Source organism: Cryptomeria japonica, chromosome 11 (assembly GCF_030272615.1).
Source record: "Cryptomeria japonica chromosome 11, Sugi_1.0, whole genome shotgun sequence".
Classification (NCBI taxonomy): Eukaryota; Viridiplantae; Streptophyta; class Pinopsida; order Cupressales; family Cupressaceae; genus Cryptomeria; species Cryptomeria japonica.
In genome coordinates this window covers 431506481-431650659 of record NC_081415.1, presented here as the reverse complement: position 1 = coordinate 431650659, position 144179 = coordinate 431506481, and the positions used below count along the sequence as shown (strand labels likewise).

At 36.8% G+C, this 144179-nt stretch overlaps 1 protein-coding gene across 3 annotated transcripts; it reads right to left on the bottom strand.

Moving 5' to 3' along the window:
- Positions 1-44501: 44501 nt before the first annotated feature.
- Positions 44502-114818, bottom strand: LOC131073663 (O-fucosyltransferase 38). Of its 3 annotated transcripts, none has more exons than XM_058010166.2 (11): positions 114381-114818; positions 80809-80887; positions 80377-80444; positions 47107-47195; positions 46766-46943; positions 46432-46560; positions 46109-46242; positions 45783-45996; positions 45452-45636; positions 45276-45371; positions 44502-45125 (listed from the first exon to the last, which is right to left on the bottom strand). In XM_058010166.2, the coding sequence occupies exons 1-11, from the start codon at positions 114546-114548 to the stop codon at positions 44996-44998; spliced, it is 1470 nt and encodes a 489-aa protein (XP_057866149.1). In that variant the 5' UTR covers positions 114549-114818; the 3' UTR covers positions 44502-44995. The 3 variants fall into 3 exon arrangements, with proteins under 3 accessions (XP_057866149.1, XP_057866150.1, XP_057866151.1); XM_058010167.2 differs by having other exon boundaries at positions 46109-46239; XM_058010168.2 differs by lacking the exons at positions 80377-80444; positions 80809-80887; positions 114381-114818 and adding an exon at positions 78933-79102.
- Positions 114819-144179: the final 29361 nt, after the last annotated feature.

Here is a 144179-nt window from a genome sequence, read left to right as displayed (position 1 = left end):
ATTGCAAGTAATTAGTAATGAAAGCTTTAATTATAACAAAAGTTCACTAATGCTTTATATTTTATACTCTTTTATGTCATTAACTAAAATATGTACGTGATTTTTTTACAGCAATTTATGCGTCCTCATGAAACTGGTGACCATGATCATGGTGTTGCAGGTAGTTTAGGTGATGACGATTTTCTTGGCTTATCACTTGCTTGGTTTATCACTTTGAGTACCCAAAATACATCATACTTGATACTGTCAATGTTCATAATAAAGGTTCATCCTTGTTTACAATTCTTGCACTTTTCATATATTTAATGTATTATTCTTCAGGTGTTGTCAATGTTCCTGTGCAAATGTCGGTGGCGCCTCATCAGAGGTTACCTCCACTTGTATTGTCAACTGCAATGTTGACAACACGCAGCATGCAGACATCCTCTACTACACGTCATATTGGCTCGCCCATTGTTGGTAGATCCCTCTTTTTCTCTATCTTCTGTTATGTGTTTATTTCCCTTCAAGTGTTCTTTCTTGGGGGCATTTCATAGTAGATTCATTTTCTACAGCAGGAGATGCACTTGAGGATGTGCCAGAGGCAATTACTGCTGATAACATACCATCATTTCCTGGATCTTCTTGTATTGCTAGTACGGGAACGTTGCAGGCCACATTGGTGGTGAGCGATGAAGAAATGATTCTCTTAAAGATAGAGAAGGTTCCAAGTACTTTAAAATTATTATTATATATAGTCTAATTGTAATTTACTTTCTGATCACTCGTTTTGGACTAATGATCCCATGAATTTTTTGTAGGAAATGATATTTTTTATAAAATTCTTAATGGCATTGCATTGCAGATATTTGGGCCCAGCATACATAAAAGGTGGAACATCATATGTGAACTAACCCTAATCCACTATTTTGATTTCATATCATTGCTAGAATAGTTTTCCTTTGATCCATTTTTTGAACTATAATAAATATAGCTTCAGTTCATTTTTGAATCTGACAGATTTTTTTTGCTTTAAAAGGTGGAATGACCAAGAAAAAAGGTTAAAAGATTAATTGACAAATCGTTTGGTTGAGTGGTTTGGAAATGACACCTTCAACAAAACCAAGCTCCTTGAAAAAGCTAGCACATATCTAAAGTATGTGAGGGACCAATACACCCATTTAGAGAAGAACGTAAAGTATGAGCGTCCCCCATGATTCTAGAGAGGGAGTGGAAGGACCTGATTTTGGATGCCAAGGAGAGAATTGAAAGAAAAAAAGGAAATACACCACGAGACGCCAAAAGAAGGTATGGGATACTATTAAGAATGTAATTATGTACTAATTAATTACTCTTTATATTTATATAATCTAACATATTTCAAACTTTTCATAAAATGAGTGACACGTCAAAGGCAACCAAGGCAAGACAAGAAAAGAATGGGAAACACAAACTCGGCTCTGGTGGTTATATGAAACTTCCCACATGAATTGTAAGTATTTGTAAATGAAATATTCCATCAAAATATTTATAAATTGCAAACGATTGTTTTTCTATCAAACAATGCAAGCAAAATTCATGATACCAAGCAAAAATGCAGGGCTCAGAATTCAATAGAGCGCCCACAGAATATTACAAGAGAATTTCCTACCAGCAAGGCTATACAGCCATGGTTGATCAGCTACGAGAATTGAGTGGGCAAACACAAGATTCTGGTGCATTCGTCACACAAGTAAATAAGCTAAATGAAAATTATTACTTTACTTGCAATAATCTAATTGATGTTGAGTTCCAACATAAAGTGACTATATTTATTTTAAATAAGAAAGCAATGATAACAATGTGCATGACATTGGAATACAACCTGCTAATCGTGAAACACCACCTACACATGAAGGTCTGGATGTGCATCCCAGTAGTGGAGGTATTCATTTGCTCTTCAAATTTATTTATGTAACTATTAATAAAATTAAACATCTTAATTTGTAATTAGAGTAATAATTAATGTAACCTTTTTTGTTAATATTTTAGAGCATGTAGTTGGTGGTGACCAAGTGGAGCATGATCCGGGTACACAACATTAGGAACGTGATGTTCCCCAATCAGGTAAAGATGACCATTGTTATTCCTTTAAACAAATTTAATTGCAATTGGTGTTCAACATTAATGTAAACTTTAGTATTTCAACTCCAGAGGATCTAGAGGGTGTTCAGCATGTTGAGGTTGAGGCTACACAAAAAGATGTGGTCCCATCACGTAAAGAGCGCAACAATTATGTTCTCTAAATTAATGGAATACTTGTAACAATAATAAAAAAATATTTTTGAATTTAACCCATTTCTTTGTTATTGCAGAGGACCCCCCTTTGCTTCAGTGTCCTCGTCCTCGGTATAGAACTAGGCATACATTGAGATCACGAGCAGAGGGCAAAATGACTGAAGACGGGGGAAATGATGAAGAAAAGGATGTTCCACTTAGTCTTTTCATAGCTTCAAAGAAAAAACAAAAAAAGAAATGATTGTAATCTACCTTATTTGATAATGACTAATTTTTATGTGTTAATGAATGTAATTATGTGCTAATGAATGGTTATTATAGACATATAAAAATGACCATATTCCTAAATGAATATTTTATGTTAATTCCTCTATTTAATTAAATCCAATTTAATTAAATCACCCACATTCCTCTTATTAAATAAGTAAATCATTCAATTTATTTAGTTAAATTCACTTAAGCCCTTTTTGCATCATTTAATTGAATAAATCATTTTATTTAATTAAAACCCTTCTCTCTACTTTTTATTTGAATTCACATTTAATTAAATAGTTTACCCCAATTAAATAAATCTAATTTATTTAAAATCCCCAACTTGCAACCAAATTGAAATAAAGCAATTTATTTTAATTAATTCTATTTTCCCTCACCTACTTGCATTTTCCTACATCTCCCACTTGCATCATAAACACTATTCCTAAATTCTTCTAGAATTCATCTAATCCTAATCAATTAACCCTAACCCATCAATTATCCCCTTTCCCTAAATTTGAGGAGGTCACTTCTCAAATTTGGAGTAAAGTCTTCAAAATGCGTTAACGCCTTTATCCATTCAATAAGATAACTTGTTGAATGCCCCCAAATTTGGAAGGACTCTTACAAATTTGTCCCCAAAGTCTTCAAACTATTAATGGTTAACTAACCCTTAGTGGCATGGTTATAGACTTTTTGCCTAACTTAACCTCCATCTAACCCAAGGGTCTCATCAAGCATTTATTGCTTTGACCATAGTTATTCCTTTAACCTTTTCACAAGAGTTTATCCTTTGGGTAAAAGCTTTATCCAATGGATAACCTTAACCTAACCTTAACCCTTACTCCCTAGGGTAACCATGAGGTCTTCTCAAGCATTTAATGCTTCTTACATCTCCTATCAACCAACCTTATGTTGACAATTGTCACGATTTCATTGGTGAGAATTGTAAACATGGATTGACAACTTTCAATCTTGACCCTTGATTAACTCTTTCAATCCTGACCATTCATTGCCCTATTTTTGCTATAAATAGAGCTCTCCTTCCTCCATTTTGGAGATCGATGAATCTAATAAATATATTATCTAAAATCCATGCAAGCTTTAGTATCTCATTTATGCTCAATTTTAGCACATCTAGTCTCTCTTTGCAAAAGGAATTAATCTAATAAACATTTTAGACTACTTCCTTTATCATTAGACTAAATCACATAACTAGTATATCATGTTAGGATAGTATTACTACTAATCTTGTCATCTTATAATCTAGTTTATTGCATTTGTAGGATCATGCATAGATAGGATGCATTCTCATGCTAAAATAAATCATAAGCATCCCTCATTCTTGCATTTGTCATCCCTAAACCACTTTGCTCAGTGATCTGAGAGAAAAGGCATTGGTTTGAGGGACCTTGTGAGATAGAGAACCATGGAACCAACCTTGGGAAGTTGAGTCATCCTTCATGACTCCATAGCTTGCACCAAGAAGTCATGTGGGTGTGTAAACAAGCCTCTTGGAGCTTCATTTTTCACATTTTAAGTTTCATAGCCCCACTTTTCCCACATACATTTCTGGCGCCCACTGTGGGGCTCTACCCCATTAACCAAATCGGTTTTTAAAAATAAGCACTTGTGTAGGTACGCGGGAAACAGGAATTAGTGCGTGGGGAACATCCCTTAGCGCATCTGATTAACATTCTAGCGCATCCTGTACATTGTTTAGCGCGTGAGGTTTATACTCTAGCGCGTGAAGTCCTTAACTTAGTGCATCACCATCACTAATCTTTTCCTGTAGATCTCAGTGTGAAAGAAAAATAGAGTAGCAAATCCCAAAAATAGCTTAGTGCATCGGGTTTGTCTGATAGCGCATCACAGTCATCCTGTAGCATATACAGTCTATTCTGTAGCGCATCACATAGGGAAATCAAAAATAAAATTGTAACCAAACTTAAATTTAGACTTGTAGAAGTCCACAAAATCTGAATTTTTTCTAACTGTCTGATTGATATTTTGCAGGATTTTGACAATTTATTGCAGGCGGAACTTAGTTTTATTTGTAGAATTACAAGCAGTTTAAATTTTTACTAACTTAGTTAAGTTAGTTAAAATTTAGAGTCTTTTAATTCTTGTTGGATAAAATTGAACACACCTTATTTTGGGCTATAAAAAGAACCACAAAAACAATCTTTTTCTAGGAGAGAAAAATTTCACTTTGGGCTCTAAAAGGAACAAAACAATCTTTTATTTTTGCAAGCAAGGACTAAAAAGAACCTCACCATCCTTTGGTGCATAAAAAGATCAATTTTAATTTTTTTACAAGGAAAAAGGACCACACTTTAAATTTTTGTTCACAATCAAAGAGGGAAGATCTTCCCCTTTTGATCGATTTCTTTTGTTGACCAAACATCGAGATTTTGCTTTGTTGACCAGGTTCTTTTCCTAGGTTAGAAAATCATTGCTTTGAAGGAAATAAAAGGAACACCATGTTTTCATGGAGCAACATCTCCATATAGATCTTAGAAAATCATTGACTTGAAAGGTAAAAAGAACCTTGTTTGCCTTGTCTCGAAAGTAGAAGGTATATGCTCTCCCCTTAACTGGGTGATCAAAAAGCCAAACTACTCTTACGCTTTTAGTCATACAGCATTATAATCCTTTAGCAGGCCTGCCTTCCCGAGGGGTTGAAAAACTCTTAAAGCCATTTTTGGCCAGTGTGAAGGGAACGACCTAAGTGGGAAACAGCTTTGACGCCAAGTGTTCCAACCCACTATAATCAAAAGTGGAAAGCGACGAAAGTCCTTTTCAACGGTTGCACGCAGCGATTAGCCTTCCCTCAGTATCCTTGAGATACGTAAAGCCTTTGTTCTAAAGGTTGGGAATCCTCCTGAGGAGTTTATCACTGACGGCCAAACAGGAAGCTTGATTACGAACCTTAGCATAGAAACTTTGAGCCGAGTCAGTAACCAGACATTTGTAAAATCATAGTGCAAGGGTGGGGAAGAATCTGCCCCCAAGATCGCTCACCATATATCTCCCAAGATAACTACTTAATTGTGAAGCAATTCACTTTGAGTTAAATTCTGGAAAAAGGCAAAAAAATGGGTGCCCTCTAGGGGGTGACACGGCTGTTTGAGCTGACAGAGTATTGAGACTAGTGGGCTATGGTATTACTTATGACCCTTGAATAAAGAGTCTTTTTGAAGTGTATTCTTTGTATCCAAACCTATTGAAACATTGGAGATTTGAACACATCCTCACCAAACATACACTTACTATTTAGATTAAGCAAAAATGGTTACTTCTTTGGTGTTGTGTCTTCATTTGTTACTTCAGAAAATCATCTATCATCACTGAAAACTCAAGGCAAAAACTCTAAAATTGCAAAAAACAATCAAGTCAGGGCAGTTTAGCGCATAAGAGCAACATCTTAGCACGTCGGAACCATACTTTAGCGCATCAAATCCTATCTTTAGTGCGTAAAGTCTTAACAGTAGCGCTTCACCAGAATCTAAAATCAGCAGTAGCAGTTAGCGCGTTCTGAAAATAGCTTAGCACATCAAAGCATCAGCTTAGAGCGTGGAAGTCAATCTTTAGCGCGTAGAGTATAAATAGTAGTGCATAAGCAGCTCATATTAGTGCATGATCTTTTAAAACCAAAGCTGAAACAAATTTAACCAGTGAAACCAGTTAGCACGTAGCAGGGGGCAGCATAGCGCATGAGGTCTTTTCCTTAGCGCTTTGAGAACTTTTTGCAGCGCATAGCGTCTCTATTTCAATGCGTGGTCAAAACCAAAAAAGCAGGGGGCAAAACAGAGGTCAAATTGGAAAATTTTAAAAACATTTTCGGAAACCTCCTTTCATCAGCCTTAACTTCGTCAAATCAAAATACCAAAAACAAAGTATCAAAAGTTGTTTCCAAGCAAATTTCCATCAAACAAAAGTTGCCAAAATCTGAAACTAGTCACACGATAAATATATCTATCCTATCAAAATCAGGAAACATCATCACAAGTGGTAAATAGGTCCTTTTTATCACATGGATTTTTATCCCAAAACACACTTGTTTAAAACTCCAAGTTGTCAAATCGAGTTTCCATATTGGGAAAGCTCTATTCCATATCATTTGACGCACTTTGTCATGAGGGGGCATCTAAACCTTCACTTTGATAAAGTAAAACTTAAGTTTCCAAAACAAGATAAACTAAATCCAAAACAACTCAAAAGGAAACCATTGATCACTTGTGCATGACTAATCCTCATATTCTGAAAAGAAAGAATATTTATCATAACACTAAGTTGAAGAAACAACAACCAAGTTCTTCAAAATTTGCCAAAAGAAATAAATTTTTATACATCAATCGTCAACTCTTCAAATCTCATCGAACATTCCTTCGTCATGTGCACTTGTATATTCAGAACAAATCAAATGAATTTGACAAGGAACCTTTGAAGACTAGAGCATTCTATCAAAACTTCGCGTTCAATCAACAAATAAATCATGGAGGAAAGATCAATTCAGCATTCTTTCCCGATGAGTGCATCACTTATAACTTCCCAAGGTTACCCCCACCAACCCCCGAAAATTTCTAAAATGCCTATTATGACTCGCTCTCAACAAAACAAACAAAGCGAAAAAGCACTAGAATCAAGCATGAATCGAAAATTATCTAATCCCTTTGAAGGTCCGCATCTAGAGGACATTGAAATTTCTGAAGAGCTTCTTCAAGAAAGTCAAGAAAGTGCTTCATTTCAAAAACTTGTGGAAAGACTCATGGAAAATGACAAGGAAAAATACCTACTCATGCTCACAAGCAAAGGAATTAAACTTCCGAAGGACTTTGATACAGACATTTTTAGAACAAGATCTCAACATTATGAATATCAAGAAAGGCAATGAGAGGAAGAGACACATGACCCTGAGCAAGATATTCCTGAAAAAAATCTACAAGGACAAAATATACCTGAGAAAAACATACCATTCCATACCCCATTTCAGCCTCAAATTAATGCAAGGGAAGAATTCTTCCCTCGGCAAAACAATGCACCTTTGATTGCTCTTACTCAACAAATGCAAATATTACAAAGATGAATGCAAGACACGCAACAAGGGACAATAGTACGATATTCATTGAATGAAATATGTCCTTATCCATTTGACGGAAGATTGAACATGATACCTTTTCCTCTGAACTTAGATGTTCCCAAATTTGACAAATACGATAGAAAAAGCGATCCTCGTGATCATGTTCAAGAATTCTGCACCATGAGTCTTGAATTCGCTCATGATGATACCTATTTGATGAGGTTATTCCCAAGAAGCTTGGGAGGGAAAACAATGGAATGTTTATCCAAAATCACACCTCCTGTCAAATCATTTGATGAACTAGTCAACAAATTCATAACTCAATATTCCTATAACATTCAACATGCTATCACCATGTTAGATGTTTGTAACACCAAACAAAAAAACAATGAAACATTCATGGTTTTCCTTCAACGATGGCGGCATATGGTTTCAAGATATCCTCGAGATATCCCTGAAAAGGAGAAAATGGGAATTTTCATCGACAACTTGAACGGTGAGATGAGTTACAAACTCAAGCTCCAATGCATACCATCTTTCGCTAAATTGATTGAAAATGGCATTCAAGTGGAAGAAGCATGTGTCAAGAAAAGAACACTAAAATTCTTCAAAGAAGGAACAAGTTCATCGCATTACAATAACCAAAACAACAACAATCTGGACAAATCCAGATTATGGACCAGAAACAAAAACAATGGAAATGAAGGAAGCAATGAATCACATGATCCAAAATCTAAGCAGCTCGTGCTCACATTATCAGATAATACTCAAGCTATAAAAAATCCCAAAGGTGCTAACCCCAACATTAACACTTACACACCGAATACCAATCAAGGTCAACCCAACACCAACAACACCAACAATGCTCAAAACAATCACACAAATCGAGGGCCTAATAACAATTCAAGAGGTAACACCAACAAATTTCAAAAACGTGTCTACACACCATTGGAACAATCACTAGAGTTAGCATTCAGGGAACTCCTAGCAAACAAAATTATCTCTTTACCAGCAATCAGCAACTATGAACCGCAAATCAAACCACCTTGGTGGAATGACTCACACTTTTGTGATTTTCATTGCAACAAAGGTCATCAAACAAATGACTGCATGAGACTGAAAAACATTGTTCAGGACATGACTGATAGAGGTGACTTAATGGTGGATGGTCTCAAGACAAATGGTGACCATGGAGCCTTTAAAAATCCTCTTCCAAACTACAACAAAGATGGAGCTTCAACCTCAAATGATACACGTGGAGCCCGTATCAATCACATTTACAATAACACCATCAATCATATGTCAATTGTAGACAATCATGTAAACGTCATCACAATCCGAGATCAGCATGATCATGAATCTGTCAACATAACAACCAGAGCTCAAAAATATGTCTTAAAGGGACATACGTCAACAATAACCACCGTACCCAAAATTCAATATGATCTAGTCAACCAACTGCGCAAAAATCCTGCTCAAATATCTATACTGGAGTTGCTGAAACTTTCGCCAAAACACAAAGACATATTGGAACAAGCGTTACTTGAAACAAATGTACCTCGGGATCTGGATGCTAACAAATTCCAAGCCATGGTGGCTCATATGACAAGACCACATAACCTCACTTTTTCTGAGCATGATAATATCTCATTGAGCCATCCGCATAATACTTCTCTCCATATTGAAGTCATAGTCTATAAACACCGAGTAAAATGAGTATTAATAGATGGAGGACCTGGACTTAATATTTGTACCTTAAAACTTATCCATGCATTAGGCTTTTCTGAAGAGTCTATTGATCCACACAAGAAGATCACTATAAAGGCATATGATGATGAGGAAAGATCATCTAAAGGAACCGTGATGTTGCCTATTCAGGTAGGACCGATACAAAAGAATACTATGTGCCAGGTCTTAGACATAGATCTCACATACAATATCTTATTAGGTCGACCCTGGATACATGAAATGCAAGCAGTACCTTCCACATATCACCAATGTGTTAAGTTTCTCTATAATGGCCAGGAGGTTTCTATATCAGCTGATCATAATCCATTTCAGCATTGTAATGCATTGGGGACAGCCCAAGACAGCCTGGTTCCACATAACAGAGAGAAACAAAATTCATCAACACAAGATCCTCAAAAAGAAAAGTCTAAATCATTACCTAGAGATTTCAAGCAGAAAATGAAGATCAAAGAACAAGGCATGGGAGAATACTCTTTGGAACCCATGTGTTTGGCCAACTTACCCACATCACCTAGATCTCATGGATTACCTACAGCATCAACACATCAAGCAACTCAACCCATCACCAAGTTTGATGGCACATTCATTCAACTCAGCACTCTAGCACATGAATCCGAGGAAAAGGATATCCATAGTTAGCTATACAAAGATGAGGAAGAGGACAGAGCAGCTACTGTGGAAGTAGCTATACCCACACACCTATATGGAAAAGGCTACTTAATCATGCAGCAAATGGGATACAATGGCAAAGGACCTATTGGTAAGCGTCAGGAAGGCGTCACAAAACCATTGGATCCTCCTTCACAATTCAGTAAAGACAAAAAGGGATTGGGCTTTGAACTCACTCTACTGCCAAAGAAGGTACCACGCAAATATCAAAAACCTCAGTGGAAAACAAAGAAGAAGTACAAGGAAGACTCCTGGTAGGAGGCACTATTTGAGTCAGCAGAGACAATACGTAAGGAACATGAGCATCAAGAGCAAGAACAATGTCAAAGACAACCTATCAATCAAAAGAAGGAAACATCTACTGAAGAAGCACATCATATTCAAGAACTGCCATCCAACAAAAAAGACTCCCCTTCGGATTACATCATTCCTCCCTGAGGAGAGACAGTATATGAACAAATGCAAAGAGTGGAAGAAGGATCTGACATAGAATCTGAGAAAACTATCAAACTTGTCTCAATTATCAAAGACCTGTTCTCACCCTACAACATACCAGTTCACAACACTGCTAGAATCTAGGATAATGCCTCTGAGACTGATTCCAATGTATATGAATAGAGTAGCTGTTCTAACATTACTGAAGATATTTGTGCAAAGGACAATCATAAACCCATCTCTCAAGAATAACGTGGCATGGAATCTAGACTGCTTGAATTTGGTCCACAAAATATCTATGACGCCAAGGAAAACAAGCAACGACATTATGAACAAGTTTATACGGAAAATGATACCATCAAAGACCTTGACAAAATCCTTGACTTCTTTAACACCCAAACCAATCATGATGAAACCTCTATCCTGGTACTTACAACAGTAGAACTTGATCCACCTAACGACTCCTTACCACTTGTCTTTCTGGACCTCATAGACTGGGACAAACCTGAAACTCGTGATATACCAATTTTCTCGAATGATGAATCCATTATCCTTTACTTATGTACCGTTAACCCAGAAACAGACTCTACCAGTGAACAAAGTAATGATGTCTGCAATCAAGAGAGTGCCAAGTCTCTCAGTCACAAAAATGAGCAAAATAAAGGATCTACTGCTGAAAACCAGTCAATGGCAGCTATGGATCACCAAAAAGTAAAAATAAAGGATGCATCTGAGGGTAAAAACCTCTTTAAGGCACCTAAAGATGGGAGACTTGACACTCTTCCTGAACATTATCATGAGCGATCACCCATATTGATTGAACCCACTCAATCAATCAACATTGGTACTACAGAAGCAGCCAAAAACATACACCTGGCAGAATCTCTAACAGAGGAAGAAAGATCAGAATTTATAAAAAAATTTAAAGAAAAGCAAATCAACTTTGCTTGGTCATATGCATATATGCTCGGAATTGATCCACAATTAATCATGCATCACTTGTCCATTACTCCAGGAGCTAAGCCAGTTAAGCAAAAACTGCGAAAGATGAATCCACATGTGGCACTCATGGTCAAAGCTGAACTAAAAAAACTATTAAATGTCAGATTTATCCGACCCATCGACTATGCTGAATGGATTTCCAACATTGTACCAGTATCAAAACCATATGGCAGTATCAGAATATGCACTAACTTCAAAGATGTCAACAAAGCCTGTCCAAAGGATGACTTTCCTTTTCCCAGTATCGACATAATTGTAGACCTTATAGCAGGCCATGCGATGCTCTCACTAATGGACAATTTTTCAAGCTATAATCAAATAAAGATAGCCCCAGAAGATCAAGATAGAATAGCGTTTACCTATCCTTGGGGAATGTACTGTTGGAATGTTATGCCTTTTGGCTTAAAGAATGTAGGAGCTACTTATCAACGAGCAATGACAACAATCTTTCATGACATGATGAACAGCTCATGGAAGACTGTGTGGATGATTTACTAGCTAAATCCTTCACCAGAGCTGAACACCTCAGCATCTTAGAAAAGATTTTTGATCGATTGGAGAAATTCCAAGTCAGGCTCAACCCTAAGAAGTGTGTCTTTGGGGCTACATCAGGCAAGTTACTAGGCTACATAGTTTCAGCTAAGGGTATTGAAGTGGATCCAGCAAAGGTACAAGCCATTATGGAGATGCCACCACCAAAGAATATTAGTTAGCTCAAATCTCTACAAGGAAAACTCCAATCAATCAGGCAATTCATCGATCAACTAGCAGATAAAAGTCTCATATTTAATCATTTGCAACATACGAATGTACCGTTCAGATGGGAAGCCAAATGTGTCGAATCCTTTTATCAAATCAAGCAGTATCTAATGAACGCACCAGTTCTAGTACCACCAATAGCAGGGAAGCCACTCATTCTATACATTTCAACAATAGATGTTGTAGCGTCCTAAAATTGCGACACTTACAATTTCGACTGCATTTCGGTCTTCACGATGGCGACGCAACATGCAACCTGAATGGAGACCCCGAAACCTGATTATGACACTGAAAACTGTATTTTCTTGCACCCTGCTGTCCCGGGAGGTGGGACCAGAGCACCCAGCGCCCTGGTCCCTGGGTCCTATTTTGGGCCCGGTCTCTTTTGGACTTCGGGTCTTTATGTTTGCAAATTGGAAAATTATCTTTCCTGGTCGGCCTAAGGTCGGGAAAATCAGTCTATCAGCCCTAAATGACAAGTATATAAACTACATTTTCCTCTCTCATTTGGATAGAGAGATACATGAGGGAAAAAGCGTGGAAACTATACTCAAGCATTCAAGCATTCCTTCAAGCAATTGATCATTTCAAGTCTCCATTCAAGGCTAAGTGTTGCATTCAAGACAAGGATTCAACCATTGAAGAGGAGATCACTTACTACATACTACTACAACATACAACATACAACATCTATACCTTCGCACATAAGGATACAAACATCCTTACAACAAGGTATTAGTACTTGTTTTACATTACAGACATTTACATTTACAGCATTGCTCATTTCTTGGTTAATTCCAAAACCGGGGTTTGACCTAAAGGCAAACCCCTAATCCCTAACCCCCCAATCGTCTTCGCTTTTCTGTGTGTAGGTTGTAGGTACGCGGCTGAAATTGAAGATTTGGAATCCTTGTGTAGAGACGAACAGATCCCCCTTCATTTCGTGGATTTTTCGGAGGACCGTGGCACCGGGCGCCATCGTCCCGACAACTTTTGCTCAAATTTGCAGGACAGCGCCATATCGACATTTTACTGCTACTTCCAGGTCCGCAACTTCATACTGTATTCCTATCTTAGTTTATAAGCGAATCTTTGTCACTTTCTATGCATTCCTAGCTTAATTCTTCTATGCACATTCTTTACAAAAGAGGGTAGCCTTGCTGTCATAACCCTTGAAACACATTTAGCATCCAATCTTGCATTGTGTGGGATTGGATCTTGTGGGTTTCAACCCCTCTTTTGAATGTAAAGTCTCTCCCCTAAGTGAAAACCATCAACCCTAGCAACCTCCCTTCTCTCTCCTCGGAGTTGGAAGAGGGGAGAGCAACTAGGGTTCGATCGCGATTTTCCGCTTTACATTTTGGTGAACCCGACATGAACATCCTTTCTGGTTATTCATAGTTAGATCTGAAAATTGGATTCCTTGATTACATTTCCATGTTTGATCTTTTGCAAAATTTTAGAGGTTAATTGCATAAAAACCCTAAATTTTCTTTTTAAGTAATTAAACTTGTGAAATGTTTAATTGTTGATGCTTGTTTCAGATCTGCCCTTCTATTACAAATTATCAATTCATATTTGTGCTTTAATTTTGAAAATTAAGTGGTTAAGTGTCAAAACCCTAATTTTTGAAACCCTCTTGATTCCACCTTTGTCCGACAATTTCACTGATCAAAACATTTCCAAATCAGCTGTAACTTTGGATTCCGCAATAAAATCATAATATCTTTCATCCCTGAAAATTTAGAAAAAAGTTGCGAGGACCGTGTGCACTCCGAGCGCCATCGTCCCTGACATTTTTTCCAAAATTTCGGGAGCGAGATCTTACTGTATTTTTCTGCTAAAATCCAGAATTTTGGCTGATTTTATCAATTTTAACACCTTCAAAATTACAGTCAAAGTTGGTCTAGCGATTGCTTTGATTGAGGCTTCTAATCATTCAAAAATTGTTGGAATTGAAAATTGGTGTCAAAATTGTGTTTCTTACAGTTCTAAATCTGAAAAGTGTGTTATCATTCATTCGAAATTTCAGTGCTTTATTCAAATTTTTGCAATTTGTGACTTTTGAAATTAAGTGCTTAATTACAACAACTTTAATTTCTGCTTTCAAAATTGAATTTTGCGTGAAATTGAGTCAATTTTTAAATTTCAAAATTTGCATTGCTCTTGACATTCCCTCTAAAATCATAACATTCAAAATTTTAGTTTCCCTCTCTTTTTCAAAATTCAAATTTTTGCATTTTTCGACAATCTTGGTAGGGTTCAATTTTGGGATTGCAACTTTAATTTGGCCTATCTACAGATCGTAAAATCACTCAATTTTTTCAGATTAGCTCTAAAATCATCATAACTTTCATCCCTGCGAATTTCGAAAAAAGTTGCTGGGACCGTGTGCACTCCGAAGCGCCACGGTCCCTGACATTTTTTTCTGAAATTTTGGGAGATTGTCCTGATTGTATTTAACAGCTTAAATCCAGAAGATTGGCTGATTTTACTGAAAATTGCTACCTCTAAATTCAAAAACTTTCTCTCTCTCTCTAGTGCATGAGTTTTACAACAATAAGCCCTACTTACACTATTCCCATTAGACGAAGCCGTAGAATTAAGTCTTTCCGAGGTTTAACTACTGAGGAGATGGAACCGAATTTGAATAGCCTTTTTAACGAGGACATGGGTAATTCCTCTAATCCTCCTAATGATGAAGAAGCTCTCCATGAGGTTTCTGAAGAACAACTTTCGAAATTGGATAACCAATTTGATGATTTTCGACAATGGATGTCTCAAGAATACCCTGATAGTCAAGCTCTTCCTTTAATTGAGGGTCTAAAACATATGCTTCAAAGTGATAAGAATGGAATTGATATTTTGCGTGGTATTGCACACATTGTGGATTCGAATGTGATGCCTATGAAGAGTTGTGCTGAAAATTTGGGTTATACACAACCTCCTACTCAAGTCAATCATTCTATTCCTTTGATGACTTCTATTGCTAGCGTACCTACCTTTACATCAAACATAATGGCTACTTCTACACAAGACATTCCTCCTGTGATCACCAGTCATGGGGGCAATCCTTCCTCTTCAATTAACCCTCTTCCTTCATTTAATCCAACTTCTTCATTCATTCCTTCAATGAGTGTCCCTATTATATCTCCACAAATGAACATGACGCAAGGGGGCAATTCATTCAATCATTCCATTCCTCCTTGTAGTGTTCCTCCTGTCCAATCATCTCCTATGACTAATTATCATAGAGTCCCACCACCTTACTCTTTACCTTCTTTCAATAACATAACACCTCCATCACAATCCAACACATCTAATATGAATTCTTCGACTGAAGCGACCATTAACAATCTTGCACAAACTGTCTCTTCTTTACAGCAACAAATTGCCTCTATGAATCAATCTAAGTTTAGTGTGCCCACATTTGATGTTGCGAGCCCACTTTCTCTTGACATTGTCCGAGCTATTCCTCCTAAACATGTTGAAATCCCGCATTTGGAGCTTTATAATGGTAAAGGTGATCCTCTAACACATGTTAAGACTTTTCAGACAATATGTACTGATTTTGCTTATGACCAAAGGTTGCTTGCAAAACTGTTCACTAGAACATTAAGAGACAAAGCCCTACAATGGTATTGCTCGTTGCCTTCTTATTCTAAATTACTTCTTTCGAACAACTTGCAAATGCTTTCATTCAACAATTTCAAAACAATATAAGTCCTAAAGTTACTTTGATTGATTTAATGCATTGTAAACAAGGTGTTAAAGAAAAAGTGACTGATTTCATTGGTAGATATAAGCATTTGTATGCTCAAATTTCTTTTCCAGTGCCTGACAATGATATTCAAAGAATCTTCATTTCTAATTTACAAAAAGATATTCGAGACAAACTTCTATTTTCTGAGTTTACTTCTTTCCAACAGTTGTGTGCAACTCTTCACAATTATCAACTGACTGTGAGTCAAATGGAACAATCACATCCTATGGCTCCGAGTGATAAGGGTGATAGCAGTCAACAACCATTTGGAAAGTTTAAACCGAATAGAGATTCCATCAAATTCAATGAAAACATCATCAACAACAATGTGAATGCAGCATCAGGTGTGCCTCCTATTTCTAAATTTTTCAAGAAAGAAAGAAAGTATACTCCTTTGAATGAATCATTGCATAGTATTATGAATAAGTTATTGGAACAAAATGTGCTTACTCTTCCTCCTATAAGACAAATTGATCCTGCAAAGATTACTTCACCTTATTTTGATAACAAATCTTTTTGTCAATTTCATCGTCAGCCTGGGCATGATACTGAAAAATGTTTTTCCTTAAAGGGTAAAATTCAAGATTTGATTGATAATAATACTATCTCTGTTTCTGGAGTGAATGATAAAGGCAATACATCTGTAGCTCCTCCTAATCAAAATCTTCAGATTTTCACTGATCCATTACCTTCTCATACCTCTAATGCAATTGAGGCTAATGATTCCTCTCTCTCATCTGATGGTCTTGTGTCTATGACTCCGAATGTGATTAACTTTGTAGAGCAGCAAGAAAACCCTAAAGAACCTTCCATCACATTTGATTCCAGTGAAACCATTAGGGCACCTGATGGTCCTTTATACATAGTTGCAAAAGTCAAGAATACACCTTGCCGTGGAGTGCTTATTGATCCTTCGTGCATGATTAATGTTATTACTGAAGAATTTCTTTTTACTTTGCAATTGAATCAAGTGATTTATGACAAAACAGATGTGATTGTGAAATTATTTGATGCATTTTCTTCTCCTGCAATTGGTTCTATTACATTGCCTATTGAAGTTCATAACAAATCCCTTGATGTGAACTTTGCTATTATTCCATCTTCCGAACAATTTCGTGTGAAGCTTGGCTATCCTTGGATATCTTCCATGAAAGCTATTGCTTCTCCTGTTCACAAGTGTTTGAAATTTCCCCATAATGGTGAAGTTGTTACTGTCAATCATAGTCTCTTTAAACCAGCTGGAAGAACTTCTAGCGTTCCTATTGATTACTTTTGGCCTAAACAATTCCAATCTCTTCCTCCGCAAAGTGATCATCTTTTCAAATCTTATCAAAAGTGGAAAAAAGATATGATCCTATCTCTAAGTGAACCTAGAACACCTAAACTTGATATTCCTATCATTCTTGAGAAGGAAGTTCTTCCTTTGAAAGATAAAACTAATGTCTTTCCTCAAGAAGATTCCCAACCCGTTCCTATGGATGTGACTATGTCTATATCTAATAAACTTCCTAAAAGTAGACCTATCCCTCCTCGTCATGATGGACTTGGTCTCCTTCCTAAACCAAAAATTCCTCCGTTATATGGAGCAGTTCCTCCTCCTTCCTTCTATAGAGAGAAGAGACCTTCTTCTTCTCCTATTATCCAGCCTAAGAGACCTCAACCTAAACACCCAAGTGCTAAGGATGAGAACATTCCTCCTCCTCAATCTTCTCCACTTCCTACTAAGACTAGACGAAATCGTTCTGCACGTGAACACCGACGAAAGCGTCGTCTTAGAGCTCAAGCAGCTGCTTCTCAAACTTTGCAATCTCCAAAAACACCTTCAACAAGCATTATTCCATTTTCTCCAAAATCTCCAAAACATAAGATGCATGATGGTCTTGATCTTGTGCGAGTTAAAGATCCTATTTTTATAAATCTTGATGATGATATAGATGAAAATGTTATTCATGATGCAAATGTTTCTCCTGTTCATTCTGATAGTGAATATGAACTTGTTGATATTGATAACCATTTATCTAACGAATTTTCTAAAGAACTTATCCTAGCTCCTAGACAAGAACACCGCGGCTTGGGATATGAACATAGCCCTTGTTTGGATCTTGTGATAGCTCCATCTGCTGTGTTGGATGTTCCTCCTCTAGCGTGTTCCCTACCTTCCCGAAACATTGATCAGCAAGATCGGGGGGTAGATGACGTACTAGACTAGTTACATTAGCATAGCAGATTCTCTCCTCCTCTCTTGTGTTACTTCTTCTATACGTTACTCTCATTCTTCTATTTGTTGTCCTTAGTGTTGTCTACTTGAGGACGATGCAAAGCATTGAGATCTCTCGATCTCTCTCATGTTGACTCAAAAGACACATGTGTTCCCTTCTTCTAGGTGACCTTCCTTGATTGGGGAATGAAGAACAATTATGCATATATACATATGATATACATGAATTATCATACAGCATACCGACCCCGAGGAAAGCGAAGTCACCTCGTGCTTTGTGTTTTGTATCTATTATCCTTGGGTTTACCTTACACTTGGGGGCTAAATCCTTGTGATAACGTGCTCCTTTCCCTTTTCATTCTTATATGTATCACTACCTTAAAGCAATCACCCCCAGTGAGGCATGTGCGATCGCTTTAACGTAGGGGGGCATACATCCCGTTCATATCTTTTCAAGATACTTAAAAAATTTCTTGGCAAATTTAGCCTTGCCTTGAAAATTTTTGATATCTTTCTTACATGACTCATAGTGAGGGAACCTTACTACTGACAGTCATGGTTCTCCCTCATGATCTTCCCTTTTACTTTGTCAATCGAAGTCGTAAGATCCTTAGTCCACTGGGGGCTTGGTGTATCTTGCCTCCTTGACGTGGTGAAAGTCTTTCAATGTTGTTTCCTTGTACTTTACAGGAAGTATGAGCATACATAATCCCGCTAAAGTGGGGGCTAAATGTAGCGTCCTAAAATTGTGACACTTGCAATTTCGACTGCATTTCGGTCTTCACGAGGGCGACGCAACACACAACCTGAATGGAGACCCCGAAACCTGATTATGACATTGAAAACTGCATTTTCTTGCGCCCTGGCCTGAACCTCCTTTGCACCCTGCTGTCCCGGGAGGTGGGACCAGAGCGCCCAGCGCCCTGGTCCCTGGGTCCTATTTTGGGCCTGGTCTCTTTTGGACTTCGGGTCTTTATGTTTGCAAATTGGAAAATTATCTTTCCTGGTCGGCCTAAGGTCGGGAAAATCAGTCTATCAGCCCTAAATGACAAGTATATAAACTACATTTTCCTCTCTCATTTGGATAGAGAGATACATGAGGGAAAAAGCGTGGAAACTATACTCAAGCATTCAAGCATTCAAGCATTCCTTCAAGCAATTGATCATTTCAAGTCTCCATTCAAGGCTAAGTGTTGCATTCAAGACAAGGATTCAACCATTGAAGAGGAGATCACTTACTACATACTACTACAACATACAACATACAACATCTATACCTTCGCACATAAGGATACAAACATCCTTACAACAAGGTATTAGTACTTGTTTTACATTACAGACATTTACATTTACAGCATTGCTCATTTCTTGGTTAATTCCAAAACCGGGGTTTGACCTAAAGGCAAACCCCTAATCCCTAACCCCCCAATCGTCTTCGCTTTTCTGTGTGTAGGTTGCAGGTACGCAGCTGAAATTGAAGATCTGGAATCCTTGTGCAGAGACGAACAGATCCCCCTTCGTTTCGCGGATTTTTCGGAGGACCGTGGCGCCGGGCGCCATCGTCCCGACAACTTTTGCTCAAATTTGCAGGACAGTGTCGTATCGACATTTTACTGCTACTTCCAGGTCCGCAGCTTCATACTGTATTCCTATCTCAGTTTATAAGCGAATCTTTGTCACTTTCTATGCATTCCTAGCTTAATTCTTCTATGCACATTCTTTACAAAAGAGGGTAGCCTTGCTGTCATAACCCTTGAAACACATTTAGCATCCAATCTTGCATTGTGTGGGATTGGATCTTGTGGGTTTCAACCCCTCTTTTGAATGTAAAGTCTCTCCCCTAAGTGAAAACCATCAACCCTAGAAACCTCCCTTCTCTCTCCTCGGAGTTGGAAGAGGGGAGAGCAACTAGGGTTCGATCGTGATTTTCCACTTTATAGATGTATCACTGGGGGCACTGTTAGCACAAGAAGATCAACAAGGCAAGGAACAAGCTATATACTACATCAGCAGGACATTGAACGAATATGAAATAAACTATACATTCATTGAGAAGGCTTGTCTAACAGTAGTATTCGCCTCTCAAAAGTTCTGATAGTATATGCTAGCACACACAATTAAGCTAGTTGAAAAAATTGATCCTCTCAAATATCTACTTAGCAAGGAAGCTCTTACAGGCCGATTGGCTAAATGGGTCATGATTCTCAGTGAATTTGATATTCACCACATAGAATGAAGATCTATCAAAGGACAAGCAATTGCAGATCAGTTGGCTGAAGCATCACTACCTAGATAACAAACTATGGAGATCGAATTTCCAGACAAAGACGTTCTTGCTATTTCTACCAAACAATTGGACCTTGTACTTTGGCGGATCCTACACACAACATGGCTCGGGTGCTAGCATTATGTTCATCACTCCTGAAGGACACACTATACCAAGATTGTATAGGCTTATGTTTCCATGCACCAATAATGTGGCTAAATATGAGGCATTGGTTATAGGCATCAAAATGGTTGTAGAATGGAAAATCGCAAATTTAAAGGTCTACAGAGACTCACAACTAGTTGTCAATCAAACCAACAAGGACTATCAGACAAAGGACAACAAGATGTTACCCTACAAGCGAATGGTGGATGACTTCAAGCAATATTTTGTACACATCACCTTCGAACAAATACCAAGGTTGGACAACAAAGCAGTCGATGCAATGGCTACTATCGCTTCATTACTGCAAATTCCAGAGCAACAGAGTTGTAACGAGTTTCTGGTAGAGCAACTATTCTCCCCATCCTATGACCACTCTGAATCCCATGTTATCTATTTCTTGACTGGTTTGGATTCTCCTTTATATGGACCGATATATGATTATCTTAAGAACAACATCCTACCCATTGACCTATCCCAAAACCAAAAACATAACTTTATCTGGCAAGCCGCCCATTATACCTTTACTGTTGATACTTTGTATCGTCAAGGTCTAGATGGTACTCTTCTTCGTTGCCTTGATTGTAATGACTCGCACTCTGCTTTACACGAGCTTCACAAAGGTATATGTGGAACACATTCAAGTGGGACTACTCTTGATAAAAAGCTTCTGAGAATGGGATATTACTGGCCGACAATGGAAAAAGACTCTTATCACTTTGCAAAGAAGTGTCCTAAATTCCAGATCCATGGCAATCTTATACATGCACCAGCATAGGAAATGCAACCATTCACGACATCCTAGCCCTTTTTTCAGTGGGGACTAGACTTGGTCGGCAAAATTCATCCTTCATCTTCAAATGGACACACGTTCATTATAACTGCAGCAGAATACTTTACCAAATGGATAGAAGCAGTCCCGATGACCACAGTGGCTGGGAAACAAATTGCCTCTTTTATCCTTAACTATCTGATCTGCAGATATGGTATTTTGAGTTCCATCATCACCGATAATCGATGACCTTTCAAAAACCAAGATGTCTGAGAACTATGTGAAAAATTCAAAATACAACATCATTTCTCTACACCTTACTACCCGCAAAGGAATGGTCAAGCAGAAGCATCCAACAAGACAATATTGAAAATCCTAAAGAAAACAGTGAATGATGCGGGCAAATATTGGCATGTACAACTCAATCCAGCACTTTGGGCCTACAGAACTAGCATCCGCACACCTACAGGAGCTACACCATACTCATTGGCATATGGATCAGAAGCTATTTTACCCCTAGAGGTAGAAATTCCCTCTCTCCGAGTCTCTCTGAAAGGCTTAATCCCAGATGAAGAGTATCAAGTTAATCGACTACAAGAACTTGAACTATTAGATGAAATACGCCAGCATGCTTACACTCATCTCAAAGCATATCAGCAACGCATGTGCAGAAGCTACAAGCACAAGGTCATTCCCCAGATTTTTAAAGTTGGTGACCTAGTACTCAAATAAAATCCTCGAAATCAGCAAGATCGGGAAAAGAAAGGGAAATTTGAACCTAATTGGTTAGGTCCCTATGTCATCATATCGGCCTATGGATCAGGCACTTATCAGCTAACAACTTCAGAAGGAGATGTGCTCGATGAACCAACTAACAGCATCCATCTAAAGAAATACTATACTTGAGTAATCTAATGCATAGAAAAGTTAAAAAATCAAGTCAAAATAAAAAGGTACAATAAAAGCAATTGGTGAAAACCTGGCAACAAACGCTATTGTGAGAGGACAGCTCCTCTATCTAAATCCATATCATTATATCCATAGTAAAGCACTATTGGCCATCGCCCAACATTTTTATCACAAATATCCATTCAGGGCATACTTAGCATAGTCACTATCTTGATTTATTCATATATCCTTTCACCACATCTCACCGTGGCTTAGTAATCACTATACATATCCACATCAAGAGGTACACTTAGCTAGGGGCAATACTCATCAAAACTTGCAACACGTTCGAGACATTAAAACTTGTCGTGAACTCAGAACTTCATATCTAGCAAACAACGCTCGTACAATCGCATCGCAAAACATTGATCGCTTAACAGGATTCAAACAATCACGATGGATGATTTTCTGAAGTATCAAATGTTGCATCTTGCATAAAGTTTTGACTATTTTTTTGAACTTTTTGAATTGTTGGATCCTCTAAAATTTTCTCCACAATGCTTGAAAGCTAGAGAACATCATAGAGACTCCAATATTTTCTTAGTTTTTTGTCTCTGAGGCGATCATTTGTACTGTGTCAATACTTGTCTCGAGACGTGATTCACAGCATATCACTGAAGACATGATTCCACTTTATGCATACAAATGATTTAATCTTGTTTGTTTATACGCAATCCGCACTCAGGTCATCCTGGTTCAATTATACCTTGACGCTTGTGCTATCTTGCAAAATCAAAAATCATGAAAAATTTTCTCAGGTCAATATGGTTCAATTATACCATTATGCTTGTATACATTTTCAACATATCCCAAAACAAATCAATGCTCAATGATGATACATACAAAGAAAGCAAACAACATGTGGCTATACAGGGATGACCAATACAGAATGAGGATGCTCAAAATCAATTAGCTGCATATCATTTTACATCAAACCACATATCATATCATACATCTCATTTTCAAGATACATCTCACAGCATATCATATCATACATCTCATTTTCAAGATACATCTCGCAGCATCATGCATTATCACATCATATTCATCACATATCAAATCACATGCATCTATCTAAGCATTGCATCATCATAGAATAAACTAAAGCATATAGAAAGCATCATCTATAACACATCACATGAAGATCAAAGAAAATGGTGTCATATATATATATATATATATATATATATATATATATATATATATATATATATATATATATATATATATATATATATATATATATATATATATATATATATCTCGGTAAATGATCAATATACAAAATATGTCATATCTGTGCCAAGTACAATACAATGATCAAAATACAATGGAGACAATGTCTCTCACGTATGACTATCTCCTGAAGGAGACGGACTCACTAAAGATGTCCCAGCACCTGGATCTCCAGGTGGATCCTATCTAGGAGGCCCTGTCATGCCTCTGCTCTCCGTCCTCGATCCAGTCTCTCGAGATCGACTAGATCTCAACTGTGTAAAACTCTGCACTCAGTGCTCCCTGGGCACCGCATCCTCGTAATGTCTCTGGTAATACTCCACCTCCTTGGCTCTCAAATCCAGCTCTCTCAAGGTGTCTCTCATCGAGCCACCTGTTGTCGCTCTCTCCAAAGCCTCTACTCAAGCCTAGGCTTGACCCAACCACTCCAAGGTAGTATCTCACTCTGTGGTCAGCTGTGCCATCTGACGTTGATGTGACAGCATCTGTGTCTGCAACTGCTGCACTGACAACTGCAGCGATCTAATATGTCCATCCTCCACGTGTGTCGAAATCCACACCTGCAATGGTACCTGGGAAGGGGTACCCCTAGTCCCTCTAACTATCCTCGGTGCTGGTGGAGGTAAAACATCTGACCTCCTCCTCTGGGTTGGTCGTCTGAAATCATCATACCCTCCTACTGCCGCTAACACCTTGCCAACCCACTCCTCCTCTCCAACTCTGATAGCCAAACCTCTTCTCCCCCTATCAATCGCCACCCACCACCCTGGTCTCTCACCTTGTATCCCTCTAGCACCACCATCTCCACCTCTCTCTACTCTCCTCCCCTGATCAAGTCTCCCTTGATCCAATCTCCTCCTCTCCCCTCACTACCCTCGGCCACCTCCTCTATCATCACCACCTCCATCATCACCCCCTCCATCCCCACCTCCAACCTCTACCTCCTCATCATCATCAAAAGTTGGAATCATCTTAGCTAGATCAGATATCCTAGCCACTGCCCGTGCTACGAAGAGTGTTGCAAACTCATCAGTCATCCCTGCATCCACGATCTCAGGGGCATAATCCCAAATCTAGTCAGCTACATGAAAGAACTCCTCCACTGCCACCCCGCTATCAATTGTCAGTCCCCAATCCAGAATATCCTGTCTCTGTCGAGCATAAAAACATGCTCCCTGTGGCATCCCCTACTGTCGACCATACTGCCGCAGCACCCGGCTATGCAGAAACCTCTCAATCACAAAGGGCATCCGCCCTATCAAATATTTGGTCATGAAGACATAGGGCATCTCCATCCCATCCTCATCCCATACCTCGCAACCTGTATATGGTCGCCAGATGACCATATCAATATCATCCAGCACTATCCTCCAATGCTCTAGTTTTCCCAGCTTACGCTAGACAACTATCCCTTTGTACTCATATGCGTATGTGCATCCAACAGGCCTATCTCTATCTGCCAGTGGCCTAGCTGCGGGGATATGCTCCCACGCCCATACCTGTAGTAGTGTCATGCTAGCTGATAAACTGTCGTAACCCAGGTACACTACCTCATGCAAATCCCTATATAAATGGGCCAGCATAGCCAACCCTCTTGCAAATCGATGACCCTGCGTCACCATATCCTCCAGCACCAATCCCCATCCCACTGATAGTCCCTTCAACCTACAGTCGGGACATAAAAAACCCACCAATGAAACCTGATAAGACTGATGGTAGAGGAGCATAATACAAATCCAAAAACTCCTGCCAGGGGATCTCATACCCGCAAATAGTGTCATCCTGAAAAATCTGGCGGAGTTCCTTAGTCCCACCCTCCTTCGTCTGCTCATAGGGTAGCAGTGCACCTACTACAGGAATCCGCAGAATCTGGTAGCAAGCCTCAGACGTCACTGTCATCTCGCTTGTAGCCAAATGAAAGGTGTTTGTATCGCTATGCCACCTCTCTGCCAATGCTGTCAATAAACCCTGGTTTACAATAAACCGAGGCATCTCTAACAAAGAGGTCAGACCACATCTATTAATAATGTCTCTGTCTCCCTGTGTCAATCGTGGTATCAAGGACCACGGTCTCGAAAATCACTCACGCGACTGTACTACTCCAAGATGCTCCTGTCAAAAACAACGCAAGTCCAATATCAGTTTCCTCATCAACACATGGATATCAAAATCAAAATCCTCTCAAAAACTTGAAAACTGTGAACAAATCTAAATCAAGTTTCACATCATATCACTCCATCAAATCATATCAACTTGTAATACAACTCAAGTTTCAAATCATATCAACTTGTAATACAACTCAAGTTTCACATTCATATCAACTTGTAACACAACTCAAGTTTCATATCAACTTGTAACACAAATCAAGTTCCAAAATCCATATCAGCTTGTAACACAACTCAAGCTCCACAATTCATATCAAACACATTCATATTAAAAAACTTGAAAACTTTGAACAATTTTAAATCAAGTTCCACATCATATCAAAATCACATCAAATCTATATCAACTTGAAACATCGCAAATCAAATCAAGTTATCTCAAAACTCATATTGGACACACTTATCACATCAATGACAGCAGACACAAAGACTAACAAAACGCACTTATCCCAGCAGAGCTGGCATCACCCTACAAACTTTTCTCATTCACAAATCCCACTTTACCAATAAAATTTTCTATATGCACTAAATCATGTTGTCCACGTGCTAAACTGCTTCTCATGCACTAACCTATTTTCTCTACGTGCCACTCGATCAACCCTATGCGCTAGAAAAACCCTACGCGCTACCCTTTTCTTTGAATGCGCCCTCTAAAATACCCTACGCGCTACAAAAGACTTATGTGCCAATCTACCCACTCCACGTGCTACACACTTAACCCTATGCACTAGGTCACCCCTACGCGCTATCTTGACCTACCCATGCGACCCCCTAGAAGCCCTATGCACTAGGTTTACTCTATGCGCTACTCGTTTTGCCCTTTGCGCTACCTTGTACACCTGGTGCGCTAACCTAGTCTGAAACGCTACCCTAACCTAACTATGAGCTAGCTTAAAATTTTCGGACGCTACCCTATTCACTAAACCCTACGCGCTACGAAATTTTTCGTATGCACTACCCTTTCGACTTGATGCGCTAAAACGTAAAAATCTGCATAAAAATTCAAAAAAAGACCAAAAACGACAAAATCAAAAATCAAGCAGGGGTCAAAAAGGTTGACTTACCGATGGTCCATACGCGACAGGCCTCCGATACCTCCTACCGCGCTCAAATCGATGAGAAGAATACAAAATCGGCATGTTGACTTCTCTCCAAGTGTCACTTTCTCCAAGGTAAACAAGCACAAATGAGACAAAAGAAATCACTTTTTCCCTTTATATAGGGTAAATCAAAATTAGGGTTACATGGAGGAACGCAAAAATCGCTCGTGGTGTCTCATGCCAACCTATCCAACATCATTATCGGGAGATGAATCAATTTTCGCATTCAACATAGACCAAAATTTACAGTGCTATCAAAATTATCCAACTCAAATCAATTTTTCAAAAATTTTGATTCATCTCCTGAAGGGGCATTATCAACATCGTTTATCAAATCTGGGGCACAACATAAAAATTGATCACAAACAAATCATAACGACACATCATTTTCTTTGAATTAACATGTGCACACATGTCACTTCAAAGAGGGGAAAAATGTAGACGTATAAAAATGACCATATTCCTAAATGAATATTTTATGTTCATTCCTCTATTTAATTAAATCCAATTTAATTAAATCACCCACATTCCTCTATTTAAATAAGTAAATCATTCAATTTATTTAGTTAAATTCACTTAAGCCCTTTTTGCATCATTTTATTTAATTAAAACCCTTCTCTCTACTTTTTAATTAAATTCACATTCAATTAAATAGTTTACCCCAATTAAATAAATCTAATTTATTTAAAATCCCCAACTTGCAACCAAATTGAAATAAAGCAATTTCTTTTAATTAATTTTATTTTCCCTCACCCACTTGCATTTTCCTACATCTCACACTTGCATCCTAAACCCTATTCCTAAATTCTTCTAGAATTCATCTAATCCTAATCAATTAACCCTAACCCATCAATTATCCCCTTTCCCTAAATTTGAGGAGGTCACTTCTCAAATTTGGAGTAAAGTCTTCAAAATGCATTAAAGCCTTTATCCGCCCCCAAATTTGGAAGGACTCTTACAAATTTGTCCCCAAAGTCTTCAAACCATTAATGGTTAACTAACCCTTAGTGGCATGGTTATAGGCTTTTTGCCTAACTTAACCTCCATCTAACCCAAGGGTCTCATCAAGCATTTATTGCTTTGACCATAGTTATTCCTTTAACCTTTGCACAAGAGTTTATCCTTTGGGTAAAAGCTTTATCCAATGGATAACCTTAACCTAACCTTAACCCTTACCCCCTAGGGTAACCATGAGGTCTTCTCAAGCATTTAATGCTTCTTACATCTCCTCTCAACCAACCTTATGTTGACAATTGTCACCATTTCATTGGTGAGAATTGTAAACATGGATTGACAACTTTCAATCTTGACCCTTGATTAACTCTTTCAATCCTGACCATTCATTGCCCTATTTTTGCTATAAATAGAGCTCTCCTTCCTCCATTTTGGAGATTGATGAATCTAATAAATCTATTATCTAAAATCCATGCAAGCTTTAGTATCTCATTTATGCTCAATTTTAGCACATCTAGTCTCTCTTTGCAAAAGGAATTAATCTAATAAAAAATTTAGACTACTTCCTTTATCATTAGACCAAATCACATAACTAGTATATCATGTTAGGATAGTATTACTACTAATCTTGTCATCTTATAATCCAGTTTATTGCATTTGTAGGATCATGCATAGATAGGATGCATTCTCATGCTAAAATCAATCATAAGCATCCCTCGTTCTTGCATTTGTCATCCCTAAACCACTTTGCTCAGTGATCTGATAACAAAGGCATTGGTTTGAGGGACCTTGTGAGATAGAGAACCATGGAACCAACCTTGGGAAGTTGAGTAATCCTTCATGACTCCATAGATTTCACCAAGAAGTCTTGTGGGTGTGTGGACAAGCCTCTTAGAGCTTCATTTTTCACATTTTGAGTTTCATAGCCCCGCTTTTCCCGTATACAATTATGAATGATATGTGTTAATTAATATTGATGAATGTTGCGTGTTAATTAATGTTAATCAATGTTATGTATTAATGAACGTTATGTGATATTAATGAATGAATGTTATATTTTATTAATGGTAGAAAGAATGAATGAATATTAGATGTTAAAGGGAAATTTAGAGTGATGTTAGGGGGGGGTGTTGGCTTGATGATGATTGTAATGAATTCATCATATGTTGTCATTGATGAAACACATACACACACATATGTTTATATTGTCTACCGGTATGACTTCAAGTTGTTTATACTACAACCGGTATACTAGAGGTTTATTTCTAACCGGTATTTGGTGACAACTGGTATAGCATGGAGATAACCACTTGGTTATACATGTCTCAGCATCAACAAGGAGATCTAGCGGAGACTATCACAGAAGTATCAAGGACAAGCGATTTAACTCTAACTGGTATTCGTAGATTGTGTGATGAGTTATCACCACCGACAAGTTTAGCGGTATTTTTGTGATGAGTTATGATCACTTGACCAGATACACTGCACCTAGGAAATTGTGTTATGATTTCTTAAGGCCGACATGAAATCTAAATGTCTATTTATTGACATCACAATTAGTTATTTTTGAGAGAGTGAAAGTGATATGTTATGTGCAAAGGCAAAAGTGTTAAGTTGCAGAGTATGTTGAGAAGCAGTGTTGAATACGCTTAAAAGGATTTGATCAAGAAAGTATTGTGCTACTCAAACAGATCAAACAAATCATGTTGTCTTCTAACAATTACAGTAGAATTAAAAACCCTTAACCAGGTAAGCTCTAACAAGCTTCATTGTTCAAATCCTCTAACAAGGTGATCCATTAGTTTGGATTCAGAAATCCTCTACTGAGGTTACTCCTAACAGGGTACTACCTTTCACGGGGTATAGGATTATAGCTTTTAATCAAACTTTGAGATCTCTAACAAGATTCGCTCCTAGCAGAGCACTTTGTAGACCTTAACCGGTCAGTTATCTATTACTGCAGTTAGTTAACTTGTGAGTTCCATCTCACTGTGGTTTTTACCTATTTGGGTTTTCCACATACAAACACTTGTTTTATGGTGGATGTTTTACTTATTGTGGATGTTGTTATATCATTTTGGATTGCATGCATTGTGTTTAAAAGTTTTGTTAAGTTCATCTACCGGTTAGTGTTTGAAGTAGTTTTATTTTTGGTGACACTGATTCACCCCCCCCCCCCTCTCAATGCTTTTCAAGTTCATCAGGGGGGATGGGCCAAATGAGATTCCACCTTCATGTGGTTGGCCCTATTAGGTAGAGAATATTAAACTATTCTCGAAACCAAGTGAAGCTCAATAAGATAACACACTTGATTCCATGGTTGCTCTGTGTGAGGATTATTATGACTATATACTGCTATTACTTGGTGATTCATATGGACTATTATTTAGGCATTCTCCTTATCACTATTGTATGATCTGCATGGTGGCTATCTTATAGTTTTCAACCAATCTTAGATTTTCCCTCGATGATCATGTATTTTCTTGCTATTTGTATTCCCCATAATTTGAGTCTTTCTCATACTAGTTTTTATATGCTTTCTAATCGCCTAGACTAATGCATAAAGTTCTATCATAAGCTAGATAGTCCCTCATTGTTGAAAAGAAAACCTTTGAATAATAGAATACTATTTTACCATCTCATAGCAAGATGGCTCCCATGACATCCTCAATAGTATTTGTGTAAGCTTCAATCAGCAACAAAGAATTAGGTAAGGTCAACATTGGAGCATTGTGATGCAGAGCATGAAAATTATATTGTCAAACATAATTGACAATATTCAGAGCATGATTCTGCTGGCCTGTTGGACAAACCTTCTTTAACAACTACTTAGTTAGAACTAATGATTCAGCCCTCTTCTTAAATAAATCAAAAATTGAATTGATCTAGCTAGCATTGCATTCTTACGAGTATGCCTTTAACTGCTAAGTATCTAATATGTTTTGAGCATGCCTACTCCATGAGTGTTTTATATGTACACTTCCCTCATGTATACCTTGTGCTTGCATCGTGTTTGTCATGTGTCTGGCATATGTATTTTATATCGTATGTGTATTTGTGTTACTTCATGAATGAGATGTTTTCAGATGTCTATTCCATGAATACCTCTCTCTTGTACGCTTCATGATCGATGTGTCTTCAACATGTCCACTCCATGTGAAACTTTCTCATATATGCTTGTACCTTATGTGTATTTATGTATTACTTCATGGTTTACATGTATGATTCATGCATTGCATGTATTCATATGTGTGGTTTGTGCTTTACATAGCTCCTTCATGCCTTATGAGCATTACTTCATGCCTTGCATATATTCATGTATGTTGATTCTTTGCTTACATGTATCCATTATCTTATGCCTTATGTGTACACTTCACATCTTATGGTATTTATGTATACTTTATGCTACGTGTATGCACATCTTATGGTATTTATGCATACTTTATGCTATGTGTATGTTGCATGCCTTAAGTGAATTCATGTGTACACTTCATGCTTTACATGTATTTGTGCCTTATGTGTACACTCTATGTTTTGCATGAATGCTTATTTCCCCAAGTATATTCATGTGTATGCTCTATATGTATTCTTTATGTTTTATGTGCATGCTTCATGCTTTAAGTGCATCCATGTGCCTCATGTATATTTCTCTTAAATGCATGTTTTATGTATATATACCTGATAAATTGTGGATATTAATGTGTATGTTGTGTCTTCAACATGATTTCCTCATTGTATGATTTATACGTGTACTTTTTCATATATGCATTGTAACTTAGGGGGTATTTGTGTGTATTACTTCATGTCTTGCGTGGATGTTTCATGCTCCTACCTTATGTGTAACAATATGTATGTTTAATGACTTAAGAAAAATCATGCTCTACATATATTCAAGTGTATGATTTATGACTTCAGTGGATTCATTTGGATGCCTCATGCTTTATGTATGCTTCCTTCTTTATGCATTAAGTATATTCACGAGTATGCTTCATGATTTAAGTATTCATTGTATGCTTCATAATTCAAGTGTATTCATTTGTATGCTTCATGCTTTAAGTGCTCATCATATGCTTCATGCTTCAAGGTATTCATTTAATGTATGCCTTATGACTCATGTGCATTCATTTGTATTCCTCATGTTTTGAGTATATTCTTCATGCTCCATGCACAACATGTGTGCTTAAGTGAATTCATGGACACTCTACGTGTTACAATGAGCATCCCATGCTTTATAAGACATATATTCACATGTATGATCCTTATTCAAATCATGTCTTAAATATATTCATATATTTATATGTACTTCTTTATTGGTATGATCCAAGATTTACGTTTGATCGATATCTTATGTGTATTCATGTGTCTTGCGCACTATATGTGTCAAAGGTACATTTCATACTTTATGTAAATACTTCATCGTTTACGGGGTTGACTCATGTTATTGTGCTTTCAGCATGATTGCTTCATGGATGTATGGTCCTCCCTAATGCATACTCATGTTGTTGTGCAATTATTTGAGTTTGCATGGGTATGCTAGGTATCATGTCACCTTGGTTTTTTCAAAATCAACTTGAATGGGAGAGTGGTTGATAATGTAACTAAATTTGCATGGTGCCAAAATTTAATTTGTTGAGGTTGGTTTGCAACTTATGTTGGCATAGCTCCCCAACTCACTTAAAATATTGAATCCTTTAATTGGACAGTAGCATGTATAGTTGATTGTCTACACTTTTGGAAGCTGGAGGATCTTATTCAAATTTGCAATGCAATAAATTCTAATATTGGAGCTTGTGTAAAGTAATGTCTTATTCAATTGGAAGGTCTTATTAAATTCTGTAATCCAATCAACTCTGATGTTCAACTTTTAGAGTAACATCCCATACAGCTGCAACACTTCAACATTAGATGAGTTGCCAATTACAATACTACTGGCTAGAGTACTGGAATGGCTTGCAGTGAAATTATATTTTCTAAGTTTGTTTTTCATTGTATTTCATTCTTAATTGGTTTGATTACTTGTTATATGTCTGCAGAATGTTGTGCTAACAAATTTGATTGATAAAGAGGGAGAAGTCATCCCAATGGAAAGTCAAAGAAATGAGTTTGAAATTGCTGGACTTGAGTAGCTCTTGAAAAATAAAATACTCTCGAGGTGGGAAATTATTTTTAATACAATGTTTACTATTTTAAGTTTGTTTTATTCTAGTAGATCTTCGTACGGTTCATTCTTTTCTATCTTCCATTATCATGCTTATTTGATAACTTTGGATGTACCTGTTGTGGGAGGGAGATTGATGCTAGTAGACATGGCTAGATCTGAGAATATTGATCAATCTGGCTTTGCTGGGTTTGAGGCAAAACTTCAAGTATTCCTTTTCCTTATTATCGTCATTCATTGTGCACAACATTTATATATCTAAGGTCAGACTGCAGGTATCCATTTTGTAATTCAGATATTTATAACACAAGCATATCACACACACAAAAGCCAAATGAATGTTACTGAATAGAGAATTCCAAACCACAATATTAGAATTACATCTCCTCCAAAATGATATTACTCTAAACTTAATAGCACCTGTACATCTAACTTTCCTCTCTTCATTTGGTGAACGCTTTAAATTCCTTTTGAAAGATGTCATGCACTATATATACATATTTCTTTAGTTAATAATTGCAGACTTTATAGATAAAATGCATATACTTTTATTTATTTCTAGTGTTCGGTATCACTTTTCTTTGGGAATCATCAAGGAAAGATTAATGTTTTAAGGTTTTGAATCACTATTTTTGGCAAACATCAGGATAAGTTTATTAGTTTCTAAGGTTTAGATCACTTTGCTTGGTCAATCACAAGGATATTTTGTTATTGGATTGGAGAAAAGTTAAAATATATATACAACTAATTATTTATATATTGTACATGATCTTTTGTTGCCCTAGCATGAAAGATAACAAGAATTCCTTGTATTTTTTTTATCATTTGAATTCATTATCGACTTTACAACTAAATCCAGCCTAAAGTTCAACTCTCATAACTATTTGGGTTGTTAAGATGTTTTTATATTTTCACTACTTGTGTTATACAATTGGGAATTATGATCCTCACATTCACAATTCATGGCCAACATGTGCCTTAATCAATACTCAAATTACTCATATGCAAACCCAAATCATATAAATAATAAATGTCAAATCGACCTGAACAAATCAATGGAGTCACCTAATCAATGTCTCCTACTCCTTAATAGATAATGGGAGATCAATTACAAAATCTACAATATGCAAAAAACTGCTACAAACCTTACAAAATGAATCATTAGCTCACTACATCATGGCCATGGATATTGGAGGATCCTCTTAGAATGGTTTAATCTTCTTAAATTCCATTCCATAGTTGAACTATAAGCTTTAGTAAACACTCTTGTCCAAAAGCTCCAACACCATGACTTGACCAAAGGTAACTTAGGTAACTTTGTCAATCACAAACATTTAATGAAATTATAGAAGTCCTTAACACCCAAGGTTGATCAAAACATGAATAAATTCTTCAAGCTTTTCACCATGGTTGTATATCCTAATTTTCCATACGAAGTTAGATCTATCTCCCCTTAGAACCAAAATGCAACACTTTCCCACCCTTACATAGAAAACTATTTCAACTCTAACTCTCACGCGCAAGCTTCTATCATGTCCCCGCCATGACAACCAGACTCACACCATCTCTAATAAGGGAAAATTTGTTGGCATTACAATAAGTTGGGAGATTGTTGGCATTACAATAAGTTTGATGGTTGTTGGAGATGAATGATATAATTGATAAAGGATTATTATTGTCTTAATATTATTATTTTTTCATTGATGTCAAGCAATTGATTTTTTGATTCAGTATGATGTTGTCATATCTTAAAAAGTATGTTTCGATGAGTATAAAGATGTCGGTAAGTGACACAAAAAGAATGTGAAAATGAAGGGGAGTAATAAGTTATTCAATGGGCAACTATTACCGAGTTTGACAGTGATGATATTATGATGTTTTGATTGTTTTGATATCCTATATATATGTATTCAAAGACTGAACAAGAAGGGGAAAAGATTTCATGTAATAGAATGAGTAAAGGTTTGATACTATTCTATTTTACCAAGCAAGGAGCTAGTCGGTAAACTCCAAGGTTACCGATGTCAGTTAATGAATGAAAAAGTCACCGAGAAGAGAATGACTACTGAGCAAAGTTTAGTATTAACCAAGTATCAACCAAGCAGTAATAGAATGCATTAAATAAAGTGTATACATTATTTAATGAAGGATGCCAATGAGCTGGAGTTTTATCGTACAAGAAGTTTGTTAAGGATCAACGACAATTAAAATTCAAGAGTAAGATCTACAACACAGATTGGACGGTCCTAACCGAGCACAAGTACCAAGAAAGGTATACAAGTTTCAAGGCAAGATAAAACGTTTTTCAGATCAAAAGATACAATGAACCTAGTCAAGTTTGAAGATCTGATGGCTAAGATTAATCATGGGAAATATGATTAAGGAGATTAAGTGGTTGGGAATTTCTTATAAATAAAGAGTAGTTGAAGAAAAATGAATGCGGGCAAACTGAAGCACAGTGATGCTACAGAGGTGATTACTAAGTATAGAAGATTGAAGATCTGATTGAAGAACAAATTGAGAAGCCCAGCAACGAGAAAAATAAGTCTTATGACAAGATTATCTTGAGCATATTGAGCACATAGAATCTGCTTTAACATTTTAGATGTGAAGTTGTAGATATATTTTATTACTGTTATTTATGTTTGTAAGTGATAGGAAATCTCTTAACCGAGTGGACTTAACAGTCTTATTTGTAAATCCTCTTGGAAGGTAACATTCTGAATGAGTGTTTGAAATCCTTTGACAAGGTCACTTCTAACAAAGTGAAGATTCTAACAGATATGAGGGAAATCCATTGACCAGGTCACATCTAGCAATGTGTATGTAATCTTTAATAGGATTTGCTTTTAACCGAGCATACTCTAGAAGAGTATATTTTCTTGTGGGTCCAAAATCCCACAATGGTTTTTCCCTATTAGGGTTTCCACATTAAATCTAGTGCCAAATGTGATTTAATGTTTCATGTTTATCTGTTTATGAGTTTGAATGATTTACAGTCATAAGTTGCATATCAAGTAAAAGCTACCGAGGTTGAATCTGATTAGAGTAATTATAATTGAGGTTATCTGATTCACCCCGCCCCTCTCATCTAACTAACAATTGGTATCAGAGCTAGGACTCCGGAAGAAAAAGTTTAAAGGTACTTGAGGCAAGATCCGAAGATGTATAAAAGGGATGCACCAAAGCTAAACAAGTCAAGTTTCACCACATGGTAGAAAAGGATGAAGTTGCACTTATCAGGAATTGGAGAATATGCAACATATTATCTGGAGAATGATTACAGTGCACCTAGCACCTACCCTATGACAATGGAAGAAATAAAGGCAAAGCATGAACACATTCAAGCAATGATAGAGATAACATCAGCTTTGACCGACTCAGAGTTTAATGATCTAGAAGGTTGTAATGATGCGAAAGCAATGTGGAATAAGCTCACATCTGTGTATGGTGGAGATGAACATGTTCAAAGAGCAAAAGCAGACAGTCTAAGAGGACAACTTGAATCCATGAGAATGAATGAAGGTGAGAACATTATCCAATACAGTACAAGGTTAAAGGAAACTGTCAATCAAATCAAAGGAGCGGGAGGCACTATTGAAGAAAAGGATGTAACAAGTAAGTTACTGAGAACACTTCTACCTGCTTATGCCATTAGAGTCTCTGCAATAAATGAATTGAGGTTTGTACCAAACATGCCAATCTCTTTGGATGCTACTATCGTTAAGCTACATGCTTTTGAGTTAATAATTTTGATAATAGTGGGTCTTCGGTAAACAAAGTTGAATCTGCATTCAGTTCTTTTCATCTCAATGAATCTGAAGATTACAATGATAGAATGTCTAAGCATGCTGAAGGAAATCACAATGGAGCAAGTGAGATATTTCGCAAAAACATGGAAGAAGTACACAAACTATATGAGGAAATCAGAAAGCAAGAAGAGTTTGAAGCATTATTGGCCAGAAGGTTATTGAGAGGCAAAGGGAAGTTACCTTTGAAATGTTTTAACTGTGATAAAATTGGACATATGGCTTCTAATTGTTCTGACAAAGATGATGAAAAGAAAGATTACCAAGATGACAGACAGAAAGACAACCAATACAGAAGACACCGAGACTTCAGAAGGAGAGATAGAAAGGCATGCATAGTAGCTAATGAGGAATCCAATGATGATAAATCTGATGAGACTGAGACAGAGGAAGTTGTATATGTGGCTATCAAAGATGGATCAGATGAAGAAAGGTATGAAGAAAAAGCCTTAATATCACACATAAATAAAAATGATTCTTGGATCATCGATAGTGGATGCTCACATCACATGACTGGTGATAAACACAAGTTTGTTAAATTAGAAGATTATGATGGAGGTTATGTAAGATTTGGTAATGATACACTATGTCCTGTGAAAGGTAAAGGTTCTATTACACTTCTTGACAATGCTAAATATGATGATGTATATTGGGTTGAAGGTTTGAAATACAATTTGTTGAGTGTAGCACAGCTAAATAATACATGATACCGAATAGAATTTCAGAAAGGAATTGTCAAAGTTCATGACAAGCATGGAAAGTTGGCTGCTACCGGGACTCAAACAAGAGGTAATACATTTCACCTTGACTCAACTAGGAACAATTATCTATATGCAAAAATAGAAGATACCTGGTTATGGCATAAAAGGTTTTGTCATGTAAATTTTGATAATTTGATCAAAATAAGTAAGAAGCATCGTGTAAGAGGTCTACCGAGCTTGGAAAAGCCTGTGAATGCAATATGCCAAGGATGCCATATGGGTAAGATGACAAAATCAAGCTTTACAAGTAAGTCTTACACTTCTAAAGGAATTTTAGATCTTGTACACACTAATCTTTGTAGTCCTTTGAAATTTCAAAGTTACTATGGTGATAAATACTTCATATTATTTGTATTACTCAAGGATATTGTCAGTTATGTTTCTAAAAGAGAAATCGGAAGCTTTTCAAATGTTCAAATGGTATAAGGCAAGAGTTGAAAAAGAAACAGGAAGATAGTTGAAATGTCTTAGATCTGATAGAGGAGGAGAATTCATTTATGATGAATTTAACTTTTTTTGCAATGATCATGGTATAAAGAGACAAGTGTCAGCACCAAGGACACCACAGCAAAATGGAATAGCTGAAAGAAGGAACAGATCAATTGTAGATTGTGCCAGAACTTTGATGATAGAAAAGAGAGTACCACAAATATTTTGGAGAGAAGCAATAAGCACTGCAGTTTACATCTTGAACTGAGTACAACTAAAGAAAGGAACTATGAAGACACCTTATGAAATCAAGTATGACAAGAAACCAAATGTAAGTTATTTTAAAATATTTGGAAGTAGATGTTATGTTCGCAAAGATGATAGAAATGGAAAATTTGATCAGAAAAGCGAGGAAGGAACATTTCTTGGTTATTCCTCTAGGAGTAAAGCATTTAAATGTCTGATCAAATCATCTAACAAAATTGTGGAAAGTGCAAATGTGAAAATTGATGAATTTGTAGAAAGGAATGATGAAGGAAACTCCAAAGAACCAGAAGATTATGAAGAGTTTGTATATGTACAACCAACAAGTTTTACCGAGAAAGCCAATGAAGAAATTACTCAGTTACTGAGTGATGAAGAAGATCATACAGAGCCTATCGAGCCTATAATAGCAAAATATGTCAGAAAAAATCATGCATCAAGTCAGATTATAGGAGATAAGGATGCTCCAGTGATGACAAGGAACAAACTAAGACACAACACATGTCTGATATCTGAATTTGAACCGAGGATAGTAAAAGAGGCATTAAGCAATGAAGATTGGGTGAATGATATGACAAAAGAGATTGATCAAATCAAGAAAAATGAAACATGGACACTGGTTCCAAGACCAAAAGAGAAAAATGTAATTGGTACAAAATGGATTTTCACGAATAAGCTAAATGAAAAAGGTGAGGTCATTTGGAATAAAGCAAGGCTAGTTTGCAAAGGTTATGCTCAAGAAGAAGGAATAAACTATGGAGAAACTTTTGCACCTGTAGAAAAACTTGAAGGAGTAAGAACATTGTTGGCATATGTTGCTTACAAAAATTTCAAGGTATATCAAATGGATGTTAAATCTGCATTTTTGAGTGGTATACTAGAAGAAGTCTATATTGAACAGCCTGAAGGATTTATTGAAGAGAAGAATAGAGATCAGGTATGTAAGTTGAACAAAGCTTTATATGGTCTAAAGCAAGCACCTAGAGCATGGTATGAAAGGTTGCACTCTTACTTATTAAAGATTGGAATTATAAGGACTAGTGAGAACAACAACATGTATATGAAGAATGATGAGAATGGAATATTGATGTCAGCCATATTTGTTGATGATATTTTTTTTGTGGAAATGATTCTTTATGTAAGAACTTTGGAAATGAAATGTGCAAAGAATTTGAGATGTCATTAATCAATGAGATAAAGTATTTTATAGGTTTACAAATACTGCAAATGAAAAATGGGATTTTCATTACTCAATCCAAGTATATAAAGAAAATCTTGAAGAAATTTGGAATGGAGGATTCTAAACCTATAAGTACTCCTATGACTACTAATTGTAAACTATCAAAGAATGATGAATCTGCATCTGTTGATGAGACACTTTACCGATCTATGATTGGAAAGTTGCAATATGTAGTTCACAGCAGGCCTGATATAGCACATGCAGTAGGTATAGCTGCAAGATTTTATGCCGATCCCAAAGAAACTCATATGACAACAATCAAGAGAATTTTCAAATATTTGAGAGGCACTGAAGATTATGGTCTACTATATGAAAAGAGGAATGATTTTGACTTAAAAGTCTATACTGATGCTGATTGGGCAGGAAATATTGATGATAGGAAAAGCACAAGCAGTGGAGCTTTCTTTTTGGGAGAAAGACTAGTAAGTTGGCTTAGCAAGAAACAAGGATGCATTTCACAGTCAACAGCTGAAGCTGAATATGTCGTTGTAACATTGAATTGTACCAATATAGAATGGATCAAACAACTGTTGGAAGGAATGAATGAGACAGTTATCGAGCCAGTAACTATATTTTGTGATAATACAAGTGCTATTAACATTTCAAAGAATCTGGTAATGCACTCTAAGACAAAACATATCTCTATAAAGTATCATTATCTTAGAGAAGAAGTTCAAGAAAAGAATGTTGTGCTGGAATATGTTAGCACAAAGGAACAAATCGCGGACATTTTCACAAAGCCACTGCCAAGGGACATTTTTGAGTATCTCAGAAGTAAGTTAGGGGTCTTACCCCTATCTAGCACTCACTGACAAAATTCGGTGACAACATCAATTCTATGACTCCAAAGAATACTATTTGTAAGTTGATGCTAATTTACACACTTTAGAAGGATGTCTAAAGTTGTGCAGGAAATAGTAAATGAAGACAAGTTGCTCTGACTGAGATACATTTGTATATGTTTGAACTACAAGGAAATTACTTCACAGGGGGAGTAATTATGGATCAATCTTCCTTTAGGCATTGTTGTCAAAGGGGGAGAATATTATCAAATAGGAAAGGGTTACAACAGGGACATGATTGTTTACAGCTCAAGGACAACAGGAGAAGAACAACAGTTGGAATCAATTGGAATAAATCAAGTTGGTATTGCCACCAATGCCAAATGGGGAGATTGTTGGCATTACAATAAGTTGGGAGATTGTTGGCTTTACAATAAGTTTGATGGTTGATGATATTGAGAAGGTTGTTGGAGATGAATGATATAATTGATAAAGGATGATTACTGTCTTAATATTATTATTTTGTCATTGATGCCAAGCAATTGATTTTCTGATTCAGTATGATGTTGCCATATCTTAAAAAGTATGTTTTGATGAGTATAAAGATGTCGGTAAGTGACACGGAAAGAATGTGAAAATGAAGGGGAGTAATAAGTTATTCAATGGGCAACTATTACCGAGTTTGACAGTGATGAGATTATGATGTTTTGATTGTTTTGATATCCTATATATATGTATTCAAAGACTGAACAAGAAAGGGAAAATATTTCATGTAATAGAATGAGTAAAGGTTTGATACTATTCTATTTTATCGAGCAAGGAGCTAGTCAGTAAACTCCAAGGTTACCGATGTCGGTTAATGAATGAAAAAGTCACCGAGAAGAGAATGACTACCTAGTAAAGATCAATATTAATCGAGTATCAACCGAGCAGAAACAAAATGTATTAAATAAAGTGTATACATTATTTAATGAAGGATGCCATTGAGCTGGAGGTTTATTGAAGATAGGAATGTCGTGCAAGAAGTTTGTTAAGGATCAACGGCAATTAAAATTCAAGAGTAAGATCTACAGCATAGATTGAATGGTCCTAACCGAGCACAAGTACCAAGAAAGGTATACAAGTTTCAAGGCAAGATAAAACATTTTTCAGATCGAAGGATACAATGAACCTAGTCAAGTTTGAAGATCTGATGGCTAAGATTAATCATGGAAAATGTGATTAAGGAGATTAAGCGATTGGGAATTGCTTATAAATAAAGAGTAGTTGAAGAACAATGAATGTGGGCAAACTAAAGCACAATGATGCTACAGAGGTGATTACCGAGTACAGAAGATTGAAGATCTGATTGAAGAATAGATTGAGAAGCCTAGCAAGGAGAAAGATAAGTCTTATGACAAGATTATCTTGAGCATGTTGAGCACATAGAATCTGCTTTAACATTTTAGATGTGAAGTTGCAGATATATTTTATTACTATTATTTATGTTTGTAAGTGACAGGAAATCTCTTAATCGAGTGGACTTAACAATTATTTGTAAATCCTCTTGGAAGGTAACATTCTGAACGAGTGTTTGAAATCCTTTGACAAGGTCACTTCTAACAAAGTGAAGATTCTAACAGATCTGAGAGAAATCCCTTGACCGGGTCACATCTAGCAATGTGTATGTAATCTTTAACAGGATTTGTTTTTAACCGAGCATACTTTAGAAGAGTATATTTTCTTGTGGGTCTGAAATCCCACAGTGGTTTTTCCCTATTCGGGTTTCCACGTTAAATCTGGTGTCAAATGTGATTTAATGTTTCATGTTTATCTGTTTATGAGTTTGAATGATTTACAATCATAAGTTGCATATCAAGTAAAAGCTATTGAGGTTGAATCTGATTAGAGTAATTATAATTGAGGTTATCAAGTAAAAGCTACTGAGGTTGAATCTGATTAAAGTAGGCATGGTGGATCTACCCTCTGTGAGTAGGTATGGTGAATGTCATGGAAGAAATTTCTCTGGGAATAGCTATGGTAAACATCATGTTGAGATGACATTATGTTTATTTGGTTTCCATCCATGAGAGTAGCCATGGTGGTTGTGTCCATTTGTAATTCCATTCATGGGAGTAGCCAAGATGGACCCACCCTTTGGGAGTAGCTATGGTGGTTGTGTTCATTTGCATTTTTCATGGGAGTAGCCATGATGGTTGTCACTATGTGACTTGGTTATTCAGAATGAATCCTCCCTAGCTAAGAGGGAGTGTTGATTTGTAGCTAAGTCGGATCCCTTCTAAGGCCGACCTAGTACATAAAATGTTGAGTGGCCTCCCAGCCTTAGCATTTTGACATATCACTTTATTGTGTAAACCCTATTTAGGTTCGGCCCTATTTGGGTGATGGGTGTAACTTGCATAACTGACTGGTATATGTAACGTGTAATTAAGTGAGACTCATGTTGAGTCCTACCCCAAATGAAACTTGTAATAAGCAACAATTGATGTAACTTGTGAATGGGCCTTGACCCATATTTGAAATGTAACTTGGCTCCTAAATATACAAGGCTGACCAAGGGTTATTAAGGACATAGTCACCTATATAAGCAATGTAATCTGGGTGATCAAATATACAACTCAAGCATTCATTCTTTCAGCGATCTACTTTTGATTAGCAGCGAATTTCTCCGAAGTATCAGCAATGAATTACTTCAGTTAGATCAGTGACCTATCACTTGGGCGAATCATCCAAGAACAACGATTTCTTAGTTCAAGGCTAAGCGAATCATTCTCCAAGGTTGCAAAACTTGTCAAAGGGTTGGCATATCATCCTAGAGGTGTCGGATAGATACTCAGTGATAGTAAACTGCACTTCAAGGATATTTTGATCAGATTGTCTCAGATAAGTTGTGCCCTAATTGATCTATGTCTTGAGAAGACTAAGTTGTAATGTGCTTCTATGTTTATTCTAATATGATCTAAGATTGCTTGTTGGGTTTTTCACCTCCAAGAGGGAGATTTTCCCAAGGTACTGGTGTGTTGTTATTGTGTTGTTTTGTGTTGTTGTGTGTTTTATTTTCAGTTTCAGTTATTTACTTTCAGTTTGATTCCTAAAAATCAACACCCACCCCCTTAATCCTCCTACATCCCTCCTCCCCAACCTCCTTAAATGTACTCTCTTGTTTTCCTTTCTTGCCCTCCCCCTTCTCCCCTCTTTTGACTTTGACCCTCCAACCCTCATCTCAAACCTTTTTTGTCCCCACAACACCACCCCCTATTTTTTTTGCTTGCTTAATGTTTATCCTCTTTTTCTCTACCATTGCTCTCTTTGTGGGTTTCTCTTACCTCATCTATTTATCCCATTCATTTAACTTTTTAGCCATATCCCCACCACCCTCACCTCGACCCCCACCCCCACCCTCTCTCTTAACTCTTATAAAGCTTTTTTTCTCTAATCCTTTTCCCTTCCTTCCATCTCTCTCTTTCATTTTTTTTCTAATTCTTTATTTTTAATCCTTAGCTTTACATCTCCAATTTCCCTCCTCTTTTTCTTATTTCCATTGTATTTTATCTCTAGTTTTTCATCTTCGTATTAATATCCCTTCCTTTTCATCTTCATCTTCATCATCTATTGCCAATTCTCTTTTTGTCTTTCAATTTTACATCCTTTTTTTTTCTTTTCCCACAAATCAATTTATTTGCTTTCTCCTTATTATATTTACCTTTTATCATTTTTCACTTTAAACCCCCTCCACTTTTTATTGATTATCATCTTACTAATTTTATGTTGTTTAATAATTTTAACTTCAAAATCCTTGATTTTTATAATAATAACTTACTTATTTCCTTTATTAATAACTAAAACAATTTTACTTATAATTCTTCTCTAAAATATTTTATATTTAGAATTGTATTAATACCATTATAATTTATAATATATTAAGATTATAAATTTAACAATTTCTTTTCTCTTGAATGGTATAATTTAATATTTTATTTATTTGCTTTTTTAATTAATATTTCTTCACGTTTTGATCCTCATATTGTATTTCATTTTCCTCCATCCCTGATCTTTTTAACTTAGAGCTGCAATCCACATCTCGTTTTCTCATCGATCCAAAACATTGATTTTACACAATTTTCAACTAGAAACTCTATAAAAATTATTGATCTAGAACATATTTGTTGTCAATAACTGTAATCTATCTATATATGGGTAATCAATTATTTTAATGACTTAATGATGAAAACATGTACTTTACTGCTCTATGAAAGGAATGCACTTCAACTGTTATCTGTTTAATTAAAGCCGTGAGCATAAATAAACTCAGAATATGAAACAATACATGTGTTCCAGACGGGAAGTCTTTGGATCAGCCAGAGTCATAGCCAGAAAAAAAATGGCTTCTCTTTTTTATCTCAATTTTCCTGAAATTGCCAGGCAGCTTTCTCATTCCCAGTTTTCTCCGCTTGCATTACTTTTCCAGCAATCATGTAAACATAGGTTTCATTTTGCCTCAAGAAACTTACCCAATTTAAGGCTAAATATTCCTCTGTAATACTTCAGATCATGATTAGTATTCCTCGTGTTACTTATATTGGTTAACTGAGGTGTGTCATCCAATGCAAAGGAAAAATCTCCACTGGTTCCAGCTCTCAAAGGTCCTGAACTTTTTGAAAACACTTGAAGATTCATTACAGAAGGTCGAGAGAGGGAAATATCAAGAGGGATTCTCAAACTATATTAAAGAATAAATTGAGTCCTGAAGAATCTGAAAATTCCTTCTAAAAAGAAGGATGCCGTCTACAAATGCATTCAGGAAATGGATTTTCATAAAAATTCTCTTCTGTCCGAAAGCGAACCCGACCTTTAACTCCTGGTAAAGGACCTTGTCTTTTCCGTGGAGCTCCTTGCCTGTAATATCCAGGACACAATTGGTTTTAGAAATTATTATAAGCAATATTAGGATACTTCATCACAATGTATATTATATTAGGATAATTCAAGGAAAGAAATAATAAGTAGAAAAAAAACATGGTGGCTTCACCACAATGTATATGTTACCTCAGTCTGTGCATCTCGATTACTAATCGTGAAAATTCTGGACCTTCCAGCAGCTCTCCCTTGTCAAGTTTCTGAAACAAGGCAACTAGCCCTTTCCTGTCACGCGCAAGGTTTTTTTATTTCACTTGAAATGTTATGAAATCTCTCGGGAAAGGTAACAATGCCACTAACAATACCTGTCTGGGCTGATTGTCTTGCGATGACCAAGAAACCTGCGGTGTCCTTCTACAGCTCTTGCCATGTTTCCAGAATAAGAAGGAATAAAAACATTACTTTCTACTGAAATGATATAATCTAAGGCTGCTGTTTGAGAGGCATGATTCAGAAACGGTTTAAGTTCATTTCGCGTTGCAAGTGTCTCCTGTTACAAAAATACGAAATTAATCGGCAGGAGTACATTACTTTGAAAGCTCTACCAGAACGAACCAAAGGTTTAAAAAAGAAGTGAAAAGGCTCGTGACACAAACAATGTAAGTTCCGACTAATTTTGACCATTATCCAATAAACCTTGAAAATTAAATTTGGAAAATGATATTGAAGTTCTCCAAGATGTTTGCTACCACCATATATCTCTCCAGCTGCTATGTAAATCCAGGTATTTCGAGGATATCCAAGAGCTTGGAGAAAGATCCCAACTTCTTTCGGTGTAAGTGGACAGTATCCTCCAATTCTTTGGTCAGTGGAATTGATCTTTTTAGTTTTCCAGTGATTAGTATTTTCCCTGCCAGGAGCAAATACATTTTATTTTGACATTCATGTCATACAAATTTTGAAAAAAGCAGTCATCTAATATTATTCATTCAATCGCGCAGAAGGTAAAGAAGTACTCTTGCCTTATTGTTGTCAGTTCCTCGGCCTCAGAAGTTGTCAGACCATATGTACAGCCAGTGAAAGCTAACATGTCTTTCTCATAACGTAAATGAAGAGCAATATAAGGTCCATGTCTTCTCATCCTCTCCACCAACTTCTGTTGTGTCACTATTACCTATGCTCAGAACCTAACTTGGCAAGGATATGCCGTGCAGATTTATTCACGATACAAACTCAAATTATGCTGATTTCATAATAATTTTTTTTTTTTTTAATGGTGATAATTTCTCACATAAAGAGAACATTATAAATTTAGAGCATACACCTGTTACGTGAGAAAGAATACCTTTCCTAACAACTCAATAGGGGGAGCAAAGTGCAAGGCATAATAAAATGCACGACATCGCAGTCTCTGAAGATCTACTGGCAAGTTGTTGTTTGAGAGGCGTGAATCTGATTTGGCAACATTAATAACCTGTAAATCTGTTAGCCAATTAAATTTTGTGGCATAGCTTAACAATTCATGAACCAGTTTAATCAAAAAGTAAATTTTCTGGATAGACCCTGTAATATATTTAATAACTCAATGGACAAGAATTCTTTAGTTATCCCTAAACTACTTGCTACGAGCTAATCACCAAACCATTATTGCCAAAGAAATGTTACAATATATTACTCACCTTATACTCCTGATATAAATGGCCCATCTCTTGATAATAAGCCAGGCCTGACCAGGTTGTGAAGTGTTTGCGAGCTTTTGGAGTAGATTCCAGCTCTTTGGGTAGCTCTTTTATGATTTTCACATCTCCCTCAAGAGTCTTGATAAAATGCTCTTGATCAAAAATATCCGAGAAAATACTGGATGCAAACATTAAACAGAAATTGAGTGGAAGAAATGGATGCAAACATTATACAGAAATCTAGTGGAAGAAACAAACAAGTAATGATTTGAAGACCACTTAAAACAAAATGCAAAAAATTGTCTTCAAATAATGCAAAAGAAGCTTCAGTGACACCAAACCTGGAATCATGCCAGTAAGATCGCTTATCCAGCTTAGGGATAACAAGTGTGGCATTCATGATCCGTGCCACTGCCACCATATCACAGATCTAAGCCAGGATATTGGAAGTGAGAAGTCAAAATTTAAGGTTAATCCAGCAATTAAACTAAGACAAAATGTGCAGTTCATTTTGCATTTCATCCTACAATATAATGTCAAAGTATTCTATTTCTGGAATTAAATAGTTGTTTGGCTGCCAATACATAATCAGTGCAGATAAATGTATTCATAGTTCAAAATAATCTTACCTATACCAAACTGTAACGACAATATAGAAGAATGTTGGGAGATGGATATCACGACTATTTAAAAGGTTTTAATTTTTTAAGGCCTGGTACTGAAGAGCAGCACTCATCCTACATACACTGGGAGATATGATAACTGATTGATCTATCAAAAAATTGCAATAGAGCATTTGATCAGTCCATGACAAAGTTACCAAAGCATATTGCATGAAACTCATTATCTAGCGAGGACTCTGAACAATTATGGAATTGTGCATTTGAAAAACACTTCTCTGACAATGTAGAAAGGATTGGCAGTACATCTCACCAAGACTAGGAAGTTGAAAGAATAATCTCTAAGATTGAGATACCTGATGGTAAAAATGTAAATCTCAGCACAAAAGTGGGGAAGAGAAAGAAAGAGATGAAGGCAGCCTCTCCGAACTTTCAAAACTTAAAAAGTGCAAATAATTCTCTCAGCTCAACATAGACGTTAATAAAGGATTTCAGGATGTGAAGTCAAACTGCTAGGTGCTTTAAAAAACAAGAAACATTCAACACTTCTTAAAGACTTCAAGGATACAAGAAACTTAGAAAACATAGCAAAGGATATGGCCTCTTCAAAGGAGGTTCCAATTATGTAATGTCCCCTATAAGGATATTCCTTTATTTTGCCCTAGAATCACCAAATGAGATATGAAGTATATTAAAGTAATGTAACTTGCCAATTTTGAGTCTTGATTTAAGGCTAAATTGTTGGTGTTGGAAATAAGCCACACCCAGACCGACGATGGACTGGTCCAAGAGAGGCCAGTAGCTCAGTGTTAGAGCACTCCAGCAGTGTATGGAAGGTCCTAGGTTCGAGTCCTAGCTGGTCCATGTCTCAACATGGTGTCAGAGCCAGGTCCAGGCTAGGAGCCCCAAGCACACGAGAGGTGTGGTTTAAGGGGGGGTGTTGGTGTTGGAAATAAGCCACACCCGGACCGACGATGGACTGGTCCAAGAGGGGCCAGTAGCTCAGTGGTAGAGCACTCCAGCAACGTATGGAAGGTCCTAGGTTCGAGTCCTAGCTGGTCTGTGTCTCAACATAAATAATGGGAGATAGATAAGTCTGCTGACTATTTGTACTAATTCTGAAACTGCTTCTGTTCTCCCCTGACCGATTGATTTCTTTTTTGTCTGATTCATGCCTTTCCTTGCTGATTCCCTAGATGGTTCAAACTTAAATGTGTGCAGATTATATGATACTCTGATCCTTTTTACCTGATCTGGAGTTGTGTTCTTTTATTGATTGTTGCAGGTGTTTGAATCCAATCTTGATGCTTATTGAATCGCGGATGTAATTCTCCTTGATCTCAATAGCTGATTATTTAAGCCATGTCTGATTTCCTGATTATAGATCAAAGTTCCTTTCCATTTACTGAGTCATTACAGACACCCTTTTTCTGAATTCACACTCAGAATTCAGAATTTCTCATCTTTTATTCTCCTCCTTATTCTGCTCCTCCTTTTGATATCCTCTTATCTCTTATTTGGTGGGAGACATACCTTTTCATAGCAACCATTCCCTTTGCAAGGGGTGCCTCCCTTTAAGTGTTGTCTTAATAACTCTTTATTAAGTCGGCCCTCTCTAAAAATATGATTGTTTCTTAAGTAACCACTTATTCTTCTTTAATCAGGTCGGCCCTCTCAAAGACATCACTGCTTGTAATCTGGTCAGCCTACCTTAACTTATTATAGCCAATATTTATCACTTATTTTGGGTCGGCCTTCTGCATTTATTTAACAGCCCATATTCAAATATGTACTTCTGTCACTAGGGTTTTATAATTGTAGCGACCAGGGATTTATCTAAGACGGGCATGACAGTCCGCCCTACTTGAGATTGCTTGTCCTCAAGCAATGATGGATTTTAAGCCAATCTTTGCAACTACGAGAATTAGAAGCATGATGCACATCTATGATCTTAAATTGTTTTTTTATAAATAAATTTATATCTTTGGTTCACTCTTAGTTATTCTCATATTCTAGATCAACAAAAAAAAGAAATCTCATGATAATTGGAATATGTTTACAGTAATCATTAGAAACACATCAGGTATGAACCAAACACGGAGCATACACATAAAAACACAAAGCATACACATGCATATATGCAGACATGGGGCATAGATGTAAATACACAAATTGTTGGATGCATCCCTTCTTGTTGACTAGAATGCATCCATTGATTTACTTTTACCTTGTAGGCTGGTAGGATCAAGGAAGGAAGAAAGAAGAATTTGGATCTGCAGAAGGCAAGTGCGTCAAAGAGTTTGTTAGGAGCTAGGAAGGGGATCTGACCCCGCCTTACTACTCCCACGAGCCGGGAAGGGGGGCCTAACCCCACCTTGCCATTAAAAATCCACTTAGAGCCAGAAAGAGGGTCTGACCCCACCTTTCAACTCCCATGAGCGAGGAAAGGGGCTTAACCCCGCCTTGCTGCTCATAAGCCACTTAGAGCCAGAAAGAGGGTCTGACCCCACCTTTCAACTCCCATGAGCGAGGAAAGGGGCTTAACCCAGCCTTGCTGCTCATAAGCCACTTAGAGCCAAAAAGAGGGCCTAACCCCACCTTTCTGCTCCCAGGAGCTGGGAAGAGGGCCTAACCCCACCTTGCCGCTCATAAGCCACATAGAGCCAAAAAGAGGGCCTAACCCCACCTTTCTACTCCCATGAGCTGGGAAGGGGGCCTAACCCCACCTTTCTATTCTCATGAGCTAGGAAGGGGGCTTGTCCCCACCTTGCTGCTCATAAGCCATTTAGAACCAGAAAGAGGGCCTAACCCCACCTTTCTACTCCAATGAAGGTCCTCAATTTTTTGACCATTTGTTTGCTCATTCTGGATTTACCCTAGAATTTGCCGTAGTATTCAATCACGATAGGGTTTGGAGGAGGAAGCATGATAGGTCCGCCTGAATCCATCCCCGCACTAAGCCCAAGAGTGGACACTCACCCTCTTGGCCCCAATGGCAAGCACATTAGACATCCACTCGGGGTGGTCTACCTAGTGGGGTGCTTATATCTACTTTCCCTATTCATGCTTCATCCCTTTAAGTCAATAGCCAATCCTTGTAGAGATGGGAAAGGAAATCATAACAGGGGGCCTGTAATATATCTATCTAAGCCCAAGAGCAGACACTCACCCTCTTCACCCCAGCAACAGGCACATTGGACATCCACTCAGGGTGGTCTACCTAGATGGCTATTTTATAATTGCTCCCCTTCCTTACACCTCCTTCCCTTCCCACAATATTTATTATTAAAGCTATTATCTGTTTGATATAGTGAATCTAGATCTGATTTGTTACAGGTCTGATCCTAGTTCGCCTTTTCTGCTCATAAGGATCTTTTCCTTGATCTATATTGGCATTCTTTGTAAGGATCGTTGCAAATGTTTCGATCTTCCTTGATAGCTTATATATATTAGGAATTGAGCCCTTTGGCTAGTTTGCATTAACTATCCTCTGTCCCTCAGGCTAGCAGGAATGGTGCTGTGATACCATTTGTAAATGTCCCCTATTGGGATATTCCTTTAATTTTCCCTAGAATCACCAAATGAGATATGAAGTATATTAAAGAAATGTAACTTGCCAATTTTAAGTCTTGAATTAAGGCCAAATACTTAAAGATAGATAGGTCTGCAGACTATCTGTATTAATTCTGAAACTGCTTCTGTTCTCCCTGACTGATTGATTACCTTCTTGTCTGATTCAATGCCTTTCCTATTCCCTAGATGGTTTGATGTGTGCAGATCATATGATACTCTGATCCTTTTTCCCCGATCTGCAGTTGTGTTCTTTTATTGAATTGCAGATGTAATTTTCCTTGATCTCAATAGCTGATTATTTAACCCATGTCTGATTATCAGATTATAGATCAAAGTTCCTTTCCATTCACTGAGTCATTATGGATACCCTTTTTCTGATTTCACACTCAGAATTCAGAATTTCTCATCTTTTTATTCTCCTCCTTATTCTGCTCCTGATATCCTCCTTTTATATCTCTTATTTGGTGAGGTACATACCTTTTCACAGCAACCATTCCCTTTGCAAGGGGCACCTCCCTAAGCGTTGTCTTAATCACTCTTTATTAAGTCGGCCCTCTCTAAAAATATAACTGTTTCTTAAGTAGCCGCTTATTCTTCTTTAATCAGGTCGGCCCTCTTAAAGACTTCACTGCTTGTAAACTAGTCAGCCTACCTTAACTAATTATAGCCAATATTTATCACTTATTTTGGGTCGGCCTTCTGCATTTATTTAACTGCCCATATTTAACTATGTACTTCTGTGGCTAGGGTTTTATAATTGCAGAGACTAGGGTTTATCTAAGACAGGGGCATGACAAATTATATTATTTATGGTCAATTTATATTTCATACAGCAATTGTTGAGATCTATAAATGTGGCATTATTGTTTTCTGAATAAAATAATGCTCCCTCCAGGTTTTCTAACATTGTATGAGAGCCTTTCCAATATTCAATGTTACAGATGTTTCTTATGTTTGCTACAAATACTGTCAAATTTGCTAATGTTGACTGACAATTCCTGGGTTTGCAGTGGACAAAACTTAGAAGATGGCCTCCCCAAGGGGATGTGAAATTGTAGTGGATACAAGAAAATATTGATTAATGGTTAAAGACTATATGTTATGGGTTCAGGAATACCTGTACACCCAAAAAAAATGGGGTTGCATTCATTTTGAGTATATCTACAAAAAATTATTAAAATCATGAATATATAAATATTTTAGCCTACTAAAAACACAGATACCACAGATCATACAGCAAAACCCATGATACTAATAGATTTTAAACTTAAAAGGGTGGTAAAAGTAAAGCATGCATTGTTTTTAATAACATGAAGCCAGTAATTATTATGATTTAAGAGAAATGCAGCAGGTAACCAACTGAGACTTATCCTAAAAGAACAATTATCCAAATTTTAAGAAAATGAAAGAGCGATATACAAATTTAGTGAATCTGTCTCCTACTCCTGTGCATAGGCTCCCCAGGTCTCTCATGACTCCTGAAGTGATTGGTTATTTGGAAAATGGTGGAACGTCACCATTCATGAATTACCTTAAACATTTCATACAAATATGCACCTTGTGATCTTGTCAATTCAGCCATCTGAATATCTATCTAGTATTGGCTCACAAATGATATTTATTGCTAAAGCAATGGCTGTAGAGATAAGCAGGATTCCTATATGCCTAAACCTCTGAAAACATGGCTTGAAGGTGAGCTCTCTAGGATTTGACAAAGGTTATGAAAATGGTTTCAAGCATGTAGGCGAAAAAATAACTAAAGTAAAAAAGAATTAAAAGATGTTTAACTATTTAAAGAATGGCAGGGCATCAAAAGGGACCATTACAAATTGGTACCTTGATTTTGGGCAATTGAGTCATTATATACCTTCACCACATACACAGTTGCACATTCACAATGAAAACTAGGGATGCAAGTACTAACCATGAGCTAGGCTCTACAGCTAAGACTTGCAAAACTAACCAGAAGTAATAATGAACAAGCAATCATTTAACAATTCACAATTAGTTGTAAAGCTTTTGGTTGTAACTATGTATATCATTTTTGTATCTACCAGAAACTTTACAATTTATGTCATGGACTGTGGAAATATCATGCCTTCTATCCATAATTAGACAAAGTAAAACATATAGTACACTAGAAGGGAAAGTTCAAATACACTTTAAACAATTTTGCAAGCCCCTACAAAGGCTAACCAATTAGCATATTACAAAGTAAGAAAATGTTACCTCAAAGATAGGCATAGATGTCACATCCCCGTGTATGGCCTCGTTTGAATAGTCACTAAATGGGTGAAATATTAATAAAAATAAATTATTCAAGGAAGTGATGAGTAAACAGGGAAAGGACGAGTCAAGTGACCTCCTGCAATTTCCATTAATTAAGCATGGGTGCTTGGGTACGCATTATGGTATCCCTCTACAACTTTCACTTCCCTGAGTACATTTGGGAAGGATGCCAGAATGGGAGTCCTGACAAAAGTATGGACATCCATCAAGCCTATGAATGGAGGAGAAACCACAAAAAAAGAAAACATTTTCGATAGCTTTCATCATGAATATGTTTGCTTGCAATGAAGGGGGAGCCATCTGTGCGTGAGCTCTTAAAGGGATGTCTGATGGGAAGTGGCATGGACATCCATCAAGAGCAGTAAGAAGAAAGGAATTTTGTTGAATGTTGTACTTGCAACTGCTCTGGTAGATATGTATGCAAATTGTTCAAGCACACACAAAGCACGCAAACTGCTAGATAGAATACCCAAACGAAATGTGGTATTATGGAATGCAACAAAGCTGAACTACTTGACAGAAAATCTGAAAGAAATGTGGTCTTATGGAATGAAATGAAGGCAGTATGCACAAATTTTATTTGTTCAAAATGCTTTTGGAACTATCAAGCAAATGCAATTGATAAGTGTAGAACCAAAATCTACAACCTATGCTAGTGTTCTCTCTGCCTATGGAAATGGGAGCAAAAAAAAGAAAGAACCGATTCCCTGTTCCTGAACCCCATCCTGCCAGCCTGCACACCACAATGAAAGCTTCTAAATAGGTCATGGACTCAAAGCATAATAGCATAGATGGATGCGCTGTTTTATTTTTGGAGAGGTATGTAGATTAAGTTGTTTGGAAGAGGGAAAAGGTAGAGAGATTGGTCATGGGAGATAGATAAAAAGAAAACAAGAAACTACAGAGGAAGAGCACGTTGGAAGGAGAGATGACATGAGGGAGCAAACAGAGGGAAAATTAGGGAGAAGGGGAAACCGTGCAAGAGATAAAGCATAAATGGTGATGAAATTCTTAAGAAATGGGTTTCATGGATTGCAATGGCACATGATATTTGCAAGAAAAAATTATTTAAAGGGCCTGAGAAATGCAATTGGCAGATGCAAATGATTCCACAATATCTTGATGCCATCCTTCTTTCTATGCTGAAATAAGAACGTTGGAATTAGAAGAGATATATGAATGCAACGCCTACATTGGAAATATTTTCAACACATTTCTCGTTAAGTACTCTCCTCCACCATATTCCCTTTCTAATAACCTTTAATTCTGGATTACTCACTTCTATGGCTGAAAAGGGTTTGAAAGGTACATCATAGGAAAATCATGTTTCTTAGTAAAACAGTAATTGAGCAAAGATGTTGGGATAATTCTAATAGTGTACTCTTTAACTTCACACTGATGTTTTATGACACATTTTTAGATATTTAAGAATGTTATTTTCTTGCATCAAAATGTAGGTGTGATTTGTGGGATCATCTCCCTATGTTCCAAGTTGATATATTCATATAAGGAACATATAAAGTTTAAGCAATATATTAGTTATTTTGACATGGTAGCTCTTCATGAAACATGATAAGAGCTCTATTGATTAACACAATTGTTGAGAAACCATGCTATTGCATCTATTAAGTGGATGATTACTATGGCATCCAGGTTATATTCTCATATAATATTATCAGTAAAGTAAATTAAGAATTGTAATGTACTGGAGAGGACTACCATATTTGGCTATTATAGTAAATGTTCATGAAATCTTAGTACAAGTGAATAGTAATGGCAATTGGCTGTGTATATTAAGCATAAATTTCATTACATTGAGCAACATAAGGGTATAGGTCATTGCTCAAAAAATGCTATAATAATTTGTGACTTCGGTATTGATAATCCAGATTATGTAAATAAATTTTGTTTATATTGAAATATATGGAAGGATTGATCATGGCACGCTATTGTAACTCAAAAAGTAGTAGTACAACACTCAAATATGGATAGTTGTTCTGGTTGGTAGAATATATTGAGTTCCTTTCTTTATAATTGGACACCTCATGGAGCCATATCAAGGCTTGCATAATGGGTGTGTTGTGATGACTCTTTGGGCTATAGTGATCTTATACTATGATATCCCCTAAGTTATAATATCCTGATATATAGGACAATATTATTATTATTAGTTTGGGTCAAATATGTTGTTCTTAGTTGGATGAACAATATTGTAAGAGTTCCTTTAGAATCATGAGTAAAAACAGGTGGTACGATACTATATGTTATCATTGTCCATTACATACTCATAAATAGATTATCTCTATGGAGGGATTAAATCAAATCTGTTATCTCTATGCATGGTAGTGTGAACATTCACTTGGTATGATATACCAAATTGTGCCATTTGATCATATTTATACATTAATGAGAAGTTTTGAATTTGTGAATATAAGATGTGTGCAAGTACATATTATTACATGTAGGATAAGACTAGAAATTATACCTTACATGACTTTTCTTTAGGATATAACTTTTGCATGTGGAATTATGACTGTAATAATGTAACTTCATGTATATGTATTCACTAATGCATAGGTCTTGGTCCAAAGATTAAGTATTGTTTGCGCATACAAAGAGGATTTCTTGTTAGGTGACCAACCTAACCTTTACATCGTGGAGATGAACCTATAGGATATTTTGGGGAGAATTTATTAACTAAGAACTTACCATAATGAAGGGTTAAATTATTTGAATAACTTTATGTTTGAACTTTAAGAGAAATAAGATGGCAAATACTTTTGGATCAAATCTTTGGCTATAAGATAACCTTATAACATGAACCAAGTATAACATATAATTAATATAAACCTCGACTCTTGATTGCATTACATTGTAATCAAGGTTGACATTGTTTAGTGGTGCTACCACCACACTTTACTAAATATACCTTTAATTTTGATAATCCATTGATACCAAGGTAAATACTTTATATGACACAGTTAACATGGGCTATGACACAGTTAACATGGGCTCTTTATATTGAACCTTGTTTATATTGAACATTTTTAAATATGAGAACCTTGTTACTAGAGCTAACACGGGAATGAAAGAAGGGGTACCAATGGTTGTGTTGGGTGATGGAATATTGAGTAGGATTAATGATTAACCTATGTTGTAAGAGCCATGAGGTTTTAGATGCTTGTAACATTGGAAATGTTAGAGGTAGGGTTATATTGAGGAGATACCAAAATGCATGTGATTATAGGCCATTTGGAAAATTCTATTGTAGTGACAATAGGTGAACTGAGTTCCTTAAATGTCATTTTATCCTCATTTAGTGTAATGATAATATATGGTGTAATGATAATATAAGCTATAAAACTTTAGAATGGTATTTGGATATTGAGGAAAAGACTTTTATATGACTATAAGATAACTATTGACCCCAAGGGTAGAAGAACCTCCATATTAAATCTATTATGTGAACTTCAATTGAAAGTGTTTTGCTAAGGGTTTGTGTGAACTAGGGTAATTATAGGTTAAGTAACAAGTTTAGCACATAAAACCTTGGCATGTTCTAATTGTGTTATGAAATAATAACAAATGGACTTTGCGTCAAAACTTCAATATCCTAAAAAGGGAACTATAATAGTATAGGTTGGTAAAGTATGAACTTAGTTATGATTTCCCAACAATTGTTATGCATAATGATTAATGAAACCTTAATTATGGAGAACCTATGTGTGAGTCCTTTGAAGATTGAGATACCTAGTGAGGAGTACTACGTGTGACTTTGACCCATTTGGAAGCGAGAACGTAGGTGGTCCTTGGGTGAAGGATGCCCATGTGACCTCAAGTCCATAGGGGTAGGGTCTAGTAGGGGATAACTCCAAGGTATGGGGTTGTTCCTAACTTGTCGACCTTTCCTCTTTAGTAGGCTTCAAATGAGGCCGGAAAGGCATTAGAAGAATATGGAAGAGTTAAGAAAGCCTTATAACTCGTATTTAATATATATTGTGTTTCTGAATGATGAGTTGATAAAGTGAAAGGGTAGACCACCTTATAGTTGGTTTGTTTATCTATTGAGCAGAGGCCATCTTGAATTGGATCCAAGTGTAACTTAATCCTAGACCTATAAGACTTTATGCAAATATTCCTCGACCTGTCTTGATTATAACCTACTTGTTCTAAATTAGGAACCTCTCTTCCAATTATAATGCTAAGCCATGTACAGACCATGACTTTTACAACAACGGATGGAGATAGGACCCTACAAGGGTATAGGTAGAGGATTGTATTCCTCTAGCACATAGACTAGTCCTCTCTATCCGAGGTGGTCACTGAAGGATAAATCCTATGCCCCACTTAAAATAAGCTTATCCGCTCGAGATTGACAATAGTCAAGGAGCATAATATGCCGGTAGACTGTCAGTCGTACCACCTAGTTAGCGGATGGTTACCGCCAGTTGCATGTAGGCAAGGGATACCCTGCATTGATTTAAGGTATTAAACAGATTGCACCAAGAGCATGTAGGCTTGGGGGCTAGTTCCATGCCGGCGAAGGATGTCCTTGTTGCTTAGCCATCCAATGGACTATAGGGAAGAGAATTTCTAATGAATAATAGGTAGGTAAGAATTGGACCAATCTCGTAAAATTTTGGGCATATCTTGACGTGGAAATGGTATACTTGGCTTTGTTAGGATGAGGATAGACACTCAATGTAGTATGGGATAAATCAAATCTTGTTCCCACTTGCTCATGGTGTGGAAGATTGGGCAAAAGAATGTGTCCCACAGTATGGTGCACAGTGCACTAACAATCCTTTTATCTAGGATGCACTATGGGCAAGTGGTAGCTAGTCATTATGGATATGTTGATTCCTCACTGTGTTAATGCTAGTCACTAGGTATGTGATGCCTATTGAAGCTAGTCACTATACATGAGAGGTGTATATTGAAGCTAGTCCCTATGAATATTTGATGCATGCTAGAGCTAGTGACTATGTATATGTGACATAAGCTAGAGCTAGACATCATGTGTGTGATATATATACAAGCTAGTCACTGTGTATATGGTTTTGGAAAGGTATGACCCCCGATGTAATTGTGTATGTATGTACACTATTTGAACGCAATAAGATATTGTTTTATTATTGTTGGGCTAATTTTTAATAAATAGTCTTGGTTTGAAGAGAGATCAAAGATATCATATGAGAGGAGGGAATGAACTCCCTCTAAACTTCAAGGGCAAACTAAGAAGCCATCAACTTCCCTCGAAGGGATACATAGGCAAGGTCTTTGGGAATGAACCCTCGAGGCTTAGGTCTAGGTCTAATGGGGATACTAACCTCAAGAGCTTACCATCATTAAGTGCAAGCATAGTTGGTGGTGTGAATTTGTCACCACTATGGTGATTGAAGAAATTATGAAGTCAACACTTCTAAGATAGAATAAGAAGCTTGGATGATTAAGTTGGTTCTTGTGGGAAAGAAAAAAAAAATAGTAGCAACCACGGGGTAGTTGTTACAATAGACAAACTCGGTATGGTTTTCAATAATGTTCCTCCAAGAAGGCCAACAAAGAGAGGATTTGAGCTTGTGATTGAACTAGAGGAGGGAGCTAAACAATGATTACCACTCCTTACAGCCACCCAAAGAGGCACAAGGAAGAAATAGAGAAGGCCATCCGAGAGCTACTTGATATGGGGCACATTACGCCTAGTTTGAGTCCCTTTGCTTCTTCTATAGTTCTGGTCAAATAGAAGGATGGGGCAAGAAAGATGTGCATAGACTACTAGGCACTGAATAAGAAAACAATCAAGAACTAGTATCTGATTCCCAAGATTGATGAGCTCATAGATGAACTTCGTAGGGCGGTCTACTTTTTTTAGATTGATCTTTGGTCCAAGTATCATTGGATCAGAGTAAGGCATGCATAAGACAACCTTCAAATGCCATTATGGGCATATGAATTTTTGGTCACGCCCTTTGGATTGACCAACACTCCTACCTGTTGTGACCATTTCACACATCGCCCCATTTAAAATGGGGACCCCCTCTTTTTGCTTGTTTTTGCTCGCCTTTCGCTTTGCTTTTTAGGGTTTTGGTAGTTCGTCAGTTGTCTGGATTTAGGGTCAAGCCTTAGGGTTTCCGTTACTGTCTTTTCAGGCCAGAGTCCAGTCAGTCTTGAGAGCTTTTTAAGCTTCCTTTTGTAGGATGCAATTTTGAATGGAATGAATTCGCCAGAATGGTCTATTTTCAATTGGAATTTTGAGTGCAGAGTCTTAATTTGTCTAAGTGTTGATGATGAAAATGTGAATTTTATTCAATTGAGTAATTTTGACCTAAATTTTGAGTTTTTTGATATTTGATCCTGGGCATGGGGAATGATTTGTTTTTGCCTTGTGAAGTGATTAAACTTGTGAAATCATGATATTTTGGCCTGCAAGAGCAAAATCGCTCCTGTCCCTCAGTGAAGGGCCGGAGCTCGTTTTCAAAATTCTTACTATCTCTGCAGGATCAAGATGATTTTTCGAATGGAAGTAGTAAAGAAAGGCGTGATCTTTCCGTTGAATATAAATTGAAGAATTTCACGAACACAGAAATGCCTCAGGAAGCAAAATCGCTCCTGTCCCTCAGTGAAGGACCGGAGCTTAAAATCAAACATCACCTCGTCCTTGCAGGATTTTAACAACTTGACGATTTGGAGAGATCCAAGGGAGTGCATTTTACCAGATGAATATAATTTGAAGGCACAAACATGAAGAAAAGTGGACCAGAATGCCAAGATCGCTCCTGTCCCTCAGTCAGGGACCAGGGCGAAATCCATTATAGCTCCCGTCCCTCTCCCAGGGACCAGAGCGAAATTCTTCATAAGGCATGTTTTAAACAAAGATCAAGCAAGTTTTAAGTTTGATGGCAAGAAAGGAGGTGAATTGAACCCGTTGAAGACAAATTGAAGATTACAAAACATCTACAAGGGACCCAAATGCCTAAGTTCGCTCCTGTCCCTCAGTTAGGGACCAGAGCGATTTTTACCTTAGACAAATTTCTTGCCAAGTAAGAGCGAATTCCAAGGCATGGATGAGTGAAACGGAGCACTACAAGACCATTGAAGATAATTTTTGAAGTTAGCAAAGTGAGATGAAGCCTACAAGAGCAAGATCGCTCCTGTCCCTCAGGCAGGGACCAGGGCGATATGATGGTTGTATTGCCTTTCCTCCAAGTTCAAGACACTCCAAGATGAAGTACAAGGTGGTGAGGACGTTTTAAGGCATCTCAATGAAGAACGAAGTATCCAAAGTCGCCAATGTTGAAGGAATTACACCAAGACACCCAGTTCGCTCCTGTCCCTCAGGCAGGGACCAGAGCGAAATTTTCATAAAGGCCTAGATTTTGAAAGTTTAACAAGTATTAAGCGACCAAGAAGGATCAAAGGACTTCATTTTTCACGATGAAAGTAATGGCAAGTTGTTAAAAGCAAGCATGAGCCCAGGACATTGAAGTTCGCTCCTGTCCCTCAGTCAGGGACCAGAGCGATATTTACCATATTGACCAAATCCTTCAAAAGATCACGTTAAGTCAAGGTTATGTGAGATGATAAAAGGTCTAAGGTGTCTTAAGAAGATGATATACAAAGGTTTCAAACGTCAAATGACTATCAATTGAGCCAAGGAAGCTATATCGCTCCTGTCCCTCAGTCAGGGACCAGGGCGATTTTCACAAGATCATTCATTTTCTTTCAAAATCATGACAAGGCAAGGATACACAAGATCAAGGATATCGTTTGGAAGGCAATGAACAAGAAGCAAAGGTTGAAAGATGGTGAGTTTTGACTAGAACATGGAGATCGCTCCTGTCCCTCACCAAGGGACCAGGGCGATAATCCTCCAAACATCTATATGCCTTGTGGAAGTCAAGTGAAACAAGCGTGGAATGGAGAAACTATGTCATTGCTTGCCATATAAAGAGGATTGGTGATTAAAGAAGCGAGATCAAGGAGAGAAACACCAGGATCGCTCCTGTCCCTCACCAAGGGACCAGGGCGATATTTGCTAAAACACTTGTTATCCTTCGAAGATCATGTCAAAACAAAGTTGCAAAGGGTTTAAAACGTCGTTTGAAAGGTAATGAACGAGGAGTTAAAATCAAGAACGAAGAATTTCAAGTAAGAACGTAGGGTTCGCTCCTGTCCCTCATCAAGGGACCAGGGCGATATCACATCTAAAGGACATTCATTTTCAAAGTCAAGTCACTCAAGTTCGAAATCCCTTGCAAAAACGCCAGTTTCAACGTAAGGATGGAGATTTTAAACGTCCAAAGCACGAGAACCAAGACCAAGTTGATATTTCGCTCCTGTCCCTCAGTCAGGGACCAGGGCGATGAGGTTTGTACTTTTCACCTTCGAATTTTGGCGCTAACAAACATTTTTTTTAATTTATTTTAAATGCTAAATTCGATAAATTAAAAAATTCAATTAAAATAGCATTTAAAATTTGCGCAAGATATTAATTAATTATTTTTGCCTTGTAAAAAATCGAATTTGTTAAATTAAAAAACAAAGGCATTTAATAATTAATTATTAATTGATTAAAAATCAAATGGAGCGCTTGGATTGAAAGGTCGGCCTTATTATTTATTTAAAAATCGTTTTAATTACCTTATTTTTACCAAGTCGGCCTCAAGGTAATTGTGGTGTGAGCGCTTATAAAGGGTGGTGAAGATTTTCATTTTCACATTATCATTTTATCATCCACATTCAAGAGCGATTTGGAGTATCCAAAGGTGGTGCGAAATTATCATTCAAGAGGAGGTGCGAGTGGTGTTCAAGGTGCGAATTTCATCAAAGGAAGGCGTAAACATCATCTAAGGAGTGCGAACGTGAAGTTTGAATTAAGGCGAAAGACATTGAAGATCACGTCAAAGGCATCCCCAAGGGTGGCGAATTGATAAAGAGGACGTTCATTTGAAGGAGATCACGTTGAAGCCATCTAATCTCGATTTTTGCCTAGGCGAATTCTCTTTATTTTTCATTCTAGAGTTAAGCTCTCAAATAAGGTATGGCGAGGATCCCTTGTTTTGATTTTGAATGTTGATCGTCATAGCTTCAAATTTTGAATTTTGAAATTTTTGAATTCCACTAGCTCAATCGTTTTTTTTAGGAAATGATAACTCAAAGACTTATCATGATGTTTCCTAAAATTTACTCTCTAATTTATGATATATATTGCAAGATCTAGTACTTATTATGAAATGTTGTGTAGGTATGGCGACCCCAAAGGCGGGAGCATCCACCAGTCGTCCAGCTCTCATGAAGGAAGATCAAAGGACCGAAGAAGTGGAGACCAAGATCGTGTCTAAGTGGAGCAACATTGGAGATACCAACTTGGGTAACTTTAGCACGAAGAAGTTTCGAGAGGTCCCTTACATTGGCAAGCCATCACCTGTCGCCCGGAGAATAATCGAGAGTGGCATCATTAAGGCGGCCGGCTTTCCTCCAGCTGTTCAGTGCCATGAGTTGATGATCGAGTGTGCTCGTCATTATGATCCTCAGTCCAGAACGATCGTGTCCAATGAAGGAAACACCTTGGCGTATCTTTCAGAGGAAGCTATAAGTGAAGCTTTCCATCTTCCAGAGCATAGAGACATGATATACAAGAGCATAGAAGGAGCCAGGTCAATGTACGAGGATGATCCAAATGCTTGTCTAAGCATCATCAACAAGAACTGGCTACTTAAGAGTCGTCCTCGCCTGAGCAAGATCCCGAACACACCGCATAGGATTGATTTCCAGGAGGAGTACAGAGATTTGATCACAATGCTCAACCGAGTTACAGGAGCCCCTCACGCCTTCTATTTTGAGAAGTGGATGTTCTACTTCATCCAGGTGATCGTTCAAGGGAAAGGAACAATTCATTGGGCTAGAATGATTAGCCATTGCTTGGACGTACAGTTGAGGAGACTCAAGGCTACCAAGTCCTTCCACATGAGTTCATACGTCATCTATGCCTTGATCAAGAGCTTCGAGTATGCAGGACTACCTCACAGAGGAGTGATTGGAAGAGGACCCGGCGAGGTCAGGGTTTGTGATTCCTATGTCCATTTGCATCATCCGCCAGGAAGCAACTACAAGCTAGTTAATGATACCTTCATGATGAACATCACAAGGACGTTGCAAGGTGGGATTCACAACAGATTATCTCAGGATGCACAGGAATTAATAAAGAGGTATGGTGCTTGGTTTATTCAATTTCCGAAGTTTACTTATATCAGAGTACATGGATGTCCTTTACCTCCATACATGTTGCCGAGATATCCGACAGACAGAATTGTGTTACTTGAAGTAACAAGACAGTTGGCAGCTTATGCGAAGGCATTCAGACACAGACATGGGAATGGAGTTCCAGTACCTATCATTTTGGGCAATTCAGTCGAGGTATGTCCTAATGCTTTAGCTATGGATGACGCAGAGAAGGAGTTAGCCTTGTATTCTTTTTCATCCTTTGCTTTGAGAGAAAGCTTTGATCCACATGGACATTTAGAGGAGACAGTCGGTAGGAAGTTTAAGCATGAGTACCAAATTGAAGATTTTATGATAAATCTCTTAGATGATCTTGAAGTGAAACGAAAAATGCATTCTAGATTGCCTTTGGATTTCATCAGGAAATGCAAGATTTATAGAGTGGCTGACCAAGCTCAGGACAGTGGCAGACATCTCCAGTCATCCTATGACCGAGAAAGCAAATCAGTAAGGTTAGATTGGAATGAGCCCGAGGTCGTGGATCTAGATGCTTTGATGGCTCCAGTCTTGTCTTGTACTCGCAGATGGGTTGATGTGCAGCATCAGAAGTTGAGAGAGCAAGGCATAGCTATGACTTTCACTTTGGAAGAGAAACCAGCCGAAGGTGGAGCTAGTGTAAGCGAAGGTAATCCTAATCCCAGAAATGCAACTGAAGGCAACCTTCGAAGTGCAAGTGAAGGCAATCTCCATCCAAGAGGCTCGAAGAGGAAAGAGAGACCTGAAAAGAGAGAATCTTCCAAGAAGAAGCAAGGGGCCAACCGAGATCGTTCATCCGGCACATCTTCTCGACCTGAGAAGAGGACACTTGAAGTGGAAGATTCTATGGAGTCAATGGTACAGAATGATAAAGAAGGACAGGCAACAGGTGGATCTCTTCAAGACAATGAGTTGCATGAAGATGGGGAAGATAATGAAGTAACATCTCCTCCTAGAGAAGATGAATTGCCCAAGGAAATACAGGTTAAAGAGACGAGATCTGCCATCCCAGATTGGTTGAAGGAAAGATTAACAAAAGTGATCGTGATTGAGGACGAAGACAATGTAATTGACTTAGAGAGCCTTGTTGGACATTCCCAGGAAGTGACAGAAAAGAGGAAGGCTACCAAGATGTCCAAGATGATTAGAGATGAGACTGGATCCAGAAAATTACAGATAGCTACACCGGCAGTGGAGAGGTATGAAGGTGAGATCTTAGCAGAAGAATATGATATAGAGACATTTGAGCTAGGTCCATCCACAGCCGAGCAGACACTAGATGATGCCACCGATTCATTTGAGGCCTTGAAAGACAAGCTTAGAGAAGAAATGGAGAAGAATAGGAAGCTTGAGAGAGAGGTTGGTGCATGGAGAACATATTTCAGCCATCTCAATCAACCTTTAGGACGTCAGGATCCAGCAAGATCACCCATACAGGCACTTCCCCTTCAATCAATTGGTGAGGCAGAGAGATTCAGGAGTATGGTCCAGCGTATGAGTACTTGGATGGACAAATCTCATACAGTTGCCGTAAAATTTACAACAAGGATGATGAAGACTATTCATAGGGCTATCCAGGTTCTTGAGATTATCCACAATTTGATGATAACAGTAGCTGCTTTTGCTCATACCAAAGAGGTTATCATTCCTGTCTTGAAGGTAATCAGACAAACATCGAGGAAGGTCTTAGCACAGGAAAAGATTATGGATGGAGGACCTCACAGTTTACTTCAGTGGTCCACCTTACTCCAGATGAAGGAAGTTGTCTTCGAGGACATCAGTACTAGATGCAGTCATGTTGAGGAGGTGATCAACCCGATCCAGGACAGAGTATTTGAGGTACTACGTACCATTCTTAGCAGGAGGATCGAAGTTGAGACAGATGTGGATTTGCAGGAATTGGAGGATAGGATTAAGGTCATCTTTTGCAAGGACGTCAATATCACAGATGAGCAACAGGACCAGATGTTTGCTACCATGCTCCTGATTGAAAGAACAAAGGAACTTGAATCTTCATGGGACGCAGCTCTTCTAGATGCATTCGATCAGGTCATCCACTTGGAAGAAAGTATGAAGAATCTTCCCGAGATTCCAATTGCAGAGATCGAAGGAATCGTATCAAGATTCATTGCATATGCTAAAAAAGAGAATTGGAAAGGGAATAAGATTCTAGATGAGAGGTTGTTATAGATGACATGGCACCTTAATTGCCATTGGTCTATGTCTCCTAGATTTTCGTGCCAAATTTATAATCGGCTATGCATTTAATGTTGTGCAATAAAAGGAGGCTATTTGTAACAAACCCTAATTAGGGTTTAGGTGTCATGATCTTGACCGTTGATCTGCTTTCAATCTGGACCATTCATTGTAATTGAGGATGCTATTTATACCCTCATTTTCATTTCATTTGTAATAGAGATAGTTAAGAGATTAGAGAGAGAGTTTGATGTATTAGAGAGATTAGAGTTTAGAAGCAATTTATTTTTGTAGCAAGATTGAGTTTGAGGAAAGGAATTCAAGCAATTGTTGTACATGATGACTTTGAAATCAATGAAATATTGAAGTTATGGTGTTTTGTTGCAACTTTCTTGGTTATCTTCATGGTTGTTCAATTCATTTGAATCATGCTCAATCAAAGTAGTGTGTTAATTTGAAGGACATAGTGTGAGACTTGATCTTTGGTAGGATTCGTAATCCAAACCACTAGCTTCTTGCTGATTGTAGGAACGCCTTGCGTGGTCGACTGGAGATATTTGAATCACTTAACCTTCAATCATTATTGTATCTTGGATATGTACCTTCGTGGTAGTGTCTTTGATCTTTGATGCGTTGAAAATCATTTGTTACCTTAGAAGATCGCATCAATTTCAATTGAGTTGTTATTTTATGGCGAAATTGAAGTTGGTAGAATCTTGCCAAGTCTTGTCCACATGAAGTCATTCTTAGGGTTAGATTAGATTAGACCTCTTGCAAACCCTATCCTTTTGTTATTTTTTGAAAAGCTTCTTTAGTTTAGTAAGACTTTCGGAGTGTAAGGCCCCTTAAGAACACAGCAAATCACATCATACCGCTGGAGCTTATCCACACGGAGAGACCCTACTAACCAGAACATTGGAGTCATCCTAACTGATCCTTCATGCGAATCTTCAGCAGTTAGAGACTTTATTCAAGAGAGGATAAGATGCCTTTGGGTATTTTATTCTGTGTATGATCATGTACAAAATACACGTCAACACTACCACATTCCAGTCCTACATGAACCATGTGTTTAATAGGCAAGTGCAAAAGTTTGTGCTTGTGTTCTTCAATGATATCCAGATCTATAGAAAATCTTGGGAAGACTACCTTCAACATATTGATGAGGTTTTGGCTATTATGGAGGCATAGTCATTATTTGCTAAGGTATCCAAGTGCGAATTCAAAATGAAAAAGGTATTATATTTAGGACACGTAATTGATGCCAATGGAGTTAAGGTGGACCAAGAGAAGATTCAAGCTGTTCTTGATTGGCCCCCACAGAGGACCATGTCACACTTGAGAGGTTTTCTTGGATTGTGTAGTTACTATCTATGCTGAATTGTAACCTATTTGTAAACCCTAACTAAGCCAACCACTAACCCTAGATATACAAACTAATTCAACAAAGCATCAATTGAGAACTATCATGCATATAAACAAAGTAAATATACCTTTCACATATACCATAGATTCACCTCCATTGTTGTCCTATCCTCCATGATCTTGTGTTTGATGGTGTTGCTCTTAGATTTGTATTGCACTTGCACAAGAGCTCAAGGAAGAATGGATGTGGTTGTGATGATGTATGTCTAAAGGTGTGATGATGTATGCTCTAGAAGGATTTTGGCAAAGTATTGGTATGCTCAAGCTATGTGTGTTGTTGTATGAGAGGAGGATGCCTCTTTTATAGAGATCATCCCAAAAATGGAGGGTTTAGATTAAGGGGTGAAATCATGAATGGCCAAGATCTTATAGATGAAAGAGAATCAATAGGATTTGAGGGTAGGTAGAGATGAAGGGAGGAGATTAAGAGGTGGGTTAACTTTGGAGAAAGCATAAAGTGAACAAAGAGGTGATTGACACTTGTCACATGCCTACAATTTTAGATTATGATTCATGTGAACAAGTTGGAGGGCTAGGATTAAACAAGGAAAAAGGTAAGTGAATTAATTAAAGAAATAAAAGTATTTATTTAATTAATAAAGGAAAGGGCTAGATGAATTAAATAAATAAAATATTTATAATATTTATTTAATTTAGGAAGGAGGCAGATAAATAAATAATAAATATTTATTTAAATTAGAAAGAAGAGGATTAGTGAATTAATTAAATAAATTAAAAATATTTATTTAATTAATAGTGGAAGAGAATAATGAATTAATAAAATAGTCCAAGGGGTTGAGCTTAGTTGGTTAAAGCGTTGAGTTCTCAATGTGGAGACCCAAGTTCAACTCCCATGAGGGACACCTTTGTGTAGAATTCTAAGTTGTGACTCTTGGTCTTCCATTGGTTGTATTTGTATCATTGTTTAAAGTGGATTTCTAAGTTGTGACCCTTGGTCTTCCAATTGTTGTTTCTAGTTTGGTGCTCGAAAGGAGCTAGTATTTGTAATAAGTTTGCTTGAAAGGAGCTGGTATTTGTAATAAGTTTGTAACGTGGATGCTCGAATGAGCAAAAAATGAGCTTTGTGATTCTATGATGCTTAATACAAAAAAAATTAGTAAAATAAATAAATAATTTATTTAATTAATAGAAGACATTAGGATTGTGCAGTTACTACTGGAGGTTTGTAATATCACCATTTTAAGAAAAATTGATTTGTGAACAATTAGCCCAATTTTTTAGTTCTTTTGAAGGCTAATTGGTGAGTATAGGAGAACTCAAAAGTTCTTGTGAAGCACAAGAGAAGCCTTGCAATATTGTAGATGGCAATGAGTTCAGTTGGTCTTGGTGACCCTCTTGTTGCCTTTAGAATTGATTTTCAACCTTTTGGGAGCTCTCCAAACTTCTTGGAGGAGTTTGCTATTTTAGAAAGTCACTCAATTGCTTATGATCATCGTCTGAAGTCTTTAGGATCACTTGGTATGATTAGAATCGCATAGTTATACACATAGTTACAAGACTCGCCTAGACTCGCCCAGACTTAGGAAGTCCCGATGTGAGCAAGTTAAAAGAGGCCTAGGGACTCAAGACTCAAGTTAGAGCGAGTTTGCAAGGCTCGCCAGACTCATCAAATCCTACAAGCCAATCTCGACCAAGACTGGGGAGAAAAAGTTAAAAAAAGATAATAAACAAAATTGTGAAGCATTTATCCAACATTTTAGTTACTTTTTAATAAAAAACTTACAACCTTTCAATGCTTGTTTGGTTTATGACATTCCCATCTAGGATTTACAAATGAATATGAAAATGGTATGCTCCATGAAGGTTTGTGTGGTTTTTAAGGTCTTCATTTGGGCTTGGTGATGGGGTATACACCCCTCGACCCCACCCTATATTGCAATAGGGAACACACCAAGTGTACTACCCCTTAACCCCACAAGAGGTGCTACCCCTCAGCTCCACAAGGGGTGTTGCCCCTCAACCTCGCTCGGAGCACTACCCCTTGACCCCGTTGGGGTGTTGCCCCCAACCCCCATCAAACTATAAGTCTAAGCAAGTAATAGCCCAATGATGCATCATGATCATAAAATCTACGAAGTACGTATCCTCAATTGCATATCTCTACATCTTGAGTCCAAGCCACAATCAAGGATTATCCTATTTCATACATTGGACAACTTGTTTAGTATACAAGGACCTGTTGTGACCTAATCACACATCACCCCATCCCAGATAGAGACCCCCTAGCTTTTAGGCCCTTGCGGTCGTTTGGTCTTGGTTTTTTGTGTGTGTTGGTAGCAATCTCTTCAATCTCTCCGCTTTGCGGATGTTCGAAGGTCAATTAGGTTTAATCTGCTTCTCTGTCGGGTGAATTCTATGAAGTTTAGGGCCCCCATTTTGTCCTTTTTTTAGGGTTTCTGCCTTTTGTCCTAGATTTTAGGGGTTCCTGTTAGGGTTTCGGGAAAACTGAACATACGACTGGAATTAGGACCCTTCAAGGGACCTCCCAGTAAAATTTGAACCCAAACGGAGCAACTTTCTATTTTTAGAAAGTCCCTATTTTTTAGGGATTTTTTCGAGTCCCGGAATGTCATCATTTTGCCAAAAATCAAACTTACTATTTTTAGTAAGTTTCTATTTATAGTAAGTCATTCCTGCACGCTGTCTAGGATCTAACGCTAACACCTTGAAGATTTCTATTTTTGGAAAGTCATTACTAGCAGGGTCAGTCAGATGAGGCGACGAGGATCAGACATTCGCACACATTTCTAATTCTGGAAAGTCAGACAGTAGACAAAGAAAGCCAGAAATGGGTCAAGTGCTAGAAATCCATGCCTAAGATGGAAAGCTCGGGAAGACACTTCAAAATCACAGGAGGTCAAAATATTCTAAGTCTGGGAGATTAAATGATGAAAAATCCATGAATCCATGGCATAAGCGAAAATCCACCCAAATGTGGAATTGGGCGCCAAAATGGGATTCCCATGGACAAGTGGAAAATCCATGAATCCATGGCACAAGCAAAAATCCGCCCAAATGTGGAATTGGGCGCCAAAATGGGATTCCCATGGACAGGTGGAAAATCCATGAATCCTTGGCCAGGGCGAAATTGCATCCAAGTCTACAGTTAGGCGCCAAAATGAATAAGGCAAGGACAGATGGAAAAATCCATGAATCCCTGGCCAGAGCAAAATTGCACCCAAGTCTGCAGTCAAGCACCAAAATGAAGAAGGCAAGGACAGGTGGAAAAATCCATGAATCCCTGGCCAGAGCAAAATTGCGCCCAAGTCTGCAATCAGGCATCAAAATGAAGAAGCCAAGGACAGAAGAAAAATCCATGAATCCCTGGCATTAGCAAAATTATGCCCAAGTCTACAGTCAGGCGCCAAAATGAAGAAGGCAAGGACAGATGGAAAAATCCATGAATCCCTGGCCAGAGCAAAATTGCGCCCAAGTCTGCAGTCAGGCGCCAAAATGAAGAAGGCAAGGACAAAGGGAAAAATCCATGAATCCCTAGCATTAGCAAAATTCCGCCCAAGTCTGCAGTTAGGCGCCAAAATGAAGAAGGCAAGGACAGAGGGAAAAATCCATGAATCCCTAGCATTAGCAAAATTCCGCCCAAGTCTGCAATCAGGCGCCAAAATGAAGAAGCCAAGGACAGAAGAAAAATCCATGAATCCTTGGCATGGTGAAAATTCCGCCCAAGCTAAAAGTTGAAATTTTGCCTAAGGCATGGAATCCAAGGAGTCAAGGAGGAATAAAAAGCAAAATTCCCCTCGGGCGAATTTTCGAATTTGCTATTTTTAGACACCGAATCTCGTCGAAATGAGGAAATTGTTATAGATTCAGAATCGTGGCAGAATTCTCCATCCAATGAACCTGGCTCCTAAATTTTAGGAGGATCCCTAAAAAATAGGGATGTTGAAAAGAAGACATGGACAATTCACAAAACAATGAATTCCTTCCTCAAGAGGAATTTCCACCCCAGCCTTGTGGAGGGTGCCAGAATGAGGAGTGCATGAAGAAACAAGCAAATTGCAAGTCCTTGACCAAGGCATTTTAGCGCCCAAGTGAGAGAAGGAGCGCCAGATAGAGGGATGCAAGGAATCCATGGAATTGAAAGAATTCCCCACCAAGTGTAAAATGCTGCCTAGGAACACAGGAGTGCGCTAAAACGATCTTCTCATGGATAGTGCACAAAGAGATGAATTCTTTCATCGGGGAAGAATTGCACCCAAGAAGAAAAAATTCCAGGAAAGGTAAAAAATTGACCAAGTGTTTAAAATTTCTTCCTTCGGGACATAGTTCTTGGAAATCATGAAAATTGGCTAAGGTATTGTTGTGACGTTTTCACACATCGCCCCATTGCAAATGGAGACCCATGTTTTTTTGCTCATTTTTGCTCGTTTTCGCTTTGCTTTTTAGGGTTTTGGTTTGAATCCAGTCGGTTTTGGGAGCTTTTTGAATTTCCTTTTCTAGAATGCAAATTTTGAATGCAATGAATTCGCCAGAATGGTCTAATTTTCAATTGGAATGTTGATGCAGAGCTTAAATTTGTCTAAGTGTTGAAGATGAAATGTGAATTTTTGTCCAATTGAATATTTTTTTGACCAAATTTTGACATTTTTGATTTTTGATCCTAGGCATTTCAAATGATTTGTTTTCGCCTTGTGAAGTGTTAAAATGTGTAAAATCGTGTTATTTTGGCCTGTAGGAGCAAAATCGCTCCTGTCCCTCAGTGAAGGACGGGAGCTCGTTTTCAAATATTTTACTATTCCTGTAGGGTCAAGATGAATTACGAATTGGAAGTGATGGAGAAAGGCGAGATCTTTCCATTGAATATAAATTGAAGATTTTCATGAGCACAGAAATGCCTCCAGGGGAAAAATCGCTCCTGTCCCTCAGTGAAGGACCGGAGCTACAAATCCAATTTTGCTTTGTCCTTGCAAGATTTTAACGTCTTGACGATGTGAAAAGGTCCAAAGAGGTGCATTTTATCAAATGAATATAACTTGAAGCGCTGTCGGGGAGATCAATAGGGTGGCAAGTCCGGCTTGAGTGAGGTCCTGATCCTGAAATTTGGCTAAGTCTGGAATGTCCTGACCCTGAAATTTGACTAAGTCTGGAAACTGAAAAAACCTCCAAAAACTAGATTTTGCAATATAACTCCTGGAGGTCTGAAACCACTCTCAAACATCCTGAAAGTATATATGGAATATAACTTAAAGTATAAGAAAGAAGAAACATAGAAGGAAATGTCACTTATACTCCATAAAAATTATCCTGATAGAGAGTGCGAAAAGTCAAATTTCGCTCGTGTCCTTCTCCAAGGGTCCAGAGCGAAAAGCGCTCCTGTCCCTCTCCAAGGGACCAAGGCGAGTCGCTCGTGTCCCTCACCAAGGGACCAGAGCGAAAATGCTTAGTTGAGCCATTCCTGACCTTGTTTGGACGAATCGAGACATCAAAGGCAAGGAAAGAGGCGAAATGAACGCGTTTAAGACAAATTGAAGATTACCAAATGCCAACAAGGGACCAAAATGTCCTAGTTCGCTCCTGTCCCTCAGGAAGGGACCAGGCCGATATTTGCTAAGTCACTTGTTATTCTTCAAAGATCATGACAAAACAAAGTTGCAAAGGGTCTAAAACGTTGCTTGAAAGGTAATGAGCGAAGAGTTGATATTAAGAACGGAGAATTTCACGTAAAAGAATGGGGATCGCTCCTGTCCCTCTCCAAGGGACCAGGGCGATATCACATCTAAGGGACATTTATTTGCAAGACAAGTCACTCAAGTTTGAAAATCCTAGCGAAAATGCCAATTCCAACGTGAGGTTGAAGGCTTTGAACATCAAAAGTGCAAAAATCAAGACCAAGAAGGTAGATCACTCCTGTCCCTCAGTCAGGGACCAGGGCGATGAGGTACGTATCTTTCACCTTCAAAATTTGGCGTTCAAACAAACATTTTTTGAATTTATTTAAATGCTAGAAAAAAATCGATATTTAATTAAAAGCATTTAAATAGCGCACGGTATGTATTTATTAATTATTTTTGCCTTTGTAAAAAATCGAAATTTATTAATTAAAAATAAAGGCATTTAATAATTAATTATTAATTTAATAAAAATCAAAAGGGAGCGCTTGGTATTTTAGAGGTCGGCCTTTGTTATTTGTTTTAAAAAATCATTTAAATTGCCTTATTTTTACACAAGTCGGCCTATATGGTGGTAAGAGGTATGGCGACATGGATTTGATTTTGAATTTTGATTGTCATTGCCTTAATTTTGAATTTTGAAATTTTGTTTTCCCTTAGCTCAGTCGTTTTTTAGGAAATAATAACTCAAGGATTTATTATGAAGTTTCCTAAAAAATTAATTTAATCTATGCTATTTATTGCAAAATCATGTTACTAATTTTGAAATGTTGTGTAGGCATCAAATGGAGATCTCTTCAAGGAAAATCAAGCCGAATCAAGGACGATCTTCGCCGGGACGATCAAGCCAGGACAAGGGTGACCTCTTTCAAATCCAGCATTCCCAAGGCGAGGTACATCAATCATCCTGCACATCAAGGACACAAGGAGTTAGAACAAGGGCTCGTTGAAGAAGCAAATAATTCCAGATGAATTAATTAAAGCAAGCTTCTCAACAACTTCAAGTTGAATATTTACCAAAGTTACAAGTGTCAGATGAGGTGGCATCCTAGTCATCACGTCTCCAATCAGTGAGGTCCACCTCAGCATGTCCAGATTCAATGTACTTAACTCATGGAAGGTGGCACAAACTCCGATGTACCTACCCCGGCTATCCATTGGTCGATTTTTCTAGAAGGGACATGTGTCCAAGCAATACAATTTTATCATTGGTCAAGCATTAAATGTTATGTAATGATTGTAACAAACCCTAATTAGGGTTTTCATTGTTGAATCTTGGCCATTGATCTTGAATTGATCTAAGCCATCAAATTGTATTGTGGGCACTATATAAGCCCAGACATTTCATTTGTAAAAGATTAGAATTGGAGAGATAGGATAGAAATAGTTGAAAGTAGTTAGTAGATAGATAGTAGAATAGGAGGACAAGGCAAGAAATTGTTGCCATTGATTGTAAACAAATTCCATTTTCATTGAAGTAATGGTGAAATATGTCGTTTTCTTGCAATTTGCATGGTTTCTTGTTGAAGTCTTCAATCTTAGATGGTAGATGATTAGATGAATGGAGGAAATGTGATTGATTGATGGTGGAATTCGTATATCCATACTACTAGCAGTTTGTTGATTGCAGACTTGCCTTGTGTAGTCAACTGGAATCGTTCAGCTTAAGCTCAATTTCAATTTGTTGCCTCTTCATTGATATGCATCAACTTGGATGGTATCTATGCCTGCGGTGATGATTTGAACATCATAAAGCTTCCCATAGAAGATCGCACTAGTCTTGTGTAGATGTTCCATTGATGTCAAAACAAGATCTAGTTAGAGTTTCATCAAAAAATCAAGTCATTGCTCCTACATTCTTAGTATTAGGATTAGATCCTCTCTTCGCCCCCATCCTTTTCCCTTTTTTTAAATCTAAGTTAGTAAGAGCCTGTGTCCAGCAAAGCAGATCGGAAGTTCAATCATCACATGTAAGTCCCCTTGTGATCCCAGCAAATCACATCATACCACTGGAGCTTGTCCACACGTAGAGACCCTACATCAAAGAACCTTGGAGTCTACCTAACTGATCCTTTACGCGAATCTTCAGCAGTTAGAGACTATTTTCTCAAGAGAGGATAAGATGCCTTTAGGTATTTTATTCTGTGTTAGGCTGTGTACAAAATACACGTCAACAGGTATGAAGAATTTCCTTCCTCAGGGTAAGGAACAAATTTCTTTCCAAAGGAGAATTCCTCCACAACAAGAAATCACACCCAAGGATGAATTGAAGATAAAATTTCTAAGGCAAGGAAGGAATCAAGGATGAACTGAACAAGAAATTTCCCCCCAGGGAAAAATTTGAAAAATCCATTTTCAGGGCTCAAATGACCTCCAAATTTATAAATTTTTGAAGATATGGATACGTGAAAGAATTCTCTCTCCTAGACCAAAACCCTAAAATTGTGGAAATTCCTAAAAAATATGAGATGGTGAAAATTGATGGAAAACCTTCTTCAAGCAAGGAAAGTTGAGGAGACTTCAAGAAAATTCTTCCTAAATCGAATTTTCCCTCTCCAACAATTCCAGATATGCAGGAGCGGATATACGATGGCGGGGTCCACTTGCATGGCGAGGATCTATTGAACACGTGGCAGTAGAGTGGCGCATTCATTACCGGAATATTCGACCAAATGGCGATCCGGTCGTTGCATGTTGAATTTATGGCAAATTCCTTTTGCATGCAGTCGCCACATGTGGAAATGATGGAGCATTTATGACATAATGGGGTGATTTTTGCGTGGATGAATATTCAACACATGTTGGGCAAATTTGAATGTCATGGTTAATTAATGCTTTCTGGGTGCCATTTTCGGCAGGATTGTAATTAATTGTACATGGGCATAATGGGTTATTAATTGTCGATTCCCACCTTGTTGCACATTGAGTGGGGAATCTTTAGGGAAAACCCTAATTAGGGTTTTGCATGTAATCATGGCTTGAGGCCTATATAAGGGGATGATCCCCTCATTTGTAAAGGAGGAGAGTCTATCGTCAGAGATTGTTGCTAAGAGTTTTTGAAGCAAACACTTAATACATTGTTCCATTGTTGGTGTGTTCTTGTATTGTTTTGGAGCTTGCATGGTCTCATTCTCTTCATAGATTAGATTTGCTTTCATGTTGTTAGACGAACTCGATTTGATAGGATCGCTTGTGGCAAAATTCGTGCTCATACTTTTGGTGTGCAGCTGATTGTTGCATACCGTGCAAAGTTAGCCTGAGCCTCCGTTATATGTGTATGTTTAACTTTGATTATCATAAGAGATTGTTCGATTTGATGGTTTCTCTTGATGATTTGAAAATCTTTAACACACCCTCTAAGATTGCACTGTCTTCGTGTAGTTGTGCGTTGCTGGCAAAGCGAAGCGTGGTTGGATTTTGCGCAAGTTATCCCATATCCTTGTTCATAGGATTAGATTACTTTTAGTCTAGTTTTCCTCTGCCCTATTCCTATTTACTTTCCGCATAATTCAAAATCCAAAAGATCCAAAACTAGAGCCTTCATTGCAAATCATCCGTACAAAAATCCTTGAGCTTGCATAAGTTTCTTCAGCATACGTAAGGCCCCTTGGGTTATCAGCAAACCCATCAAACAACTGAGTCACATCCACGCACTGAAAGAACCTTGGGAATTAGCCGTTTGAACTTTAAGTAATCCTAGCATACAGACTAATCTTGATCAAGAGAGGATAAGGTGACCGTTTGTGACTTTATTCTGTGTTAGACGCAGTCGTAAAAAAACACGTCAACAGGACCACCACAAGAAAAGTTGGCATGCCAAAGCTATTGTCTTGCTAAATACAAGTCAAGTCAAAGTTGGCAAGAAATGCCATTTTCATTATGCAAATATGTGTCATCATGCCCTGCACAAACAACTCATTGAATAATCCCAACTATTAGTATCCTAGCTAAGGTCAAACTAGAGCATAACCATTTATCTTTTTACTTAACCATTCCTCTTTGTTAATGAGCTTGACAACAAAACATGCGGACTTGAAGGCTTCAAGAAAAAATTTATAATAAATTCTTCACTTGAATATACACACCAGTCATTGAGACACAAGAAAATATCATGGTTGCATCATCATCCAAGACCTATCTTGAACGTTTGCGCATGACTTGTAGTGATGTTGGGATGAGTAATGTAGGCTCTTGTGAGCCAGACTTATATTTTTAGTTTTGTTATTTATTTTGATGCCATGGATTTTATATTCCATGAGTTTTGTATACATTTGACGCTATTTATATATCTAAATGTGTTATTTCCTTTAACCGAAATTTGCATTTATACTTATGTGATGGATATATACTTGCGTATGTGATCAAAGTAACTTCTATTTGATGAGCTTATTGTGTCTTTAAAGTTTATTTATTAAAGGATGCATGAAACAGGTTTTAAATCCTTAATATCTGAATTTCTTGGGTTTTTCAATTTTCCAAGTCTACATCGAGTCTGGGCGTCGAGTTACTCCAAGTCAAAAATCAGCTTGCCAAATCTTGCCCGAGTCCAAGTCTTGTAACATTGGCTATATCATTTTGGTATTTTCCAAAACTCCGAGAAATTATTGAATCATTAAATAATTATTCACTTAAATTGTCTAATGTTGAAAATATTAAAAAGACAACTTAGTCTAATAACTTGTTAAAAAAATGTTAAGTTGTGCTTCAATTTGGACACCTAAGCATGGGGTACAAGTGACTTAAAAGGTTATTATTTAAAAAGTCACATTGAAATGGAGAATTCAAAGTGATTTAGTTTAAAAGTTCTTCAAAAGTGAGGGAATCTAAGGTAACTGGTCATATGTGACAAAGAGCTTGAGGAGCATGACGGCTTCTCGATTATGATCATCAAACTTATCTTGATTTGGTCTGGCTATGGTAGGACAAGACTCTTTTCCCAAAACAAGATCAACAAGGCGACGATATTCAAAAAACATCGGCATGCGCTGCTTCCAGGTGTTATAATTCTTGTCATTGAATCTTTGACTGCCTTCCAACATTAAGTTGGTCAATGACGCCATCTTGTACGCTTCCCAATGCATGGAAAATGAGAAATCTAAAAAGACGTGAAACTGAAATAGAGGTAGAATCAAGTACAGACTTCGAAAAAGTGTACAGTTGGCACGAATCCCAAGGTAAAGTTTTCAAATGACCTGGAAAAATATGAAGACGACCCAGAAATCATTGTAAAAAACCCAAAAAGAATTTGTGGTTGAAAATTTATTTCAGCAAAAATCTAAGAGTTTTTTGCAAAACCCTAGCCGACTGAAACCCTAGGTCATCAAAATTTGTGCAGAAAAAACTTCAAGCGTAGAAAATAGGGAACAAAACCCTAGTCGCCTAGATCGAAAATCTGCAGAAGTAGAAATCACGAACACAAATTCGCGTCGCACGGATTGAATAGAGACGGGTTGTGCACAGAGAGAAATGGCGGCTTGCATAGAGTGAAAGGTTGTGGGAGGTCGTGGAGAAAACATGCATCGCAAGTGCAGGAGAGGCACGAAAAATCGCGTCATGAGCAGCAAGGAAGCCGCGACCAGAAAGATCGCGTGTAGAGAAAATGTCGTCACAAGCTGGAAATCATGGGCACAGAAGAAGAAACCCCACGAAAAATATAAACCCGTCGTGAAATCGTGTCGCGTTTAGAAGAAAATGCAGGTCGCGCAAATCAGAGACATGAAAGTCTGAAAAATCGCGAGCAGTAAAACCCCGTAGATTTGAACAGCATAAAAAAAACAGATCCGTCACATGGGCTGCTCAGGAAAAATCGCACACAAAAACGCGTCAAATACAAACACACAAGTATTAAACCGGACAAACCCTAACCGTCGGAAATTGCAGAAGAATTTTGAACAGGCCCAAAACAAAAACTTCAAAAAAATTTAGGAAAAAAAAATTCACAATTTTTATATCTGCTCTGATACCATATTACGAACAAGTAACTGGTAAAAAACTTGAATGAATTAAATGAAATGATCGAGAGATCATTTCAAGAATTCCAAAATCGATGTTTCTAAAAAGAAATAATCAGAAAAAGAAACTAACTAATTATTTACCACATATTACATAATTGACCATTAATTAATAATAAACAATATTATTCTAATAGAGGGGTCACACCTCTTCATACACGCCCTTTCCACCATTAGCACCCTTTGAAAGAGTGCAACTCTTCATTATATCTGCCCTTGGAAAGGGACACAACCTTTCATGATCAGATCTGCACTTCTGATTCCCAAATTATCCCCCCACCCCTTCGAATGAGTTCTCTTCTCCCTATTATGCCTCATATTTGGGGGAGTCGCAACTTATCATTTCATGCCTTTTGACCATTCATTAACTTAATTAAACTTTAATTATATTTAGTTATATTCTTTTATATTTTAATTTAAATTTTATTTTTATTCTTTTGTATTTTAATTTCATTATTATTATTTATTATTAAATTATATTTCAGAGTGGGGACATTACCGTATGTGAAGTGTTTATTGTTTTTGTTGGAAGAATGATGAGACATAGGGAGCCATATTCAGATTTATGACTGTTTTCTTCCTTGAGATGTATTGGAGGATATGATACCTACTGCAGATTTTTTTCATATGAAGGTATCAGGAAGCTTAAATGAAAAAATATTTATCCACTTGTATTCTGTTCACTTGCATGTTCAATATCAAAAGCAGATGCATACTACTAAAAATTGGACAAGAATTTGTAAATAAGTCGTGAAGATTTCTTATGCTATATTTCACAGCATGTTAATTAGTCAGAAATCAAGAGTAAATGTTGGGTCCTGAGGCAGTTTTCATAGAGCTATTATTATTCCAGTCATACAAATTCAAAAAATGTTAGTCTTGTTTCAATCTCGAGTCATTTTTCGGTTACGTGAAAAAACAATAAAAAATGGAGTCCAAACAATTTTCCAGTTGCATTGAAAGTCAAGGTTTTTCGAGTTTGGATCATTTATTGAAATGACTCAATGAGAGCTTCCTGGTTCTATCATTTCCTTCACATGATTTCTGTTACTAGATGTATAAAACAATTTGAGATACAAGTTAAATTTATATTACACATCTAGAGATTACTTAGGGGCATGGATTTCATCAAGATGCACTGATTGTTTTTTCAATTAGGGAAATGCCATTATTAAAAGACCATATTCTCCATTTAACAAATCAATATAATAATAAAATGGTATCCCGTGAATTTTTCTTAGATGATTTCAAACTCTTTATCAAAAATGATTTGTCTGTAATTGCAAAATGCATCATAATAGCAAATGTATAACCACTTACTCAAATTGTACGTTCTCTAAAAGATAATCCTAACTAAGAAAAAACTCCCCTTCTTCTTGAAGAGGGGTCTCAAAGGAGACTCAGAACACCAGAATTTAAAAAAATTAAATTTAGATGTATAATATTATGTTTTGACTTAAAATTTAAAGTCTTCAACTTCCCTTCTTCCACAAGAAGAGAAACTAATTGAATAGAATGATAGCTTTATCTTGCATATGAATCAGAAAATATTTCCTAAAGATGTTACGCCAAAAGACATAAATTTCAATTACCCCAGCTCGCATTTGATTCAGTCCTCCATTGCTTTGGACCAGCAAGTACCTACCCCAATCTTGAGGAACTGACAAACAAAAGCAGGTGTTTCAGAATTTGTATAAAATGAAATTCAAGAAATATCGTAGATCAAAAAGGAAATTCTACAATTTCAATTATATAAATGGCTTCAATTACAATTAAAACTGACATGAAGGATCCATGATTTCATGAAAAGGTAAAAGAACTTTTCTAGAAATCACTTTCTTCAAGTCAAATCTTCTAACATGTGGTCTTGCCCGATTATTAGGCCCATGCTAAATATTCCTACACCACTCAATTAGATAACAGTAATTTTGATATTATAGAGCCAGACAAACAAATACGATACTTAATAGCATAAAATGTGAAGTGAGTTTTAATTAATTGCATATGCCATAAAAAAGAGCAACCTGTGTATGAATTTGTTGGATGAACACAAGGGCCTAAAGCACGACTAGATGGAGCCTTCCACAAATATTTTTCTTGTACCTGAGTAAAACACCATCCCAAAACATGGTAGTTAATTAAATTTATGAAACTGGATTTTTTTCAATTAACAATCGGAACTCTTAATAATATGGATGCATATGGACAAGATGCATGTTTTCTGAGCACAAATGCACAAAGATAGTCAACACTTTTACAACCAATCTAATGGTCAAGAATCCATTAAATATTAGAAAGTTTCCCAACAGTTACAAAGTATCAAAGTATAATTGCTTCATCAAGGAAAAAATGCAAAATCAATCATAATAATAATTTGTACAAACACAAGTCTAGCAAAGAAGCCCTCACAGCATAGTGTAGCTCAAATTAGAATAGAAATATTAAGCCTCTGTATTGTACTGAAAATAGAGTTGTTTCTATTGCCCATTTCAACAAATATTATAATTAGTTAAAAAACATTGCAAATGCATCATTTTAAACATTTTTGGATGAGCAAATTTGTTGTAATCACTCTATTCTATAAGGTGCCAATTTTGTTGAGGGCAGTAATCATCTTTACAAGGCCATTTTTAGTCCATAACATCTCTATCCCTATCTTTTGGGCATTCTACCACCAAACAATTCTAACAAGCACACTAAGTGGCTCAATAATTATGACATTGTTTATGTTCATCTTAGTCTATCACTTTTCATAGAATTTCAAGATTGCATTAAGGACACAAAGCCCCATTATGCAACCTAACTAACCATTTTACAAGTATTTGGCGATACCTTGTCATTTTTTGTTGTTTCCATGGATGACACGCATTTTCAATCTAATGATACTAATGATTTTGTTAATGACAATGCAAAACATGAGGACTCACCAATGACTTCATCAAATTTGTCAGCTTATAATACATCTTTTGACACTTCTTGGCAAGATCTTCCCCTCACCAAAGAACCAGATCTTCCCCTCACCAAAGAACCACCTATTAGGAATTCTTATTTGATCATTGGTAACCTCTTCATTGAATCTCAGTGATTGTCCTCGTTATTTGGAGGCAATTGCTTTTTATAGTTTGATAGAGTTTCCAATTGGATATTCTTGGAAGTTCATCACCTTTCTAGAATTTATGTGACACTAGTTGTCTTTTTGTAAAATTTTAGCTTGATGGTTCTCCTCACATCTTGCAGGGCAATGTATTTATTTTAATGAAAGTTCCCACATGGCTATTTTTGGAACTGTTTCACTTTGTGATCAACCTTGTCTTGTAGTGCCTCTTTCACTAAATGTACTAAGGATAACTATTATCAACCATGGTTGCCAGAAAACTGATACTGGTACTGGTACGGGAGATTAATATTGGTACCGGAATGTCTATTTTTGAAAAACAGGAGAAGGGGTACTTGGAGATGCCATTTTTTTCTACATATAAATTAATAATTTATAAATTGCACATTAAAACTGAAAATATCATGACACTGAACTTTCAAAACAAGAACACTGATAAAGTTTAACCTTAACTTTAAAGTTTAAACACACAAATGTCAAAGAATCAAAGAGTTCATACCACATATTTGATATTACATATTGAAATTCAAAAATGTTGATAGCGTGATAGGCTGATATACAGAAAACAAAAATCAGAAATCTATTGTCTACACTTCTATTTCATCCATTTCTAGGTCCTCAGCTATGATGCTCTCCAAATACTCATCACTCTCAAGTTCAAGTTCCTCTATTGGTAGTAGAACTGTGGGTAAATCATTGAGGCTGTCTACTTCATCCACCAAGGCTGCAACTTCTCCATCAAGTGAAATTTAGTCAAATTTTGCTGAAGAAGCCTCCTTGTACCCAAGCTCTACACAAGAGAGAAGGCAAAGTGAGTTATGAATTTACGCCAAGTTCCTCACTTTCTTGGACCCTAATTGATTCCTCTTTAGTGAATGTATAAAACCATGAGTACTCCAGTTCCTCTCACAAGATGAAGAGTTGACTACTTGTGAGAACAATCTTATTGCAAATGATCGCAATACAGGGATTTCACCTCCACGGTTCCACCACCACTCTATAGGGTCTTTCTTTATATGCATATCATATAAAGCTTCCATAGAAATCACCATGCCCACATGAAAACTTATTCCATTAAGTCCTCATAATTGAAGTATCCTCACCTCAACCAAAAATCTTTTTATTGCAGTCCAAAATCCCTTCATTACTTCTCTATCCTCATATGGAGCCCTCTTATTGGTCATGTTGACGTGTTTTTTATGACTACGTCGAACATAGAATAAAGTTACCAACGGTTAGCTTACTCTCTCTTGATCAAAGTGCGATTGCATGCTAAGATTGCAGGAAGTTCAAACAATTGACTCCAAGGTTCCTTTATGCTACGGACGTGACTCAGTTGGTTGATGTGATTGCTGGTAATCCAAGGGGCCTTACGTTTGGATCGTTCTTTCACTTCTTTGTTGTGGCTGGAACTCCATCATCGGATATGGCAATTCTATGATGCTTTTGCTTCGAACGGACTAAAATAAACTGAAAAATAAAGGGGAAAGGATTTAAAAGATCTAAATCTACTCCTAAGGGCAGTGATATCAATGGATAGTGCTCTAGTGGACAAATTCAAAATAAACCAAGCTCTGCTTCGCCAAGTTTAACTACAACTTTGCAAGAACCGGTGCTATCTTCTAAGGATATTGAAGGATTTTCAAATCGAGAAAGTGCATTTGAATACCCAAAATGACGCAATCCAAACGACTGTCCACAACCGAACTTAGCACAAGTTTAGTGGCTCAAGCTAACTTTACACTGCAACTTACAATCAACAAGATGCAAAAAGTATGAACCATGGAAATTCATCAAACACCATTACATTCTCCATTGAAATCAAAGCACTTTATCTAACAACTGAGAAAATAAAATTCTACTCTAAGTGAGGAAGGTGAAACCATGCAAGTTTTGAAAAAATAACTTAAGTGGATATCATTAGAGAACAATGTTTCACTATTATTATCTCAAAACTTATCACAACAATTTCATATAAATCTCCCTCCTCTTTACAAATGAGGGGGGTCACCCCTTTATATAGGCCTCAAGCCATGATTACATGCAAAACCCTGATTAGGGTTTTCCCTAAAAGATTCCCCACACATGATGCAACAAGGTGGGCATTAGCAATTAATAACCCATCATGAAACTCATATACAATCAATTCAAATAAGCCCAAAAATGGCATCCATTCGTGCATTAAATGCACCCCATTACATCAAATTTGCCCAACATACAATGAATATTCCCCATGCAGAAATAAATGCCCATCATTCCTTCATGTGACGGCGACATGTGGAAGGAATCTGTCATAAAACCATAAATATGGCGACTGCATGCAAAAGATTCTTCATGCACTCAACATGCACTAATCGGGCTGCCGCTCAGTCAAAATACTCCAACAATAAATGCGTCACCAATATGCCTTCACGTGATGGCTGCATGCAGAAGATGCTCCATTGACTCAACATGCGCTGACCCAACTGCCACTTGGCGAGAAACCCCTAGAGAGAGAAAACTTCAAGAGAGAAGAATTTGATCCATGAAGAATTTTCTTGAAGTTTTTCGAACTTTCCTTGCTTTGGAGGAGATTTTCAACAACTTTCCACCATCTCCTATTTTTTAGGGATCTTCCACAAAATTAGGGTTTTGATCAAGGGGAGAGAATTCTCCTACGGATCCTAATCTGCAAAAATTTTGAAATTCAGACAAGATTTAGTGTCTAAAAATGGATTTTTCTAAAAAATTCTCGAGGGGATTTTTGCTTTTCCATTCCTCCTTGACCCTTGGATTTTCATGCCTTGGACAATTTCTCTTCATTCTTTGACTTGAACGTGGAATCCATCTTGGTGAAGGAATTTTATTATTTCCATGCCTTAGAAAACTTCTCTTCAACTTCCTGACTGGGCATGGAATTTTGACTTTGATGGGGGAAATTCATTCTTTCCATACTTTCCATAGTGTTGGTGTCTGTTTTATCATCTACCAAACATTAGGATAGGATACCCGAAGGCATTCTATCCTCTCTTGAAAAATCACTACTGATTCCAAGGTCTATATGTGCGAACAAGCGACTTTAGTGGAATAGCTTCTTGGGTAGTGTATGCTGAAAATCTCAAGGGGGACTTACGTTTAACAACTGTCTTGAACTGTTGGACTTAGATGGATTTAGCAATTTTAAGCTCTCTTTTTTTGGGGGATTTTCTGGGGTTTAGACTTTCAAAAAAGGGGAAAAGAGATAGGGTTAAGAAGGCTAATCTACTCCTACGAATTCCAGAGACGGTATCGATTAGGTGCTCTCGAGAAACCAAACTTCGCTTCGCCACACTAGGGACAACTACACAAAGCCAGTGCAATCTTCAATGGGTTGTGCTTATGATCGAGATGTTGGGATGCACAGAGAATGGGCTCAGACTAACTTTGCACGGTAAAATGGAAATCATCCATTCACCAAAAGTATGAGCGGAGATACACCATCAATTGACACTTATCAAATCCTTCATTCAAATTAACAACAATGAAAGCAAATCTAAATTAATTTTAACTAAGTGTTGAGGAAATTGAAACCATGCAAATCATTCAAACAATAGGGATTACAAAGCAGCGCACATGCAATATATTATCTGGAAATGACCTTACGCAACAATACATCAAAAACCTCACACTCTCCAAATGAGAGGAGGTAGCCTTATATAGTTTTCAAAAATAAATAAATGGCCGAGATCGAACAGTGATCAAGGGCCAAGATTAAAAGCAATAAACCCTAATTAGGGTTTCCCAAAACTAACTACCCTCGACCAATGAGATAATTACATTTGGGACACTTGTCCTTCTTGCTAAATATGAACCATCAATGAAAATAGAAGGTTGTTGCATTGTGAGGTGTGCCCTTCTAGAAGCTTCTGGATAAGTCAAGTTCATCAAACCTGGACATGTTGACTTGGAACGATCTGATTGGTTGGAAGATGACGAGGCGCCACCTCAACGTGTTGGATGTCTTCCTTGAATTCTCCAATTTGTGTCAAGAAATTGTCTAAGTATGGAAATTTGATTCCTTCTTGTCACCATTTGATTCTGCTTGGGAGCTTGTCTTTTTTAATTTCTTCAGGAGATGAAATCCTTCAAGAAGTTGGAAATTTATTTAACTTTTCCATATTTTCACCAAGTTTGAGAACTTTTCTTTCTTGATACTTAGCCAAATTTTGGCCCTCTCTATGCTTGGACAAACCTTGCTCGTGGTCCTATCTTCAATTCTGAATTTGGCTTGAAACTCCATTTGTGTTTTCTATGACGATCCTGCCTTCAGCTGCCAATTTATGTTGTGCGGGAGGAGGGTAAAAGCTCTAGATAACCCCTTGCAAATATGAAATGATAGGATCAAGCTATTCAGACATTCGCTGTGATCATGCCTTCCTTCTTGATACCCTAACATTTGGAGAAGAATTTCTCCATGCCTTCATCATATTTGAGGAAATTGGAAGAAACATTTCTCATACTTAGCCAAATTTTGGCTATCTTCACGCCCGGATGAACCTTGCCTGTGAACTTGTCCGCAATCCTTCGTTTGGCTTGAAACTCCAGCTGCAATCTCTATGATGATCCCGCCTCTATTTCCTCATGCGACCTATAAAACCAAAGGAAAATAAGTTAGAAATCTATCTTGGATTAAAGAAAATCGAGGCTGCGAACGGCTAAGTGTTTGGAAATTTTATTTTATTTTCATACTTAGCCATAAAAAATGGATTTTCACATGTAAACTCTCCAATCCTAAGGATAATCGCAATCCAACACCAAGTGCTATAACTTCAAAACTCTCTTACTTAGTCAATGAAATGATTCTCTTTTAACTAAGAATTCGAATAAATCCACCAAAAATCATTTTCAATGACTCTGAAAAACTTAGAAAATGCACAAATCTGCGTTGTAAATTCAACTTCACCTTCGAATAGACTGAAATAAGGCTAGAAGTTTATCAGAAAACTCAAAAAGAATTAGCAATTCTTCCTTATACCAGCTGGCTTCACTCAAAAATCCGTGAATCCTTTGTCAAGAAGCTTTGTCCAACTGCAAGCAATATCGAAATTTTCTCCAGATGAACTCCAATCTGTAAACACTTCTTTATGCTCTCCTCAGCTAAAGAAGTTTGAACTTCTTGATGTGTAAACATGAAGTTACAAATGAAGTATTTGTAAATAAAGTTAAATCCTCAATCAGAAACCCTTAAAATCTTCCAACTCATGTTTCCAATTTTAATTTCATTCTTTAGGAAAGTGTTGTCATGTTTCCAAATTCGAAGAAAATATCTTCCAAAAGTTTCCAATTTGGCTATAAGTTCGAAATATTTATTAATCTTCCAATATTCTCTTTTAAAACTTTCCATTTTGGATTTAAGTTCGAAATCCTTATCAATCTTCAAATATTCTTTTCCAAAGAACTTTCTATTTTGGTCTCTAAGTTCGAAATCCTTATCAATCTTCCAATATTCTCCTTTTGAAAACTTTCTATTTTGGATTTAAGTTTGAAATCTTGAAGGATTTTCATGACATCACTTGTATTTTTGTTGATTTTCTTTGACTTTTATGTTTAGGCGGACTTTTGAAGACTCACCTTCATATTCATCAAACTTTGGCGGACTTTCCTTACCTCTCCAAGGCATGGCGGACTTTTAAGACATGGTTACCAAGGGCGGAGTTTGAAGACTTCTCCTTCAAGCATAGGATGGACCTTTTAACTAAGGCATGGCGGACTTTGAGAAGGCCTTCACATGGCCTAGAGTGGAGTTTTGAAGGTCTTCTTTGATGCTCTTCCTTTGCATGGCAGATTTTTAAGACCACTCCCAAGGCTTCTCCAAGGTATGGCAGACTTTTAGTCAACCTCTACATGGCGGCCTTTGTACTTAACCTCTATATGGCGGACTTCTATGACATCTTTTACAACCTTTGAAGGCCTAGGACGGAGTTCTATCTTCCTCAACATGGCAGACTTTTGCTGGTCTTCAACCAGCATGGCAGACTTCTAGAAGCTCTCTATCATCTCCTTGGATAGGGCGGACTTTGGTGTTACCCCCACCAAGGCGGACTTTGGGTGACCTTAACAAGGCGAACCTCTCCATTGCTAGCATCTTCGGCGGACTTTGATGCCCTTCCTTTGCATGGCGAAGTTTAAGTGTTGGTCATCAACATAGGGCGGTGTTTAGGAAGGCTCCCACATGCTTGGAGGGCGGAGTTTTGAAGGCACCTCCTTCATCATGTATAGCGGACTTAGATGCCTCTCCTAGCCAAGGCAGACTTTTAGTCTATCACCAAGGGGGCGGACTTTTGAAGTGACCCCACTCAAGGCATAGGGCGGAGTTTTAAAACATCACCAAGGCAGACTTTTGACTACTTCCTCATGCATGGCGGACTTTGGAGTTCCCTCCAACATGGCGGACTTTCTTCACTTCTCATGAGGGCGGACTTTTGAGCCTCCAACTTCATGGCGGACTTTAGACACCTCTCTCAACATGGCGGACTTTTGGAGAGACCTCAACCAAGGCGGAGTTTTAGGCTTCCACCAAGGAGGACGGACTCTGGAAGACCTCTTCAAACATGGAGGACTTTGAGCACCTCTCCATCATGGGGCGGAGTTTAGATCTCTCTCTTCAAAGCGGACTTTTGAAGGCTCTCAAGAGGGCAGACTATATATGAAATATAACATTTAAGTATAAGTGGTAAGACATATTGAAATACCACTTATACTTTAAGTTATATTTCATATATATTGTCAGGATGTTTGAGAGTGGTTTCGAACCTCTAGGAGTTATAATGCAAAATCTAGTTTTGGGAGGGTTCTCCAATTTCCTAGACTTAGTCAAATTTCAGGATCAGGATGACATTCTAGACTTAGATGATTTTTCAAGCTGATTACCCTTTGAATGCACCATGACCCCCTAAAATATAGGAACTTAGTTTTTTGGGTCAAAACTTGAAAATTTTCGATCACGATCAGAGCAAGTCAGTGCCACCAGTGCAAACCCTAGGTTCCCACTCTGAAAAAGCAAATAGCAGACATCCCTAAAAAATAGGGAAAACTTTCTAAAAATAGCCATACCGGGGATTGGGCTAAAAACACCAAAAACAAAACTTCCTAAAAAATAGGAAAAGCAAAAAAGCAAACTTTCTAAAAATAGAAAGTTGTCCAAATTCATCCAAATCAATTGCGATCTTCATCCTTTGGCCTTTCTAGGCACTTTGACGACATTCGAACTCTGGTATCACTTGGCTTGCAAAAACTAGCTTTCAATCTCTAGGACTTGAACCATTCAAAACTGAGCAAGGCTTGGCAAAACTGAAGTGGAAGGCCATGGGACACTAACAAAAACCCTAGAACGTAGGAAAAGAGAGGGTCCCCATTTGCAATGGGGCGATGTGTGAAAAAGGTCACAACACATAGATACCTCTGTTTGGTGCCCTCCTGACACTTTGGGTGCTATCTTGCATTGAGGGAGCAATTCATGATTTTTTAACATTTTCCTCCATCACCCCCCTTGGGCGCCTTCTTCCTTAGGGTGCTATTTCCCTTTGGTCAAGGAATTCAATGACTTCCAAATTTTCCTTGCTACTTGACTTTTGGCGCCCTCCACAGTGCTAGGGCGGAATTTTACCTAGGCCAAGGAATTCACAATTTTTCTATCCCTCCATGCATACTACATTTTGGCGCCCTTCTGAGGAGTAGGGCGAAATTTCATTAAGGCCGAGGAATTCACAATTTTCCATCCCTCCTTGACTACCCCACTTGGCGCCCTTCCCAAGCTTAGGGCGGAATTTGACCATAGCCAAGGAATTCATGATTTTCAAAGTTTTCCATGAGTCGTCCATTTTAGCGCCCTCCCTCATGTCTAGGCGCTATTTCTCCCTATGGAAGAAATTTCATTCCTTGTCCATCTTCCCTGAGCATTCCATTTTGGCACCCTCCTGAGGAGTAGGGTGGATTTTTCCATGTGTGGAGGAATTCATACTTCGTTTGGATTTTCCATCATCCCTTGGATTTGGCGCCTTCATCATAACTTGGGCGGATTTCTATCATTGTCAAGGATTCATCAAATTTCCATGTATTCCAAGGACCCCCCAATTTGGCGCCCTCCACAGTGCTAGGGCACAAATCCACCTAAGACAAGGAATTCATAACTTTTCTATCCTTCCTTGATCACTTCATTTTGGCACCCTTCCAGGTCTTAGGGCGGAAATTTCACCTGAGGAAGGAATTCATCATTTTGTCCATTTTCCATGAGCATACCATTTTGGCGCCCTCCTTCACTATTGGGCGCTATTCTCTATTGGGCGTGGAATTCACTCTTTTCTCACCTTTCCATCTCCACCTGAGTTTGGCGCCTTGGATTCTTCATGGGCGCAATTTGGCATGGCTGAAGGAACTTCACTTGTCTTGGATTCTTCATGGACTTAGATGAATTTTTTGAGCTTTCCCTTTCAGAAATAGATTCCAAACACTTAGCGTTCAGTCTTCAGCATCTTCAAGGATGTTTAGTTTTCAGTGCTTTCCTGTGAAGAACTTGCCAAAAATAGATTTTGCCAAATAGTAAGTGTTTCAAAATGATAGGGTTTGGACAAAATAGGTTAGGAAAGCACTTACTAAAAATAGAAACTTACTAAAATTAGTAAGTTTGATTTTTGGCCAAATGAAGACATTCCGAGACTCTGTAAAATCCCTAAAAAATAGGAATAGAAAGTTGCTCTTTTTTGGCTCAAATTTTACTAGGAGGTTCCTTGAGGGGTTCTGAATCCAATGATATGTTCAGTTTTCCCAAAACCCTAACAAAACCCCTAAAATCTAGGACTAAAGACAAAAACCCTAAAGTTGACAGAACGAGCCCCAGACTTAACCAAATTCGCTCAAACGAAAAGCAGACTTGATCAATTTGACCCCTAAACACTCATAAAGCAGAGAGACTGACAAGACTGTTGTGAAAAGACCCAAAAAACAAAGCCAAAAGACCAGAAGGGCCTAAAAAGTAGGGGGTCCCCATTTGCAATGGGGCGATGTGTGGAAACATCACAACAGATCACTTGTATACCATGCCATTTAAGATTTAGGCCATAGGTAGCACAATGAAGGGGTGTGTTAAGTTTGTCCCATCGTCCATGTATGTTTACTTCTATCAAAGGATATAGAGAAAGATCTCTTGCATCTACTACTTTCTTAACTCTTTCACACATGGAATCTATTTCTTCATCAATTTCTCCCACACATGGCTTGTCTAGACCTGCAAATTTGATCACCTCACTTATGGTTTTAATAAAGTCCACAACAAATTTAACATTGGGTCAAAAATTGTCATCAACCTCAACTACAATAATTGATGTAGATTGTCTCTAGGCTGCCCATGCATCACTAACTACTATGGAACACAAAACTCATTTGACTTCACAAAGATGCTCAAACAGAATAAAATAAGAAGCAAACCATGTATCAACAGGTTTGAGAATTTCCACCTTGGCAAAATTTTGATAAATGGCTTGTGTTTGGCGATAGCGTAACTTATGAACATCTGTATTTTTCTGCCCTTCTCAATGAGATCTAAAATCCACTAAAACTTGCCAATATCCTAGAGTACATTAGTTAATGAATACACACAACATGGTGTCCAAAATATATGCCCGTTATTGCAACAACATGCCTACTGCTTTACAAATAAGAGCAACCTCTAAAAATACTTGGACATGTGATCCCCCCCCCCCTCCTCAATGCCATCACATAACTGGTTATGAAGGAACTTTAAAAAAACTTCTTACCCTCAAAAAATAAGGCTCTTTACTGCATGTACCATGATATGAAGTAGTGAGTGATTTCTAGCATCTATCCACCAATCCATCACAATACTATATCCTTTTGTAAACCACACTCTTTTCATTGGTTCAATTTGTTGCTTTAATGGACATTTTTCTTTATCAATGAGAGTAGTGAGAAGCTTTCCATCGCTAGGAGGTTTATACCTAGCTGGTTAATTATTGATAGCTTGAACCATCTCAACATAAAAAGGTGAGTGAGCAACATTAAACGTTATTCTATTGGCATAAAAGAAGTGTGCAATTGTTGCATCGACCTTTGACTCTCTATTTTGATTTTGAGTTGCAACAATTCTCCCAATTGTTCAACCATAGAGCTCAAATTAGACACTTTCCCATCAGCCCTTTCTTGATTCCTAACAGCACCATATCATTCTATCTTCATTTAGACAAGGATCGACACCATTTCCAAGTATGTTAAGGAAATGAACCCTCACCCTCGTGTAAGTACCTTGCCATGATGTTTCACAAAGCTTATATGTGATGCTAGTTGTTCCACCTCTAAAGTTCGGCCCTAGAACACAATCACAATGCTTCCACAATGGGTACAAGCCTTGTTTTACCCCACCTAACATTCTAAACAAACAAACAAAAAAATATTAATTATAAAACAACAAATTCAATTGATAATTCAAAAATTGAAATAGACTAGTAGTCTAACAGATTGACAATAAATTTGATTGTTTTGAATTTTAATTTTTTTAATGTTTAAATCAAACGATATCTTAAATTTACTGAATTTGATAAATGATATTCATATTTTATTTCAAGACGGATTTGCTTTGTTAAATGAGGCTTTAAAAATTTTAATTGCATTTCAAGCATATATATTATGGATTTGATCTTTATAATTTATAATTTTACAATCGCAACATGCATCAATTATGCCCTATAAATGTAGTTTCAAGTTCGACCTAAATCTAAATTATCTAGTTTAATAACGATTTCAAATTTACTTACCATAATTTAAATTTGTAGATGGAACATTGAATACTTGAAAATCTCAAACCTACCTAGGTCAACATTCACAAGCCTAGTTGCCGGTCATGCACAAAAAATCTTTAAATTTGTCCTATACCTTCTCTTTCATGGTGTCCAAACACTTCCAAACTCATCAAAATATTGAAATATTATCATGCCTTTACTCCTGCATGATGTCACACCTGCTAAAAAATGCTACAAAACCTTCCACAACACGTTTTAAGGTTTTTGGTTCGTATTTTCACTTTTTTATATTTTCCAACATATGAACACAGAGCTTTTTAGGGGTTTTTTTGTTTTTTAAATGCAAAATGGCATGAAACATCGACGGGACATTTTCTATTGTTAGGATAAGGTGACATTAACCTTGCAATTCTAAGCCATTCATATGTCTCCATGTTCTTTGGAAAGTGTTCCCTAGGATGTGTGAGGAAAATATAAAATATTTGTATTTTATGGCTATTTGTAATTGCATTTTCAAGAGATGAACATGAAGAGGTGATAAATATAAATCAAAATGCATAAAATACACTCCTTCCCATGTCCCTAATGAGACATGAAACGTCATGCACAAGGAGATCAAGTTTGGGAGGAGAAAAGGTGTCCATTTGGGGTTCTGAATAGTCACTGCAAGCTTCAGAGCACTAAAAATATGTAAAGACTAAATGACTTTGGGTTTGGCGCCCATCAGGGGTCACTTGAAAAGTCATTTATTTATTTTATTATATCTATTGGCTTTTCATTCTCCAAGGCATAGGTTTTTGTAAGTGGTTTTGGCCCCTTGTTTTGGGAAAACAGCAATGGTTTTTTCTCTCCCATTTGGCTATACAAGGGAACCAAGGCATAGTTGTTTATTCATCAATTGGTCATTGTTTCCAAATAGTTATGGGATCATTTGGATAAGTGTAGTGAAAAGTATTATTGTGGTGTTCTCTCTTTTGAAAAATAATAATATACTTGCCCTTGTTCTCTATTGGAGTTTTTCCCCGAAAGGGTTTCTCGATGTAAATCTGGTGTCTCTTTTGGTATGGTTGTTTTTATATTTATGTTGAATGGTGCAATCACATGTTCATTTCAGATTTAGTTTCAGATTTGGTAATCTTTTTAGATTTGTAATCACATAAGAAAGTTAATATTGCAAGCTTTCTTCACCTTGTTTTTCAACATTTGGTATCAGAGCTAACGATTCCGCTGAGAGGGGGATGCCTTTCTCTTTAAGTGTTGAAGGTTTTTTGTTGCAGTGGGAGCTTTTGTTGTATGGTTTTGCAGATTTGAGAAGAGGATTGAAAACCATGGCTCCTACTTCTCACACAAATATTGAGAATTTCAATGGCATTGGCTACGAGATGTAGAAACTGAAAATGGAAGACCTTTTGGAGGAAAGAGATCAATGGTTGCCAGTTTCACATGAAAAGAAACTAGAGGACTCTACTTTGGATGATGATGCTTGGAAGAAATTGGACAAGAAGGCACGAGGAACCATTCAATTGTGTCCAATTTCATCCTCTTAATTGTCTCTACAAAAGACACCGCAAACAAGTTGTGGAAGAGGATTGGTGACATTTATCAATCTAAAAGTTTGTTTAATAAGTTATATCTCAAAAGAAGGTTATATTCTTTGAAAATGAAAGAGGGTGAATTTATTACAGATCATTTGAATGCTTTTAATCTGATTATAGTTTGCATCGATAGATGTTAAATTAGACGATGAAGATAAATGTATCTTATTTCTTTGCTCTTTGCCCAAATCTTGGGAAAATTTGATTGTTTCTATTAGCAATGGTAGCACAGAGCCAAAGATACACAACTTGATTGCCATACTTCTTTCAGAAGCGGTGAGAAGAAAGCCTGTGAATGTTGGCTCCCAAGATGCCTTGCATGTGCGAGGAAGGTCCAAAGAAAAAGGACCTAAAGGGGATAAAAAGAGGGAGAAATTTAAAGGATGATTGAAGACCCCTGGAAAGAGAAAAGTGTTGGAATTGTCGAAAAAGAGGGCATGTGAAGGAATATAGAGTTAAGAAAAAGAATGTTGATTCCTCCACAAAAAAGTCCTCCGATGATGATTTTGATGCTTTTTTTTATTTCTACTAATACTATTAGTGATGATGCTTGGCTTATTGATTCAGGTGCCTCCTACCACTACTCTTCACATGGAGTGGTTTTCCTCTTACAAAGCATATGATGGGGGAGAAGTTTCCCTTGGTGACAACAATACAAAGAAGGTTGTTGGTAAAGGAAAGGTAAAATAATGTTTCAATGATGGAAGAGTAAAAACCATTGATAATCTTTTCCATATTCTAGGACGTGCGAGAAATCTTCTTCCTGTATCCAAGGTGAATGATTTTGAAGTGAATGTTTCACTGATTCTATTTTGTTTAGGCTTAATGCCTCTACTTTTTTTTAACTCTGCCAATGTAACTAGCAATGAAAACACATGTATGATGTGGCACCAAAAATTGGGTCACATTGGTGAAAAAGGTCTTAGGACCATTTTAAATAAAAAGTTGGTTGATGATCTTTTTGATTATTTTATTCGCAAAAATGATTTCTATGAGCATTGTGTGTTTCGTAAGCAAAATAGATCATAATTACCTAAAGGAATCTATAAGGAAAAGAGATCATTAGAGATTATTCATTCGGATGTGTGTGGTCCAATGGACGTTGTTTCTTTGGGTAAATCTTGATATTATGTTTTCTTCATTGATGATTTCTCAAAATACGCTTGGATTCATTTTATGCATTCTAAATCTAAAGTTTTCACTAAGTTTAAGGAGTTTTAGGCCTAAGTGGAAAAGCAATCACATAACAAGATTAAAGTATTGAAGACAGACAATGGGAGTGAATATTGTTCAAGGGAATTTGATGAGTTCTATAAGCATGCAGGTATTGTTTGACTGAAGACTACTCCTTACACTCCCCAACAAAATGGGGTAGCAAAAAGAATGAACCGGACCATAATGGAAAGAGCTAGGAGCATGTTGAGTGGTGCTAAGCTTGATAGATGCTTTTGGGCATAAGCTCTTGGTATTGCTTGTTATTTGATTAATAGATCTCCTTGTTCAATTCTTACTAACAAAACTCCTTATGAAGTGTGTACAAGTAGAAAGTCGTCAATTGCACACTTAAGGGACTTTAGTTATGAGGCTTTTGTTCATGTTGTAAAAACCCAACAGGCTCTAACTGCTAACATTGTCAATATTTGTTTTTGGTTTTGTAGATTTGTAATTTTCGGGGGGGGTATTTTTGATGAGGGGTTTTTGCATAAAAACAATGCATACAACAAGAAACAAACTTCTGAAATTCGAAACTAATTATATTTTGATAATAGACGACATTCTTTATTCATTCTTCTTCAATACACAACACAAGATTGTTTACGTCAAGATAACATACCATTTTATTTATAAAACCTCTTTGAAACCCTTGCTGGCCAAAAAAAGCAACAGGAAGAAGGCTCTGTAACTCCACCTTCCTGCTATGAAATTCCCAAATGATGATGTCGTATTGTCCTCCAACCCTTGGCACCTCCTTTGATTTTTAATAATTTTTCTGAAGCTCTTAACCCCAAAATCGTACCATACGAAGGTGTAAGGGTACGGCTGGTAGTGAACAGCCAAAATGCAATAAGTACAACCCTCTACAATCAACAATTAAATATTTTATTCAGTCAATGCAATCCGCTCAAAAATCCATCCTTCAACCTGACAAGAAATTCTGAATTTTATTCCTCCAATCAGCCCAATAATGACTCCTGAATGAAGCCAACTCCACAAGCAATATCAGGTGAGTATTTCACACCCTTGAATGCTGCTACAATGAAGATGCTACGCTCTCCAATGCTGACAAGCTCAAAACTTTGCAGAAACCCTTGGTTTCTCACAAACCCCAATGCTCCAGAGAAGAAATTATCAAATCACCAACAACATAATGAAGTTTGATTTCTCCAACAAAGACTTATATTCCCTCGAGAAGTATGATTTCCCCAAAAAGCATTTTAAATAACATTTAAAATGTTATTTCATTTCAAACTTAGGAAATCTTTTAATAATTCATTAAATTTGGCATTTATAATTAATTGCTCAAATGGCCCCCTTCCGATGATGAATTGACCCTCAACATTAAGTCACTTAAGTTAAATTATATTATAACTTTATAATATAAGCTCATAACCATTAATGTTTATTTTAGCCAAATAAACATTAATATCTCCTTTATTACTCAACATTTTTGCACGCCATCTGAACTGGGAGCTGACATGAGGGAACTGCATATGACCATACCCCCTTACTAAAAATAGCAAGCGTCCATCTCTAACGTCACTAACTTAATAGTAAGTACTGCATACGATGTCCTATAGACCTCAAACGAACACCAATCCTGCATAGCTCTAACCATTGGAGAAGCTGCATTTCTCAAGGGACCCTCTATCCAACCTCATTAGCCTACGAGGGTCTATGATAGACCAATCTACACAACTGGCTGATGTCAACTAGAAGGGGACATCACAGTCTGCCGTCCCTGAAATTGCTTGTCCTCAAGCAATCTCAACTCTGGATGTTGTAATATATCCTCACTCTCCCAAGTAGCATCCTCAACCAGCAAGTCCTTCCATTTGATCAGATATTCCTTGATGACCCGTCTCCTCAACTGTCTCTCCCTAACATCCAGGATAGACTTGGGTACTAAAACCAATTTCCCCTCATCATCCAAGGGTGGTAGAACTACAGAAGGTACCACCCAATGTCCCAACGCCTTTTTGAGGCGAGACACATGGAAAACATTATGCACTCTGTTGTCTGTCTGTAACTCAAGCTCATAAGCCACATCACCAACTCATCTGATAATCCTGAAAGGACCATAGTATCGTGGCTTAAGCTTCTCTGCTCCACTCTTTCTGAGAGTGGACTAACAGTAGGGTTGTAGCATCAAATACACCATAGCTCCTACCTTAAATGAATGCTCAGTCCTCTTCTGGTCTACATACTACTTCTGCTGATTTTGTGCCTTAGCGATATTCTCTTTGAGAGCCTTTACAATGTACTAGCTCTCCTGAAACAAATCACCAGCACTAGGCACTCTACTGTCACTCAACAGTAAATCTAGAAAAGTGGGCGCCTCATACCCATACAAAGATAGAAACGGTGTCATCTGAATAGACATGTGGTGAGTGGTATTATAACAATACTCACAAAGGTAAATCCACTTCACCCGAGCCTTCTGCTGCCCTGCAATATAGTTTATGAGGTATCCCTCCACCCATTTATTCACTATCTTCGTTTGCCCATCTGTCTGCGGGTGGTAGTTGGTGCTCGAGGTAAGCTTGGTCCCACACAATCTGAATAACTCCTGCCAGAAGTGGCTCATGAACCAACTACCTCTATCACTGACAATATTCTGAGGCAACCCATGTAGCCTGAATACCTCTCGAAAGAACAACTCTACTACCTGTGTAGTTGTGTATGTAAGGGTGATAGGGAAAAAGTGGACATATTTTGTCAGCCAATCAACAACTACATATATACAATCCCTCCCTTGGGCTTTTGGCAAGCCCGTGATGAAATCTATAGATAAGCATTCCCACTTCCTGTCAGGAATAGGAAGTGGCTGAAGTAGCCCTGCAGGGTAAGTGTGCTCCTGTTTATTCTGTTAGCAGACAAGACACTCTCGGACATATCTAAGAACATCTGCCTTGAGCCCTTTCCACGTAAAGCGCTCATGTACCTGCCTGTATGTTTTGAAATACCTCGGATGTCCTGCCATCGGCTCATCATGAAAGAACCTCATTACCCTTCTCTTCATCTCAGATCCCGAGGTCAAATTAATTCTACCTTTGTAAATGATCAACTTATTTACAACTGTATACTTGATGTCTTGTATAGACCCCTCAACAATTCTTGTAGCCCAAGTGTCTTTGGGATACTCTGCCATAATCATATGCTACCAATCCTCTGAAATCTAGACCATAGAGCTCAAATGTGGACGGCGAGATAACGCATCAGCAGCTACATTTTGAGTCCCTTTGACATAAGAGATGTCAAAGTCATATGCCTGTAATTTACTCACCCACTTCTGTTGGCGATCATTCAGATCTCACTGTCCTAGGAAATGCCTCAGACTGTTATGATCAATTTTAATACAAAATTTGTTGCCCACAAGATACTGTCTGAACTTGGCCAATGCATGCATAATGGCCAACATATCCTTATTGTATATGTTGTAACTCCTCTCTGGTCCTCTAAGTTTCCTGCTCTCATAAGCAATCGGGTGCTTATCCTATAAGCACAGCACCAATTCCCTCACCAGAAGCATCACACTGAAGCTCAAATGGCTTCGTGAAATCAAGAAGAGCAAGAACGGGGCATGTAGTCATCAACTCCTTGAACCTGATAAAACACTCTTGTGCCTCAGGAGTCCACAAAAACGCACCTTTTTTCATCAAGTTTGTCAAAGGTGCATCGTGACGTAAATAACCACTAACAAACCGGTGATAGAAGCCACATAGACCCAAGAATCCACGTAGCTGAGTAAGGTTCCTAGGAGTAGGCCAATCAACAATAGCACGGATCTTCTCAGGATCCATCTGCACACCCTCTGCACTGATAATATGGCCCGAGTATGGTAGCTCTGTCATTCCCAAATAACACTTGGATTCCTTGGCATACAAGGACTCCTTCTCCAAAATCCCCAAGACTGTATCCAAGTGTGCCAAATGCTCCTCCCATGATTTGCTATAAACCAAGATATCATCAAAGAAGACTAGTACAAATTTCCTCAACTAAGGTTGGAAGACCCTATTCATAGTGGACTGAAAAGTAGTTGGTGAATTGTTTAGCCCAAATGGCATAACCACAAACTCATAGTGCCCACAATGACATCTAAATGTTGTCTTCTCTATATCCTGCTCCCTAACACGGATCTGGTGATAGTTTGATCTCAAATCTATCTTTGAGAAATAACACGCACCATGCAACTCATCAATCAACTCATCTATCCGCAGTATGGGGTACCTATTTTTGATGGTCCTCTTATTCAAGACCCTGTAATCAATGCACATCCACAAGGTACCATCTTTTTTCTTCACAAGAACAACTGAGGAAACAAAAGGTGACTTACTCAGCCTGATATGTCCCATATCGAGCAGCTCCTGGATGGTTTTCTCAATTTCATCCTTCAATCGCTTTGGGTGTCGGTAAGGGGTGATCATCACAAGTTTGGCTCCCTCCTCAAGCTCTATAATATGCTCTATGCCTCTGTCAGGTGGTCTACCAGGTGGAATGTCATTGAAAACCTTTCGATGTTTAACCCTCAACTCCTGGACATCTGGATGATACTCTGTTTTCTGCTGCCCCTGCTGTGTAGGCATCAACATACACTCAATCGACCACTCCATCGTGTCATGCCGCAAGAGTCTCTCCATCCTCCTGAGTGTAATCATCCTGAAGCTATTGTCTTTGATGGCTTTCAGTACATGTGTCTTCCCATCCACAGTGAAAGACATCTCCATCTCATGTAAGTCAAGTGTGAACTTGCCTATCTCATGTAGCCACCGCATACCCAACACCAAATCAGTTTTGAAATCATAGTTGTTCACACAAAATGGAAGTCCAGTAATCATCCTGTTACACTTAAGAGTGTAACCATCTGCAACTCTAACCTAAATGCCCTCAAACTCCTCGGTTCGGATGCCACGTCTCTCCACAAGCCTGGCATCGATGAAGTTATGTGTGGCACCTATATCTAACAAAGTAATCACCTTCTGACCAACCAATACACCACGCATTCTGAAAGAGCCTTCTTGTTGAATACTGGTAAGGAGTGCTTCCTTAAGTTTGTCCTCTTCATGAACATCCATTTTCTCAAGTTTTTCAGACTCTTTTGCATCATTTTCACCCTCTGATTCTTCCTGGTCAACTTGCTGGTCTGAATTTTCAGATTTTGAGTCTTCATAATAAGCCCACATAACTCTATTTGCTTTTCCTTTTGGCCTTAAGGGAAAATCATGGTTAGCATCATAGGGTCCTTTGCAGTAGAAAAATAATTTATTCTTCCTTAAATCATTTAATGTCTCCCTATCCAAAGGTGCAGCTGCTGATTTCCCTTTTTGATCTTTGTTATAATCTGATTTTTCTTTGTTCTTAGAGAAAGATTTGTTATCTTTGAAAGAAGAGGATCCTTGATGAAAACTTGCTTTGTGACGCTGCAAGTTCCATGCTCCTTGCTTTCTTTATGGTTGTTTGGAGTGTAGGTCAATCAAAAGCCTTAACCCAACCCTTCAAAGGTTCCAAAAGTCCTTCAACAAACAACACTACCAACCGCTGATTTGAAATGTTGGTAACCAAACAAGATAACTTCTAAAACTCTCCAATGTATGCCTCCAAACTCCCCACCTGTCTAAGTTGTGCAAGGTCCCTGAAATAGGATTTTGGATCCTTTTTATCAAACCTTTCCACCAACAAATCAGCAAACTCCTAGCAGGTGGTGATCTCATCATGCTGTAAGGTAATCAACACATTGTGCCACCACTCGTGAGCAACTCCATCAAGATGCAATGTAGCAAATTTTATTGCATCTCCCTTTATCATAGGCCTCAGAGTGAAGTAGGTGTCCAGCTTATGTATCCATGGCCGTGTTGTGACTGTACCACTCGCATCAAAGAAAGGTAAAGTGAGCTTGCTAGTAGCAAACTCCAAATCCCTGTGCTGATTTTTGGGCCTTCTGTCTTGCCTAACTCTGGCAGCCTCTCTCTTTTGCCTCATATATTGATCAAAGTTCATATGTTCTCTGACACCAAGAGGTAGCAAACTCCACTCATCATGCACCGTCATAACATTATCTACAAACTCAGCCTCCCCATCTCCTCTTCCTTCTTCTTCTTCTAGTCCATCTCTCAAGGTGGTGGATCTTGTAGGCCGATCAATAGTGCGGGTAGCTGCACGATGTGCTCTAGGAGTCCCTACTGCAGTCCTATTATCTTCAAGTTCAAGATTTTGCCTTCTCCTTTTATTTGCCTGATCCAAGTTCTGCCTTTGGGGATTAGCCAGTTGTTGAATGGCTGTTGTAAGTTGTTAAAGTGCATCAGCTATTCATTGTTGTCCATCCTGTAACCCCCACATGGTTGCCCTTACTTCTGCACCCTCATCACGTGGTGGACTATTCTCTCTTCTGTCACCCGTGGTGTCCTGTTGGTTATCAAAATTTTGTTCCTTGTTCAACAATGTCTTTCTGCGTGTATAATATCTCTGAGGACTAATTTCCAATGGCTGCATACGAAATCTTTAACCCTCCAGGATGGCAGGATCAAAGCTCTTTTACCAATGTATGAAAGCAACAAGCTCTAACTGCTGACATTGTCAATATTTGTTTTTGGTTTTGTAGATTTGTAATTTTCGGGGGGGGGGTTTTTTGATGAGCAGTTTTTGCATAAAAACAATACATACAACGAGAAAGAAACTTCTAAAATTCGAAACTAATTATATTTTGATAATAGATGACATTCTTTATTCATTCTTCTTCAATACACAGCACAAGATTGTTTACATCAAGATAACATACCATTTTATTGATAAAACCTCTTTGAAACCCTTGTTGGCCGAAAAAAGCAACAAGAAGAAGGCTCTGTAACTCCACCTTCTAGCTATGAAATTCCCAAATGATGATGCCTTATTGTCCTCCAACCCTTGGCACCTCCTCCTTTGATTTTTAATATTTTTTTCTAAAGCTCTTAACCCCAAAATCGTACCATATGAAGGTGTAAGGGTACGGCTGGTAGTGAACAGCCAAAATGCAATAAGTACAACCCTCTACAATCAACAATTAAATCTTTTATTCAGTCAATGCAATCTGCTCAAAAATCCATCCTTAATCTGACAAGAAATTCTGAATTTTATTCCTCCAATCAGCCCAATAATGACTCCTGAATGAAGCCAACTCCACAAGCAATATCAAGTGAGTATTTCACACCCTTGAATGCTGCTACAATGAAGATGCTACGCTCTCCAATGCCGACAAGCTCAGAACTTTGCAGAAACCCTTGGTTTCTCACAAGCAATATCAAGCAATAATGACTCCTGAATGAAGCCAACTCCACAAGCAATATCAAGTGAGTATTTCACACCCTTGAATGCTGCTACAATGAAGATGCTACGCTCTCCAATGCCGACAAGCTCAGAACTTTGCAGAAACCCTTGGTTTCTCACAAACCTCAATGCTCCAAAGAAGAAATTATCAAATCAACAACAACATAATGAAGTTCGATTTCTCCAACAAAGACTTATATTCCCTCGAGAAGTATGATTTCCCCAAAAAGCATTTTAAATAACATTTAAAATGTTATTTCATTTCAAACTTAGGAAATCTTTTAATAATTCATAAGTTTGGCATTTATAATTAATTGCTCAAATGGCCCCCTTCCGATGATGAATTGACCCTCAACGTTAAGTCACTTAAGTTAAATTATATTATAACTTTATAATATAAGCTCATAACCATTAATGTTTATTATAGCCAAATAAACATTAATATCTCCTTTATTACTCAACATTTTTGCACGTCGTCTGAACTAGGAGCTAACATGAGGGAACTGCATATGACCATACCCCCTTACTAAAAATAGCAGGGGTCCATCTCTAACATCACTAACTTACTATAAATAGTAAGTACTGCATATGGAGTCCTGTAGACCTCAAACGAACACCAATCCTGCATAGCTCTAACCACTGAAGAAGTTGCATTCCTCAAGGGACCCTCTATCCAACCTCATTAGCCTACGAGGGTCTATGATAGGCCAATCTACACAGCTGACTGATGTCAACTAGAAGGGGACATCACACATGTGCCTCAGGAGAAGCAATCTAAACTGGATCCAAAAGCTAAAAAATGCATATTCATTGCTTATAGTGAGAATGTAAAAGGTTATAAGCTTTGGAATCCTCTAACCCAAAAAATGATTATTTCTAAAGATGTTATTTTTAGGGAGTTTAGAACTTACTTGGGTGTAGAACACCCAAAGGAGAAGACAAAGATAGTGCACTTTGAAACAAAAATTGAAAAGCAAGAAGATGCACATGTGGAAGAACAAATAGATGGATTTGAGGATGGAGAAGAAGAGGATTCAAAGAGTTTAGATGATGTGTAAGATGAACATACAGAGGAAGACGAACAATTTGAGCCCATTACTCCTACCTTGAGTACGTCTACAAGGCAACAAAATCCAATTGATAGGTATAGCTCACTAGATTTTCGTTGTATATTTGCTTTATTAAGTACTGACAATGAGCCTAGATCTTTCAAGAAGGTTGTCTCTTCGGAGGAAAGTGAGTCTTGGATGTCGGCCATGCAGGAGGAGATGATGGCCTTAAACAGTTGTGACACCTGGGATCTTGTAAGTTTGCCTAAAGGAAAGAAGCCCATTGGATGCAAGTGGGTATTTAAAAAGAAGTTTGGACTAGACAGACAGTTAGAGTGGTACAAGGCCAGACTAGTGGCCAAGGGCTACTCCTAGAGAGAGGGATTTGATTTTGGTGAAATTTTCTCTCTTGTTGCAAAATTAACTTCTATTAGATTCCTAGCGCCTATTGCTACTGCCTATGATTTTGTAATAGGACAAATGGATATTAAAACAACTACTTTCTTGAATGGGAATCTTGAGGAAGAGATTTATATGCAACAGCCTGACAATTTTGTTGTGAAAGGGAAAGAACAAATGGTTTGTAGGTTAAAGAGATCTTTGTATGGTTTGAAATAGTCACCCAAGATGCGATACCAGAAGTTTGATACTTTTGTATTGAAGTTGGGTTATAAGAGGAGTGGGGAAGATCATTGTGTTTATATTAAGGTTATTGATATTAAATGCTAATCATTGTCTTGTATGTTGACAACATGTTTATGGGTAACAACAGGTGATGATTAGAGAACTCAAGGCTCAACTTCCTGGCACATTTGATATGAAAGACTTGGGGGCTGCAAAAAATATTCTTGAGATGGAGATTAGCAAAGAACGGGCTCACAAAAAGCTTTGGTTAAGCCAGAGTAAGCATGTTGATACTATTTTGTAGAGGTTTAATATGTATGATTGTAAGCCAGTTAGTATTCCTTTTCCAGTTCGTACTGAGTTGAGTTTAGACATGTGTCAGAGTTATGATGATGATTGTGTGAATATGTCTAAGGTTCCTTGTGCTAATGTCATTGGGAGTTTGATGTATGCAATGGTTTGCACTAGACCAGATATAGCCCAAGCAGTGGGAGTTTTGAGCAAGTTTATGTCTAATCCTGGTAAAGAGCATTGAACTTTTGTTAAGCGGGTGTTTAGATATTTGTGAGGTACTTCTGATTACTATTTGGTTTATCATGGTATTGATGATGTGCCTAAATCATTGGACATACAGGGATTCTTATGTATCAATATGTATAATATTGTACAATAGTAGTAAACCAATAAAATGCAATTGTTTCTAAATGGATCGAAGACCACGTAAGAAATTACAACAATCAAAATGGAAAGAAAACACAATAGTTGAATGCATTAAAAATAGATTTCGCCATTGCTAACTTATATAAACATGCCATCTTGTAAAATGTTCAAAGTGTGCATAAGAAAAATAGAAATGAATTGCATAAACTAGAAATCATAGCAAGATGCAAGCAATGTGTGTACAATCCAATTGAGCAAGGAAGAGTAGTGAGCTAGGGATGGTCCATTTGTGGATTGTTTAGCGAGTCGAAGAATAAGAACAAAGGCAAAAAACTTGTTGACCCAATTCTTGTGGATGCTCAACATAAACCACGCCTTAAATACAAGAAATACCTGTTCAAATCAATGGAGGTAGATCTAGATGGCACTTTCTCTAATATACTAGCCCACATCATGTACTTGAAGGATGTATGTAAATATATCCATACAACAATGAAAGAGATTGATCACACCACAATTGAGCCTGTTAGAATTTAGGATCTTAGGATACTAATCATTATAAACAAAATATAAAATAAATGAAATGAGAATCATGCATGCATAAATATACACATTACACAAGATATACATGGGGGAAACCCTTTCAAGTAAAAAAACTCATAAAACATCATTTTATCAGAACACTTACAAAATATAGTCTATCATAAATAGGCTAAAACTAGGGATACTTCTCCTTACTTCCACATGGCCCATAATACCTTATATGCATAGTGATATAACTGACTATAAAATCTCCAGATTCACAAACCTCTCAAATAAGAGAAAACCTCCTTAATATAGGAGGAAGGGTGGCTTCACTAGTCACACCTTTTCAATAACCCCCATTCATAATAATTAATAATCTAATAGTTATTAAATTATAATTATTTCAAAAGGGATATACTTAATAAAGCATATAATATATAAGGTTTTACAACCTTATATTAGAACAATATATAAATGTTATAAGGGTATGACCCCTAATAACATTAAGTCCTAACAAAGCCACTTCAAAGATCACTCTTGAAGGAAGGTAAACAAGAGTATTTGTCACAATACAATCAATTAGAGAAGTTTAAGCTAGACATATGAAAGGATTTCCTTGGTTTTGCATGGAGGGTTGGATATAATCATTTTTAGCCACATCCGTTGTGATTATACGTACCTCAAACCATCCCATTACATCACAAAGGAGGCTATCCATGTGGTCACAGGTGAGCATGAACTTCCTTCTAAAAAGAACACAAGCAATAACATCACAGAGTTAATGTGAGCTACATTAGATGAAAAAAATCTTGTGATAGAAGAAATCACAGACCCCACAAGAAGATATGCAACAATGGGCATTGCATACAAAATCTACTACACAATTATGGAGGGCTCTACAATTTACATGTCAATACTTACTGCATATAAATGATAGTACAAGGGAAGGAGTTCAACTTGTACGAGGCCCTATTATAACAACTCTAGGAGAACATCACTTGAACAAACGAAAGTGACTGGTGACAATTTAGGTATGGATCTCTTATCATTTGTCTAGCATTATATTTTATGGAGAAAATATATAAATTCTTAAGGTGTGCACACAAATATTCCGGTTGTAGCTTAAATCAATGCACATGTTGATCATTTTAAAAATGCTACATCATACAATGAGGTGTATGGGGATTCTTTAAGGATTTCTACGATCAAAATGCAAAACAGAGACTGCATTCCATACACCATGGTCCAAAACTATGTAAATGATATTACCTTTGTTTGGGATTAAGACCATGTCGGCATGGAAACAATATAGCCACACATATCCTTGGTACCACAGTTACCATATGAGGTAGATGATGTGCTCGCAGACACTAATGCAAAGTACTCTTGGCCCTACTAAAGGATCCCAATGCAAAAAGCTTTGGCACCTACAAAGAGTTCAATGACAAGCAACAAAAGCAACAAGCAGCAAAACATCTAGACAAGAAAAAGCAGAAGCTACATCAAAAATAGGGTATTGCAATAGACCCAAAACTGCTAACAATTATAGAGGTCTTTGATTCTCCAATCTCAACGGAAACAATCAATCACATGTGTGGCAATCTGAGCATCTCAAATCAGAATCCTCAAGATTTGATATTAGAGATTCTAAAACACGAGGCCCTAGGGAAAGAAGAACTAGAAAGGAGATCACTAAAGATCTAGGTTGCCATTTCAAGTCGGGTTCGAAGAACCGATTCGCCAGTACGGCAAAATTTTGAAATGGGGTTTCGTTTCATTAAGCATGAATTAAGAGTAGAATGTCACATAATATCAGATAAACAACAAAAACATCATAAACTTGTAATCATACCATCATGATCATACCATCATAGCATCATATACTTCAAGTTCAACATCAAAATATTAAAATGATAATATCATGTTCAAGTATCATTGTTTCAAAATTCAAATTGCAACAATTGGAACTTTATACTAAGTTTAAGCCATCTAATGGATTCTTCTTCTTCTTTTTCTTCTTCTTCATCTTCAATGGCATTAATTGATTCACAAATACTGCCAAGGCCAATGGGATCAGTTGCACCAATAACATTCTCACTATCCAAGTCCTCCAATGTAGCAACTGCAAGCTAAGAAGTGGAAGCATCCAAGTCCATATGCTCTGCATTCATATCCCACATCTTTGACTACCCTTCTTTGTATTCATTCTACTTGTGTGAAAGGAGATGCAAGTTCTCCTCTCTTTTTGATTGCAACCTATTGCGCTTTACTAAGTGGATGAAAGAATATGTGCTCCAATTTCTTTCTGATGCAAATGAACTAGCAACCTATGAAGACAAGACAAAGTTAAAACTAAATTATTAAAGTTATCAAATTACTAGCAATCTATGAAGACAAAGTAAATTAAAATTATATATAAAACTTGTGATATAATTTTGATTGCGAGGGGCTACAGCAATTGGAATCGTTGGCCATGGAGGTACCACCAACTATGAGCATCCTTCTTAAATCAATGATGAAGAGCGTCAATACTTAGGCCTCTTGCATTCACAAACTCTATGAACTCATCTGAAATCAAATCTTGCATATCATCATTAGGAAAGAGTCTAAGGATGTTGCCTTGTACCCATCAGACACTTCTAAGTCTCTATATGGTGGAAGCCTTCCCAACATATCAAGATATTGTTTGCTATAATATTTTGGTGTCAATGCATAGGCAAGAAGATGTAGAGGAGTGGTCATCTTGATTCCATCGTTCAACAACAATTGCTTGCAATTGTTTGAAGAAGGTCTCCTTAGGGTCTTGCTCTTTGTCATTTATGATTTTTTTCATCTTCTCAAGCAGTGAGTCGATGCCATCATACACCTCTCCAATGCAAGGCCTATCCATGTCAGTTTAGCGAAACAAGCCCATAATGGGCTTGGTGAAGGGAAGGAGATACTCCACATTTTCCCACCATGAATCATCCAATATCCTTAGCCTAATTTTTGCTGCCCTCTCAATGCTGCTTTGCTTTCATATAGACCAATTATTGCTGATCGCCATATTGCAAAGTGTCGCTTTCACTTTCACAAGTTGTCTCAAGACAATTAAGTTAAATGCAAAACGGGTCTCAGCAACCTATAATAGAAATTACAGAAAAAAAAAACCAAATAAATAGAGACAAACATGTAAAAAGAATACACATTGGCATTACACAATCAAATTATGAAAATCAAAAAGTAAAATACTAATTTTAATTTTTTTTAATTAAATTACTACTTCAAGTTCATTTACCTTCAATAGCTCCAAATTTGAAAATAATCTAAAAATTCCTTCAGACATGTGGAAGGTTTGTGATGAACATATGGATGTCCTCAGCCTTTGCATTCACCTCTTTGATCCACCTAATTTTATTCCCAATCTTTTGTAGCATAAGATTGAATGAGTGGACCGCACAAGGAGTCCAAAAGATAGGTTGATATCGCTCTTCAACCAACAAACCAGCAGCTCTACAATTTTTTGCATTGTCTGTTATGACTTGAACAACGTTTTTAGGTCCCACTATCTCAATGGAAGAGATGAGAATATCAGCAATAAATTGCCTATCTTTTACTTGCCCCTCACAATCCACGGATTTCAAAAACATTGCCCCATTAGAGGACACCGCTATGACATTGATCAAGGGATAGTTTCTTGAATCTTTCCACCCATCTGAAACAATGGATACCCCTATCTCAATCCACGAATCCCTTATGGACTTCAAAGCATCCTTAACCCCCTTGACCTCTCTTTCCAACAAGGTGTTGTGTATCTTCTCATAACTGGGCCCTTATACCCTTTTGGAGTTTCATTGACACTTCTCAACATCTTCTTCCAATATGGGGAGCGAACAACACTAGAAGGCAACCCATTTGCATATATGCATCTTGCTATATCTTGGTAAGCAATATCCCAACTCTCATTTTGAAATGAAGTTTCCAAAGGTCCATTTCTTTTGCATGGAATGGGTGCTTGAGTTTCAGTGTCAGGCTCAATTGCAGTAGTATAAAAGGGGTGGTCTTCTATCACAATATTCAAAGATGGGGGTTGCATTCCCTTTGATTTTTTTTAATGGGCATGTTTTTTCTACGTGCTTCTCTCTCTTTTGCTTCTTCATGCTCCATGATATATTTTAAGACTGTGTCATTTGGTATAGGAGCATTTTTTTTCCAGGGCATTTCTTGACTCGCTTCCAGGTATTCCACACAAATGGCCTGCCACCCGAAAATATGAACTATTCCTCTCTTTATCACAACCCCGACATTTCCAATAGAATCCCCCACCTCCTGGAAGGGGTCTTATAATATCAACATACTTCCACAAAGGAGTATCAAAATTTGGTTGTTGTTGATTATTGCCTATGGAGGAAAAGGTAGATGCCATTGTAGTTCCTATGGCAAGAAATTTTATACACATTCAAAATAAAAAACAAGATAATGGAAAAAAAGAAAAAGGTAGATCTTTTGGACAATTATGAATTAAAGAGAAATGAAAAAATTTAAAAAACTTAAACAAAAATAAAAATAAAATGAAAAAAACTTACCTCTTTCACTCAATAGAAGTTTGCAAAGGAGTAGGAATGAAGCACAAATACTTGATCAAGCTTCACAAATCAATCTTCCAACTCCCTCTAACTCAACCAAACTTTTGCTCAACCAACTATTTGCTCCAGCTCAAGAGAAAACAATGTATTTGCACAGCAAATGAAGCATAAAACCCAACATAAGTCATTTTAAAACCACTTTTTAGGGTTGTAGATGTCAATTTTTTATTGAATTCGCAAAAAAAATTGTGTTTGCCAGCACTTTTCCGGCCGAGTTCACGCATGGTCCATCAAAATTCACCCAAGTCCGCCCAGGTTCAAACCTGGTCCATCTGGTTCAAACCGGCCACCGTGATCATGGACCCTGTCCAAACCCACAGGCAGACTGGCCCCAAACCTGGACCTAGTTTGAACCGGACTGGTACCAAGGGGCCAGGGGACCGTACTAGACATCCTAGCTAAAGATTATTACAAGAATAAAATTGGCCACTACATCACCACGACAAGGAAGACAAGTATCACCAATGAGGAAGGCCACAGAAGCACTTTTGCAAATGAGCAATGAAGAAAAAGAAAGGGGAACTATTGCAATCAAAGAAAAAACAAAATGCAAAAAGGCAATACAATCAAGTTGTGGCAAAACAAGAAGATAAGGAAAGAGAAAAAATCAACAGGAAAAAACAAAAGACTTCAAAGGAGACACCACCAAATAGAGATAACCTCACAAGGCTCAAAACAAAGCAAGAGAAGAAAAATAGTGGATGCAAATAGGCTGTACAGATCACAATTCACTCATGGGCTACCTTTGAACACATCACAGATGTATCCATTGATAAGTAAGGAGAATAAGCAAGTAGTTGAGAAAGCAATGATAAACTACATATCTGGTACCCCACACACAATGACAAAAATTATCGAAGGCGTCACAGATGACCTAGTTACAGTAATAAAATAAAAAAGGGAAAAGGCAGTGTAATTAGAAGAGAATTTGAGAAAGGAGTTCCTCAAAGAAATTGCTGTAAATCTCTCTCCAGAGAGAAGAGCCAAGCTAACCCAATCACAAACAATGGAACTCAGGTCAATATAGAGAGTGAACAATCTCCTATCCTAGGCTGAGGAAGCAAAAGAATGGTAAAACAAGAAACAATACAAAGAGCTTTTAACATATTATTGGAAGAAGAAAAAGAACAGGTAGAAGGCCAACAGGAGACCTCACAGAATACTGTAGGGGATGAAGAGACCTTGAAAGACATACAAGGAGAACAATCATGCAGAGAAGAGTCGGTGCCAAGCATAAAGGCAAATCAATGAGCAGTGAAGCAGCGACCCCACCAAAATGGATTTTGATCTCCCCACCTTCTCCAATGAACCCCATGCAAACAATTAAGGAATTTTTGGCACAGTAAAAGCAGATAGAATTGATGATTGCATTAGCACTACTTCTCCTCTCTACTTTTGGATCTTGGTTCAACGTCTCACAAATCCCTCCTCTTCAGAAATTTCAACTCGCAGATATATTACATACAACTGCAAGAGAGGGCATTTTGAAGCAGCACGTGGACATTGTAGATAATATTGAATACTCCATCACCACCATTAACACACAAGTACTCCATATTAGCAGAGACACCTCAGCTCCATTGGCCCAGCAAATAAGACAACTAACAGATGGGATGCTGAATGAAGTTCAAAATCAAAAAAAGGCCATCATGTAGAAACTATTAACAGAAGTAGAGAAGCGATAAATTGAAGAAATAAGGAGGAAATGTATCGCCACACATACCAGACTAGAGGTTGAGGTGTGGAACATGCAAACTACTACAAATAATATTAACATACTCTACCAGTTTTGCCTTGGATGGCTGGCCTTCACCAAAGCCTTAAAAATTCAAACAGAGAATATAGGGAATCAAATCATGCAAACATCTACCACATATGATGCAATGTGGGATTTAGATGGGAATGTTCAGCTACAACTTAAACCCTTCATTACAAATATCAGCAAGAAAGATTGCAAGCACAAATAAAACAATTGAGAGATGTGATCAGTTTGCAATTGGCGCATGTGATGGCATATTGACAGAGGCTATGAAAGTAACAAATTCTATTCAAATCCCAGCAGATATTGCAGAAGTAGAGACTACTCTACTTACCATGAATAAATCCAGTTACTGCAGCAAGCAACACAGCAATGGGGCAACACCTGTGTGTAGTTAAAGGGAATCTACAAAAATGTTACCATAAGAAGGAGCCATCACCATTTTGGCCTTTGCAATAATATGTTTTGCAGGATTTGACTTCATACTCCATGATTTCTTGTCTTTTTGGTGGACAGGGCTAGGATATTCTGAGAATTTGACTACTCTCTTGGCCTTTGATACTTCTTCTGTACTTCTGTAGGAGAATTTATATATATATCTTGCTGTAACTAAAGCTATTCTAGGCCTTGCCTTTGGGGATTGTTATAGCACTGTGATGTGTATTTTAACCTTAAGCAGCAACTAGAGCTAGTGTAACTCTCTTGACTGGATTGTACTGAACAATGACGGCACATTGTTGTTCCTTGTCATTGACTCGGTCTACCATGATTGGATAATGCTGAGCTCTTTTGTAGCCCTCTGAAAGTTTTCTTAAGGACTTTCATAGCAAAATACATGTTCTACAATACTTGGTTGTTTCATGAAGTTCATTAATGATCTGATCTAACTTAGAAGTTATAATTCTACTGAAACATGCTAACCATGGTAGCTAGATGGCTCTGATGTGAACTTGCAGTCATCCTTCTAGTACACCAATTTATGTGAATGTGCTTAAAGTCAATTGGTAATGAATGAAGAGATAAGGGGTTCCCTGGGTCATGTTCCTATGACTCATTCTGTACTTCTGTTATATAATACCTGGTTACCCTGACTGATTGTTGTAGGCTTGGAATCAGGTCTCTTGACTCTACTTTGATTCCTACTAAGAACTAGGATCGCTCGGCATATAAAGAGATCATGAACCATGTTTATAGATTGATAGTAAAGCTATAAAAGCATTTAATAATTTCTACCTTATAATGTACTTGCAAAAGATTTATGAATGTTTTAGTTATTATGGTGCATATGCTCCTGATTCTTGTACATTGCTAGATTGGTAAAAAGATTGATAATAAAGCTATGAAAGCATTTAAAGATTTCTACCTTATGATTACTTGCAACGGATATACGACTGCTTTAGTTATTATGGTGTGTATGCTCCTGATTATTGCACGCTGCTTGTGGATTATAGTGAATGGTGAAATGCGAACTCTACATGCTTTCATTTTTCTATAGTGATATCTTAGGGTCAAAGAGTATATTTTCAAGGTTAGTATATGCATTAGGCGTTTTCTTTCAACTTCATTATTTAAACGGGCAATCAACTCTCGAAATGGAATTGTCATTCTATAACCAGTTAATCTCCTTGAATCTTAAGTTGTCTTGTTGTAACACGTAGAGGGCCAATGCGATCATCGAGGCCCAATGGTCCAAGTACACGGGGAGAACTGAAAAACAATGACAGCCTCTCTACAGATCCGATCTCACGTTGTTATAACTGCCCAGGCCAATCAGAAAGATTTATATGCTACACCCAACAAAAGGACCATTCATTCCATTGCAAGAAAAGCAAAAATCCGGAAGATCAAAGTACTGAATTTCCTTAGCGGCGCTAAAAAATTCCTGAGGAAGAAATTAAAAATAAATAGCATCAAACACGACGTTTCCCTCCCATAAATGAATACGTATGCATCTTAAATCTCAGGACAGTCATAGGTATAGTCAAAATAACTCCGTTAAAAATAACGTTTTGGATATAAAGAAGGCAAACATGTAAAAATAACCAACCAATTGAAATACACAAATAATAATAAATCTCTAGCAGACAGTTGGAATGTGGTCTAGCAGTATGGTGGAACACTTGTAAGCAAAAGTTCAGAACTGTTTGGGCGCACCCCTAACTGCTGTGCAGATTGGTGTAAAATATCAGAGGAGTTGACTGTACATAATGGGTATTGAGTACAGTTCAAACCCCATAAAATATCATCTTCGATTAAACAAAGTGAAAAAAATATTTACAAGTGATCATTTACTGTTTGACTTGCGAGTTGCGATTATCAAAAGATATGCGTTCTAAGCCCGAAAATGCTGTAACTTACCACATTATGCTCCGTGGCACTGATGTGATTAGTCTGAAGATCATATGTTGGTGAGCGTCCAAAAGACAATATGAAGAGCAAAATAGCAAGTGCCACTGAAAAATAACTACTCGCAGCCAGGCAAAAGATGCAACATCCTGTGCTGGGAAATCTATTTTGCATTGCCATTGTCCACCTTAGCCAATTTACATGCACAGAGGCCTCTGTAAACCATTTTAGTTATGAAAGAAATTTATGTTTGCTATTTTATTGCTGGAGAAAATTTTTAAGTAATGATGTTAGGTCGTTCCTCCACTTCATATTATAATTCATCTGCTAAAAGCTGAGTCAGGGCTTCATGGACCTTTCTGGACAGACATTTTTGAAGGGCCTTGCTAAGTTTTTTCATACCCGCCATACTTCTTGGGCCGTTACATTTAATTTGCGCACATGACAAAGCCACGATTTTTAACAAGGCACTACCTAAGTACTATTTTTTTTTTACAACAAAGCCGGGCTCTAAAATGGTCAAACCGTATGTTATTGATATGTTAGTCAATTATAGCACATGATAGCACATGTTTGCAAAATCTATGGTGTAAAATGTGCGACTAGTTTACGTATTATGCATATAGTATTGCCATTTTGGAGCCAAAATAGTTGGGTCCCAAAGCAACATCTTTAAGAGAGAATGAAACACTAGTCTTAAAAAGAGAAGATTTGAACTTCTACAAGTAAGCTATAATGGAAAAATAGCTTAATTTAGGTTAATTAAACAAATATAAAAATAACATTTAAAAAATGGCAGGTGCGAGCAACAAACCGTAGGGCTGCGAAAATGGCGACAAGGAGGAGAATGCGAGGTTCAGAATCGGCAGAGAAATACAAACCATAGACGTTTCTGAAGAAATTGAGGTGGATTTAGAATATTTGAAGGATCTCAGAATAATTTGCAGATTCATAGGCCCGAGGATGGAAAGGAAAAAAAATTGGCAAATGGATTGAAGAAAATTGGAAAACCCCTCAAATCATGAAATTCCTTCCACGCGGATTTTTCATTGTAATCTTCGCAACGGAGGAAGAAAGGAAGAAAATACTGGAAGGGGGAGTCTGGTTTATGGATTCAGCCCCGCTATACATCGAAAGATGGCATAGGAACTTTAATCCCTTGATCACAAAGCCATATGAAAAACCGGTATGGATCCGTTTGAACAATCTACCCATGGAGTATTGGCGGAAGAAGCATTAAACAAAATCAGTCAATCCTTGGGAACCCTAATAGACATCAATACTGAAATTGCGGAGGGGGACTCATACCTATATGCTAGACTTCAATTAGCTATTGTTAGAGAAATTCCGCCTGAAATTAGATTAATTGCCCATGGTAAAGATTGGATTCAGACGGTAGAAATTGAGGAGGACAAAGTATTTTACCTGAATTGTGGACTACGGAATCACCCAACGGTAAATTGCAGGAAAAGAGCCCAAGACAACAAGGTGTGGAGACCTAAACAATTGGTAGAAGAGAATCAGAAGGACTCAATAAAGGTCTTTCAAAATCAGAGTTCAGAGATTGACACAAATATGGTAGGTGAAGGTAATTGTAGCTCGCAACCTGAGGTGAATATGGGAGAAGGTAATTTAGCTAAGGATGACACAATTAAAATCCCGCAGATAACCAATGGGAGTTGTGCTTTATCTACAGATGATAAAGTCTTGGATCATATACCTGAGGTTTTTGGAGAGTCTGAGGAGGAAGATGGGGATGACGAAATTGATATCGCAGAGATAAGGCATATTGAACAATTGATACCGATGGAAGGACGGCAGGGGAAGGGTAACAAAGGTAGGAAAACAAACAAACACAAAAGGGAGGAGGAGGCAATCGGAAAGGGATTGATGAGTGTGTCAGAGTTTCTCAAAAGGAAGAGTACCAAGGGAGCTCAAGGCTCCCTTGGGAATCAATGAGGATCCTTAGCTGGAATGTCAGGGGTCTAGGGGCCCTTGACAAGCATAGGATGGTGAAACACCATCTTGGCAATGCAATCTGCGACATAGTCTTTCTTCAAGAAACAAAATGCGGAATCGCGGATGGGTAAAAGTTCATTAAGTATTGTAGAAACTGGATTGGTTCTTTTCAGGCTGCAGAGAGGTCATCAGGAGGTTTGGGACTTCTATGGAATCCAAACACAGTCAATATAACTAATATAGGTAAAAGCAAACATTGGATCTCAGCACATGTACAATGCAAATTCTCAGCCATGTTTTTTGCAATTTGGAACATATACGGGCTGATTTATTCACAAGAGAAACGTTTATTACAGGAGGAGCTAAGCGAACAAATCAGAAATTTTGGAACTAACAATTATATTCTAGGGGGTGATTTCAATGCTATTTTGGACCTATCTGAAAAGAAAGGAGGCACAAATAAAATCAACAGGGATATGGTGGAATTCGGAGACTTCATTCAAGGGATTAAGGCTGTGGATTGTATTCCGTCAGAAGGATGGTTCACTTGGACAAACAGAAGGATGGGCTTCACCAATATTGTGGAGCATTTGGATAGATTCTTGACCAGAACAAAATGGATCGCGGAGGGAATACCAATCAATGAAAAGACTCTTCCTTATTGTCTATCAGATCATTTTCCCATTATGTTGGAAATGGGCTGGGAAATTGATCGAGGGGGTGGCTATTTCAAATTCTAGAACATGTGGTGGAGAGAAAATTCTCTCAAGGAAACCATCAATGGATGGTGGAAGGAATGCTTGCACATAAAAGGTACGCCAAGCTTCTGTTTAGTTAGAAAACTTAATTTCATAAAAAATAGAATTAAGGTGTGGAACAAGGAAACGTTCAAAAACATCTTTGATGAGAAGGATTGAGTTGAAAGGGAATTAGATGATTTAAGCAGGAAAATCATGGATAAAGGGATGAGTAAGGTGGATTTTATTAATGAGAAAAATCTAAAGGAAAGATTTACGGAATTACTCATTAGGGAGGAAATATACTGGAGGGATAAGGCGAGGGAATTATGGATAAAAGATGGGGATAAAAATACAAAATATTTCCACTCCTCTGTTAAAGCAAGACAAGCATTTAACCATATTAGCAATATTACCTTGGAGGATGGGCGCAAGCTACATAATAGGACTGAAATTGGACAAGTTGCGGTTGAATACTTTTCTGATATTTTCAATGATAAACTCAGAGATCCTGCAGTTGGGAGTGAGGAGATACTGGAGGCTATTCCTAGACTAGTCTCGGTAGAAGACAACGCTATGTCGATGGCTCCCTTCACACTGGAGGAAGTTAAGATGGTTGTTTTCGGTCTGGACCCAGATAAAGCCCTGGGACTGGATGGTTTCCCTGCACATTTTTATCAAAATTGTTGAGACTTTATTAAGGAGGATATTTGGAAAGTATTGGAGGATGTGAGAAAGAAGGGGAGATTTGTAAGAGAAATAAATAACACAGTCTTGGTAGTAAATCCAAAGAAGGTTGATGCTAATTCACTGGAAGCATTTAGGCCAATTACATTGCGCAACACAATATACAAGATAATCACCAAAGCCTTTGCTAACAGACTCAAACTTCTCCTACCCAAGCTCATCTCTGAAGAACAAAATGGTTTCACTCATGGCCGGGAAATCGCGGATAGCATCATACTCATGGCTGAAGTTCTGCACTCGATAATCACAAAGAAAATGAAAGCCATGGTAATCAAGCTTGATATATTAAAAGCCTACGACAAGGTATGGTGGAAATTTCTTGATGAGGTATTGGAGAAGTTTGGGTTTGATGTGAATTAGAGATAAATGATTAGTTTTTGTCTTAGTTTTGTGCACTTCTCTGTTGCGGTCAATGGAGGGGTGTTCAGTTTTTTTGAAAGCACTAATGGTTTGAGGCAAGGGGACCCCATCTCCCTAATGTTGTTTGTACTAATTGCTAAAGCTTTGAGCCGACTAATTCACAAGAAGAGGGAATCAGGTTGTTGGAAGGGACTGGGAATCCTAGATGGACTCACCCACTCCCAATTTGCAGATGACACAAGCTTATTCAGAGAAGCCTCACTAAGGGAAGTAGAGGTAATAAAGGAGACATTGAGGTTGTATGCTAATGCTGCAGGATAGAGGATTAACAATGAGAAAACAAAGATTTTTCTCTTTAATACAAAAAGACCATTACAAAACAAAATTGTGCAAAAATTGGGTTGGAAATTGGGAACGCTTCCATCAAAATACCTTGGTGTCCCCATGTTCTCAGGAGCCTTTGGGCCTGAGTTGTGGGAAGAACTCATTACCAAGTGTAGAGTTAAAATGAAGATATGGAAGAACAAGTGGCTTGCTCTCCTGAGTAGGATCCAGTTAATCAAGTCCGTTTTATCGGCAATGCCAATTTATGCAATGTCGTGCTTTAAACTTTCAATCAAAGCTATTAGAGCTTTGGAAAGCTTTTTTTTAAAAATTCTATGGGAAGGGGCAAAAGATTAAAAAAAAAAGATTTCACTACTAAACTGGGAGATTGCATGCAAATCAAAAGAAGGTGGTGGTGTTGGACTGAGAAAGATGGAATTACAAGATTTGGCCTTGGGGGCTAAGCTGGAGTGGAAAATGTATAGATATCTGAATAAGGTATGGTGTCAAACTATGTAGAAAAATACTTGGATAATGATGACCCTGCGAGGATTTTGACAATTAGCACTAACAGAAACGGGTCAGTTGTATGGAAGTTCATTAAAGAGTGTAGGCATCTAATCACTGACCACTTGTCCTGGAAAGTTGGTAATGGCCGCAAAGCCAAATTTTGGCACGATTCATGGAATGGATATGAGACTGTAAAGAGTTGCTTTGATGATCAGAATTGGATCGACGAGGTGGAAAGAATTTATGGTAAATTTGTTGTCGATTATGTCATGGAGAATCCACGAGGGAGTGGCATCTATGGGTGGAAATAAATCAAAACGGATGGTATGACAATGGAAAATCAGGTAAGAATAGCTGAAATCATGAAACAAAGGAGAATTTCAATCAACAAGGAGGAAGATAAAATAATCTGGTGTGCAGCCCCGGTCGGGGGAATATAAGGTTAAGTTAGGATACCAAATTCAGACTATAGATCAAGAGAAATGTGAATGGCTTGCAAGCTTATGTTGGGATAAATTAGTGGCTCCGCGAGTGGGGGCCTTTCTATGGACTGCTATGCATGGTAGAATACTCACTGGAGAAAGGCTGAAGAAATATGAAATAAATGGACCCACTAGATGTGTGCTATGCAAAGTTGATGAGGAGAAAACAAGGCATTTTCTCTATGACTATAGGTTTACAAAAGATTGTTGGAATTGGACTCAAGAAAACCTCAAATGGCAGACAACGTCTAATGAGGAGCTCAAGAGCCATATCATTAGGTGGCCTACCTCAAAGAATGAATCACTTTGGGGCTCGCTTTGGGTAATCATCCCTTCAGTGGTGGTATGGTAAATCTGGAAAGAGAGTAATAGAAGGATATTTGAGGATAAAGAATTGAATGTGTCCATTGTTATTGAAAAAATAAGAGGAATGGTTACAGAATTGGCATCTGTTAAGGCTTATGGTAGGAAAATTGAATACATCACAAGATGGGATAAAGATGTGCAGATGAGATGGGGATATTTAATACCACCCAATATTATTGTCAACCCCAAACACAATAAGAGGTTGAATGCTAGATGGGAAGTCCCAGAGCCCGGGCGATACAAACTGAATTTTGATGGGGCTGCCAAAGGGAACTCGGGTGAGGTTGGGTATGGATGCATAATTAAAAATAGTAGGGGTGAGATTGTAGTAGGTATCTCAGGATACTTGGGTATTGCAAGTAATAACATTGCAGAGTTTACTGCGTTGGAGAGAGGTTTGAAATATTGTGTGGAAAACCGGATTTTCCCTTTAGAAATTGAAGGAGACTCATAGATAGCAGTCGGCGCAACTATGAGTGGTATCACATAGAATTGGAAATTGGGAAGATGTTTAAAGTCAATTGTGGAATTCATAAAAAAAATCCCGGAATATATAGTGACTCACGTGTACCACAAGGCAAACTCAAGTGCGGATCATTTGGCGAATATGGGTGTAGAGTCTAAAGGGGAAAGAGAAAAAATCGTCTTCAAAGGACACAGTGCACAACTCTCAAGGATTGTAAGGGATGATATGGTACGTGCATTGCAAAACATTAGAGAGGGTATAGGCTAAAAACAAGGGACTTCGTATGTCGAGAAGAGCGACTACTGGGGTGCAAAATCTCCTTTATCATTCTCGATAATTAAAACATGGATAGATTCAACTATTACTGTTGATTCAAAACAATGGTACAAATCTCGAGCTTCGGGAAAGATAAGGCCTCGTTGAAGTAAAGATTTTGAAGACAACTAGCATACTGTTTGATGTAGATGGGGCCTTATCAAGGGCATATGATACTCAGGGCTCCATGAGTTGTTTATGATATAAGGGACAATGTAACGAAGGAAGGATGCATTCGAGTCTTGAGGTGCAGAGATGGTTCATCGTTTCGGATTAAGCTACATGTGTAGGGACGAAAACTTCCAAGAGCAGTGTAGGAGGCTACTTCCCACGAATGATAGAGCCCACGATGCAGTGTGGAGATTTGTGGCATCCATCCTTGGTGGTGGAAGACACTGGTGTGACGGGTTTGTGTATGAGGCAGTGATCTGCCCAGTGATAGATATCCTGGGATCGAAGGAAGTATGCATTTAGAGGATAGATGGCTTCGTCTGTGCGATGGATGGGCAGGTCGTTTCTAATGAGATATTGAGTCTGGATTCAGACAAATGGGTTAGCCTATTGAATATTTACTTCAACGTGGTCAACTATGTCTCCTCAGATTCGGATAACGACTCGGACGAAGAAAGAGATCATGCCAAGAAGGAGAATAAAAAGAAGAAGTCCCTGATAGAAGATGCATGGGAGGTCTACCGGATTGGGGTCATCAATAGGAATTTTGCCCTCTTTCAACAGCTACTGAACAGAGATGATTGTTGGCTCTCGGCGGCCTCTGTGGGCAAGGTAATGGAGGTTGGAGCACACCTGACCATCATCCTACAGGCACTGTAAACTTGCTCGAAATTGTTTTCTTTTTGTTGTTTCCTTTGTTAGGACCCAGAGGCAACTAAGAGGGGCGGGGGGGGGGGGGGGGGGGGTGAATCAGTTGTCTATTAATTTCAACCCAAATATAACTTAATCAAACTTGATGCATAATACCGGTAAACCAAACTTAATGGCGGTTGATAGTTTAAAAATTAATAACAATACCGGTAAATTTTAAAGCATTAAATAGAAAGACAAATAACATCCACAACACATAACACATATATTTGTACGTGGAAACCCTGTAAGGGGAAAAACCATGGTGGGAAACCTTACCCACAATCAGATGATACTACTACAGATAGTATGTGTGTACAAATGGGGTCTGCACATGCAGAAAGGCCAACTGCCTAAAGCTCACTGCTCAATCACAAAATGGGAGTCACACTGACTACAATTAGATGGTTAAATCCAATGATAATGTACTGCTCAAAGTAGCATCTTCATATGTTGGATTCAGTACCGGTTAAACTCTGATTGTATTCTTCATACCTTCCTTGAATCTTCAGATGATGTCTGCGTGAGTAGCTCTACTTATATTCGCATATAGCTTATTACATTCCTCTTTCACTACCATGTTAATCTCACAAATGAGATCTTATAGATATACCAAAACCTAAGACCAAATGTGTAGGTCGACTCACTAAGAATATTATAATTAAATCAATTACAAATGAATCAATATGTGATGCATCATGTCGACTTAAATGCATTTACAATAATAACCAATCAATAAATCATCTCCATAACGTGTCGTGCTGATCTAGAATAGATAATGCATGCCAGTCCATAACCTAGACCAATTTTCCGGTAAACAAATATGCAAACTCGATTAGATCAATAACCAAATCACCAAAACCAAGTGTCCAAACCATGTCTTTGACATAACCAAGTGGTCTCTAGATGATAACAAGTCATCCTCTGTGTCGGTGAACCAAATACCAGTGACTGTGCATAAGTCATTGAACATGTCAGTGAACATAACCAAAAATCTCCAGTGTTGATAAGTGTTGACAAGTGTTGACATCAATGACAAAACCAATGCAACACATCCATAATAACAACAATCTCCCCCTTTGACATTGATGGCAACACAAGATGGAAAAACCATCTAAGTGCCAAAGCAGAAATGCCAAAAACCAAAAACCAACAATCTCCCAAATATATCAATTACCAGAAATCAAAATACATAATATCTCTCCCCCAATGAATAATCTCTCCCCAAAAGATAATGTGTTTTTCCATAGATATCTCTCCCCCTTTGACATCAAATGCCAAAGCAATACAAAAAACCAGATATAACTAGTTCATAGAACTAATTACAAATACCAACTTATCCAGCTACTCCCCCTGACAAGTAGCTCTCCTTCATCAAAGCCGGAAAAAAGGGTTTCTTTGTTAATTCTCGTCGGTTTGATATTATTCTCCAACTGTCTAAGTCTCTACCGGTGAGGGTATAACCCCAAGCTACTCTCTGAGATATTCAAAAGTTTCCTTAGGCAAAGGCTTAGTAAAGATATCTGCAATCTACTCTTTAGTATTCACATAAACCAATTTCACTTCTTTTGCTTCAACATTCTCTTTCAGAAAATTGAATTTGATAGAAACATGTTTAGTTTTAGAGTGAAATACCAGATTCTTGGATATATCTATTACTGCCATATTATCACAGTAAATGATTATAGGTTCTTTGCATTTTACCTTGATGTCCTTCAACATTTGCCTAATCCATAATACCTGAGTACAATTAGTTGTTGCTACAACATATTCTGATTCTGTTGTTGATAATGATGTACAACTCTGTTTCTTGCTCAACCATGAAATCAATCTGCTACTAAGAAATAATGCTCCACCGATGGTTCTCTTTCTGTCATCTACATCTCCTGCCCAATTAGCATCTGTGTATACACATAAATCAAAAATTTCATCTTTAGGATACCATAAACCAAGATTTGTTATGCCTTGTAGTTATCAAAAAATCCTTTTCACTGCCGATTCGTGATTTTCTTTAGGATTACTCTGAAATCTTGAAACAATACATACTGCATTCATAATATCAGGTCTTTTTTGTGTTAAATACAGTAAACCTCCAATCATAGATTTATATCTTGTCGGATTAACAGGTGTTGTATCATCCTTCAATGATAGTTTGTCTGTTGTAGTCATATGAGTACTTACCGGTTTAGAGCTTTCCATACCAAATTTCTTTAGTAGTTCCTTCAAGTACTTAAATTGACATATGAATATACCTTTATCAGTCTGTGAAATCTTCAATCCTAAAAAGAATTTTATCTCCCCAATCATAGACATTTCAAATTCTTCCTGCATCTTATTAGAAAAGTCTTTACACAATCCATCTTCTCCTCCAAAAATTATATCATCAACAAAAACTTCAATAACCAAGATGTCATCATTAGTCACTTTGAAATATAAGTTGATGTCAGCATTACCTTTAGTTTAACCAAGCTTCAAAAGATAGTTGTCCAATCTAGCATACCAAGCTCTAGGAGCTTGCTTCAATCCACATAAAGCTTTCCTTAACCTGCAAACCATATCTTTGTCATTTGTCAAAGAAAATCCATCAGGTTGTTCAATGTAAACTTCCTCTTCAAGATCACCATTCAGAAATGCACATTTAACATCCATTTGATATACTATATAGTTCTTGTGTGCTGCAAATGCTAGAAATAGTCTGACTACCTTAATTCTAGCTACCGGTGCAAAGGTTTCATTGTAATCAATTCCCTCTTTCTGTGAATATCCCTTACACGCTAATCTTTCTTTGTTTCTGATTACCTTACCATCTTCATTAAGTTTATTTCTGAATACCCATTTAGTTCCAATTACATTTTTGTTTTTAGGTTGGGGAACCAATGTCCATGTGTTATTCTTTTCAATTTGTTCCAATTCATCTTCCATAGCTTTAATCCAATGTTTAACTTCACATGCCTCATTAACATGCTGGTTCAATTTGAGAAATTAGACATACCTCTTCATTTGTCAGTCTTCCTCTAGTCATTACACCTTGATACTTATTCCCAATTATTTGACTTTCAGAGTGATTCAATCTTACATACCTGGGTGTATTCACTTGTTGTTCTTCAGTCATTGTGGAATTCTCTAATGATGCCAGTGTGACTGGATCAACATTTTGTACCGGTGCACTCAATGTAGGTTCATTTCTGATAATCTTAACTGCCAGTTCAGAGTCCATAGACTTTGAATTACCTCTAAATTGTTCATCAATCTTCACATTTGCACTCTCAATGATTTTCTGCAATCTCTTATGAAAACATCTATATGCCTTGCTCTTAGATGAATAACCAAGAAATATTCCTTCATCACTTCTAGGATCAAATTTACTAATATAATCATCTCTCCTAATATAACATTTGCTTCCAAATATTTTGAAATATTTAAGAGTAGGAGTATTACCAAACCATAGTTCATGAGGGGTCTTACCGGTTTCACCTTTGATGTGAACTCTATTGAATGTGTAAACCATTGTATTCATTGCTTCTCTCCAAAAAACATGAGGTAGGTTTGCTTTTGATATCATGCTTCTAGCTGCATCCAAAATAGTTTTGTTCTTCCTTTCCACAACTCCATTTTGCTGGGGTGTCCGAGGTGTTGATAACTGTCTTCTGATTCCATTCATGGTTTCATTCTCTACCATTGCCTTGAATAGTTTGAATTTCCCAAAAGCTTCTGATTTCTCCCTGCGAAAAGTAACCCAGCACATTCTAGAATAATCATCGATGATTAGCATAAAATATCTATCTCCTTGTAAACTTCTAGTTCTTGTCGGACCACATAAATCAATATGAATTAAATCAAGAACATTATTGGATTTTTCTGGAACACTCTTGAAAGTTGTTCTAAATTGCTTCCCAAATTGACATTCCTTACATAATGGATTGTGAGGTTTTACAATCTTCAGTAAATCCCTTACTGCCTTAGTTGTACTGATCTTTATAATGTAATCAAAATTTACATGACAAAGTCTCTTATGCCATAACCAACTTTCATCAATATGTGCAATTAAGCATGTCTTCTCATTGTTATTCAAGTGAAAGATATTACCTCTAGTCTGATTACCAGTTGCAATTTCCAAACCAATTCTATTCATGATTTTGCATTTACCATTCTTGAATTGTAACTGAAATCCCTTTTCAACTAATTGACCAACACTCAAAAGATTATGCTTCAAACCTTCAACATAATAAACGTTGTCAGTATTGTGCTTACCATCAAAAGATATAGTGCCTTTTCCTCTTATCAAACAAGCTTTATCATCCCCAAATCTTACTAGACCTCCATTGTATTCCTGAAAGGTTAAGAATTTACTTTTATCACCAGTCATATGATGTGAACATTCGAAATCAATGATCCATTCATCATTTTCTTCAATTTTAGCTGCCAGGGCCTGCTCTACCGGTTGTATAGTAGGTGTCGGTTGATCTTCTGTTATTGCAACAAAAGCCCATCCATTATTTGCTAGTTCCTCATCAAAATCATTAGTAACTCCTTCATCAGCATAGTAACATGATTTGTCTCTATTCTTCTTAAATCTATATTTCTGATATTCAGGGTTAGGCTTATATGTTCTTTTAGCTTCTTCTTTCAATCTTGCATGTCTATCAGGACACCTAGATGCCATATGACCAATTTTATTGCAGTTAAAACATTTAAATGGTGCTTTACCTTCATACTTACTTCCAACTGGACCTTTAGGCATTTTCCTTGCAAATAGTGCTTCAAGCTCTTCCAATTCAGATGATGATGATGATGTCATAGATGATGATTCTGCTTTGAAAGCTAAATCTATCTTAATAACAAGAGGACCAAATTCCTCAAGTTCAAAAGCTAAAAGTTTTCCAACCAAGGTATCTCTAGATACTGATGTATTAGGCATTGTTCTCAATTTATTAATAGCAGTTACTTTCATTTTGTATGTCGGTGGCAATGCTCTTAAAACTTTAGAAACAATCTCATCTTCACTTAAGGATCCTCCACAACATTGTATACCCAAAAAAATTTCATTGACTCTTTCCATAAAAGCATAAATCCTTTCATCTTCTTCCATTTTTAGATTTTCATACCTGACCCAAAAGCATTCCATTTTTGCAATTTTGACAGTGGCATCACCTTCATTCAATGTCTCGAATTTGTCCCAAATAGATTTAGCAGTAGATTGGTCCGATAATCACATGATTTTTTGATCTGACAATACACTTAAAAGTGCTTCTCTTGCTTTGCAATCATTCTCCTGATCTTTAGCCAAGTTTGGTGGATTAGGTTGACTCTGTGTAGGACCAACATAGCCATTCTTTGTAACATCCCATATGTCTCTTCCAATGCAATTCAGATGTGTCTCCATTCTGATCTTCCATATACCATAGTTAGTTCCATCAAGCTTCAGACTGTCCTTCCTAAAATAGTTAGTTGCCATATAATCTTCTCAAGTTGTTAAACTTCTGCAAAAAGAGGACTTAGCTCTGATACCAATTATTAGGACCCAGAGGCAACTGAGAGGGGAGGGGGGGGGTTGAATCAGTTGTCTATTAATTTCAACCCAAATATAACTTAATCAAACTTGATGCATAATACCGGTAAACCAAACTTAATATTAGTTGACAGTTTAACAGTTAATAACAGTACCAGTAAAGTTTAATGCATGAAATAGAAAGACAGATAACATCCACAACACATAACATAGATATTTGTACGTGGAAAATCTGTAAGGGGAAAAACCACGGTGGGAAACCTTACCCATAATCAGATGATACTACTGCAGATAGTATGTGTGTACAAATGGGGTTTGTACATGCAGAAAGGTCAACTGCCTAGAGCTCACTGCTCAATCACAAGATGGGAGTCACACTGACTACAATTGGATGGTTAAATCCAATGATAATGTACTGCTCAAAGTAGCATCTTCATATGCTAGATTTAGTACCGGTTAAGCTCTGATTGTCTTCTTCATACCTTCCTTGAATCTTCAGATGATGTTTACGTGAGTAGCTCTGCTTATATTTGCATATAGCTTATTACATTCCTCTTTCACTACCATGTTAATCTCACAAATGAGATCTTACATATATACCAAAACCTAAGACCAAATGTGTAGGTCGGCTCACTAAGAATATTACAATTAAATCAATTACAAATGAATCAATATGCGATGCATCATGTCGTCTTAAATGCATTTATAATAATAACCAATCAATAAATCATCTCCATAACGTGTTGTGCTGATCTGGAATAGATAACGCATATCAGTCCATAACCTATACCAATTTGCCAGTAACAACAAATATGCAAAATCGATTAGATCAATAACCAAATCACCAAAACCATGTGTCCAAACCATGTCTTCTACATAACCAAGTGATCTCCAGATGATAACAAGTCATCCTTTGTGCCGGTGAACAAAATAACCTACCGGTGACTATGCATAAGTCACTGAACATGTCGGTGAACATAACCAAAGATCTCCAGTGCTGATAAGTGTTGACAAGTGTTGACATCAATGAAAAAACCAATGCAACACATCCATAATACCAACATCCTTTAGGAATAGCCCTAGGATTGGATGTAGGGATCTGAATCTGGGAGGGTCTAATCTATGATGTAAGGGAGCGAGCCCCCTTTTGGCTAGTACTTATCTATACAATATATATATAGAGTATAATTTAATTTTTAGATAATTGTATAATAAATATTAATTTAGAAAATTAAATAGAAGTGAAGATTTGAATTTCTATGAGATTAAGGATGCAAAATAAAGCAAGATATATTGGAAAAATAAATTTTCAAAGTCTAATTTAGGTTAATTAAACAAATTTAAATGTAAATATAATTTAGTTTGGACTAATTTAGATAATTGTATAATAAATATTAATTTAGAAAAATTAAGTGTAAAGGAATGGAATGTTTATTTGTTGAAATTATAATGAAGATTAGGTTTGATGTTACATAAAATCTGGTCAAGGGTATTAAAAAATGGGTGTTCTTAATAGGTTAATTGTTTAAAATCTTCTGGTAACTTAAAATTTTATGTAAGTTTTTTATTAAGGCAAAAACAGGTTTTGAAGGGACCTGAAACCCTTTAATAGAAAAGCAAGGAGTAGTCTAGACTTAACAAGGCATTAAGCCTAAGAAGACCACAAGATCCAACTAAAATTTTATGTAAGTTTATCTAATGCCTTTGGATCAAATATGCATAACATGAATCTAGTTTTAACTCATCGATCTGATCTAGCAAAAAGAGTACTCTTGATATCTATTTCACTCTGATCTTTACTCTCTACTATTGTTTAAGGATTGATAATATTTAGACATACCTTTGGGAAATCACTAAATTACAATGGCCAAGTCCTCCTTAATCAACCCTCTATTTTATTGGTTTTATGGTCTATAGTGAATGTTGGTACACAATAATCAAGCATGCATGTATTTTAAATAATTTTATGCAATTTAGATTCATTTTAGTGCTTAGACAAAGTGCTCCTAAAATGATAATTATCTTCAATGCATGGGATCTTTCATTTGGTTCTTTGCTTATGAATAAATACACATTAGGGTAAAAGTACAAACTTGTGTCTCACTTTTATAAAGGAAAAGGCTAACAACAACAAAATAGTTCAACTTCAATGGCACAAAAGTGATATTTCTATTTGGTATTTGAAGATGATGTAAACTGATGAAATGTGTAAAACTAGATGAAGTTTATGTCTATTATTTTAAAAAAAAAATTGGAACAAAAATTGATATGTTTTTTTAATTATTAAAGTCAATTGTTCAATTATTGAAAAATACTGCAAATCAAGGGTTTCACCTCCCACCACAAAATTATATGTAAATAATATTGTTTTTCTTTGATTTTGAAATATGTTTTAGATGACATCCATAGCCAATGCAGAAAAAAAAATCTGATTTCAATGTATATTTTCACCATTATAACAATTCAAAGTCAAAGTTTCCCGAAATCGACGGTTTTCGTCTCCCACCAAATTTCCCTTATCAAAACTATAGCAATCCCCCAAAAACATATATATTCTTGAAGAGGACTCTCTCCTCTAGTGTTATATATAATTTTTAAATTTTTCTGATATGATTTACTATTTTTTTTGTTTTCCGAATCAGAGTCTTCTCGAATGTTAATATACCTACCTATAGTATTTTGTAATTTTCATATACTAATTCTAATTTAAATTCTATAAAAATTATATGTCAACGTTCCTTACTCCAAGCTCTCTAAAAGGGTATTTTCTTGTTTTTTGTTTTTAAATTGATGGTCTAATTCTTAGCAAAACTTGAAAGTTCTGCAAATTGGGGGGGTTTTGCTAAGTAGGTTGCCATGTGGGATTCCACATAGGCAACCTCAAACGAGTGGCCGAGTAGGGCTCGATCGAGTCCCCCAAGCGGCGGGGCCCTCTGTGAGTGGTCGCATGGGGAAGTGATCGCTCGCTTCCCCACCCTTTCCCTCATATATTAATGAGGTGATTTTTTAATTTTTTATAACAAAAAATGAAAAACAATTCATGAAATCTTCAAAAAAAATTCTAGGAAGTTGATTTTTTTCAAGGAAGGAGGCGATTTTTTTGAAGGAGGTGATTTTTTATTGAGGAGGTGATTTTTTCCAAAGGAGTTGATTTTTTTCTTAAGGAGTATTCACTTGCAATTTTAGGAAAGCAAATTTCAATACTTTGTGTAATGGGGAATAAAAGAAATAGAGCAAAAAAATATGATCATATAAGGGATGATTCAATGAAAGGTCATATGAAACGCAATCAAGAGCAACCTATTGATGTTGAAGATGATGCAACTGAAGTAGTGGAAGAAATTGGTACTAGTCAAGGTACAAATTTTTCTTCTGTCATGAGAAATTTGATGGAGATGAATGAGGATTCTCTTTTTCAGTCAAATTTCATATGAACACATGGTACCTGAGAGCATAATAAAATTGCATTGCAAAAACATGTGGGAGGAATATTTTGAAAAAAAATCTATGGTCAGGAGAGCATAATTATTTGTAGTTATTTAGGAAAAGAGAAATGACTCATGTTTTGGAGTTGTTGGGTGTCGATAATAGGAAAAGCTCAGGAGGTCATGTAAAAGAAACAATAGTTGAAAATTTGCAAGATGCATTGAACCTTATTGATACCACAAGTCGAGGAGTTGATTCAAGTGTTGTGTGTAGAGCGTTGATGACTACAATTTCTAGTACGAGGTTGTCACATAAAAGACAAGTTACAACAATTTCTGAATTACTACATATATCTAGAAAAACCATTCAAAGATATATTAGGAGGAGAAATATGCTAGATGAAAACATCGAAATGAATTGGGTAAATATTTGTAGACTTTCTCGAAAAGACAGAATTTCTAAAGATGTAAGAAGATTGGTCATTGAATATTGGACCAACCACTCCCGAGTTTCTTCCAATAGAAGGGACACTATATAGATGAAAGATGAAGAGACCGGTATGAAGATTTCACATCCTAAACATTTTGTAGATACAACACAAAGTGAACTATTTGAAGTATTCAAGGAAGAATTTTCAGATGTGAAAATATGTCAGATAATGTTTGAGAGGTTGCGCCCTTTCTTTGTACGCATAAATAAGGTACGTGAAACTTGTTGTTGTCGAAATCATGTTGAGTTTCATCTATACTAAGAGTCATATAAAAAAACTATGGCAATACTCAATCCAGATATGGTCATCCCTGGAAGTACGACACAATTTGTGAAATCAATTTTATGTGATAAATCATAAGATTTAGATGACTTCAATGTACAATGTATAAAAAGTACATGCATTGATTGTGGAGATTTGAAAAAAAAAATCATTACAAATTGAGAATATTGATGTTTCAATGCCAGTTTTGTGGAAAAGATTTCAATATGAGACATATCTAACTAAGACAAGAGATGAATCCAAAAAAAATGCATTGAAGGAGAGTGAATTGCCCTACCTTGAATTTATGAATAGATTTCATACTATGATTTATCCACATATCCAACATTGTCATGGTGCACGATGGCAAGCTAAACAATTTCGTGATTCCAAAAATTGTTTTCCACTTGGTTGTATTGTTTCAATTGTAGATTTCTCTGAGAACTATACATTTGCCCCTCAATCGCAAATTCAAGCTCAATATTATCATTCTGATCAAGTTGCAATATTTGTGCAAGTGACCTATAGACACACACAATTTGATGTGGATGGGGTAGAAAATTGTACTGATCCAAATGAATGCATTATCATTAAGGAAATTCATTTCTATATCAGCGATGATAAGGTTCATGATAGGAGCTATGTAGCTCATTGTTTTGCAATGTTTTTTGAAGATCTTGCAAATCGTGGGATAAATGTTTCACAACATTGGATTTGGTCGGATGGTTGTGGAGGTGAGTACATAAGTTTCAATTCATTTTCATTTATATGTAAATTTGCATTTGATTTCAATTTGATAAAAAAATTTAAATGTTCAATTGTACATGTACATGACATACAACTTTATGGAGCAGAACAATTTAAATCTGCAAAAGCCTTTAATTGGCTATCCATGCAACATGCTAGACACAATGTTAAGTTTTTGTGGAACTTCTTTGAAAGTGAACATGGAAAATGATAGCACGATGGAGCAGGAGCATGTGTGATGCATGCACTTTGCCAACATGAACTTGCAGGTGCTATTAATTTGTTTTCAATTTGTATGTATCTATTTCTTAATATAATTTTATTTAAAAATAAGTGCACATAACATCATCTCTAAGTTATTTTGTGTAGGTAATAGCATAGAGAATTCAAACAAAATTGTTGAATGGTGTCAAAGTCATTTTGCTAGTCGAGACACGCCATACAACAAACGTTATTTTTGGGAAGTGAAAGGTAAAATATTTTTGTTCTCAAGAATTCTTAAAAAATTTCATCAACTCTACATTTCACTTTTATCCTAAAGTTGTTGATCTTAAAATGTGCAAATTTCATTTCATATTTGTAACAGGTATTGATCGATCTAATCCTTACAATTTTCAAACAATTGTTGGTATTAAAAGTTTACATCAAGTGATGACTACAGGATACCACAAGCCTCCATTGATTCAAGTAAGATAAAAAACATGCTTTTGTGCTGACTGTGTTGAGGACAATCCAATGAGTCAATGCGAGAAATGTCTCACAATGGGATATGAAAGAGGTAATCAAAATGCCTCCTTATGAAGATGATGAAAATGACATAGATATTCATGATCCTATATATTTAGTTGATTATGAACGTGTTTCTGATTTAGTCGTTACAGGTGCGCGTGTGAATACATGTTCTTTTATTTAGTTTTAATTTAGATCATGTAGTGACATGTTCAAATTTTATCTACATCTTACTTTTGTTTTAAATTTATATGGTGTCATCTGGATGTACATACATGTAGGTGATATTTTTGTTGTGGTTGCAGATCCTGACAATGTGGAAGGTGTAGATTATTATCTACTAAGATGCACGAAAGAAAAATTTAAATTGCCAGAAGTAACTATAGACAGTGATGGACAATCATATCCAACTGGTTCAGTTGTTATAGAAGGCACCTATTATCAACAAACTAAGATAGACAAAAATGGTGTTCAATTTATTGAATACATGCCTAGAAAAATAGTTCTACAAAGTACTTAAGGTTCTTGAAATGATTTTGTTAGGATTAAGGCACCATTGACTATACAAATCTTTATGTAGATATGTTATGTATCTCCAAAACTCTTGGAAGGTATACATGGATGCCTAAATGTAATTAGAGAGATTGTTTGTAAATTATATTCTCTTATATTAGTGGTAATTGAATTCATAAGGGAGATGGATCTCACTATAGTGGTGTTTATATTTAACTTTGGACCCACAAAAAATATATTCTCAATTTTGGCTAGTAGAAAAGCAAATGGAGAATGTTGTCATAAAGGATGAGGCTTACATGATTTGGTTGACTCCAAAATGAAGCATTATACTTGAGGATCTGTGAGTTGTCAGGGAGTTATAGATAAAATATGCTTTCTTGGTTGTATTTTCCATTTGAGGATACATTGATTGAGCCATTCAAAATCATTGATTGTATTTACTATTGTTGAAAGATTCTTTTGAAATCCCTCCAACCTTAATTTTAAAAAATTAAAACAATATATATACATATGTTATTATCAAAACAATTAAAAAATTAAAAATGTATACATATAAATTATTAAAACAATTAAAAACAAAAAAAAAAAAATTTAAAAAGGAAAAAAGCCTTTCGGCCCTACCTTGCTTGATCGAAAGACTTCTTAGCCCCCCTCTTGCTCCAGCTATTTCAGACTGAGGAAATGGGGGGCTAAGTGCAGTCGGCGGGTATATGTAGGGTCAAGTACTACTCAATCGAGTAGGACTCGGCCGAGTCCATACCTCACCACCCATCCTCCATGTAGGCGCCATGTGGTGCCACGCAGACTCGATCGAGTAGGATTTGTTTTTTGCTCACACTTAGCCAAAAGTGCGACACAACACTATACTTTCACCCATTAAATGTCTCTAAATACCAAAATATAACAATCAATTGCATAAGCATTTACGAAGTCAACTAGTAACAACAAATGAAATAGGCAAGAGTAAACAAGATTTGAGTTTGAGGTTTTAACATATGAGGGTTAATTTTGTATAGTATGGGATTGACCCATGACAAGAAAGTGTGAATATCAAGACAAGGAGAGAAGGTACAAAGATGGATGTAATAAATTGGTCATAATGGAGAATGTATAAGATTGCATGCATATGAGGATTATGATAAGGTAGAGAGCATAAGAGTGTATTAAATGAGGATAGGTGAATGATTAGGGAAAGATCATCATTGCATTAGAGTGTGTAATTTGTTGATATGTTACAATATTAAGGTGCTCCATCAAAATAAGCCCAAAACTAAATGAAAATCGAGATGGTATGCAAATTTTACAATTACATAAGTTTACACATTAAAAATAATATTATTTTAAATAAAAATTTTATAGGCAAATATGCCTAAAATATGTTTTTACAACTAAAATGATTTCAAAAAAGCTATCTTTTTTATATTTTGTAGGAATAAAAAAGCCAATAGCAATAACCAATTTTAATGCAAATAACATTTTATAAATCACACTTATAAAAAACATATAAGGTGATTAAATAAGTGAAGCGTTTAAATAAATAATCAACCTAGATGAATGACTTGGGACTAAAATCATAAATGTGATATGTTATTATATTAAGATGCTCCATTGAAATAAGCCCAAAACTAAATGAAAATCAAGATGACATGCAAATTTTACCATTACATAAGTTTACACATTAAAAATAAATAATTTTTTTTATAGGCAATTATGCCTAAAATACGTTTTTACAACTAAAAGGGTTTCAAAAAAGTTGTTTTTAATTTTTTTTTTAGGAATAAGAAAGCTAATAACAATAACCAATTTTAATGCAAATAACATTTTATAAATGTAAGCAAATAAATCACACTTATAAAAAAGCATATAAGATAATTAAATAAATGAAGCATTTAAATAAATAATCAACTTAGATAAATGACTTGGGACTAAAATCATAAATGTGATAATTAAATCTATGGAATTTGAATGTGATACTTAGCTTGGTTTTTTATGACAAAATATATTACAAATTATGTCAAAAAATGATTCATTATTTTGCTAAAAAAATTAATGTTGCATCATATGGATGCTTTGGAATTTATAATCTTATTGTACACTACCCTGGTCCAAATTTGTGTTTACAAAAGTGAATACATGTTCAAGCCTAAACCTATGCTCACTTAATCGAACATGGAAGAAACTCGATGGCAAAAATAGTTCACCTTAATATTATGATGTTTGAATCAAAATAAGGAATTTGTCACAACCCTCCTTTATCACCTTTTTTGATTTAAATACAAAACTCTATTTATATTCTTTGGATGAATTATTGAATGAATATTGTAAGGGAATAAAAATAATAAACCACACACACATGGAAAATGCATATATATTTTAATTTGTTATTTAATTTCCCTCACCCAAATTAAGGCACATGTTGTAGGAGGAATAAGAAGCTTCTAGAGGCTTCTCCACCTCCTTGCATGTAACTCCTCCCACTAAGCCTAATTAATTTGCATGGAGGCCAAATTGGGAGAGAATCTCTTTTTTCTATTAAAAAAATTAGGTAGTGGGAATTTGAAATTTCTTTTATAAAATAGGTACAAGTTTCAAAAGGAGTGTTAGCTATTCCATAAGAAATTCTGCAAGTTGAATTCTCCTTTGTAGTCCACTTTCATTAGCAGCTAAGATTTTTGTTGGGAGGATTTCTCTTCAATTTGGAGGATCAAGGAAGACTCTACACCATCTTCAAGCATCCAGGTTCCTTCAACTTAGTTTATGCATCTTATTTTTGTGGTAGATTAGATTGATTAAATTATTTATGAGAATGAAATTCATTTGTGTTTTGTTAAGAATTAGTTTTAGATTTTGTAGAGAATGAGAGTTATTGTTTAAATGAGATTCATTGTTTAAATTCTTGATATGAAATTAGTTTTAGATTTTGTAGAGAATGAGATTCATTGTTTAAATAAGATTCATTGTTTAAATTTTTGATAAGAAATTAGTTTCAGATTTTGTAGAGAATGAAATTCATTGTTTAAATTTTTGATAAGAAATTTGTTTCAGATTTTGTAGAATGAGATTCATTGTTTAAATTCTTAGTTTCAGATTTTGTAGAAAATAAGATTCATTGTTTTAATTCTGATAAGAAATTAGTTTCAGATTGAAAGAAGTAGAGTAAATGGAAATTAGATTCATTGTCTTCAGTTTATTTTTGATAAAAATTAGATCTCCCTGTGTGTGCAAACAATTTTCTCTGTAGACAAATCTCCCTGTGTGTATAAACAAATCTCCCTTCTCTGTGAATAGACCTCCCTATGTAAAGAACAAAAGAAATGAAAGAAAAGAAATAAACTATTCCTTTCTCTGTGAAAGAATTTCTCTGTGTGAAAAACAAAAGAAATAATCTATTTCTTTCTCTGTGAATGAATTTCCCTGTGTAGGAAACAAAAGAAATGAAGAAAAAGATATAAACTAATCCTTTCTCTGTGAAAGAATTTCCCTGTGTGAAAAATAAAAGGAATGAAAAAAAAAGAGATAAACTATTCCCTTCTCTGTGATTGAATCTCCCTGTGTAGAAAACAAAAGAAATGGGAAAAGAAGAGCAGAAGAAACCCTCTGGTTACTGCTTCATTTTGTCCTTGGAATTAATTTGCAACATTGTTATTTGCCTATTATTTACCCTGCTCTGAGTAATCTTCAATAATTTATTAAAAAATAATTATAATACTCCTGTATAAGAAAAAAATGATAATAATAATATTAACATACATATATATATATATATATAACCCGAAAAGCAAGAAACCCTATCGAACGTTAGAAAAATCTTCTTACGCCTCCGTAACGCACGGCATTCCACGTTCAATGGTCGTTGTTTGCATGGACGGTTTCAATAAAACCGTCGCAGGGGTACAGGGGGCCCACGGCATCCCCTCATCCCTGCGGACCTGCGCATGCAGGGCCGCAGGGGTGATGGGACCCGTGGTCCCCACCCCGCAACCCTCTTTATTATCATAACAAAATACAAAGCCTTTTGCCATTAAGTTTAAAATTTGGTTTTTTTTTAGTATTTCGAAATTTGAAGTTTTAATTTGGTTTTTTTTAAAAAAATAATAATCTAAGTTAATTTCTATTTAGTCATTTTTTTTTTAGTTTGATAATAATGACATTTAGGAAATAATGTTTTTTTTTATTATTATTTTGGTAAACTTTAAGATATTGTATTTCGACTTAGAAAAATTGGGCTAATATGTAGCAAGCTCATAATTAAATTGCCTTAGTAAGTTTTAAAATCGTAGACTATATCCTTTTAAAATTAAGTTACTCAACCCATTAAGAATCGTTGAGACACTTGATTGGTCTTTAATACAAATGCTTAAATTTAATCGTTATTTTGGATTCATAGCATGCGAATTATTTATAGAATAATTATATCTTCATGCAATTACTATTATGCAAGTTTCATTGTTATGCAAATTACACTTCAAGTAGTTACTTCAATTATTTGCGCCTTCATTTTGTTATTCGTAGTTAGAAAACTAAATAAAGGAAGTTGGAAAACCAAAACTAGCAGCGTTCGGTATATATGGTGCCTCTGGGTCACGCTTACGGGTAATGCCGTCGTGTTGAACTACTGCACTTAACGCCTAATAAATCTGCATTAACGACATCTGTGGCATCGTCCCTATAAATCGTCGGGGAGTAATAAGGGACATTTGGAAGTTAAAATCCAAGGGGCGGGTAATCCCTCTTGGATCAATAATCTAATAAGATAACTTTTAAACGAATTTCACATCCGTTGAGATAAACCATAGTAAACCCCTCTTAGGGATGGTCAAGTTAAGAGCTCTCGTGAAATTTACTTTCTTTATTTATTATTTATTCATCTCGAAGGGATATTGGTGTTTTGCAATTGGGTGACGCTCATGATAAGTATTAGGATCTAGTTATTTTGTTTAGGCCACAAGCAATAGGCCATCTTGAGCCTTCGCTTAAGTGCTACCATCGTGGGTAGCAACCGCAGAGAAACTGTCTGGGACATTGACCCTAGAAAGGGTTGCGTACCCACAAATCAGTTTACATCGAACCATAGATTAGAAAATAGAACTACATACTTTACGCCTTGATCCCGTGCCGAAGCGGGTATGTAGGCAGTCTTGGGACGGAGTTGTCCCTCGTACTCAGGCGTTCGTGGGTGGGGTCTAGTACTTGGTTGAGTAAGAATCCTAATTGAAAGATAAGATAATCAAACTTAATTCAATGCATACTCGGAAGGAATCCCGTATGGATTCTCTTGACTTCCCGAGGCTTTAAGCCAAATTCCGAGGCGGAATTCAAGCTTGTATTATTATTTTTATTACTCCTAAGGACGGCGACCTCGGTGCATTCTTGTTAGAAGAATGTAGTACTTAGTGAGTGGCTCAGGACCCGAATGGTCCCGAAGAGTCTAAGTCTCTGGCCAGAGCATCTCCTATCCCGTTTGGATAGATGCCTACCCCGTATGTGTAGATGCCTATCCCGTATTGGATAGATGGAAATTTACGTCCCGTATGGACAATTGCCTAACCCGTATGGTTAGAAGCTCATCTCGAATGGATGAATGCCTAATCCTAATTGGATGGATGCCCAGAGTATGCAATTGAATAAAACATAATGAAAAAAAAATATACTCAATTTTTGTTGGATCAAATCGTGGGTGGGTTATTACAGAATTGGTGGTGTTTACCATCACCTAAATGATGAATATGTTAAATTATGAAGGTTGTGTTGTCCTCAACATTTAGGAGGATCAATTCTATATTGATGAACAAAGATCAATTATGGCAAGTAATCACTCTCACTCACTCTCTCTCTCTAAATGGGCCTAAATTAAGAAGTTTAAATTTTGAAGGTAAAAGATTAGATCCATGACCAAGGAAATGACATGGTTCAATTATGCACGTGTGAATTTGAACCAAGGTAATGAAGGGTAATATCAAGATCAAATCCATACCACATGTATGAATGATGACAGGCATGCTAGAATAAATTTATTTGCCAACTTTCACATAAAATATGTCAACTTAGACCTTAGTCAATGCAAAAGGGAGATATGGTGAAAAAATACTTTGTACACTAAGCTAAGAGGAGAGATGAATAAAAAATATGATCCAAAATAATTTGTGAGAAAGAAAAAATAATAAAATCATTCACCATAATATAATTAATTGTTCATTAGGTATCTTGGGAGTCTAAGGACTATGAAAGATCTAATCATTACTATGTATAAAAAGGGATTAAATACTTTGTCACAAAGTAATGCATGGAACTTAGATCTAACCAAGGCTGTAGTCATATATTATTTATCAAAATGTGAGATTCTTGGTTAGAATTCAAATACTATGATGAGAGAGTCATGAAGGATTGTAAGGGAAAGATCATATTCACATTGGATAGGCATTTAATTTAGAAGGTGTTTACTTTGGCACTAGAAGCAAGAATATCATTAAATTTTAGATTTATAGCTCTTGAATATAAAAAAAGATGGAAATAACTATAGAAATTTTTTTTGTCACATTGTAGGATAATGCATTGGTCTTCTTACTTGGAAATAGTTTCATAGATGATATTATGTTCCTAGATATGAATAAATTTGAGAATAATTTCCAAGATCCATGTTAAGGATCGTGTCAATTTACTGGGATGGATGTTGAGTCTAAGCTATGATATGGTGCTATAGTAATATTGGTTGACAATCAAAACCCTTACAAAAATAATTTTTTTTATCTAGAGCATATGTAGGAAAGGTTATTGAAAAAGAGAACGAATTCAAGAAAGCCAATATAAAGAGGAGATTCGAGAGATATTTAATTTTGTGTTACATTTTTTTGGTATGTCTTAGTAGAAGAATGGGATAACATATTGAGAATCAAGTACACATCTCCTAAATTATCAAGGGAAAATGTCAAGGTATAACTATGCCTAATCCATATGAACTAAGAAATATAATTTCTCGCAATATAACATGTTTAAAACCAATTATTGAGGAATATTGGATGTTATAGACCTAAGCTGTCATGAAATGTTTAGGAATTCACACCACCTCTAAAACTCAATATAAAAGAAAAAAAATACAAATAAAGAGATTAGTTCTTACATGAAGATTATACAATACTAAGACTAAGACTACATGAAGAAAAGATTGTCCCTTATATATTTCTATACATAATTATTGACAAAATCGCATACCTAAAAGCAATTTGCCAAATGCACTCAATAGTTAAATGCTATTTCAAAGGCACTCAAAGGAAGGTAAATCAAACAAAGGAATCACAATCATCTTTGAATATTTTCTTCTTCCTATAATCCTCTATTACTGTATGATTAGTTTTGGGACTTTACAAAAGGTTTTGATTTGATAATATATATCAAGATACGTTTCTTCATTTGGTGTTAGGTAATTGTGTATCTAGATCATCAAAATAAAATTAGAGTTTGCATAGTCTTAGTGGTTAATTTAAATTATAAATTTCTCAAGGTTCAAACTATTGGAGGAATATTTGAGTAGTCTTAGGTAAGAAATTGAACCAATATATTTTGTTTTTCTATAAACAAATAGCTTGATCTTAAAGACACTGGGAGAGATTCAAATAACCAATAAGAACTTATATTGAGTGGATTAGATAGAATGGAAATATACCTTTCCAAGGGTTCATATCATTTGATGATCTTCAAAAGGAACAAAATATGTGCTACACTAAAGTTGGTGCAATCAAATTCATTACTTAGTAGAGGCTACACAAGTGGATAGAAGAAATTAGTAAAATGCTAGAAAGGTTCACCAAGTAATGAGAAACTTGATCCTTAAAGGTTCACCAAGCAATGAGAATCTTGATCCTTAAAAGAGTTGGGGAATCTTCTAATGCTGGATAGATCTTGAATTCTTAGCTTTCAAATCAATCTATCAAAGGAAGGAGTGAATTTTGTTACTTGACCTATTTTGTTTTGTTCAAAGTTTAATTTTAAGTGATAATTACAATTTCTAAATGGTAAAGAAAATTGTAAAAGTATTATTAATCAAAGTGGGTTGAGAAGTATCCTTCCATTATATACATAAATTACCTCTTATATAATAATGATCAATGCTTGCTATGGTGTAAGTACTTATTACAACATGTATTAAAAAGTTCCTAGAAAACCTAAAGTAATGTCATAAATTAGACTCTCTTGTATTTTAATTCAAGCAATAGAGATAGATTTGAATGAAACAAAAGATATATATGCATGTGTGTATAGTATTTTATAAAATTATTATAAAGAAATATTTAATTTTGTTAAAATCTATCTTTGTTTCTTGATTAGCATTTTAGGGGATCCAATAAATCTTGAAAATCACTTTTGTTGGAATTTTTTGTTAAGAATAATTATTATTTCATGTGAAATTTTATGATAAATAATGAATTACCAATAACGAGGATTACTCAAGGACATGTTTCAGTGTTTATGTTTTAAAAGAATTTTTTTTGTTAAGCTCATTAGAAAATTAAATTCGCATGTGATATGTTTGCAAGTAAGATTCATTTTATGAATATTTCTGAAAAATTTGGTATTGGTCTTAGATAGTTTTTTTTTATAGGTAATGGGCCGAAGCCGATAAGGTGTACATACCCTACCCCCTTTGTGGGATTTGAACTTGTAACCTCTATTTCAAGAGCACAAGTTCTCCACCACTAGGCCAACTCAAGTTGTACAAGTCTTAGATAATTATTAATCAAAATTATAATTAGATCAAATATCTTAAATCTATAATTTATATAATCTATAGGTCTTCTTATGGCTTAAACGTATGAAGACTTATTAGATAAACTTAGTTTTTCTTAAACACTTCACTTATATGGTTGGCGATTCCAATTTTAATTTGTTTTAAGGAAATATCTATTTGCAAGGGCATGGAAGTTAACATAGAAAGAGTTAGTGAAAAAGTGTATATAAGATTCAAATCTATATCTTAACATTTAGATTTTTTTTAGTGAGTATTGTTGTCACAAGGATTTGCACCCAAAGCAAAGATTAAAATTATGCAATCTCGTGCAACATGGGACTACTCTTAGGCTGTGGGTGTCCTATGGCGAGAGTTGACCTCCAGATTATGGGTTGGCTCCCCTTTTGATAACCTTAAATTAATGAACTTGCTTGGGAAAAGGGATAGGAAGATGATTTTGAAACTAAAACTACTGATTATTAAGGTGATACACCAGTGACCAAAGGACTTGATCTATTATTACACTCACAAAAATACTCAATTATGAAGCTACTATTGCTCACAACTCAATTGCACATATTTTACATCAATGTTTCGTTGGTAACAATGCAACAAACTGAGAGGGGGGATGAATTAGTTTTCTCTCTTGAAAACTCTACACAACTCAAGCACAAGTTTAGATCTGATAGTGTACGATAGGAAATAGGAAATCATCACAAGCAATAGAAACATACTAATCATTAGCTCAATCACGAAAGCACAATTGCAATGATCTATCCTAATTACATCCAATAGAGACATAAAGATTAAACATTCAAAAAGATTATGCAAACCAGATGTAAATCCAAATGTTTTCTTCATGCGGCTCCATTGTTCTTCTTTCCTCTCCAAATAGTTTTTGTTGTGGATCTCACCTACAAGTGCACACACATGATTGAAAGCAAGTAGACAAGATGGTTGATCAAGAGTACTCGAAATGTGATTGATTAGAAATTCGATAATCTGATTATTCTCATTCTCATTATTAGCCAAGATTGAAGAAATTCATCCAATTTATAGAAAAATTGGAGAGATGACAAGATTAGCATGATTCAATTCAAATGGAAATTGTAAATCAATTATGTCAATTATGACAAATTATGACAAATTATGCACTTTCTATGCAAAATTTGTTGATTGATAATTTATGACAAATTATGACAAACTTCTATGTCAAGAATTGATTGATTGTCAATTATGACAAATTATGACAAACTTCTATGTCATTTCCATGAATTTAGGAGAGAAATAGGAGGAAAATTGAAATTAGGAAATTAGAAAATGAGGAATTTAAGAAATTAGGAAAAAGATGAAATTAGGTAAATTAATTAATAATTTGTCATTTATTATTTAATTCACAAAGAAGAATAATTAGCCAATTAAATGAACATTTAATTGTGACAAGAAAACTTAGGATAAATAAATAATTTATTAATCCTAGAGGAAGAAATGACACACAAGGTTAAATGATTAAATCACGAAACCTTAGAAGATGAATTAGCAATGCAAGAATGACAATTAGGTCTTGATTGAAGATAATTGATATCGATCATGATTTTGAATTGATAAATGACCAATGTGATAAATGATTTGATTGATAAATGCGCCAATTGACAAGGAACAATGACAAATTGATCCAAATTGACACGATTGAGAAGGACGACGATCGATGACAAATCGATCGCGAAATGACAAGATTGACAAAAAGATAAGGATTGATGACAAAATAGATTGCCAAACGACAATATTGAAAATGACCACGAACGATGACAAATCAATCGCAAAATGACAAGATCGAACATGACAACGATTGATGACAAATCGACCTTTAAAACGACAAGATTGAAAATGATAAGGATTGATGATAAATCAATCGCCAGATGACAAGATTGATAAGAAGACAATGACCAATGACAAATCAATCGCATGATGACAAGATTGATAAGAGGACAACGATCGATGACAAATCGATCGCAAGATTGACAGGAGGACAAAACCCTAATTAGGATTGATGATGTCCAAAATGAGGACAAATAAGCACGCACATTGATGCGATAGGATAAGATTGACCAAAATCATGACTGGAGATTGTTGTCGACAAGACCAAATTCGAGAGCGAGACGATTGAAGAATGTAGAAGAATGACTCGATGCTCACAGATGATAAAGACCAAGTGCGAAACATAGGAGAAATGTTAATGCGACGCAAAAACCTAAAATGAGGCAATGTGCAAATGTTAAAGTAT

Bases quoted from the DNA above. Each gene is read 5' to 3' on its own strand.
- LOC131073663 (XM_058010166.2), bottom strand. From the start codon at position 114,548: ATGGCAATGCAAAATAGATTTCCCAGCACAGGATGTTGCATCTTTTGC. The intron at 47,196-80,376 runs GTAATTGAAATT...ATCCTGGCTTAG, and splicing joins TGAATCAAATGCGAGCTGGG to ATCTGTGATATGGTGGCAGT. The intron at 46,243-46,431 runs GTATTCTTTCTC...GTGACACAACAG, and splicing joins CTATTGAGTTGTTAGGAAAG to AAGTTGGTGGAGAGGATGAG.